Here is a 144179-nt window from a genome sequence, read left to right as displayed (position 1 = left end):
AGAATCGTAGGGTTTTGTACATGTAAATAACTTTACCAAATATTTAAATAATTATTTTATTCAATAGTATAGGAGAGGGTTTTTATTAGAATCCATCAGTATCCTCGAAATATTGCTGAGTGTGCATGGATATTAGTTCATTTTCTTGAGTACTTAGGTTCATATCTCAGTTCCAAATAATAACACACCGATAGTGGCATATAAGAATTTAGCTGTCGATAAAGAATGATTCCTTTAACAATATATACCATAGCGAGCTAGTTTGACTTCCAATCCCCCCTGTCATACTCTATCCAATCCCTTTAAAATATTGCAACATACTGAAATCAATATTGAAAAAAAAAATTCATATAAGCTGATGAACAGTTGAATGAGAAAGTTGAAAACCATAATGATATTTATATAAAAAGTATTATTAATTGATAATTAAGTAATAATAGGCATAGCTTATGCGTGAGTCCATTGTGATTGAAATGATCCTGTCTCCAAGGAGAAAGGAAAGATAATAGAAAGAGGTTAGGCATACGTACTGGTAGTGTTTTTCAGTATAATGTGACTAATTAAATCGTGGCCTACTGCTTTCCCACTTTTTTTATCATGTACGTTAACTTATCTTCACTGGTAAATTCATCAAACCTTATGGTTTTCAATAGATTATTAAAGAAAAAATAACATTTCGCAAAGCTATGGCACAAACAACTTAAAACCCAATGTAAAACTAACTTAGTGGAATTGTAGAGTCCTAACAAGTTAATAACTTATCGTTAATACTACACATACCATCACTCCCTAGTCGATTTTAAACACAAAAAAATCAATGTTAATTTTCATAACACGGGTCGTCGTATGTTTCACGACTTCGCCTTAATTATTGGACAGTATAAATACGTAGTTGACAGTCAGCACGCCACACGCCAAAACAGCGAAATGATCCTTCAATGTTACATATAGATTAACATAGGGAATCTTCCATTTACTACATTTTATACCACAAATTTGTTAATTACAAATGTTAATTTTTTTTCTTTCGGAAACTACCTTAGAATGACTGAGACATGCTTATAATTCGTTGCTTGCAGTATTGATATTTTCCCAATGGTTCGTGATGGGGTCTCGTGTTTTTACGAGAATGTTACCTTACTACTGGCTTTGATATACTTATGTCAACTGTTCTTTATTTTGACAATAATTTTCTTTCCTACACAGCCATGTCAGGGTCGAAGAGTAAAGGCTGCATGAAAACTGCCATCATCGTATTTAACCTGATTGTGTTTGTAAGTATAGCTTTTGTATTATATTATGTTTGTAAGTATATATCATAGCTTTTGTATTATATTGTGTTTGTAAGTATATATCATAGCTTTTGTATTATATTATGTTTGTAAGTATATATCATAGCTTTTGTATTATATTATGTTTGTAAGTATATAATAATAATATCATAGCTTTTGTATTATATATTTGTTTATAAGTTATACTTTTGTATTAGTTTAAGTATTATCATAGCTTTTGTATTATATAGTTTGTAAGTATATACATAGCTTTTGTATTATATTATGTTTGTAAGTATATAATAATAATATCATAGCTCTTGTATTATATTCTGTTTGCAAGTGATATATCATAGCTCTTGTATTGTATTGTGTTTGTAAGTATATATCATAGCTTTTGTATTCTATTATGTTTGCAAGTGATATATCATAGCTCTTGTAATGTATTGTGTTTGTAAGTATATATCATAGCTTTTGTATTCTATTCTGTTTGTAAGTATATAGCATAGCTTTTGTATTATATTATGTTTGTAAGTATATAGCATAGCTTTTGTATTATATTATGTTTGTAAGTATATGGCATAGCTTTTCTATTATATTATGTTTGTAAGTATATAGCATAGCTCTTGTATTGTATTGTGTACACTTTGTTTAAAACTCTTTATGATTTTGTTAGCTCACCTGGTCCGAAGCATGCGAATGGCCAGTGAGATTATGTTATGAAGCAGCATCCGTTGTCCGTCATCCGTCCGTTAACATCTCTTTAAATCGCTGCTAGTCACAAAGTTCTGCATAGATTGTAACCAAATTTGACCAGAAATGTCATTGAGGGAAAAGATTAAGAGTTTATATAAATATTTCATCTGACCAATGGGAGCAGAGGGACGGGTCCTGATGTAAATCATTTACATCGCTACTTCCCATAGAGTCCTGCATGGATTGTCCACAAACATTTTTTGGGGGATAAGCGAACAACGTTTATGTAAATCTTAGCTCTAACCCCTATCGGACAGGAGAGTCGAGGCACTGGTTAATCGTTTAAATCGCTACCAGTTATTAAGTTTTAAGTGGATTTAAAAATATGACCAGAAACATCCTTACAGAAAATGTAACCGAGTTTTTAATCTTGGCTCTGATCCCCCGTTGGCAAGAGGAAGTTAATGCTGAACCTGTATTCATTTCTTAGCATAACAAACTATATGGTCGATACAGACCCTCTGGGCCTCTTGTTATGTTAACCTGTTCCATTGGTCACATTGGAATACAATGCAGATCTTGCCAATTATATTATAGTTGAGAAACCTGTTGATATAGATTAGTAGTTATAAAATTTTTCTGAATTTTTACCGGGTCGAGGTGGCCGAGCGGTCACCTTACATGACGTGTTCCGACATACTAGCCCTCCACCTCTGGGTTATAGGTTCGGAACCAGATACTGACTGTATATCGGTGGTGTTTCTCCGAGTACTTCGACATTCCTCCATTTCCTACACCTGACACGCTCTATGATATGATAAACCGTGTTGAGCAGCCATGTGTATATTAAAAAAATGCTGTCAATCTAGACCTAAAGTTGATTCATGAACTTGGTAATTCCCTGGTCTATTATATTTATGCCCTAAATACGTTATTTATGAAGGAATTCGTTATTTACAGATTATGAATAATCCATTTCGATTTTGCAGCTTGCTGGATCAACTGTACTAGCGCTTGGAATTTTTAGCCTCGTTTCGGACTATGGTGCTAAAGAGTTATCTTCAGTTCTAGGCAACGACTTGTACCACGATGCCGCCTACGTTGCCATAGCAGCGGGAGCCGCTATATCGGCCATTTCTATGTGTGGCTGTTGTGGCTCCATTAAAGAAAGCAAATGCATTCTGGGAATGGTATGTTTTATGTTGGAATGTTTTTTTTATTGTTATCTTGCAGTTGTTCATTGATGGATTATCATCTTTTGTTTCTCATAAATATAGAAAGGAATTCAATTCTTAGTTTTAATAATGATCAGTTTTTTTATCATTGTTCCATTGATTTCCGGTATTCACCAATCTTATTTAAATCAAGTTTTGACATAAGTATCTGATCTAGCTTGACGTTCAAGTTGTTAATTAAGATTTTTTTTAACAGAATTGATACTAATTCATCCCCCAAGTTTGGATATGATACTAAATTATCTCCCGCTAGTTTGAAATTATAATAATACTAAATTATCTCCCCTAGTTTGAATATGATACTAAATAATCTCCTCTAGTTTGAATATGACACTAAGTTATCTTCCCCAGTTTGAATATGATACTAAATCATCTCCCGCTAGTTTGGATATGATACTGAATTATCTCCCCTAGTTTGAATATGATATGAATTATCTCCCTCTAGTTTGAATTTATAATAACACTAGACTCTTTCCCCATAGTTTTACACCATCATCAAGCCTTTTGGCTGCTGGTGAATATTTTCCTATTCTAGAGACTGATTTCGAGCCTATTATATGTCATTTACGTGTCTGTGTTTAATCTTCTCCCTATTTTATACCCTGTCCAGTATCTAGTGTTCATGAGCTTCATATTTGTTGTGTTGCTGACCGCTGCAGTCCTCATCTTCGTGTTCCTCGGACAGGTAAGATCTAATAAAACAAATATCTGGTCTTCCTTTCGACCTATGCAACATCTTTCTTGTGGAATTATTTAAGCATTATTCTAAATATGAGCTTATGAAGTAACAGGGAAAAAACCGGAAGGATATTCTTCTATGAAAAAAAAGTTTTACTTTTTTTGTCTATGACTGCAAAAACCTAAAATACATTGAAACTAATGCTTATAATTTAATTTGTATAAATCAGCGAGGTACTATTCAATTCTTGTTTTTACTTATTTTTACAATAAAATAAATTAAGATGTGGTGCATTGATATCTCACTAGTAAAAATGAGTGTAACATATGTAATTAAATTATATAAGGTTTTGTCGCAATGTTTTTTTTTTACATATATAAGAAATGTGACTAAAAAGAAATGTTTAAATTAATTTTAATTTTAATTAAAATTTAATGACATACACTGTAGTGCTTCCATGTGATATATTTAGATATCTAAGGACGCCAAAATCTCTATGACGTCAATTCTGACGGAACAGTACGGAGTGGACTTGGACGATCGTGCTGATAACCGAGTTGTTACAGACATGTGGAACTTCATGCAGAAACAGGTATAGGAATAGGAGTTACCTCCCTTATGTTGTGATTTGTAGAACATGTACAGTGAATACTGGTAAGTGCTACTTCATTGTCAGACTCGAAAGGCGATTTAGAGGCATTGCGGTATTCTTTACTTACAAGGTAATTCGCTGATAAGAACTCGATGTTTCGTGAGAAAATGAAATTGAAATATACAATAGAATAGAGAATAATGTCACGATATGGTACTTATGAATTTAATTACATACATAAAGTACACAGGGAACTGAGAATTGGTTACATATTATATCAATATATATATATACATGTGTCCATAGACAATTTTTAGACGCTTTAGTGGTCCAGATAAAAAATCGGTAAAATTCGTATTCTACTTTGTATTATTACCCGTATTAAATAGTATACTTATATATTACATAGACTACGTATTTTACTGATTTTTTATCTAGTCCTCTAAAACGTCAAAAAATGGTTTATTGACACTCTAGTGGTTCCATATTGATATAATTATAAATTGTAACTAATTCTCAGATACCTGTGCTATAATAGACAGTATATATAGGATGTGTCGAAGGGATCACGTCACACTTACCGTTCAGCACTGATTACCGTTGTCATGGTGACATTGTAATTAAACCTGACGTAATGCAATTGAATCGGGTCATGGATAATACGAATTATAATTGGAGCGTATCGTAAAGCATCGTAGTGGAGCGGAATTGCAAGTTTAATTTTAATTCAAGGGAATTAACTCTGATAGGTCAGAATAACTATGATCATACAGTAGTTACCCCAGCGAGAGAATCCTGACATTATTTTGTTGTCACTTTACAGACGACTGTGTCAAGATTTATGTGAATTAGACAATATCTTAGCTGTAACCAAAGTTGGCGTTTCACCTACAGTACAATTATTGGTCTCGAATGAGATATTCCACTAAATGTCAGATCTATACAACGACGCCTGTATATCCATTATAACTCACTATATAGTGCGATTGGCGGACTTAACCAGCATTGACCTTTCGAGATATGATACTTATATAATTCACCCACGATTGTTCTTCTTAACTGTTCGTCTTCACACATCCACTAGGGTATCTGATCACCTCCCCTTGTTACGATGCTGTATCTGATAACTCCCTAGTTACGATGCTGTGTTTACCTTCCCTAGTAACAACGCTCTGTTTACCTACCTTAGTGACAATGCTGTATATGTTTAATTTCCCTAGTTACAATGCTGTATCTGTTAAATCCATTTCCTTAGTTACAATGCCGTATCTGTTTGCCTTCTCTAGTTACAACGCTCTGTTTACCTCCCATAGTTACAGTGCTGTATATGTTTAATATCCCTAGTTACAATACTGAATATGTTTAATTTCATTTCCTTAGTTACAATACTGTATCTGTTTAATGTACTCTAGTTACAATACTGTATCTGTTTAATGTACTCTAGTTACAATACTGAATCTGTTTAATGTACTCTAGTTACAATACTGTATCTGTTTAATGTACTCTAGTTACAATACTGAATCTGTTTAATGTACTCTAGTTACAATACTGAATCTGTTTAATGTACTCTAGTTACAATACTGAATCTGTTTAATGTACTCTAGTTACAATACTGAATCTGTTTAATGTACTCTAGTTACAATATTGAATCTGTTTAATGTACTCTAGTTACAATACTGAATCTGTTTAATGTACTCTAGTTACAATACTGAATCTGTTTAATGTACTCTAGTTACAATACTGAATCTGTTTAATGTACTCTAGTTACAATACTGAATCTGTTTAATGTACTCTAGTTACAATACTGAATCTGTTTAATGTACTCTAGTTACAATACTGAATCTATTAACCTCCCTAGTTACTATGCTGTATATGTTTAATTTTCCTAGTTCCGTAGTTACAAGACTGATTTTGTTTAATTTCATTTCCTTAGTTACAATGCCGTATCTGTTTACCTCCCATTGTTACAATGCCGTATCTGTTTACCTCCCCTAGTTACAATGCCGTATCTGTTTACCTCCCCTAGTTACAATGCCGTATCTGTTTATCTCCCATTGTTAAAACGCCGTATCTGTTTACCTCCCCTAGTTACTATGCCGTATCTGTTTACCTCCCCTCGTTACAATGCCGTATCTGTTTACCTCCCTAGTTACATTGCCGTATCTGTTTACCTCCCATTATTAAAATGTCGTATCTGTTTACCTCCCCTCGTTACAATGCCGTATCTGTTTACCTCCCCTAGTTACAATGCTGTGGGATATCAGGAGGACCTAACTCTACCACATCCTGGGCTGCTTACAAACTGGAGTCTCAATGGTACACACAGTTTTCTGTTGGTATGTAAACTGTTATTTTCTTTTAAGTTCTACTGGACGTTTGATTGCAGATTTGTAAAGAAAAATGCACAAAGAATGGTGTAACTTTCCCAAAGTAACGACACTTCAATGTTTCATGAAAGTTAAAGTTGCCATTCTTTAGAATGTAATCCAAACTTAAAAGGTCTATAGTCATTCGAGAATAATTTTCATACTTAGACAATTTTTGGGTTTAGCATTAACAGTGATGTAAATATATCCAAAATCAGTGTATACTTGTGGCACAAGAAAGCTGACTACAAAATATCTCAAGAAAAAAACCCATGTCATAGTGATTTTAGAGGAAAAACGAGCGAATATCAATAATCATCCCTAGGAGTTAGAATCTAGAAAGCGACTTATCCACATAACCAAACTTTATATAATTTTCAGGCGTACCTTACGTTCCCGACAGTTGCTGTCGACCCGAAGGTGACTTAGAGCTATGTACGGGGATGAAGACGTTTTCTGGACCCCCTGGGGCCGATGTTCCCTTATTGCCCGGCACCAGTAGAAACCCACACATGTATGATACTGTAAGTGATCAACACACGTGTGATACTGTAAGTGATCTACACACGTGTGATACTGTAAGTGATCTACACACGTTTGATACTGTAAGTGATCTACATACGTGTGATACTCTAAGTGATCTACACACGTGTGATACTGTAAGTGATTCACACACCTGTAAGTGATCTACACACGTGTGATACTGTAAGTGATTCACACACCTCTAAGTGATCTTCACACTTGTGATACTGTAAGTGATTCACACACCTGTAAGTGATCTACACACGTTTGATACTGTAAGTGATCTACACACGTGTGATACTGTAAGTGATCTGCACACGTGTAACACTGTAAATGATCTACACACATGTGATACTGTAAGTGATCTACACACGTGTGATACTGTAAGTGATCTACACACGTGTAATACTGTAAATGATCTACACACGTGTGATACTGTAAGTGATTCACACACCTGTAAGTGATCTACACACGTGTTACACTGTAAGTGATTCACACACGTGGGATACTGTAATTCATCCACACATGTGTGATACTGTAAGTGATCTACACACGTGTAATACTGTAAGTGATCCACACATTTTTAATACTGTAAGTGAACCAGACATGTGCGATAAAGTGATCCACACAAAAATGATCCTGTAAGTGATCACACACTTGTGATACTGTAAATGATCCACACATGTGTGCTACCCTGTAATTGATCCACATATGTGTAATACAAGTGATACACACATATGCGATAACGTAAGTGATCCACACATTTAATTCAGTTGTCATTTTGACTTAGATAATTTTCAATAATATTTATCTTATTCCTCTGTGCTTAAAGCCAATAGTCGGACAAACAAAGGCTAAAGTCGGTAAAAATGGTGTTAATATACCCAGTGTAAATTCTTATGGAATAGAAAAATAAAATCTCCCATCAAAATCGCTCTGTTTGCGAAGAAATTAATATATATTATAGGAATCCCAATACGTCTTCCCAACATATCGTGTTGACATATCCACGCAGCCTCGTTTTCAAAGAGTAAGGCGAATTTATATTTAGAACTGTGCTAAATTTACACGGGCTTCCCCATAATTTCAATGGTCAAAATTGGACACCGTAAGCAGAACTGACCATCATAGGCCAAAGAACGCATTAAGACTGGTTTCCTTTGCCCGACTATTCGCTTTAACGCGTTCTGTCAGCTGATGTACATAGTTTCTTAATTGATTACTTTTTAAGCTGCAATGACATTGTGATGTAAGACCTGAAAATATCTGCTGTTGTCAAAATATGAATGTTTTCTTTGTTGATCAGGGCTGCTATGATGAGGTTGTCCATTACGTCCAGAGCCACGCCCTTATCATTGGAGGAGGGGCATTAGCTGCAGTGGTAATTATTGTAAGTATCATCGGAGGTATGGTCGAGACTTATTGAGGCCTGCCTCCGATTTCTCGAAACAAAGGAGAAGACTTAAGTCAAAACTTAAGTTTTTCTCCTTATAAAACTTATGACATAAGTTTGTTTCGAGAAATAGGAGCCTGATGACAAAATAAAATGTCAAAGTTCTGGATTGTAAGAAATACACTGTCAGTTTTACAAATACTCGTGGCGTAGGGAGATGAAACGTAATGGGGGGGGCAAAGGTCCTCAATGTTTCATAACAACCACAACCCCCTCATTCCCTTGCAGGCCCCGCACCCACAGGATATACTTGATATACTTTTTCCATATATCTATAGACAGTGGCTTCGCTAACAGGAAATTAATGAATACGCAAAATAGCGTGCCAGTTTGGGGTGTCCGGGGTATCCCCAGGAAAAATATTACGATTTATAATGACTGAGATGAGTTATACGATATATTTTGATGATTTTGCGAGCGCCGTAGACGCGAGATTTTGGTGTTTTGGGTGTCCGGGGGTCTCCCCCGGGAAAAAATTGTACGATTATGAATGGCAAAGTTGAGTTTGAACATCTTGAACGTTTTAGTACACGCGCCGGATTCGGGGGGGGGGGGGGGGGGGGGGGGGGCAAAAAGACATGTTTGCCCCCCCTCCCGTCCTGGGGAACGCGGGGGCAATTGCCCCTCACCCCACGCGCTTCCTTCGCCCCTGCATAGTGTACAGAATAATGTAAACCCTTTTAACACAGGCATCAGTATATGTTATTTATCAACTAATTTATCTTCTCTAACTCATTGTTTTTTCGAGAGTTCTCTTAGCGATGAATATTTTGACAGAAATTTGAAGGGCAGTGTATAGTCACGTGTCATGACGCCACTGAGATGGTTCAGCTTAACAATCGGCAGAATCAATCAAGTTTCAATATTGGAGTAAATGTAGAAGCTGCGTCCCTTTATATGACGTCACCATCCCCAGGAAGCCCCGGTCCAGAGGCAATAATCATAGATACAGCGTGGTTTAACTACCATAACCCAGACAATATCCAAGCTATTTCAGACCAACATCCTTATTATTATTACATAAATCTACCTGTAAGGAGAAAATCACCAACAACTTGGGCATACCAATATGTTGTACGTGTACTATAAAGAAACCGTCCTCGATATTCTAGGGGTTACTATCACTGTCGTTAAGTAACCCCTATAGTGTCGAGAATGCATTCAGCATGTGTAAAAGTTTCATTAGGAAAAACCTAGTCCAGATATGACCGATAGAAAGCTACATTCGATACTGCATTATATAGAGTTTATATACCATTTATCATATTTCGATACAGAAGCGGGTACCTGGACATTTTCGGGTACAGAGTTAGAATGGCGCCTACCCATTGCATTATGAAAAAATAGACAGATACGGATATTAGGACTTAAATAAAACATATTTTTTTACATCCTGTTAACAATTAATTACTTTCTTTATTCTGATATCAACCTTATAATACCACAACTTAAGCATTTTGTTACCAATTATCATGGCTTTGCAACGGGTTACCATTTTGGACGTCAGAAATACAGTACAATACGTCAGTTTTTGGCCAAAGTGACTCGACAGTGGTATCCCCGGATAAACGATAGTGTATCCAGAATAATTAACTATCAAGAAAAACCGACATAGAATTCATTATAACTCAATCTGTTAATAACTCGACTACTCATTCGTAATAGAATTTTTATTCTCATTATGTCGTTAAAATTTAATCCACGCTGCATGAACCATAATTTAGATATCTACCAAACATGAATGGATTTGGTACATATGTACATAATGTTGTGGTTCGTTAGTTAATTTTCATAAGGTGATTTAGCAGACGGTTTGAAAAAAATAACGTCTGAACTCTTCAAATGGTACAATTACAGACAGAGGAACAAAATGACAGCCATGTATGCTTGGAATAGTTTCCGGAACAGTCGTGAGGCAAAATATCCACAAAGTGCCCGTTCACGACATTTCTAGACACTTGTATCCCAAATGGTCGACAGCAAAAGTTCTTTTCATTGTTTTGGTCATAACATGTCATTTCTAACAGTTTTCTGTAAACCGCTAGGGTGTAAGAGTGCGTGGCGTGTCCCATTTGTCCCGCCTTTATAGCAGGGGTTATGTTATAGTAGAAACGGAAGGCGGGTATAAGGAAGTATTCATTAGCCTGATCAATTTAACTATCTGTTTTTTAGGTCTTTGGTTTGGTATTAATTTAATGGCCAATAATCTTTTTAATAGCACGTATCTTTGTTCTATCTGTTGAGCAGCAACAGTTATACAGCGCTGTCCTCGAGGAATTGATGGTCTTGTTTTATTCAAATGCTGACCCATGTAGATTAAACTGAACTATAAAACCCTTATAAATGTAAATAATTTACAGACCAAATATTATCTTGATTATATATTTGACATTTTATCAAATCTCGTTTCAGCTCTTCGGCATCATTTCCGGTGTTTGTTTGTGCAAACGAATTCGGTACGACGCATTTCTCTCCTGAGTCACGTGGTTACATGCATGATGTATATCACATAGACATCGTCTGGGGAAGCTAACTCGAGGAACAAATAATACCCTTATCGTGAATGGACAAAAAAGTTCACACAAATCATCATTGTTCCCGATATAATTTTCGAAAAATGTTCGGGATATGTCGTAATTTATTCTTTGTAATACCCAATATCATGACTAAACCTTCGCATGAAATCCATTAGTTAAGTCATGGAGTATTGCCATTGCGTCACTTCATGTTGTATGTTGTATGCTGTTCAAGTCACCGAAAGAGGAAGTCTTCATTCAAAGACTACTGTACCAGAGTATTCGTTCCTTGCATTCATTTTTATGAGGGGACCGCAATTGAACTATGTGGAGTTAGTGGCCGTAATATGTGCACATCCTATCGAAAAATCCTTTATTTTTGTGTTATATACATAAGAATACTTACACTATTTATTTCAATCATTATTTATTGTGAAATCGTATATGTACTTTGTAATGCAGTGTCATTTTCGCATGAGTTGTTTTTGCTCCCATCCATCTTAAAATGGAATAAAAATTATCATGCTGTTATAACTGATTCCTTTTCTATGACCCGCATTGTCTGTTATTAACTCAGCCACAACATCTTCAACAATTCATACTAGTAAATAAAATCACAGGGGTCTGTTATTTATTTATTATCATCTCGGTGCAATATATACAATTGTCACTTACTACTCGGCCACGATGTTACTAGTGCCTGTGTCCTGCTGGTATGACGGCTGTTGCAGCGTATAGATGTACATCTGTTACAAATTAGCCTACTAGATCCTATACACTGTAACCAAGTAGTCATTAACCGATGCCAGCTGATTATTTAGGGGAACATATCAACACAATGAGGAATGCTTAAAAAAATAAACGAAAAATACCTAAGGCCGATGTAATTACTTTATTTTAAATCCCGTGGGTATAACAATATCATATGTTTATGAAAAGGTTGGTTAAATGATCATCCTTGAATGCTAGCACATCTATATAACGTCTTGGTTTTGTTTGGGGAATTATATATGGGTCTTATGTATGGGGGAACATGTATGTAGTTGTGTTAATGTGAGGGAGATCTATATGAGATTTATTTTACACGTACCATTAAATAAATAACATTGGTTTTGTAATTCACGCTTTTTTTGTTTGTTTATGTTGTGTCGGCTGTAAGAGTGCAGTAGTTAAGGTGTCTGTTATTCTTGTATGGGACACAATGCAAATATCTTTCCGGATACTAATGCTTTTTATTTCTCCACCATGACATCACGACTGTGCTTCTGGAGCCACAGTCCACCCAAAACCACACCTCTAATGTCCCACCCACCCAAATCTATACTTCTAATGCCAAACCCACCCAACCAAATCCACATCTCTAATGCCCCCCCCCCCCCAAATCCACACCTCTAATGTCCCACCCACCCAAAGCCACACCCACCAAAAACCACAACCCAAATCAACACTTTTAATGCTCCACCCACCAAAATCCATGACTCGCATGTCCTACCCACCCAAATCCACAACTCTTATGCCCCACTCACCTAAATCCACACCTCTAATGCCCCACCCACCCAAATCTACACCTCGAATGTCCCACCCACCCAAAGCCACACCTTTTATGCCCCCCCCCACCAAAAAAAAACAACAACATACCTCTTATGTCCCACCCACCCAAAGCTACACCTCTAATGCCCCACCCACCCAAATCTAAACCTCTAATGCCCCATTCACCCAAACCACACTTCTTATGCCCCATCCACCAAAATAGACTTGATTAACGTATTGAAACAGTACGAAACATGTACTAGTATATCAAATGGTATATAGGATTGTCTCGATGTCGTTTCGGTCGATAATACATCTGAAACATTTTACACCTTGTCAACTCAGCCGGTCAGAAGTGCTTACAGATGACAATGGTAAATAACGATTTTCATGCTCCACATAGAAATCATGTGTAAGGACACATACTGTCTATTTAACGAAGGTCATCCGTGTGTCACGATAGGATTATTGTGGATTGTTGGTGTGATGTGTCGACACTGGGATTATTGACATTTTGCTCTAACGATACTTCAGTAGCAAGACTTAATGTTATAATTAATATTAATACATGAACAGTACAATGAATGATGCTCCGATATTTGCTGTTGCTAGCTATACGACTTTTGACATATTTGTATAATTACCAGGGCACCATTGATACCCCGCCTGTTTCTAACAATAGAGTTACGCGCCACACACACGGGGAATTATTGGTACCAGAAATACATAAATCTTGGTCATATTTGACACAACTTGATGAGAGCTTGCAAGACTGCGAACAAATTGCACATGTATACACAAGTTGACGTGAAAAGAGGGATATATGATGTGTTACGAACCGGTTGGGTCACCGTTACAGAAACTGATAGAGAGGCGCACAACATGTTGCAGGAATGTTAACACGTGGGAAATATGGACAGACACATGACACGGGCGATTATGGGGAAACATATCATTGAAAGCGTCTGTTTTCGCACCGAGGCGCAATTTACAAGTCTATGATAATTACTGATACAGCGAGGAGTGCATTTCATCTCAGGGTGTTTCATAGAGGTATACTGTGTTGACAAGATGAACTGAGCTTCTATTTACAGAATATACTGTTTGTGCTTACCTGGATGATTTTTGTTAGTTTACCTGAACTCTTAACTTTTCCAAACAATAAAACCAGACACGATGCCTTCTACACTACGTATGAGCCTCTATAAACGGATTCCCAAAACACAGATAATGACTCAGTTCCGGTCACCTTGTCCAATCACTGCCATCTGTCCCGATAAGGAGGGAGGAGCATGGACATGTGATTACGCAAGCAAGAATGTAAGGTACGTTGACAGGGACGGAGAGTTGAAGGGCGTTATCAGTTATGCTGTTTGTATCAAAGACGTCGGCGTTTCCCCGACAACCCAGAACCTCTGGACATGCTCGCATGAGGACTACAGCATCATGGAGTGTTTTGCGGATACACCTTCCATCCGGTTCCACACTGATTACCGACCTTACAGCATATGTGTCTCATTAGATGAACATGTGATTGTTGGAATGGAGAAACGTGTCACCAAATATACCACTAGTGGTAAAGTTGTTCTCAGTACAGGTGCCAGTTCATCGTGGAGTTGTCTCCCCTTGTTCTGCAGACCAGCGCGTTACAAAGGATCCTGTGTATGTACGCCACATAGGCTTTCTGAGTGTCACATGACTAGAAATATCGCTGTGGTCGATTTGGATTGGTCAGACGATGGCGGGAACGACAAACCGCACGTGCTTGTAATGGACAAGAATTTTCAGGAGTTATTTAGGTACAACGGTAATACCCCGGATGATGTTTTTGAGAGTGAAGGGTCAACTTCTTTTTATCCCTGTGACGCAAGATATGATAATGACGGATGCCTCGTGATCGGAGACACGGACAGACGCCGTATTCATCTACTTACCGGACATGGTCAGTACCTCAGGCTCGTGCACACGGACAGGGTATTTACACGTGCAATAGGCTTGGACGAACACAATGTGTTGTGGGCGGTGTTCGGTGTACTTGGGGAAGGAGACTTGAAAATCATGCTGTACAACATCGACGCATGACGTAATATTATGACGTCAGACCATAACATACAGGAGATATTAATTACAACATATACATAACACAATTGTTGGCTAATCGCTTTATGAAGTAATGTTATATTCTGTGTTTTTTGTGTTTAAAATATGATTGTAACTTTGTGTGTTAGTGAGCTATACTGCCACATATTTCAGAGACGAAATATGTTCTAACTCATGGAAAGGCTTTCAAAGGGGTAAATTGTGGTTAAGAATAAATTAAAAGTGTATCATGTAAGTAAGAATTATAGAAGGTGTGGATGTAATAAGGAATGGGTTGATGAGTCTACGTTAATGAAATAAGAAATTGTATAAATGTGGATTACGCTGGTTGAATTTTCCGGTTAAAAAGACTATATGTATCCAGCCCTGAGACAAAAGATGTTAATACATGTGTGCGTGTAAATGTACTTCAATAATGGTTGAGCGTGTTGAACGGTCGTTTTAAGATCTTAAAAGCGTTATTTCGTTGGGTCTGTGTGATTATTGTATTCATACTGCGTTTTTGGGAAATCGATTTCTGTCTTCTATATTGATATCTAAAACGATCACAACACCAGGAAGTAGCACCTAACATCTCTAGTTCGGTCCATGATCCAATTTGTTTGTTAGCTCGTGTAACACTTAATAATAACTCTTATGAATTTTACAATGTTTGTTTTACTTTTGACAGTTTTTCAATGATTTTCTTTTACATTTACACTGTTATAAACAACTTCTGTAATAGGTTTTGAAAACATCATTCTGAAACGTATTATGCCTGATGGAATAAGGACATGTTTTATTCATGAGCTCTGTAATCGCTGTGGCTGTTCAGCACACTCCGGTGATTTGATGGGTCCTGACAGGCAGTGAGAGACTTGACGGTAATATCTAGGAGAAAATTTATAGAGCTGTAAAAAGCGTTGTGTAATAATGTAACAGGGCTAGTTTGATTTTTAATTAACTGTCAGGGAAAGGGTAAAAGTCGTGTCTATAATCGGTAGTAGTTTATTGTAAGCAGATCGCGCCCAGGACGTTATATTTCTATCTTGACGTATTTCTGTCACTTTCGACGTCTGCATATTCACCCACACTGTATGTGACGTTATCACCGCCAAATCAAAAAGCGATTCTTGTATAATGTTTAAAGAACCATTCATGAATGTCATATCTTGATTCAGTATCCAAGTTTATTCATTCTAACATACAAGCATTAATTAGAATGACACAACTGGTGGATATGATATTGTGTCACTCACGAAATCTATACAGTGGACAGTCATTTCGCTGTTTTGCTATCTTGCAGTGATAGTCAAATACCGCGCGGTATTTAGGACGACATTTAAATTTAAATTTTATTTATTCATTTTAATTAAATTATTCAGCAGGTGATGGTAAATGTAGTATTAAAGTTTAGTTAATAGCTTTTGCGACTCGACACAATTATCGATTTCGTTTAACATTCCCATTAAAGATTAAAGCCGTTTCGGAGCATGTTTCTTGAAGACCAACGGCATGCATGTATATAATATGCATATGGATTCATACAAACAACATGTAAAAAGTATAAGAAAGCACACACTAATTACGACTATCTCGTAAGAGGATTTCAGCGATTGGTATTGTATAGATATTTCATGAACTTAAACGGTTATGTGAACTTTCCACGTAAAGTCTACGTTTTCAATTAACTATGACAAGAGAAAAGTGTATTCTAATACAAAAACCGGCCGCGTGTCTCATTCCTGTTGCATGTCATAGGAAAATAACGATAATCATTGGCACTAGCTATAGTTTTGGACCCTTAATGTGTCTCGCAGAGATAGCTGATCATTTCTCTAAGAAAAATGCTCAAGATTAAGCTAAGGAGAGCTGATATCGATGCAGGCACAGGCGTTTGCAGTTCATACATAAAGTTGTTTATACAAAGTATACCGAAATATGGATTTTGGTAAGTCTGTAAAGCAAGGCTGGCAGCTCCGGCCAAGTGGAAATACGTACCAACATCATTTACATTGCCTAAACTCCACATTTATTCTAAATAACATTTTACCAACTATACACAACTGCATTCAAGACATATTTATCTTTCACCTTGCATATCTTTCATTGCAAACCATTTAAAGGCCCACTACCTTTCCGAAACGGTTTTAAATTTTTAAAATGGGAATGTAAAACAAGATCGATAATTTTGTAGAGTCGCAAAAATTATTAACTTACCGTTAATACTACATTTATCATCACCTTCTGAACGATATGATTATAATAAATAAAATGTTTATTTTCATGACGCGGGTCGTATTATGTTTCCCGCCGTCATTCTAAATACCGGGCGGTAGTTGACTATCACTGCGCCAGACGGCAAAACAGCGAATTGACTCTCCACTGTTTTCATATATTACGCAGGAAATCTTGCATATGCTTGGTGTCGTAACCTTATTTTAGGTCCTCGGTACGCATTTTCTGATGTTATTAATGTTTTTTTAAGAAACCTTTATATTTAGCTCCGGAAAGGTAATGGGCCTTTAATGTAGTCGTCAAATTCAGTCGATTTCCAAAACTCCCGCGAGTTGGTGTCCAGAAACCTGTTGACTAATTGTGTTAAGGCGGCCATTTGGTACCGTGTCGTCGGTAAGTAAACCATACTAATCATCTTCAGCGTTTATTGGCGTAAAAAAAGATCGAGATTACAAAAGTCAGACAAACATTCATGATATATAAAACTTTTTTTATTTTACAACGATTACAAAAAAAGGTTATACAACTTATGCTAATCACTCTCGATGGCAAGGGATCTTAGTGTGGAGGGAAACCGGATTACCCGGAGAAACCCCACTTGATCGGACAGGTGACCCCTAACCTATTCACGTCCATGCCGGGGATCGAACCCTGACCGGCTAGGTGAAAGGCTAATGGCTTAAGCACTACACCACCCGATCGCCCTTTCCTAAGCTATATACGTATACATTTTCACATACATGTAATATCGCATTTCTTAAGAGTACCTCGTCTATATCGCACATATATACACGTATATGCTTCTGCGGACAGGAGTATGATATACGTATCATTCAGTATGTTTGTTTGGGTTCCGTGAACTGTGTCTTTTTTCATACACCAATATCTGCTAAATATGATTAATATCACATTCTTACCGTCGAGGCAGTACCAAACGGCAATGACGTAGACACATACTTACCGTCGAGGCAGTACCAAACGGCAATGACGTAGACACATACTTACCGTCGAGGCAGTACCAAACGGCAATGACGTAGACACATACTTACCGTCGAGGCAGTACCAAACGGTCATGACGTAGATTGGTATCCTTCATTTATATTATTTCTGGAAGTAAAGCTTTATAAATGGTTGTATTAAAGTTGTATTTCTTGTAAATTTCACCATCGCAAACTCTCATAAAACATACAATGTGTGAATATGAATGCGGGAAATGTCGCATGAAATATCACAGGTTTTGAAATAACCGCCACAGTCAACGCCATGTTTCAAACTTTCGGGTAATATAGGAAACCGAGTTGCATCACGTGACCGACATCGGCGATACCTGTATAGATCGGAACCTCCCGAGCCGTATCACGTGTTCAATATCGGCAATACCGGTACAGATTGGAATAGACCGGAACAGTTCGGATATTTCCTAGCTATTTTAAACGTGTACACGTTAAAAAGATTTTTTACTTTTATGATTAAAAAATACTTCCAGTGCTGCAACTTTCTAAAAAGTGTTAAAAGTAGAAAGTTAAAACCTCGAACAGACGGAGAAAATTGTGTATACAGTGGCGTAGCGCCCGTGCATGCTTGCATGCTCAAGCATGCAAAAATATTCTGACTTACATTTTTATACAGTCAGAAAAAAACACAACATTTGAATACACGTAACGCTGCAGAATATAAATTACGTATAAATACATATGATATGTCCAACTATATGCCTAACATAACTTTGTGCACATTAGAAAGATTTGAAGATTGGCCATTCTGGAAATTTATTATGTATAATAGTCTATATATTTCCGGTTACCACGTGCATTTAGTTGTGTAATTTGATTGTTTGAATCTTGTCGAAGACAATATTAGACTTCTTCACAAAAATCCCTCAAGCAAATGTGGCTTTTGAATCGGGAAACACTTACGAATACCAATTCGGTGTCTACTCACGAAATGGTTGACTTTTTATTTTTGTCGAATATGAACAGATTGTTGATTTAGAAAATATTTTTTGTTGTTGTAATTGTTAGAATTAGAACAGAATAGGTAGAAAAATAGGTTATAAATACTATGTTTAGTTTTTTTTAATTGAGGTGGTCGTGGACTGGTCCCTTCTAACGCAATTTACGCAATTTTGACAGTGGTCTTTGACTGGCTGTCATAAACAAACCAACACGTAAACTAAATTTAGTTCTGCATTGTTATCAACTAAATATCGTGACCTCCATTTGACCATTGGAGTAAAATGATTACTACATTGTAACAAGTTCCCGTCAGCTTCTGGGGGGCTTCGCCCCCCATACCCCCTACCGGGGCTTCGCCCCTGGACCCTGCACCCCCAGGCATGCAGGCCTATCCAAACCTAGCTACGCCACTGGTATACATTGTAACACTAAAAGAGTTTTCACTATGACAAAAAGCGCGAAAGTGATAGACCATACAACTTTAATGTCACGTCATTGCAGATGTATTTGTGTCGAAGCATCTGACGTAATTATCACACGATTGGTGTCCATTCTCGGTCCCGATTTATCAGAACAATTGAAAAGAAGGGAGGTAACTGATAGATCAAAATTGTGTCGCGCTGACGGCTTCTGCTAGCAGTAGACGCCCTCTGGTGGCCATGATTACCTACTAAACACTACACAGATGTAAACCTTTCGATACACGGTCAATTAATATAACTCTTTTTTCATCAGTCTGGAAAATGTTGAGATATATAATTTGGTTTTCTCAGTATAAATCCTACTTTTCCGTACTCGGGTGACATGTAGATCTACCACCAGCGCACGGGTCGAACCTAATGCTTGTTAGACTCCCAGACTAGGAATCGATATACATTTTCGGACAAACAGTTAATCAGAGACTAAATGGCAGTTATTCTTCATTTGGTTTTCTCAATTGGAAATAATTCTACACTCCTAAAATGTGTGGTTGTTGAATTAATGTTCTTGATGTTAGTCCAAGGGGCCTATATCATTAACTTAAAGCAACTTCGCTAGCCAAGGGTATTCAGTGCGATTCTGTCCCTAAAACTCTTGTTGAATCTGCATGAAAACTGAAGTTCATGTGCTGCGCTACCTGCTGGAATACCGCGGTTGCGCCCCTTCCATTTACGTAATAGGTAACCAATGGAAAAGCTAGTATCATGTACTAGGAAAAACATGTTGTATGCGACTGATTCAAAATACCAAAGATCAAAATCTTTGTGAGTTTTTTGTTTAAAAGTTCGGACACCTCTTTTCGTGTTTCATGTTTTAGTGTTCAGCTTTGTCATGAGATGGAAGTTTATCTTTGCATATATATTTTAACTTTGTGAAACAGTAATGCAATTACTTTTCCTTTGTGTTAGGAGGACAACGTATATAAGTACTTTATTTACCTAGTTTAAAACAGTTAATAATTGGCTAAATAGTAAATATGACTTATTTGGAGCTGTTGCTATTCATTATCCATCTTGTGACTTATTTTGAGTTCTATCATTGTTACATACGCCCTTGTTATTCATTATCTATATTGTAGTGACCTAGTTTAGGTCCTATCATTGTTACACACGGCCTGACTATTCATTGTCCATGTTGCAGTGACCTAGTTTATGTCCTATTATTGTTACACACGGCCTGGCTATTCATTGTCCACGTTGTAGTGACCTAGTTTATGTCCTATTATTGTTACACACGGCCTGACTATTCATTGTCAACGTTGTAGTGACCTAGTTTGAGTCCTATCATTGTTACATATGGCCTGGCTATTCAGTGTCCATGTTGTAGTGACCTAGTTGAGGTCCTATCATTGTTACTTACGGCCTGACTATTCATTGTCCATGTTGTAGAGACCTAGTTTGGGTCCTATCATTGTTACATACGGGCTTGCTATTCATAGTCCATGTTGTAGTGACCTAGTTTGAGTCCTATCATTGTTACACACGGCCTGACTATTCATTGTCAACGTTGTAGTGACCTAGTTTGAGTCCTATCATTGTTACATATGGCCTGGCTATTCATTGTCAACGTTGTAGTAACCTAGTTTGAGTCCTATCATTGTTACATATGGCCTGGCTATTCATTGTCAACGTTGTAGTAACCTAGTTTGAGTCCTATCATTGTTACACACGGCCTGACTATTCATTGTCAACGTTGTAGTAACCTAGTTTGAGTCCTATCATTGTTACATATGGCCTGGCTATTCAGTGTCCATGTTGTAGTGACCTAGTTGAGGTCCTATCATTGTTACTTACGGCCTGACTATTCATTGTCCACGTTGTAGTGACCTAGTTTGAGTCCTATCATTGTTACATACGGCCTGGCTATTCATTGTCAACGTTGTAGTGACCTAGTTTGAGTCCTATCATTGTTACATATGGCCTGGCTATTCAGTGTCCATGTTGTAGTGACCTAGTTTGGGTCCTATCATTGTTACACACGGCCTGACTATTCATTGTCCACGTTGTAGTGACCTAGTTGAGGTCCTATCATTGTTACATACGGCCTGACTATTCATTGTCCACGTTGTAGTGACCTAGTTTAGGTCCTATCATTGTTACATACGGCCTGACTATTCATTGTCCACGTTGTAGTGACCTAGTTGAGGTCCTATCATTGTTACATACGGCCTGGCTATTCATTGTCCATGTTGTAGTGACCTAGTTTGGGACCTATCATTGTTACATACGGCCTGGCTATTCATTGTCCATGTTGTAGTGACCTAGTTTGGGTCCTATCATTGTTACATACGGCCTGGCTATTCATTGTCTATGTTGTAGTGACCTAGTTGAGGGTCCTATCATTGGTACACACGGCCTGGCTATTCATTGTCCATGTTGTAGTGACCTAGTTTGGGTCCTATCATTGTTAAACACGGTCTGGCTATTCATTGTCTATGTTGCAGTGACCTAGTTGAGGTCCTATCATTGTTACATACGGCCTGGCTATTCATTGTCTATGTTGTAGTGACCTAGTTGAGGTCCTATCATTGTTACATACGGCCTGGCTATTCATTGTCCATGTTGTAGTGACCTAGTTTAGGTCCTATCATTGTTACATACGGCCTGGCTATTCATTGTCTATGTTGTAGTGACCTAGTTGAGGTCCTATCATTGTTACATACGGCCTGGCTATTCATTGTCCATGTTGTAGTGACCTAGTTTGGGTTCTATCATTGTTACATACGGCCTGGCTATTCATTGTCAACGTTGTAGTGACCTAGTTTGGGTCCTATTATTGTTACATACGGCCTGGCTATTCAGTGTCCATGTTGCAGTGACCTAGTTTAGGTCATATCATTGTTACATACGGCCTTGCTATTCATTGTCTATTTGTAGTGACCTAGTGTTGGTCCTATCATTGTTTTATACGGCCTGGTTATTCATTGTCCACGTTGTAGTGACCTAGTTTGGGTCCTATCATTGTTACATACGGCCTGGCTATTCATTGTCCATGTTGTAGTGACCTAGTTTGGGTCCTATCATTGTTACATACGGCCTGGCTATCCATTGTCCATGTTGTAGTGACCTAGTTGAGGTCCTATCATTGTTATATACGGCCTGGCTATTCATTGTCCATGTTGTAGTGACCTACTTTGGGTCCTATCATTGTTACATACGGCCTGGCTATTCATTGTCCATGTTGTAGAGACCTAGTTTGGGTCCTATCAGTGTTACATACGGCCTGGCTATTCATTATCCATGTTGTAGGGACCTAGTTTGGGTCCTATCATTGTTACATACGGGCTTGCTATTCATTGTCCATGTTGTAGTGACGTGACCTAGTTTGGGTCCTATCATTGTTACATACGGCCTGGCTATTCATTGTCCATGTTGTAGAGACCTAGTTTGGGTCCTATCATTGTTACATACGGGCTTGCTATTCATTGTCCATGTTGTAGTGACCTAGTTTAGGTCCTATCACTGTTACATACGGCCTGGCTATTCATGGTCCATGTTGTAGTGACCTAGTTTAGGTCCTATCATTGTTACATACGGCCTGGCTATTCATTGTCCATGTTGTAGAGACCTAGTTTGGGTCCTATCATTGTTACATACGGCCTGGCTATTCATTGTCCATGTTGTAGAGACCTAGTTTGGGTCCTATCATTGTTACATACGGGCTTGCTATTCATTGTCCTTGTTGTAGTGACCTAGTTTGGGTCCTATCATTGTTACATACGGCCTGACTATTCATTGTCCATGTTGTAGAGACCTAGTTTGGGTCCTATCAGTGTTACATACGGCCTGGCTATTCATTATTTATGTTGTAGTGACCTATTTTGGGCCCTATGTTGTTACATACGGCCTGGCTATTCATTGTCTATGTTGTAGTGACCTAGTTTGGGTTCTAACATTGTTACATACGGCCTGACTATTCATTGTCTATGTTGTTGTGACCTAGTTTGGGTCCTATCAGTGTTACATACGGCCTGGCTATTCATTGTCTATGTTGTTGTGACCTAGTTTGGGTCCTATCAGTGTTACATACGGCCTGGCTATTCATTGTCTATGTTGTAGTGACCTAGTTTGGGTCTTATCATTGTTACATACGGCCTGGCTATTCATTGTCTATGTTGTAGTGACCTAGTTGAGGTCCTATCATTGGTACACACGGCCTGGCTATTCATTGTCCATGTTGTAGTGACCTAGTTTGGGTCCTATCATTGTTACATACGGCCTGGCTATTCATTGTCTATGTTGCAGTGACCTAGTTGAGGTCCTATCATTGTTACATACGGCCTGGCTATTCATTGTCTATGTTGTAGTGACCTAGTTGAGGTCCTATCATTGTTACATACGGCCTGGCTATTCATTGTCCATGTTGTAGTGACCTAGTTTAGGTCCTATCATTGTTACATACTGCCTGGCTATTCATTGTCTATGTTGTAGTGACCTAGTTTGGGTCCTATCATTGTTACATACGGCCTGGCTATTCATTGTCCACGTTGTAGTGACCTAGTTTGGGTCCTATCATTGTTACATACGGCCTGGCTATTCATTGTCCACGTTGTAGTGACCTAGTTTGGGTCCTATCATTGTTACATACGGCCTGGCTATTCAGTGTCCATGTTGTAGTGACCTAGTTTAGGTCATATCATTGTTACATACGGCCTTGCTATTCATTGTCTATTTGTAGTGACCTAGTTTTGGTCCTATCATTGTTTTATACGGCCTGGTTATTCATTGTCCACGTTGTAGTGACCTAGTTTGGGTCCTATCATTGTTACATACGGGCTGGCTATTCATTGTCCATGTTGTAGTGACCTAGTTTGGGTCCTATCATTGTTACATACGGCCTGGCTATTCATTGTCCATGTTGTAGTGACCTAGTTTGGGTCCTATCATTGTTATATACGGCCTGGCTATTCATTGTCCATGTTGTAGTGACCTAGTTTGGGTCCTATCATTGTTACATACGGCCTGGCTATTCATTGTCCATGTTGTAGTGACCTAGTTTGGGTCCTATCATTGTTACATACGGCCTGGCTATTCATTATCCATGTTGTAGGGACCTAGTTTGGGTCCTATCATTGTTACATACGGGCTTGCTATTCATTGTCCATGTTGTAGTGACCTAGTTTGGGTCCTATCATTGTTACATACGGCCTGGCTATTCATTGTCCATGTTGTAGAGACCTAGTTTTGGTCCTATCATTGTTACATACGGCCTTGCTATTCATTGTCCATGTTGTAGTGACCTAGTTTAGGTCCTATCATTGTTACATACGGCCTGGCTATTCATGGTCCATGTTGTAGTGACCTAGTTTAGGTCCTATCATTGTTACATACGGCCTGGCTATTCATTGTCCATGTTGTAGAGACCTAGTTTGGGTCCTATCATTGTTACATACGGCCTGGCTATTCATTGTCCATGTTGTAGAGACCTAGTTTGGGTCCTATCATTGTTACATACGGGCTTGCTATTCATTGTCCATGTTGTAGTGACCTAGTTTGGGTCCTATCATTGTTACATACGGCCTGACTATTCATTGTCCATGTTGTAGAGACCTAGTTTGGGTCCTATCAGTGTTACATACGGCCTGGCTATTCATTGTTTATGTTGTAGTGACCTAGTTTGGGCCCTATGTTGTTACATACGGCCTGGCTATTCATTGTCTATGTTGTAGTGACCTAGTTTGGGTTCTAACATTGTTACATACGGCCTGACTATTCATTGTCTATGTTGTTGTGACCTAGTTTGGGTCCTATCAGTGTTACATACGGCCTGGCTATTCATTGTCTATGTTGTTGTGACCTAGTTTGGGTCCTATCAGTGTTACATACGGCCTGGCTATTCATTGTCTATGTTGTAGTGACCTAGTTTGGGTCCTATCATTGTTACATACGGCCTGGCTATTCATTGTCCATGTTGTAGTGACCTAGTTTGGGTCCTATCATTGTTACATACGGCCTGGCTATTCATTGTCTATGTTGTTGTGACCTAGTTTGGGTCCTATCAGTGTTACATACGGCCTGGCTATTCATTGTCTATGTTGTAGTGACCTAGTTTGAGTCCTATCATTGTTACATACGGCCTGGCTTTTCATTGTCCATGATGCAGTGACCTAGTTTGGGTCCTATCATTGTTACATACGGCCTGGCTATTCATTGTCCATGTTGTAGTGACCTAGTTTGGGTCCTATCATTGTTACATACGGCCTGGCTATTCATTTTTTATGTTGTAGTGACCTAGTTTGGGTTCTAACATTGTTACATACGGCATGGCTATTCATGGTCCATGTTGTAGTGACCTAGTTTATGTCCTATTATTGTTACATACGGCCTGGCTATTCATGGTCCATGTTGTAGTGACCTAGTTTGGGTCCTATCATTGTTACATACGGCCTGGCTATTCATTGTCCATGTTGTAGTGACCTAGTTTGGGTCCTATCATTGTTATATACGGCCTGGCTATTCATTGTCCACGTTGTAGTGACCTAGTTTGGGTCCTATCATTGTTACATACGGCCTGGCTATTCATTGTCCATGTTGTAGTGACCTAGTTTGGGTCCTATCATTGTTATATACGGCCTGGCTATTCATTGTCCACGTTGTAGTGACCTAGTTTGGGTCCTATCATTGTTACATACGGCCTGGCTATTCATTGTCCATGTTGTAGTGACCTAGTTTGGGTCCTATCATTGTTATATACGGCCTGGCTATTCATTGTCCATGTTGTAGTGACCTAGTTTGGGTCCTATCATTGTTACATACGGCCTGGCTATTCATTGTTAAATTTTAGATATGTAAGATAAGGTGTTCACTATTAAAACCAGTAAAACGATGACCTAATTTCTGTTTGGATTTAATGCATTAGTTCTTCTCCATTAATTACGCAGATCTGCAACAAGTTCGATAATCCTACAAATGTAATTATCTATGTTAAATGGCCAATCCCCGAGTATCAATAAAATCCGCACAAATACCCCGATACACGACCTCATTATATGGGAGATTCCTTTATGATAATAACTCAAACAAGGTCTGGCAATCGTCAAAGGCCCAAAACTTCTCCCTTTACTGTTTCTGATTGGCCCCGATAAGCACACTCGGGAATCGTTGCCAACAACAATATAACTCGGAACCTTTCTAGGATATAGTAACCTCGTACCAAATCCCAACATCTCAACGAGAGATCAACAAGTAGTAAATATTGCTTTGGTTATTTACATGTTCCGGGAAGTAATAAAAAGCCATCGTTTCGTATCCAAGGTGGCGCTGCTATCATCCAAGGGATCAGCAGTTTATACTGGATTGATACGTGCATGCGAAATGACTTACTAGTCCCGGCCGGACACTATAGTCTTAGCCTGTTTGATTGTCTATCAGGAAATGTCATAACGATAGACTGTATAATGAACTCTAAGATATATGCGTCTTTCCACCATTTTCGCCATCGAGTCTGTGAATGGCGGCTCTAGACCACTTTGATGTTTTTGTCCGCTGAGACTGTCTGTTGAGATGGTTTTGCATAATGATGTGACAGCTGAAGAAATGATATTTATATTGAGAATGAACTCTCTTCCATTAAAGCAGTATACGTATTCGTAGAGATGTTATGATAAATTCAGATTTTTGAATGAGATCGGCTTTTTTTTTGTTTGGAAAGACAATGTTCTCCATGCCTCAAGAATATAAAGTCTATTCCGTGTAAAATGTGTGCCATATAATGCATGTTGCGTATCAAAGATTTGTAATCTGGTAATGTTCATGGTGTACGTTTTTTTGAGAATTGGAGAACTGTGTTGGTACCAATTAATACACAGCTTGTCTATTGTTTTATCACTCATATGGTGGCTGATTTCGGTTATCATCTGAGATCAATTTATGACAACCATAAATAGCCATAGACTCTTCTTACATTATAGTCACTTGAAGAAGAGGAAATGGCCAACTCGTAGTTACCTCACAACAACAAAGAGGATGGCGCCATATCAAGATCGATAAGATTGCGAGTTACAGAACCTGTTCCTGGTCCCAATTTCTCGAAAACAAATCTAAGTAAAAACATTTAATATGAGTTACAAAAGGAGAAAAAACTTAAGTTTTAACTTAAGTCTGCACATCGAGAAATCAGACTCACAACAGAACAGACCTCTGCATTTCTTTCTTTCGTCTTCTCTACAAACAACGAAAGCAAAATTATTTTGAACTGTTTGTATCTCGCATTGTAACGTAGGCGAACGTTTTAGCTAAAATAGTGATCATCATGTATAATCTAAATCAACTTTCTTTTGCGTTAAACGTATACAGTACATTATATGTAATTAGACGGAGTAGCCTTAGGATAACCCATACAGGAATTCAGAGTGGAACATTAGGATAACCTATACAGGAATTAGGAGTGGAATCTTAGGATAACCTATACAGGAATTAGGAGTGGAACATTAGGATAACCTATACAGGAATCAGGAGTGGAATCTTAGGATAACCTATACACGAATTAGGAGTTGAATCTTAGGATAACCTATACAGTAATTAGGAGTTGAATCTTAGGATAACCTATACAGTAATTAGGAGTGGAATCTTAGGATAAACTATTCATGAATTAGGAGTGGAACCTTAGAATAACCCATAGAGGAATTAGGAGTGGAATCTTAGGATAACCCATATAGTAATTAGGAGTGGAACCTTAGGATAACCCATACAGGAATTAGGAGTGGGATCTTAGGATAACCCATACAGGATTTAGGAGTGGAACCTTAGGATAACCCATACAGGAATTAGGAGTGGAACATTAGGATAACCCATATAGTAATTAGGAGTGGAACCTTTGGATAACCCATACAGGAATTAGGAGTGGAACATTAGGATAACCTATACAGGAATTAGGAGTGGAATCTTAGGATAACCCATACAGGAATTAGGAGTTGAACCTTAGGAAAACCCATACAGGAATTAGGAGTGGAACATTAGGATAACCCATATAGTAATTAGGAGTGGAACCTTAGGATAAACCATACAGGAATTAGGAGTTGAACCTAAGGAAAACCCATACAGGGTTTAGGAGTGGAACATTAGGATAACCCATATAGTAATTAGGAGTGGAACCTTTGGATAAACCATACCAGAATTAGGAGTGGGACCTTAGGATAAACTATACATGAATTAGGAGTGGAACCTTAGAATAACACATACAGGAATTAGGAGTTGAACCTAAGGAAAACCCATATAGTAATTAGGAGTGGAACATTAGGATAGCCCATACAGGAATTAGGAGTAGAACATTAGGATAGCCCATACAGGAATTAGGACTAGAACATTAGAATAACACATACAGGAATTAGGAGTGGAACATTAGGATAACCTATGCAGTAATTAGGAGTTGAACATAAGGATAACCTATACAGGAATTAGGAGTGGAACATTAGGACAACTCATATAGGAATTAGGAGTAGAACATTAGGATAACACATACAGGAATTAGGAGTGGAACATTAGGATAACTCATACAGGAATTAGGAGTGGAACATTAGGATAACACATACAGGAATTAGGAGTGGAACATTAGAATAACACATACAGGAGTTATGTTTGTGTTTGTGCTTAGAATGTTATATAAGAAATAAACGTCGTTGGGAGTCGGAACGATAGTTTAATCGAGTGTGTATACTTGATATTATAAGGAGAAAGAACAATAGAATTAGGATGGGCGGATGTCCAGTTTTCCTGATGTACGATATTATATCTCATTTCACAAACACGTAATTCACAATTGATTCTTTGAGACTAATCTATCTCAATTGACAGTGTACATCAAGCGCTAAATTGGATACAGTAGTATAATTTGATAGAGCTCCTCGTTGCCTGATCCCTAAATGAACAACTCTTTCGTCTATATATACGAGAGAACTAATAAGAGATAAGATGAAACAAATAGGCCTGGGAAACAAATTGGACGTTAATTTTCATTCGCGTGAGTCTTTCTGTTTGTGTCTGTATATCTCAAAATACTACAATTCTAGACTGCCCTTTTCTTCACATTAACGACTGAACTTTTCATATATCGCGAACTTTTCCCCATCTCCAACATTCGAGATAGTTCAAAAGTTGTATTCACAGTTGATTTTATTTTCGCGGCAATTGAGATTTGTAAACTCTACTCAACCGTGAAATACACGGAACAAATTCCATGGGGACTTTACAAGATAAGGTGAACATTTTATATCTTAGAAATAAAATTGTATCTGTTATCTAGAAGACTCGGCTGTAGAACTGTATTTCTACCTTTGTACAGTGCTTTTGATAACATCAAAATGTTCGTAAAATATCGTCACATTTTTTTGCACTAGACCATCTGGCTATGTATCCACTCGTTTAAAATATGGCGAAATATGGCGTAAATGTAACAATTTTACAATAACTGCATTTGGACATAGAAATGAAATTTAAAACAATAAATATCTGACGCAATTTATATGCCCAGGTCCTTTGCCTCTGTACCTTCCAAATCGGCAGCAAGTGTTTAATATGATTGTTACTGGCGTGCCCGTCTAACCCGAGTGTTCTTTGGCTGAATAGTAATTGAGTAGGTGAATGTGTTATTACACCGAGAAGTTTTCCGTGCCATTTTAAGTGTGATGGAATGTTAAAAGCAGTATCATCCATGAACATATCATTTATGGACACGTCATTTATGAACATATCCCTATGAACATATCACTATGAACATTATCCCAATTGAACATATCATTTATGAACAACGTCATTTATAAAAACATATCATTTATGAACATGTCATGCTCCACCGCCAACAGAGCATAAATGTTATTAATTATTTAAACAATAATTGATGTTCAATCGTGTATATGTATGTCTAATTAACACAGAAAATTATATATTTTTTATTTTGCCTTTGATGCATGCGCAATAAGTAATTCATTAAATATAGGATATAGTGCCACATAATTTTTTCGGGATGCAATTAATTATTTTTCATATTTTTAACTTGAAATAAAATTAAAAGCTCAAGCTTTTCAATGGTGGTAATGGTGTAAAGTAAGTAATTTTTGTAACTGAAGAAAAATACTAAATCGTCTGCTCCTGTTTTTGATAGTGCAAAAAAATCATTTGTCGGCGGTGAAGCATCTTTAAGAACAAATGAACATATCATTTATGAACATATGCCTTATGAAAATATCCATTATCGAAGAAGCAATGTCAAAACGTTAATGTTACATTATCATGTGATATTTCGCTATATTTAGTATAATGTACTCCAGTGGTACATATGTTCCAACCATAACATCACTAGTTAGCCCCTACCTCTGGGTTTCGAGCTCATGTAGGGCAGGTGCTTTAGGTCGGTGCTTTTCTCTGGATACCCCAGCTTTCTTCCATCTCCTGAACCTGATGGAATGTAAATATACTTGTACTTTTAGGCCGCATGTACCAAATCAAAGTGTCAACTAGCATTTACATGTAAAACATATTCATTCACGTAATTTCAAACAGTATTAATCAACTGCATGACGATTTGGTGTTCGTATATCGAACACCTGTTTCGTTCGATGATAAGCAGGCCATAAATCCTAATAAGTTTTTTCTCTGTCGAGTCGACACGATATAATAATGAAATCATATACAAACGTTTCGGTCATAAAGCATTTAAATAAGTGATCGCAAAAAATAAATCCGTAAAATAATAAAACACAGTTAAACAATAGATCTTCGTTTTGCTAACTTATTTTATATTCTTTGAAGTAAGGATAAAAATGAAAAAGTGGTGGTTTTTTCCTCAATGTAAATATTCAGCAATAGAAATATGCTGTGAAATATGAATTTTAGACGATAGGTACACAATAAACATGTTATATGTTCCGATTTGAAGCCACGGCAAGCGAAGATTAACGTTTCGAGATGACAGTTAACTTCGTTCTCTAATGTCTTGTTATGATCGACTTCTACTAATTTAGTGATAACAACTATTTGCTATTTTAAAGTTTTATTTTAGGTGTATATCTTATTTATAATAATGGCATGCTAGGTTTGAGTATCAGAAGAAAAACAACCGAACTACTATTAGTTCGAGGCGCCTGGCCTACCTACATGCGTTTGGCTCTATACACATTTTTCTTTTATCTATATATGTAATACTGTGTCAATATTACATATATATATAGAAAAAAATGTCTATATAAACCTATACGCCTGTGCCCTACCAGGGTCGTGATCAAGAATTGGAGGCTTCAGCTATCTAGTTTACAGTGATACAATGTAGAAAGTCAGTATATCGCGAGGTTAATATTCTTCAAGAAATTGGTGTTGTGTTAGGTTGTCGTGGTGATATGTGATTACTTTATCAAGATCAAACAATTACATCAGCGACACAAATTCCCAGAGATCTTCTTCAAAAAAGCGGAAATGTTTCTAACTAACATTACCACAGACCGGAAGTGACGTTTTTGATGTCTGTTAGGGCGAGTTGTCATTTAAGTTATCGCAAAAAATAAATCCGTAAAATAATAAAACACAGTTAAACAATAGATCTTCGTTTTGCTAACTTATTTTATATTCTTTGAAGTAAGGATAAAAATGAAAAAGTGGTGGTTTTTTCCTCAATGTAAATATTCAGCAATAGAAATATGCTGTGAAATATGAATTTTAGACGATAGGTACACAATAAACATGTTATATGTTCCGATTTGAAGCCACGGCAAGCGAAGATTAACGTTTCGAGATGACAGTTAACTTCGTTCTCTAATGTCTTGTTATGATCGACTTCTACTAATTTAGTGATAACAACTATTTGCTATTTTAAAGTTTTATTTTAGGTGTATATCTTATTTATAATAATGGCATGCTAGGTTTGAGTATCAGAAGAAAAACAACCGAACTACTATTAGTTCGAGGCGCCTGGCCTACCTACATGCGTTTGGCTCTATACACATTTTTCTTTTATCTATATATGTAATACTGTGTCAATATTACATATATATATATAGAAAAAAAATGTCTATATAAACCTATACGCCTGTGCCCTACCAGGGTCGTGATCAAGAATTGGAGGCTTCAGCTATCTAGTTTACAGTGATACAATGTAGAAAGTCAGTATATCGCGAGGTTAATATTCTTCAAGAAATTGGTGTTGTGTTAGGTTGTCGTGGTGATATGTGATTACTTTATCAAGATCAAACAATTACATCAGCGACACAAATTCCCAGAGATCTTCTTCAAAAAAGCGGAAATGTTTCTAACTAATATTACCACAGACCGGAAGTGACGTTTTTGATGTCTGTTAGGGCGAGTTGTTGGTGGTATTTCGTGCGGTCCTCAACTAATTTCCTGCGTGTTCCGAACAGGGCACTTACGTGATTGATGTTATTTAAAGATATGATGACATTTCTGGGAGTAATTTCCTCGTTTTGTGACCTGTTTCGCTAGTGCTGGCGATTGTCACAGACTGTCAGGGCGGTTTACACAGCTCGCGACAACACCCGCATACGGCGAATAAGAGCTTAACTCTACAAAGTGTGAACTGGTATTTTGTTACATGGTGTACATATTCCTTACACGCAAATCTAATGACATATTAGAATATTTTAGCAATACATTTCGCTAAAAGCCCGCTCCAAATTGTATGCTTTTACAAACGGGGATGATTTTTTTTTTCTAAAAGTGTTGTATTCAGTTATTGTTTATCTTAGATCAAGCATTAGACACGTCATCGACTGCAGCAAGTTTACATTAATATTATAAAACGGAAAAAGACAATAAAATATCTCATAGGATTCAATTCAGATTGCCATAAACTACAATACTAACTAGCTTTAAATCCCAGCTGAAAACTTCGATCTTTGGAAGCGATATGAAGCTGGGTATATTGAGGAATTTCGAAGCAATGGGAACAGCAACATTTTATTAAAAGATTTAGAGAAACAGTTTAAAATAATGTTTGAAGACAAATAATAAAATATCATTATTAGAGAAAATGTTGCTATATAAAATGGAAGATGATATTTAGATATTCGTAATACCTTGAATAAATGTTTGATCATTTAATAGGGATTGCAAAATCGATTCGAAAATAAGAAAGAATGCATTGCATATGAAAACAACAATAGAAATTAAACCATCTGAAAATTTTTTTTATTGTAAAATCCACATTCAGTAAGAACACTGTTTATCTGTAATCGTTTAAGGACCTCTCGGAGAATTCGTAATTTGTTTCTAGCTTCTACATTGAACAGTCTCCAACTTCTCAAAATACGATATACATGTAGGTATAAAAGATAGAAATTTGTGGTAGAATATTTCCACAACTTTACCTTTGAGGTCCTTGAAAAAGTTTAAGTAACACGATACCAATTTTTTTCCCGTATGTTTAATTTAAGGTCATCTAATATGCCAGAACTAACCCCCAAACATTAAAAAAACCAGACCGTCATATTCTTTATTTGTACACAAGAAGAAAGTAACTATAAAGAACAACAGAGTTTCCGGATACCAGTAACAAGGTATAAAACATCCTGAGAAGGTTTTCAAAATCATGATCATTGACCTAGTTATGAAGTATAAGCTATATTTAATTTTTTTTCATAAAACCATTAGCTTTTGGTTTTAGCATGATATTAATCGAAATTCAAACGAAAGTTGTACTGGGAAGGTAGATTCTTGTCTTAACTACACATGCATTAAAGTGTATAGTGGAAGTTGTTGACTTATCTATATTCATTTCCTTTCCCAATAGCGCGTCAAGACCCTTGTCATACTCTGTTTTACTGTCATTTTCAATCGAAATTTGTTGTATTTGCTTCATCCATGTTTTTGACCCTCCATTTTGTTAACATTCACATGATTTGCGCAAAAAATTGTGGGAGGTCATGAAAGTTCAATGCTACCATTTTTTATCCACTCAGCATACAAATCCGGATCAGTCCAAATACAGGAAGATGAAATTTACATTTTAATGGTTCGATTCGACATATTTGCACAATAATTGATAAATGTTACTTAGTATGGTATGAAACACGTCACAGATATGTATTTTACTCAGAGGAACTTGATTGGTTAAAAAAATAACGAGTTTGACTAATATGAATGAGAGGCGACATCTTTGATGTAAAACTTGTAAAGAACGACAACCCTTTGTAAAACTTTGGATATGATTGTCAATGTTAGAACCTGAGAACGCTAACTTTCCTGGGGATACATTTGTGTGTTATGTATGTGTTACTTTGATATAAAATTTAATGACAAACAATTAACTTAGAATAGACACAATTTATTGTGCAAATATTCCAATAGAGAATTTTAATTCCAGTTACAAATATCCTTTACAGTCTCATGTATAGTTTAAATACAATTACCGATAAATTACTCTCTTTTCACCCACTAACACGAAACGACCGACTGAATTTCTCTGAAACAAAAATGCAATAACATTCCGGTGACCTTGCGTCCCCTGTGAAACAGTTAAAGAGGACATCTAACTTCAAGTTATGACTGGTTTTATGACATCTTATTATTTTTGGGAGCGCTAACGTTGTAAAGCATGCAAACTGAGGTCTTAAATCGCACCGCGTGTAAAGCACGTGTCGAAGCATTGTTATTTCATTACGGGCTATAATGAAGATTCGCGGCTAAGGCAGTGTTTCGGTCGGCGTTATTGACAGAAACCACCAAGCATCAAGGCATATACCTAATGTCTAATTTCTATGCACATTTCAAACTCTAAAAAAATAAATTGAATTTTTCGACAAGGGTAATAAAGCATTTGTCCGATGATTGCATGGTTTGAAATTGAAACGATCGAGAAAATCCTAAAATACTTGACCTGAGCAATGTATGGATCATGTAAAACCATTAGTGAATTTATCTTATGATGCAGTTTTAATTAGAACACGAGTTTGATAATTTCCAATTACGTCCTAGTTCAAACATCAAACACTTAACTTTGTACATACTTCCAGCCTTGCTCTAAATTGTTGTATAACAATTGCTACATATTTCTAGCCTGTAGGGCGACAATTGCTACATACTTCCAGCCTCTAGCTCTAAAATTGCTACATATTTCCAACATCTAGCGCTACAATTTCTGCATACCTCCAGCTTCTAAGGATACAATTGCTGCATATTTCCAACTTTCTTACTCTACAATTGCAGCATACTTCCAACTTTCTTACTCTACAATTGCTGCATATTTCCAACCTCTACCGCTACAAAAATTTCAAAATTGTTGCACACCTCCAGCCTCTAACAATACAATTGCTACATACTTCTAACCTCTAGGGCTAAAACTGCTGCATATTTCCAACCTTCTTGCTCTACAATTGCTGCATATTTCAAACCTTATTGAACATGATACGACACCTCAGACCAAGGCCATTCGCAAAAACTCAAAAACCTAAAAGAAAAGATGTAAACATAAAAACAAGTCTTTTGGATTCAGAATTATCGATATATGAATTAGTTTATCTGAAAATATAACAAAACCAACAACAACAAGGGACTTCGAGAAGAGGTTAGATATGGTTTTAAATCCATTAATTTGTGTATTACAATTTTGAGATATAGAGGTTATTGTTATACATGTGTCCATCATTGCTCTATTCAAATTCTGGTAAATCAGCTAACCATCTTCCGTTGTGAGGAGATGTTAGTAAATACAAAACATTACACTATACAGGAAAAAGGGAAAATAAATTCTTTTTAGAGTAAGTCTTCTTTTACGATAATGTCAGGGGAAGAGTAGATGTAGTCCTTCTATATACCTACAGGGTAGTTCCCGCATAGGATATCAATAACCTGGTTAAGGCTCCAGGAAAAACTATACAGCTATATCTTGGATAAGAAATATCCCATTGTTTCAATATTTCAATCGTAACAATATTCTCTGCTAACTGCAGATGTAAAGATTCCATCCATTTGTAAAAAATGTAAAATAGTAGGAAAAAAACCTTTAATATCCAACACGAAACAGCTAACAAAGATAGGATGTACTACCGCCAGCAATCGACAGCAACATACAAGGTATGCTAACATTGGTTCTACCAGATCTGGGCGTATATAATTCCACAAGACTATCTAAATATCTTCAGTCCATAATTAGCTCTTAGAGGTTAGGCACATAACGTTAAGTGATATAAATGATAGTTATTTTACATATTAGATTAATAAGCAATATCATATAGAATGGATATATGGGGCGATATGTCTTTCAATATATATGTTTTATGTTTAGGATAAGACAGCACATTTTCCGTAGGAAATAGTATATCGCATTATGAAAATTTACACTTGAACTTGATATCTTAAATTTTGTTTGCAAACAACATATTTGATGGATATGGCATGAAATGAATATTTTCAGAAAGGCCATAAAGACTGTACATCGCCAATTGATGGTAATATTTGATGGACAACGTCCCCTCTAATAGCTTGTTTAGCATCTAGACACCTAAAGCTAAACTGCACATATACATTGGATAAGTTGTACCGACGACGGATCCAGTTATTGTTAAGAACCATTTACACTGTCCCGGGGGACGGGCTAGTGTCATAGGCACGACTGCAGTCACGTCTGAGCGAGACTAGTCACCATTTCTCATTACCATATCGCATTTCCACCAAATCGAGGCTGACACGTTATCTAATTATTAAATAGGATGTGACGTCATTCACATTGAAAACCTCAAAAGCTGGTCTTCGTTGGTGTTTTATAATACCAGTATGACAATAAGTAAACATACATATGTAGATACAAAATGTATCTTCTCTTGTACTGTCGCTAATCTACTTGACTGGCCTGTGTCTAAAATAAATCGATAGTTATTTTTGACAATTGAATTTAAACTTAAGACGTTACATTTTATTAGCACATAATTAAGTTGAATTGGTATTTGCATTCTGGATCCGTTAAAGAAGTTGGTTCTATTTTTTCCAAAGACTCTTTATAACCGACTCCTTTGCTTAAACGCTTCAGAAACCTTCACACACATCCTCACTTGTGCGTGGGACTTAGACGGTATTTGATGTACCACATGAGAAATGAGAAAATTAACGAATAGTTGTAATACTTGCTACTATTTTACCTCTAGTGCGAATAATAAAACTACAATAAACTTTAAACTTTTCTACCATGATTATCTCCTTGTGAATTTCATATTTTGAATACCTGGACATTTTATTTGCATCGTGTCAACGGCTAATTTTAAGAACATTGGAAGTACAATGAAATTGTAAATACATGTATGATTTTGAAATGATAACAAGGTGCTCGCTAGCCTTAACGACCATTTGAGTTCTAAATTTGTTCCAGTTTCCAAACACGTGATGTCAGCTGACATGTGCAAATGAAAAATTAACAAACGTATATTTTACGTGCTACACATGTAATATAAGTTTCCTGGGCCATTTGATCAAGTCATTGGTAGGAACCAAGGTTGGAATCACGGTCAATGATTTTAACATGCTACAAAACTTATAGCAGGTCTGTTGGCCTCTCCGGTGACCGCCAGATATTGTTGTTCAAAGGTTTAAAAGTACCTTGAATGAATGTCAAGGTCAGGCATTTCAACAATATATATACTATATTGCATTTGTTGAATGTTGTAATTATGCTTCTTTATACACTGTATTTTGTAGAGACTAGTTAAAGTTTGATTTGGGATGATAATAATTTCCAACAGAGTTAAAACCTTGATTCCTGGCGGTACATCCGAGACTGAAGCATGATTTGCTATACATACTCCAACCGTTTGAACGATAATTGAACAACATCTGCACAAAATTTCGAGCAGAAATTTGATGACACAATTACAGTTAGCTTCTTAAGAAATTTGCTGAAAATATTTGAAATAGAAATAGTGTAACTGAAAAGAAGAATTCTTTTCTGTGTGCGTTAGTGGAATTCGACTATTTTCTGAAAACACTACAAAACGTTTAACCGCGATCAGCCAGGTCGTGACAAACAAATAAATCTCTCAAAATGGCACTTTATAACAACATTTATTTTATTGGTTTTTATCTTAGCAAATCAAGACATCAAAAAACGCATAGTCAGATCAAATTCAACCCACGATGTTTATAAAAATAGAACCGACTAAATCCGGACCCTAGAATTACAATAAGACGGATCACTAATAGTCAAGTTGCACTGAGTACTTGGGACAAAAGCAGGCGCATCGGGGAAATTCAAATTGATTTTCTTTCCTCTTTATAAAAGAAGAAAAGATTGACTCGTCGAATCTGCAATTAGCAAGTTAAATTTTCTTTCCCGTCGTTACAACCCTGGGTCGTCTTCGTTACAAATCTAATTGAAATAAATGTTTAATAGCATGTAATAATGATTCATTTGATTCTTAATTATAAAAATCACGACAGTCTATCGGAATTTAATCTTAAATATTGAAGTGCAAACGTACTGCAGTACCGACTTGAATTGGATTATGGTTTGTCAGTGAATGACGAGTGATCAGTTAAGAGTTGGGCTAATTAGCACGTAACAGTGACATTTAAAGTTTCCCATAGAACTATTTAAACAATATACAGAAAGGCTGTTATTTGGTGATATTTCGAAATTATCCTCCTCAACCGATATAGAACTTATTAAGTAACTGAATTATACTAACGTATTGCTTTCTCCATTATTCATGGTGTAGAATTTTATTCCGAGTTTTTTTTTAGTTCTATATTATGGATTTTAATTACATGGTTTGTACACACGGACACTAAATTATTAATAAAAAGTAGGTATCTAAGATATTTTAAATAGCGCAGCTGAAATAGAATTTGATACGGATTTCTTTTTTTCTCAGAAAGGAGATCATTTTATTCACTTTGCGTACGTTCCATTTGCGGGTTTGTACCAGATGTACCGGTACAAATCTACTGTACCTGTAATGGGACGCGCTGTCCCAGCGTACCACTTGGGAACCAATTTAACAAACTTTGTTTGATTGATTCATTTAACGTCCTTTTAACAGCCAGGGTCATATAAGTCACATACGTTTTGGAGACTGCAGTATGTTCGTGTTGTGTCTACTTGCCCTCTTTATAGTGCTATATCACTGAAACATGCTGCCGAAGACACCAAGCAACACATCCCACCCAGTCACACTATACTGACAACGAGCGAACCAGTCGTCCCACTTCCTTAATGATGAGAGCTAAACAGAAGCAGAAACCACAGGGGGCCAACTCAAGGAAAATGAATGTTGTCATTCATTTTTGTATTTGGTGGATGGACTGATGAGTATATATGACAGTCATGTGATTTTTTTTCCAAAAATACCAGATTTGAAAAATTATTAAAAAATCGGGATATTTACTATAAAACAGAGAAAGGGACGACAGTCGCCATATTGGATTTTTTACCCCCACCTCGATTAGAGTTATTTTTTTCACAATAGTGTACCTTTTTTCCTAGAGTCATAGTCACGCATCAGTTCTCCGATAATCCATAATCACACACATACAATGCAAAAGCATATAAACGATGTCTATATAGTCAAACGCAATAGTTTAATCCAAAATTACCGGCGCTTTCTGACTTGTGACATCGAAAGCAACGTCCTAGTAAAGAGCGACTAGAGTGACTTCCCCTGCAGTGTAATTCAATGGGTTTAATTTGTTTTCGCGGAAAATTTGAATATTAAAACGTATCGGAATACCTCTGACTAAACCCATTGAATGACATTGCAGGGGAAGTCACTCTAATCGCTCTTCACTAGAACGTTGCTTTCGATGTCACAAGTCAGAAAGCGCCGGTAATTTTGGATTAAAATATTGCGTTTGACTATATAGACATCGTTTATGTGCTTTTGCATGGTATGTGTGTAATTATGGATTATCGGAGGACTGATGCGTGACTATGACTCTAGGAAAAAAGGTATACTATTGTGAAAAAATTAACTTTAATCGAGGTGGGGGTAAAAAATCCAATATGGCGACTGTCGTCCCTTTCTCTGTTTTATAGTAAATATCCCGATTTAAAAAAAAAATTCAAATCTGGTATTTTTGCAAAAAAAATCACATGACTGTCATATATACTCATCAGCCCATCCACCAAATACAAAAAAATGTATGACAATATCCATTTTCATTGAGTTGGCCCCCTGTGGCAGAAACTGCCACTTTTATAGACTCGGACAGTGGACAAAACCTAGAGCCTACCTCACAGGGGCGAGCGCTCAACAGAAGGCCAAAAATGAGGCCTGTCAAGGGAGACGTTAGGAAGAAGAGAATTAGATAGGAAGAAGAGAATTAGATAGGAAGAGATAGGAAGAAGAAAGTTAGATAGGAAGAAAGAAGATAGGAAGAAGAGAGTTAGATGGAAGAAGAGACTTAAGATAGGAAGAAGAGAAAAGATAAAATGCAATATGACAGACCCGGTGTATTTAATTACTATAATATTTAATTCATATTAAAAGAGTTACGGTATCAATATTTTGTGAACGAAATTCACGTCGTGTTCTATAGTACAACTACATGTGCCCTCATGCCTATATACATGTACAAACTATGTTTGGATGAAATATTAGATATCCATTACATATCATAATTAATTAACTGGAAAATAATGATCATATTTGTGATATACATTTGTACTAGTGAGTATTGTGACATCCTCGATACTTCAGAGGTTGCTATCACTGACATTACATCTACCCTGGTATGTAAGAGTAAAATTGTAGGCTTCAGAAGACATGTAATTTGATGTAAGGAATTATATAACAGTTCAGTGTGGTTGACTGTGTTGCTTTGAAGTTTGGCGTCGCTCTGTCTCTCTCTATAATCTTTAAATGATGTCTTTACTGACATGTGATTAATCAGTTTTTCCCTCCTGAACTGCCTTCAGTTTTACTATGATATAGTCCAGAATTGGATATAATGTCAGTTATAGTAACCCCTGGACTATCGAGGACGTTATTGTGATAACTAGATGACGCAGGACACGTGTGTGTGTTCGTGGAAATAAGTGTGGGTGTTGAATGTGTGTATGTGGAAGGGTTGGGTGAGGGAGGGGACAGGGGGGGGGGGGGTTAGACGAATAAGAATTATATAATTTGGTATGTGGTGGAGTAAGGAATGAGATAGGGGGGTGGGGGTCAACTGGGTGGGGGTCAACTAGTGTGACTGAATGGAAGACACTTTGCATAGTATATAAGAGCTAACCATAAAGGTAAAAATAAAAATATGTTCTTTTAAACTAAGTTTGAAGGAAGATATATTATAAACAGATGAAAAGTACATTTATTGAGACGTTATGTATGATACATGTATACAGAGGGAATGTTGTCTGGTATGTCACACAGAATGATGGGCAAACATGTGCGCACTAATTGGTACAAGTTGTGCTGGGATGAGGGCACTGGCGGCACCGATGCGTAATGCACGTGCATTGTGCTCTCGTGTATTGATAACGATCTGGATGGCAGCGCGCGAAGACAATCTATGAGAAAATCATCAGGCAAGGTTACACAAGTACTTGTATAATAATACGACATCACTGCTTCCGGAACTATGTGCGATTTTTTCACTCCTGTGCAGTTATTCCACACCGAATGTTGGTACATGAAATACATATGTATCTTCTGAGATTATTTATTTAATTTGATCCAGCTGATCAACTGGATACTCTAAGATATCCTCAAGTCCAATGCTGTGGAATACATGGTTATACATTTTTTGTTAAAGAGTGTCGTTTTTTTTTCTATAATCAAATCTTGGTCAGCAGTACATGGGGCATATCGGTATTCTTCGACACTTTATATTCTCGTTTACGGAAAGTGCCGAAGGTTAATGATTACACTAACTAATAGGGACCACTCGCTCCCAGGACAAAGTAATGTGTACGCAAGGACACAGGGAAATTCCTGAAGACCCGAGGTATGGTAGCCTTACATCCACTTTACAAGAAAACTATTACATAAACAGAGACATATTCTACTGCTTCCCGCTCGATTTCCCAGGGGTTAGTATCACTGTCGTTATATCGTAGATATACAGTATCGACAATGGAAGAAATACACGGTATATCGACGATGATTTCATTAGGCATTGGTTGTCACTATTTTGGTTGCAATCTGCCCCCGTGAATCCGTGTAGTGTACTCTCACAAAAGTTTGCAAACAAAATTTATTCATAACCCGATAAAGTTAACAGAAGATGATATCAGTGCATATCAATTTAACATTGTTAAAAAGGAAGGGGGTTGGTTCAGATATGAGGTTTCATATTAGTTGATATACTAGTATGTAACATATTTTTATATCAAATAAAAAACTGACTAGAAATATTGCTGATTTCATTTCTGTGATAATTTCGGCAGTTAGGAAACATGGCTAAAGGAGCCTTACATTGTAAAGGGAAACAACTCTCATTACACTAACTGTACATAGTGTTGCAAGTCCCTATGTGATCCACATCGGGCATTTTGAGGCTGATACAAATATATTTTTCGGATAATTGTATTGTTGTGACAAATATGATCAATATTCAATTCACAAACCTGAAGATGATAATGTTTCCTAAAACATACGTGATAAAATTCAAGGCAAACATCACATAGTCCGCTAAACATATTGGAAAACAATATGGATGATTTGCAACACTACGGCCAATGTGACGAAATTTCCCGTCCGTCGTTCGCAGCTAATGATGGGTGTCATGGAAGCATGGCTATTTCAGACATTAGGGAGAAACTGTCCATTGACAAAGACTATACCGACGTCCTTATATGGGTCTCTATAGCCGAACACCACCGCCATAAAACCGATCTTCTGATGGTCAGTCAGAAATTAATGGTCATTCAGACATTACAACCACACTAATGGTCAGTCACCCATTAAAGTAACACTAATAGTCAATCAGACATTACAGCCACACTAATGGTCAGTCAGACATTACAGACACACTAATGGCCAGTCAGACATTACAGCAATACTAATGGTCAGTCAGACATAACAGCCATACTAATGGTCAGTCAGACATTACAGCCATAGTAATGGTCAGTCAGACATCACAGCCACACTAATGATCAATCAGACATTACAGCCACACTAATTGTCAGTCAGACATTACAGCCACACTTATGGCCTGTCAGACATTACAGCCACAGTAATGGTCAGTCAGACATTACAGCCACACTATATATCATGGTTTGTCAGACATTACAGCCACACTAATGGTCAGTCAGATATTAAAGCCACACTAATGGTCAGTCAGATATTACAGCCACACTAATGGTCAGTCAGATATTACAGACACATTAATGGCCAGTCAGACATTACAGCCACACTATATATCATGGTTTGTCAGACATTACAGCCACACTAATGGACAGTAAGATATTACAGCCACACTAATGGTCAGTCAGACATTACAGCCACACTAATGGCCAGTCAGACATTACAGCCACACTAATGGTCAGTCAGACATTACAGCCACACTAATAGCCAGTCAGACATTACAGCCACACTAATGGTCAGTCAAACATTACAGCCATACTAATGGTCAGTCAGACATTACAACCATAGTAATGGTCAGTCAGATATTACAGCCACACTAATGGTCAGTCAGACATTACAGCCATAGTAATGGTCAGTCAGACATCACAGCCACACTAATGATCAATCAGACATTAAAGCCACACTAATTGTCAGTCAGACATTACAGCAGACATTACAGCCACACTTATGGCCTGTCAGACATTACAGCCACAGTAATGGTCAGTCAGACATTACAGCCACACTATATATCATGGTTTGTCAGACATTACAGCCACACTAATGGTCAGTCAGATATTAAAGCCACACTAATAGTCAGTCAGATATTACAGCCACACTAATGGTCAGTCAGACATTACAGCCACACTAATGGCCAGTCAGACATTACAGCCACACTATATATCATGGTTTGTCAGACATTACAGCCACACTAATGGACAGTAAGATATTACAGCCACACTAATGGTCAGTCAGACATTACAGCCACACTAATGGCCAGTCAGACATTACAGCCACACTAATGGTCAGTCAGACATTACAGCCACACTAATAGCCAGTCAGACATTACAGCCACACTAATGGTCAGTCAAACATTACAGCCATACTAATGGTCAGTCAGACATTACAACCATAGTAATGGTCAGTCAGATATTACAGCCACACTAATGGTCAGTCAGATATTACAGCCACACTAATGGTCAGTCAGACATTACAGCCACACTATATATCATGGTTTGTCAGACATTACAGCCACACTAATGGTCAGTCAGACATTACAGCCACACTAATAGCCAGTCAGACATTACAGCCACACTAATGGTCAGTCAAACATTACAGCCATACTAATGGTCAGTCAGACATTACAACCATAGTAATGGTCAGTCAGATATTACAGCCACACTAATGGTCAGTCAGATATTACAGCCACACTAATGGTCAGTCAGATATTACAGCCACACTAATGGCCAGTCAGACATTACAGCCACACTATATATCATGGTTTGTCAGACATTACAGCCACACTAATGGTCAGTCAGATATTACAGCCACACTAATGGTCAGTCAGACATTACAGCCACACTAATGGCCAGTCAGACATTACAGCCACACTTATGGTCAGTCAGACATTACAGCCACACTAATGGTCAGTCAGACATTACAGCCACACTGATGGTAAAGTAAACTCCCTTCCTGGGAATCTCAAAACAAGACATTAGCAGTAAGAAGACTTTATGGACAGTGGTTCAGTTTCATACTATTTTTAACCAAAATTTGACATTCAGCATGAATCTACCAATATATAGTTCGAGGACCCTTTCTGATTTGTTATCTCCCTTTGTTTCGCTCCTCCAGTGAAGTAAACAATGATACTTATTTAGATTCAGTCGCCTTGTGGATTAATTGTTTGTAATATTCCGTAGCCATCGCACTACACTGGAACAGTTTAGATTTAGTCATTCTAGACATATGTCCTATTTCCTAGTATTTTTCGATCCGAAGTGAATTATGAAAACCATCGTAGTAATAAATCAAACTTTGGTTGACGAGTATCACATTAGTATCCTTAGTCCAAGGTCAAACATTACGAGACTCTTTCGGCACGGTATAGTGTCTACACATTACTTTTTTGGGAATGATTTATAAATACAGAATAACCACGGTGAAAGGCATATGATAGGCCGCTGTATGATGTATGGGAAATCGTTTACAATTGCGGCGAAGAAAACCTTTCAATCTATCATATTAAGTTATTGGTCCTCAAATGAACCCTCCTGACGTCCTCCCCAGAACCCCTTGGTCTTACGTGGCACCACACATGGCCTGCACGTGAGGTTATGTCAGGAAACTCCCTACCCCCTCCAACGTGCTGATGGGAATGTAAATACTGCGCGTCAGGACTAATTAGCTGCCCGACTGATGGACACACGGGGCCAGAGTCCGTCGTCGGCCCATCAATCTGTCTAAAGACCTCTTCAACAACACACAAACTCGCTGGTTATCTCGTCCAGTTTACACAATACGTTCCATTTTTCGTCAAAGAACTTTCTCGGACAAATGCTTGTACCAAAATTAGTGTTGACAAAATGATATTTGAAATACTACTCAGCGTAACAAACTGATAAAACAACGCGATGTTGTAGTATGACATGGACTGTTAATTCACATTTTATCTGTATTTATATATGTTATGACCGTTTCTTGCTCTTTGGTTACTATACTACTTATTTCCGGATCTAGTGATCACTCTAAAACATTAATGGTAAACATGTGCATTATGCTTTGTGATCATTAATTAGTTAGAACCTTACCGCCAAGAGGCGTAAAGTATGCTCATTGCATAATGCATTAGACATAGGATACATTTTATCAATGAATAATTTATCAATTTGTCATGATTAATTAGATCTAGAGGAGGACTGAAAGTTATCTTTCTACTACACATATCATGTGTGCAATTTATAACAGTTGATTCATATGTGGAAATAGATAAAATATGGGAAAATCCTTACTTTATTTTCTGATCCTATCATAGGCAGGCTTTCGGGAACTAGGGGAAGTAATTCTACATGGTCGACAGATTATGGCCTTGATCTTTGCGGAGAGAGGATTGCACTTATCAAAATCTCGCTAGTCTAACATAAAACCCTGAATTATAACTTTCTTGTGTTAAAAAGTTGTTCAATGACCAAACGAGTGATTTAAAAAGAATCCTCAAACATTATATAAACATAGAAAGTATCAGTTCTTGGACTGTGGCTCTTGTAACCTTGGTAACCGTTTTCTGGGAGGATTTGTGGTTAAAATATAACTATCATATCGTGGCACTTCACCAATCCGAATCATCCAATGTGAAACTTTAGATCTGGAAGTTCCAGTGTACAGTTGCCTTAAATTCACATCAGCTGAAATGGCAGATATACTTAATTCCTTTGTCCGTCGTAACGTGTAGAATTTACTCACGAGCCTTGGTACAGTAACCAAAAACAGCTATATACACTCGCTGAGATATCGCTTTTTGTCGGCGGCCTTGTTTCACAATAGATTCCCATTTATGTGTTTTGAGAATTCGCACATGTGTATATCTTGTATACAGACAATGACTGTTCAATAGTTTGATGTTTCCTCTCTATCTTAGGGCCGCGCGTGATATAAATATATATAGAGATACACTCGAACGTGCGCACGTTACTATAGATAATGTGACAAACATCAGATTTATTATCAATTGCTTTACAGCACGCGCTGTTCAGACTTACAGGTTCGTGAGAGATCATACCTTTCCCTGACCTTTAACCCTATACCAACATAATAACCCCAGACCCCTAGGGATTACAGACGTCTATGGTAGTCCGCCTATAGATCTCGCGCAGCCTCATCAGCCTCGCGTGCCTTTAATATGCACAATAGTCATTGATGCATGTCACAATTGATAGTCTCATTTGTCAGAGATTCGTAGGTATAGACTAGAAAGTCACTGGGCTTCTGTAAAGCTCGTATATACCTGTATATACGGCCGAACCAAGACTGCGTGGACACTCTATCGGATTCAATAGCCTCAGCTAACGGCAGAAAGAACGGTTCGGGAAAACACAGTTAATATCGTTAATTGATTTCTGCACGCATTGATGTTTTGTCGCTAAAGATTGGCGTAAAGATTTGGAGTTGTGTCCCTTGAATAGCAGGTAGACTATAATGACGACTATAGGTATGTATATATGTTATACCTTACAACTGAGAGAACATTGGCTATGTACAATACAATGAGTGGTTACTACTATCAGTGCACACGTATGCATTCTTTACAGAACTAGCCACGCGAGCCTTAACTACACGTGTGTCATTACCAGAAGTTATGTGTACTGTCCTGTTTGGAATCCAAGGATCTACATAGAGGTTTTCACAGTGGTTCCAACTTTAACCAGGAGGCTTCTATCCGTATGTGTGTATAAAATGGCTTCTGTTTAGCGTGCATAGTGATTCTCTGACTCTAAATGTTCCACTATTCCCAAACCATGATGTCGACTTTAATTAAATACTATGTCGGTTAGGTATCGACGTGTAACTCAGGTGTGTGGAACTGTCATATAGAGTATACAGGTATACACCTGAACGGGACGGAACACTCCAAATATGGATTAATTGTGTTTTATTGCAGCATATTGTGTTTTAAAGTGTTTATTCTATTGTGGATTATGTGATTTCGGGATACATTATGGGAGCGAAAGAAAATACACCCGATGGGTTTGAAGAGGAAATCCAACCCTCGGAAATGGAAACACAGGTAAGCGTTTTAAAGCTGTTATTTTATTTCTAATTGCTTGGCACATTTCTCTGGCTGACCCCCGACCCCGAGACTGCTTGACACAGGTGACAATGAAATGCTCCATTGGGACGTTTTTATTACTTACATCCAAGCCGTTCTGGACAGTACTACACACACAGGTCCTTGTTGTATTGTTGTATGTGTTGTTTGTATTTGTATGTGTTGTTTGTTCTTGTAAATGTCCATATGATATGTACATTGTGGTTTTCTTTGCATGTGTGGTTTTGCAGAATTTTATATTCCCGCGTTTTGTCGAATTCGTTGGTTATGTTTTTGATATATATATAGACCATTAAGTAAAATATATCTGTGACAGTTACAGAAGTAGCATCAGAAAGTGTCACAGAGATTACTAATCTTAGAGGATTGTATGTTTATATATAGTGTTCCGTGTGTAATAAGCTGGTATCATGAACAACCAGGGATGTGTCTAGTCTTCTGCCTTTCTATCATTCCACGTGCACGTGAACTAGGAAATACACTGTACTTTTAGCGAAGAAATGTGAAATAAGTATATGGAAAGGTGGGTTACCCAAAGACGTATTTTAATTTTAAGGAAATCTCACATGCAAAATCAACAATTGTCTTCAGAAACAGATGTGAAGTCTTTCTTCCATTTCACTGCCGATTCAATATTTCATCCCGCTTTCTGTCAAAGGGCTTTTCTTGATGTAGACACGATTTCGGGGTATATCTTGGATACTAAGGTTAACATGTAGAATTGTTTACCAGTGGGCCTTCTTATACAGGTGTTTACTAATGGGAGACAACAGGGGCTTGTTACGCTTATTATGATATACATGTATGAGATACATGTGTATACTACTGATGGACCACAGGGGCTTGTTTCGCTTATTATGATACGTGAGATACATGTGTATACTACTGATGAACCACATGGGATTGTTTCGCTTATTATGATACGTAAGATACATGTGTATACTACTGATGGACCACATGGGTTTGTTTCGCTTATTATAATACGTGAGATACATGTGTATACTACAGATGGACCACATGGGTTTGTTTCGCTTATTATAATACGTGAGATACATGTGTATACTACTGATGGACCACAGGGGATTGTTTCGCTTATTATGATACGTGAGATACATGTGTATACTACTGATGGACCACAGGGGTTTGTTTCGCTTATTATGATACGTGAGATACATGTGTATACTACTAATGGAGCACAGGGGTTTGTTTCGCTTATTATGATACGTGAGATACATGTGTATACTACTGATGGACCACAGGGGTTTGTTTCGCTTATTAAAATACGTGAGATACATATGTTTACTACTGATTGACCACAGGGGCTTGTTTCGCTTATTATGATGCGTGAGATACGTGTGTATACTAACTGATGGACCACAGGGGCTTGTTTCGCTTATAGTGATACGTGATATACATGTGTATACTACTGATGGACCACATGGGTTTGTTTCGCTTATTATGATACGTGAGATACATGTGTATACTACTGATGGACCACAGGGGCTTGTTACGCTTATCATGATATATAATATTTGTTATTCCACAAATCTTTCCCACAAAGCGTGCCTCTGTTTATTAGAATTACACGAATAAAAGTTCAGTAAACAGATTGTGAGAAAGGCACGTGTCCATGATAGCGATGAAATGTGAGACACACCTGTCTGTATTCATGCTGAAAAGTGATAAATGCACATTTGTACTATGAGAAGTCAGGCTGCGTTTTAGTGATAATGCGTCCAATGCAGTAATAAGCATTATATGCACAGGAACCTTTACCTTTTCTCATGATTAGTGAGAAGAATAAATGCGCAGTTACATTGGCTATTACCTGAGATGATATTACCTATACTAATGAAGCGACATCAACTTGATTTTATCACCAAACGTTGATCAATATACACCTTCTGTCTTTTCCGCTACAACAGTAGCTATATTACCTCGTGCACTTATCCACCTCGATCTGGTCGCTTACCCAGGAATGTATTGGAACTGTATTAATACATCATACCGATAACTAATTAGAATGATACCAGCCAGTGACGTAATATTCTGATAAGGAAGATATCTAATTTGAAATAGATTAGCCATATATATTTCTCTTTGTGGCCATAACCATTGTTCACATATGATATCCCAATAATTGCGGGGGCATGTGATACATAGATTATCGTATAAACATTTTAGCTTCAAATCATTTTTGTGAATTGGGTTTCTATGGGCATTGCGCAATAATATTCATTATAATTATATATTTGGATTTAGCTTGCGAAACAGGTTTGGAACTGCCTAATTTTATATGGACGTTAATGAAATATGTTCATAAAAGTGATCATCTATGTAACCTATATTGGAACAATTTTAAAGCATTTTAGACATTTGATGCTGTAAACGAGACATTTATTTATAAACCTTGTGCTATTTTACCTATCTACACGCGTCGTTCTGCTTCCTCCATCTGACTGGGTCATGTTCTTGTCATAGATCGGAGACAGATGGTCCTGAAATCTGGTTTTGATGTTACTACTTTTATGATGACCTACCTGTATACGTATATATGTACAATGTCAGTTCATCATACATTTCCGTATAAGCGCCTTACGGCAACAGTACATATGCTGAAATAAGTCCTTCTGTGTTACGGAGTTGATTCGCGTGCTGATGGTGTATTAATTATATATGATGGGAGATAAAGAACAATTATTTATATACCACTGTATATGTGTATTTACTAAGCTACTATATAGATAATATACGTACAATGTAATTACATCAAGACTTATGAGCAAACTGTTCTTTGTTAGTTTATGTTCCTTCCGCTTCTGTAATAACGGATTAGACAATTCATGATTGTCTACGTTCAGGATACATTAAAATATGTAAAACTGGTGTATAAACTCTTATATATAACTGTAAGTAATTCTCTTATCTTTATTATAGTTATAACATGACAGAATTCATTCATAATAACTTGATAGCGTTTATAGAACATTTATTCGTCATTGCGTGCATTTTATTTCTATTCAGAATGTTAATGAAATACCTTGCTAGGCAAACAACATTTTTACTTCCTTTTCATTATCTTAAAAATACCCACGGAAGGAAATTAAAACATCCCTAAGTATTTTAAATTTAAAAATGACATTAAAGTGTTCTATTTAAATGAGAATCTCGTATAGCCACGGGAACGGTAAAGTTGCACGCGAATTCCTCGACCCATTAATGTGTTGGGGTTTTAATTGGATACATCTCCCGAGACAGGGCCGCGCCAGGGCCGCGCCAGGACTGCGTGTGATGCTGTTTGGCACGTGGTATGTTTGGCTGGAGAATTGAACTCGAGTCCAAGAGCAAATGTAAACATGCAAGCCGATTTCATTAGTTTCTATCGTTATAAAACTGTAAAATTACTTGGAATCTGCTTGACAATTAAGGGTATACCGCAAGTAGAGATTGTCATTATGCTAGTCGAAATATATATCATATATATAAGTTACTGAAAATCTAAGATTGTTTCCTGTAAATTATATTCTCTGTCGGTATACGGTAAGGGTACTGTAGTGACGTCATAAACTGGAGGATACCCGATACGGTAAATACCGGGTACAGTGGGGCATACAAAGTATTTATCTCATGGGGTTAGGTTTCAGGTTTTGCTTTAGCGACTTGGACAAAGGTAGATTGTAATGAGCAGTCTGATAGCCAGATATATATATATATATATATATATACACATATATATATATATAAATATTGTCTACATGTCACGCAAATATACTGTGTTGGATACCTAGTGTTCCATTTCTATTCATTTGGGCTGTATACAAACTAGTGAAGAGTTTCGCATAAAGTGTTTTTATTTTGTAGCTGTTTTTTAGTTAGATTAAATTACATTTTTTGGTCAATATTTCAGTTTATCGTAACACAAGTATTTGATACCAAGCATACACGTCATGTAGTTAGATCTAACTATGAAATACGGATGCATTTACAGTATATATATTGTGAGGACATGTTTCGTATTCTAAAAAAAACTGACAACCTGTCTGAATCTAGGAAAATGCTGAACACAACCCGCAAACATTTCCCACTCGACTAAAGTGTCATTTTATTTATAATTTGTAGTTTTTGAGCATTTATCGAAAAGTGTTAGGACAAATGTTTTTGGTGATTCCAATCATGAACGATATTGAAGCATCCCCAACACGAACATGTGACAGATACATGTTTTTATCTTTATTTTGATTAATGTTCTAATAAATCAGGGTTATTTAGCGACATGTTTCCTGTATGAAGTAATGATAAGTCAGAGTACCGAGAGAAAAACCACATCAACGTCCCGGAGTCAAAACCAGGCAATTGACCCTCGATGAATTTTGAACTCAAAAGTCAGGGATGGAGAACTAGTGGAAATATGTCAGTACATCTTGTTCATTTGGCCACCACGGCAAAGAACAAAACTGTAGACTCTTAGAACACAATTTAGAATTTAAAAGTCAAACTCCATTCTCAAAAACCAGTGTCTAAGCAGGTGATTACTTGGGTAACCGACGATGGTCAGATACAAGGTACATCATACACTATAGCCGGTGTCACGTTTCTCGAGAAAGCCGAGAACAAGGTCTGTCTGTGCTGGTGTGGATGTGTCCTGACTCCATGGACAATTTGATTGCTATTTCAAGAATACCATGTTATACCCTCAATATATCCTACTATCCAACTAATTCAACAGCCATGACAAGTCGTTTTGATATTCAGCCAACAATTAAGTGCTTCGTTTCGAATGTACAAAATAAAATAATATACTCAGATGAAATGAAAATGTTTGTAATGGTCACATAAACAACATCAGCATCCAATGACAGAGATCAATGTACAGATTGTAAGTATACAATGGTACTGATATTGTTTTATATCGGTTAGTATATGGATGTATGGAGTGTCCGATCGGTTGTCAGGTCGGGACGGGTACGAGCACACCATTGACATTTACGTTACCATTCAAATCGATATTTTAATCGATCACACTCCCCAGACAGCCTCGATCTGACATGACGGGCTGGTACCCGTATCTACCACCCTCCCACCGATAACGTAATCAATAACTCCTCTCCGACATATTGATCCGAACGCACATGATGTGTACATTCGGTTGTCCTCTTGTCATTTCATCCGATCGATGGCTTTACTAATCAAGTAGAAATATGTCTCCGTCAATCGTACGCCTGATATTGTGTTGATATAATTTCATATACGTGTTCAATACCGGTCAGTCATCTGTCGAATGTCGCCGCCATCTGTTAGTTTTATTAAGGTATGGGACCGGCGGCATCTGGACCTTCAGACCGCCGTAAAAACGACACACATGTCTATTTAAAGACAGCAAATTACATCATATCATAACACCAATTTACGTAACGGGTCAGCATTTAATGCTTGAATCTGATAATGATTGATCTTGTGTAGCTATCCTTGGTGCCATACATACATTGGTTTCTTCTTTTGAGTTTCTTTTCCTGTGTGTGGATCAGCCCATTATACTATAATTATAGGTAGACAGCATCGCTATCAATTACTTTGGGTCTCAAATGTTATTCTATGGCCATAATTGATTGCGAATTAAAATCATTCGAAAAACAGTTGTTTTTGAAAGAGTTGTTGCCCATTTTGATCGCGTTATTATTGATTTCACGCCTGCCTAATGCCATTCTGTCACTCTTCGTGATCTACCATAGGTATAGTTATAATGATTATCATGATTATACATGCATCTAAAAAGGAAAAGGACACTAAGGTAAGGACGATTATTAGAGTGCTACTCCAATGGCACAGGTCGGGGTCGGACTACAAAACGTAGCCCCACCAATGTGTAATGGCGGAGAGCGAGCAAGTTTTCGAATCGAACTCACTGAAAGCATATAGTTATTTCCTTTTTAAATTGAGATTTAAGTAAATCGTGCCTTTTATGTTTGTTACACGGCTATTATACCACCTATACCAGCCTCCTAAAGAATATGTTGCTTTAAAAATCAATTGTATTGTTCAGCTTAAACATAGATATATAATTTGGATTTTCTTGTAACATGTGCATCTGTCGTTATCATTTAAAACCTTGTATAAACGAAATCCGACACTAAACATGTGGCGCCTACACAATCAATTACATGTACATTATATACTACACACAATGGTAGTCTTTTGTCGGTAGAGATCTGTGTGTGACTTGTTTCATCAATAATATTTCATAGTAAATTGAAAACGAATGAGCGCATTTAAGTAAATGTACTATTACTATAAGCGAATGATAATAGTGTAGACTTCAAGAACAAAACGTAGATACCGGCATCCGAGTATGCCCGCACACAAAGAACAAAACATAGATACCGGTATCTGAGTATGCCCGCACACAAAGAACAAAACATAGATACCGGTATCTGAGTATGCCCGCACACAAAGAACAAAGTATAGATACCGGTATCTGAGTATGCCCGCACACAAAGAACAAAACATAGATACCGGTATCTGAGTATGCCCGCACAAAAATAACAGAACAAAGATACCCGTATCTGAGTATGCCCGCACACAAAGAAGAAAACATAGATACTGGTATTTGAGTATGCCCGCACACAAAGAACATAATATAGATACCGGTATCTGAGTATGCCCGCACAAAAATAACAGAACAAAGATACCCGTATCTGAGTATGCCCGCACACAAAGAAGAAAACATAGATACTGGTATTTGAGTATGCCCGCACACAAAGAACATAATATAGATACCGGTATCTGAGTATGCCCGCACACAAATAACAGAACAAAGATCCCCGTATCTGAGTATGCCCGCACACAAATAACAAATTATAGATACTGGTTTCTGAGTATGCCCGCACACAAAGAACATAATATAGATACCGGTATCTGAGTATGCCCGCACACAAATAACAGAACAAAGATACCGGTATCTGAGTATGCCCGCACACAAATAACAAATTATAGATACCGATATCTGAGTATGTCCGCACTCAGAACTTCATTGAAATAGGCGATAAATTCCGTTCAGTGTGTGGCCGCTACAATAGATACAAAAGGACAGAAGTATAGAAATTTCATTTTGTGAAAAAGTGAGTTATTTTAGCATTTGAATGATTGTCAACCATGAACACTTTTAATGGACTCTCACAGCGGTTTTTTAAAAGTCCGTCCTTCACCAATGCAAGCCTCAATGCTTCAAGATACTTTAATGTGTAACAAGATATATATATCATGTTTGACATTGAGGGTCGTCTGTCTGGTATAAAGAGAGACCAGGGTTTATCAGAACCTGTTATTTAATTGTAGGTACCGGTAAATTAGCGCGTTTTGATAGGTAAAACACTAATGATTACAGTCATTGGCTAAATTAAAAACCAATACTTCGCAGTTCATTTTTTCGTCAAAGGAGTTAAATATTTATTATACAACAATTATTTGGGCGACGGAAATATTTTCTGTGTAAGAGTTGGAGTCAAGGAATAAAACAAGACTTTATTTATGATCGCCAATGACGTACATTCTGAACGAATTGGCTGTATATACAATATAGAATTTCTTAAAAGCATTTTATTAATTGTGCATAAGCTACCCCATGGCATTCAGTCCATCCTTGACCTTTAGCAGTTTCAGAAGTCGGCATTAAGTAATAAAGGATCTAGAAATGACAATTTGACAAATAGACATGTGCTTCTAACCGAAGAGTCAGAACTAAATTGGGAGTCAAAGACGTATTCTAGAGAGTAATGGCTGCCCTGGCTCATTAAAACTTAAATATAACTTGATTTCCATAAACTAATTTATATAAATTAATCCAAACATTTTCAATAGTTGATTATTGTTTTAATTGAATAACATATAATAATATCATTGTATAAAAAAGATGCATAACAGCTTGAATGCAATTTGTCGATATTGTCATTTGATAATTGCTTTTAAATATTTGAATTGTGAAGTTTAATCCTGTTATGGCTTTACCATCTGTCTTCGAGCAGTAGTTACGTTCATTTTTCATAATTAAACACCTTCGCAAACCCAAACCGCTATAAAACAAGGATATTGTCACACCCAACGGAAGGTGTTAACAAATGAACGCCTTAGAACGTGTTTAGCTTTACAAAGGTTTCAACTATTTGTGATAGACACATTCTCGTTAAAAATGTAATTGAAACTCGAGGTTTTTGGCTAATGGAGGTCTAAGGAAATTGTTTGAAATGTCGTGAACTTCACATGTCGGGTGATAAGAAGATATTTAAACTTGTTAATTAAGAAAGCAACTCATTAATCTTTTGATAGTTTATGTGTTTTTATCTAATTGATTATAAGTCACGAGGCCACGAAATTGTCATGGTTAAACATTACAAATATTTCAAACTTATACTACAGTAATATTATTATCATATGTACAAAATGTGTTAAATATCATTGGCTTTGATATGGAGTAGATTCCGCAACGACAACCGAAAATTAAAACTGGTCTACCGACAGAATGGTCACTAGTTCGAATCTGAAAGGACAGTGTTAATACCAAAGGAACCAAATAAAAGAGATGACCACCAAAGAAGGACGAGCTCTCACAGATAGTAAAAACCTTCCGACCTTTTCGTGATTCTCATTACATGAAGATGTGCTCAATAGCTTAATTCCCATGTATAAAGACATGTAAGCAAATCGTTATACAGCATATCATATATATGGAAAACAAGTAAACCGTAAATTAACATTGCAAAACATGTGTGAGACAACCCTAGTCTTACATGTAATAGCCTCGTGTATGTTGAATGTGGACACATACTGCAAGGACCAGGCAGGCGCCACCATTTTCAATTTGGATTCGTATAAACATCATTTTCTTATGGTATCTTATATTTTCATTAGTAAAACATGTTATATATAGTAGTTATATATAGAGAGAGATACGTCTATCTGAAGCTGGATTAAAACCTTTACGCCAAAAATATACCTGTGCTACGGAATTCACCATACCGCTATATACTATGATATACGTGTACAGACTATCCCTAAAAGCACAAGGAGAATAAGACCAGATACTCTAATAGAGGAAGCGTCTTTTATATCTGAGTCATAGTACAAAATACCTTACTTCAGACTTGTTACTGGAGATTTCTGAACCAAATCTTCCATAAAACAATGTCTTGGAACTGCATTTTTGTCATTACCTTTCTTATTAGACAAAACTACTTTAGAATGAAAGCAAGATCCAATACAATATTACACTTCGAAATAAACTATTCATTTATATATCAAGATTTTTTAGACCACATATTTTGCAGTGTGTTATTGTTATAGGCAGTATATCTATTATGTGTGTATCTTCATAACATGTGCCAGTCATGAAACATATGCGATCATTTCGGTATAATCGAAATCCTAAAGTTTTTGATATAAAAAGAAAAAAGTTGTCCCCACCAGCCACCTATACAAAATGTCAAAAATGTGAAAACCAAAATGCAAAATTTTATAAAAACAGATAATTAAACTTTATTTTCGATATATTTTTAGCCGTGCAACATTTTTCACTCTTTCTGTACTGTCACTGACAAATGGATCTATATGTATATAGGGGTTGTGTACTCTTTTATCATTGTACAAAATCCCACATTACCGGAGCAAAAGCTATACCAAATGTGCTTTTTATTAGTCATTATAAATTTCTACGGTGCACGTGCATCCGAATGAATACAACCCACGTGCACAGGGCCAATTAGGGAAACTCTCGAGTCATGTAAATATATGGTACACTGTACATTTCTTGAAAAAACTGCTCAAACATGTATACACTGAATAGCTCTATAAAACATTGAATGTATAAAGCTATATCAAAAAGAAACAATGAGGTTGATATTGTCTTACATTGGTGTAAAGAGATGACATTCCAATAGTCATTCCGTACTTATTAAAACGTTGATCAGGCATGCGGATCGGATTCGTCAAAGGTTCGTTTACATACCCACTACTAGTGTATATGTACATGGTCGAGGATCAGCGGTCGTGAGCCGCTCTACAAATATGTACAGGGTTAAGTTGGTAATGACATAAATCGGAGAAGTGTTTATGGATCCGATTCAAATCAACATTCCAAGTCAAACACAGAGAAAGAGTCGAGTTTATAATGCGAACAAACTGGGCATTGTGGAGAATGCGGCCATAAACCGGTACAATAAAACAGATCGTCTCACAGCTAACAATAATAATAGTAGAGTATTTAAATACCCTTGGTGGATTTTAAAAATAAATCCTCCAATAATATTTGAACGTCTAAGATTCATTATACTCGGTCTAAAATCGTACTGGTCTATGTGTGATTCTCACAGATATCAGTAGAGTGTAGCTATTGGACAATTTTATGTGAGACATCAACACCCGCTTTTGTTATCCTTGAACCTAAGTTTCAGACATGGTATACATGGTATCACCATTCCGCCATTTTTATCTGTGGTCTACTAGCTGTGGTGTCAGGGTAGTGTGGAGTTATGTCCCTTGTACGCCATCATTGTGATATTGATAGCTTTGGTGTCAGGGTAGTGTGGAGTTATGTCCCCTGTACGCCATCTTTGTTATATTGATAGCTGTGGCGTCAGGGTAGTGTGGAGTTATGTCCCCTGTACGCCATCTTTGTGATATTGATAGCTGTGGCGTCAGGGTAGTGTGGAGTTATGTCCCCTGTACGCCATCTTTGTGATATTGATAGCTGTGGTGTCAGGGTAGTGTGGAGTTATGTCCCCTGTACGTCATCATTGTGATATTGATAGCTGTGGCGTCAGGGTAGTGTGGAGTTATGTCCCCTGTACGCCATCTTTGTGATATTGATAGCTGTGGCGTCAGGGTAGTGTGGAGTTAGTTATGTCCCCCTGTACGCCATCTTTGTTATATTGATAGCTGTGGTGTCAGGGTAGTGTGGAGTTATGTCCCCTGTACGCCATCTTTGTTATATTGATAGCTGTGGCGTCAGGGTAGTGTGGAGTTATGTCCCCTGTACGTCATCTTTGTTATATTGATAGCTGTGGTGTCAGGGTAGTGTGGAGTTATGTCCCCTGTACGCCATCTTTGTGATATTGATAGCTGTGGCGTCAGGGTAGTGTGGAGTTATGTCCCCTGTACGCCATCTTTGTTATATTGATAGCTGTGGCGTCAGGGTAGTGTGGAGTTATGTCCCCTGTACGTCATCTTTGTGATATTGATAGCTGTGGCGTCAGGGTAGTGTGGAGTTATGTCCCCTGTACGCCATCTTTGTTATATTGATAGCTTCGGTGTGGTGTCAGGGTAGTGTGGAGTTATGTCCCCTGTACGTCATCTTTGTTATATTGATAGCTGTGGCGTCAGGGTAGTGTGGAGTTATGTCCCCTGTACGCCATCTTTGTTATATTGATAGCTGTGGCGTCAGGGTAGTGTGGAGTTATGTCCCCTGTACGTCATCTTTGTTATATTGATAGCTGTGGCGTCAGGGTAGTGTGGAGTTATGTCCCCTGTACGCCATCTTTGTTATATTGATAGCTGTGGCGTCAGGGTAGTGTGGAGTTATGTCCCCTGTACGTCATCTTTGTTATATTGATAGCTGTGGTGTCAGGGTAGTGTGGTACGAGTTATAGGGTAGTCCCCTGTACGCCATCTTTGTTATATTGATAGCTGTGGCGTCAGGGTAGTGTGGAGTTATGTCCCCTGTACGTCATCTTTGTTATATTGATAGCTGTGGCGTCAGGGTAGTGTGGAGTTATGTCCCCTGTACGCCATCTTTGTTATATTGATAGCTGTGGCGTCAGGGTAGTGTGGAGTTATGTCCCCTGTACGCCATCTTTGTTATATTGATAGCTGTGGCGTCAGGGTAGTGTGGAGTTATGTCCCCTGTACGTCATCTTTGTTATATTGATAGCTGTGGCGTCAGGGTAGTGTGGAGTTATGTCCCCTGTACGTCATCTTTGTTATATTGATAGCTGTGGCGTCAGGGTAGTGTGGAGTTATGTCCCCTGTACGCCATCTTTGTTATATTGATAGCTGTGGTGTCAGGATAGTGTGGAGTTATGTCCCCTGTACGCCATCTTTGTTATATTGATAGCTGTGGTGTCAGGGTAGTGTGGAGTTATGTCCCCTGTACGCCATCTTTGTGATATTGATAGCTGTGGTGTCAGGGTAGTGTGGAGTTATGTCCCCTGTACGCCATCTTTGTGATATTGATAGCTGTGGTGTCAGGGTAGTGTGGAGTTATGTCCCCTGTACGTCATCTTTGTTATATTGATAGCTGTGGTGTCAGGGTAGTGTGGAGTTATGTCCCCTGTACGCCATCTTTGTGATATTGATAGCTGTGGTGTCAGGGTAGTGTGGAGTTATGTCCCCTGTACGTCATCATTGTGATATTGATAGCTGTGGTGTCAGGGTAGTGTGGAGTTATGTCCCCTGTACGTCATCATTGTGATATTGATAGCTGTGGTGTCAGGGTAGTGTGGAGTTATGTCCCCTGTACGCCATCATTGTGATATTGATAGCTGTGGTGTCAGGGTAGTGTGGAGTTATGTCCCCTGTACGTCATCATTGTGATATTGATAGCTGTGGTGTCAGGGTAGTGTGGAGTTATGTCCCCTGTACGCCATCTTTGTTATATTGATAGCTGTGGCGTCAGGGTAGTGTGGAGTTATGTCCCCTGTACGCCATCTTTGTTATATTGATAGCTGTGGTGTCAGGGTAGTGTGGAGTTATGTCCCCTGTACGTCATCTTTGTGATATTGATAGCTGTGGTGTCAGGGTAGTGTGGAGTTATGTCCCCTGTACGTCATCTTTGTGATATTGATAGCTGTGGTGTCAGGGTAGTGTGGAGTTATGTCCCCTGTACGTCATCTTTGTGATATTGATAGCTGTGGTGTCAGGGTAGTGTGGAGTTATGTCCCCTGTACGCCATCTTTGTTATATTGATAGCTGTGGTGTCAGGGTAGTGTGGAGTTATGTCCCCTGTACGCCATCTTTGTTATATTGATAGCTGTGGTGTCAGGGTAGTGTGGAGTTATGTCCCCTGTACGTCATCTTTGTGATATTGATAGCTGTGGTGTCAGGGTAGTGTGGAGTTATGTCCCCAGTACGCCATCTTTGTGATATTGATAGCTGTGGTGTCAGGGTAGTGTGGAGTTATGTCCCCTGTACGCCATCTTTGTTATATTGATAGCTGTGGTGTCAGGGTAGTGTGGAGTTATGTCCCCTGTACGCCATCTTTGTATATTGATAGCTGTGGTGTCAGGGTAGTGTGGAGTTATGTCCCCTGTACGCCATCTTTGTGATATTGATAGCTGTGGTGTCAGGGTAGTGTGGAGTTATGTCCCCTGTACGCCATCTTGTGATATTGATAGCTGTGGTGTCAGGGTAGTGTGGAGTTATGTCCCCTGTACGCCATCATTGTGATATTGATAGCTGTGGTGTCAGGGTAGTGTGGAGTTATGTCCCCTGTACGTCATCTTTGTTATATTGATAGCTGTGGTGTCAGGGTAGTGTGGAGTTATGTCCCCTGTACGCCATCTTTGTTATATTGATAGCTGTGGCGTCAGGGTAGTGTGGAGTTATGTCCCCTGTACGCCATCTTTGTTATATTGATAGCTGTGGTGTCAGGGTAGTGTGGAGTTATGTCCCCTGTACGCCATCTTTGTGATATTGATAGCTGTGGTGTCAGGGTAGTGTGGAGTTATGTCCCCTGTACGCCATCTTTGTGATATTGATAGCTGTGGTGTCAGGGTAGTGTGGAGTTATGTCCCCTGTACGTCATCTTTGTTATATTGATAGCTGTGGTGTCAGGGTAGTGTGGAGTTATGTCCCCTGTACGTCATCTTTGTTATATTGATAGCTGTGGTGTCAGGGTAGTGTGGAGTTATGTCCCCTGTACGCCATCTTTGTGATATTGATAGCTGTGGTGTCAGGGTAGTGTGGAGTTATGTCCCCTGTACGTCATCTTTGTTATATTGATAGCTGTGGTGTCAGGGTAGTGTGGAGTTATGTCCCCTGTACGCCATCTTTGTGATATTGATAGCTGTGGTGTCAGGGTAGTGTGGAGTTATGTCCCCTGTACGCCATCTTTGTTATATTGATAGCTGTGGTGTCAGGGTAGTGTGGAGTTATGTCCCCTGTACGCCATCTTTGTGATATTGATAGCTGTGGTGTCAGGGTAGTGTGGAGTTATGTCCCCTGTACGTCATCTTTGTGATATTGATAGCTGTGGCGTCAGGGTAGTGTGGAGTTATGTCCCCTGTACGCCATCTTTGTGATATTGATAGCTGTGGTGTCAGGGTAGTGTGGAGTTATGTCCCCTGTACGTCATCTTTGTGATATTGATAGCTGTGGTGTCAGGGTAGTGTGGAGTTATGTCCCCTGTACGCCATCTTTGTTATATTGATAGCTGTGGTGTCAGGGTAGTGTGGAGTTATGTCCCCTGTACGCCATCTTTGTGATATTGATAGCTGTGGTGTCAGGGTAGTGTGGAGTTATGTCCCCTGTACGCCATCTTTGTTATATTGATAGCTGTGGTGTCAGGGTAGTGTGGAGTTATGTCCCCTGTACGCCATCTTTGTTATATTGATAGCTGTGGTGTCAGGGTAGTGTGGAGTTATGTCCCCTGTACGCCATCTTTGTTATATTGATAGCTGTGGTGTCAGGGTAGTGTGGAGTTATGTCCCCTGTACGCCATCTTTGTGATATTGATAGCTGTGGTGTCAGGGTAGTGTGGAGTTATGTCCCCTGTACGCATCTTTGTGATATTGATAGCTGTGGTGTCAGGGTAGTGTGGAGTTATGTCCCCTGTACGCCATCTTTGTGATATTGATAGCTGTGGTGTCAGGGTAGTGTGGAGTTATGTCCCCTGTACGCATCTTTGTGATATTGATAGCTGTGGGTCAGGGTAGTGTGGAGTTATGTCCCCTGTACGCCATCTTTGTGATATTGATAGCTGTGGGTCAGGGTAGTGTGGAGTTATGTCCCCTGTACGCATCTTGTGTTGATAGCTGTGGAGGTAGTGTGAGTTATGTCCCCTGTACGCCATCTTTGTGATATTGATAGCTGTGGTGTCAGGGTAGTGTGGAAGTTATGTCCCCTGTACGCCATCTTTGTTATATTGATAGCTGTGGTGTCAGGATAGTGTGGAGTTATGTCCCCTGTACGCCATCTTTGTTATATTGATAGCTGTGGCGTCAGGGTAGTGTGGAGTTATGTCCCCTGTACGCCATCTTTGTTATATTGATAGCTGTGGTGTCAGGGTAGTGTGGAGTTATGTCCCCTGTACGTCCATCTTTGTTATATTGATAGCTGTGGGTCAGGGTAGTGTGGAGTTATGTCCCCTGTACGCCATCTTTGTGATATTGATAGCTGTGGTGTCAGGGTAGTGTGGAGTTATGTCCCCTGTACGCCATCTTTGTGATATTGATAGCTGTGGTGTCAGGTAGGGGTAGTGTGGAGTTATGTCCCCTGTACGCCATCTTTGTTATATTGATAGCTGTGGCGTCAGGGTAGTGTGGAGTTATGTCCCCTGTACGCCATCTTTGTTATATTGATAGCTGTGGTGTCAGGGTAGTGTGGAGTTATGTCCCCTGTACGCCATCTTTGTTATATTGATAGCTGTGGTGTCAGGGTAGTGTGGAGTTATGTCCCCTGTACGCCATCTTTGTGATATTGATAGCTGTGGTGTCAGGGTAGTGTGGAGTTATGTCCCCTGTACGCCATCTTTGTGATATTGATAGCTGTGGTGTCAGGGTAGTGTGGAGTTATGTCCCCTGTACGCATCTTTTTTTGTACTGTGTCAGGGTAGTGTGGAGTTATGTCCCCTGTACGCCATCTTTGTGATATTGATAGCTGTGGTAGTGTGTGGAGTTATGTCCCCTGTACGCCATCTTTGTGATATTGATAGCTGTGGCGTCAGGGTAGTGTGGAGTTATGTCCCCTGTACGCCATCTTTGTTATATTGATAGCTGTGGTGTCAGGGTAGTGTGGAGTTATGTCCCCTGTACGCCATCTTTGTTATATTGATAGCTGTGGTGTCAGGGTAGTGTGGAGTTATGTCCCCTGTACGCCATCTTTGTTATATTGATAGCTGTGGTGTCAGGGTAGTGTGGAGTTATGTCCCCTGTACGCCATCTTTGTTATATTGATAGCTGTGGTGTCAGGGTAGTGTGGAGTTATGTCCCCTGTACGCCATCTTTGTTATATTGATAGCTGTGGTGTCAGGGTAGTGTGGAGTTATGTCCCCTGTACGCCATCTTTGTTATATTGGTAGCTGTGGTGTCAGGGTAGTGTGGAGTTATGTCCCCTGTACGCCATCTTTGTGATATTGATAGCTGTGGCGTCAGGGTAGTGTGGAGTTATGTCCCCTGTACGCCATCTTTGTGATATTGATAGCTGTGGTGTCAGGGTAGTGTGGAGTTATGTCCCCTGTACGCCATCTTTGTGATATTGATAGCTGTGGCGTCAGGGTAGTGTGGAGTTATGTCCCCTGTACGCCATCTTTGTGATATTGATAGCTGTGGTGTCAGGGTAGTGTGGAGTTATGTCCCCTGTACGCCATCTTTGTTATATTGATAGCTGTGGTGTCAGGGTAGTGTGGAGTTATGTCCCCTGTACGCCATCTTTGTTATATTGATAGCTGTGGTGTCAGGGTAGTGTGGAGTTATGTCCCCTGTACGCCATCTTTGTTATATTGATAGCTGTGGTGTCAGGGTAGTGTGGAGTTATGTCCCCTGTACGCCATCTTTGTTATATTGATAGCTGTGGTGTCAGGGTAGTGTGGAGTTATGTCCCTGTACGTCATCTTGTTATATGTCCCTGAGTATTCCCTGTACGCCATCTTTGTTATATTGATAGCTGTGGTGTCAGGGTAGTGTGGAGTTATGTCCCCTGTACGCCATCTTTGTGATATTGATAGCTGTGGTGTCAGGGTAGTGTGGAGTTATGTCCCCTGTACGCATCTTTGTGATATTGATAGCTGTGGCGTCAGGGTAGTGTGGAGTTATGTCCCCTGTACGCCATCTTTGTGATATTGATAGCTGTGGTGTCAGGGTAGTGTGGAGTTATGTCCCCTGTACGCCATCTTTGTGTATATTGATAGCTGTGGTGTCAGGGTAGTGTGGAGTTATGTCCCCTGTACGTCATCTTTGTGATATTGATAGCTGTGGTGTCAGGGTAGTGTGGAGTTATGTCCCCTGTACGCCATCTTTGTTATATTGATAGCTGTGGTGTCAGGGTAGTGTGGAGTTATGTCCCCTGTACGCCATCTTTGTGATATTGATAGCTGTGGTGTCAGGGTAGTGTGGAGTTATGTCCCCTGTACGCCATCTTTGTGATATTGATAGCTGTGGTGTCAGGGTAGTGTGGAGTTATGTCCCCTGTACGCCATCTTTGTTATATTGATAGCTGTGGTGTCAGGGTAGTGTGGAGTTATGTCCCCTGTACGCCATCTTTGTTATATTGATAGCTGTGGTGTCAGGGTAGTGTGGAGTTATGTCCCCTGTACGCCATCTTTGTTATATTGATAGCTGTGGCGTCAGGGTAGTGTGGAGTTATGTCCCCTGTACGCCATCTTTGTTATATTGATAGCTGTGGCGTCAGGGTAGTACCGTGTGGAGTTACATGTAACTGTGATGTCAGGGATTCAGGATTTAGACACAACTCCAATAGTCACCATTACGCCATCGTTCTTCATGATATTCTTATCTATGATAATTTGACTTTCGTTTTATCCCAACTGCGCTATATTTTTCATGGCATCATAGCAGAATGATATAATTGTCTGGAATCACGATGTCGTTCCGATAGTCTATATTATGTTATGTAATGATACGGCGCTTGTCCGAATCCATCCTATTTATTCTGTACATCAAATTACATACGGCACTGTAAACTTTACACGCGTGTCTTCCCAGTACAATAATGGCCGACATTTCACAGGTTAGCTCTCAAACATTTAAATATACATTTCTGTTTCTTACCTAGCTTGTTACCGATGTATCCTGACAATAGAATACCTGTCAATAATAGGCAATACAATGTTTTCTGTCTTCGGCTTGTATTAATCAAACTGACGACATGTTCAACGTTTTTGTCTGTTGAACATGAACCAATGCGTTTTAAACTCGGTTTCTTGTATTCAAACATGGTGTAAAAGGTGTTTAGTGATACATCACATCTCAGGTAGAACATCGTATATTGGTTGACAGCTTTCTCACGTTATGAAGATATAATTCAACTTTACCTGTGTGACATCGGCTTAAACATATAATTCATCAGTCCATAAAGGAAAATGACATTGCTGTTTGTAATGTCGCTTCTTATTGGCTGAGGTAATTGCGTACTGATTCCATAGAAAAAAAAGTTCTAAAATGAACTCTGAATATTGAAGAGATTAGCCGCAGTAAATTAATTTAGGGGATTCATTGGAATAGATGTTAATGTTATAGATTTATAACACAATAATATTAATGTGTGTGTACTCTCATCATAAACCGCTTCGCCAATGCGTGTAGCCAATCAGAAGCTAGTATTCTGTCATGTGATATACTAAATGGAAATTCTCGGAGTAAATTAGCTAGGAATTTAACTATTATCTTCACTATACGAAATAAAGATTTCTGATATCTACATATTCATTTTGCTATTTCTTATTGAAACAATTCTTGAGTGTAAATATCTCGTATTCTTCTTCAGTTTTTGGTATATAGTGCATATACCCTCTTCACGTATATGGCTTTGGTATTCTGGATTTCTATTCCAAACCATATACTTATATATGATGTATATCGCGCGCTTCTCTCGTGAGGCCATAATTAGTCCATAATCAAGACCAAAGCCATCTATCAGTCCATTGATTGGCCAGAGATGGTAATTTCCTCCATAAGCTTACCACATTTTCTATTACATACAACATCAGTATTCGTTGATAAGCTCATCCCATCAACATTTACATAACCATGTAGACATAAGTATCAAATATGTCTTCATTAAACGGAGACCAAGTTTGAGCCAATGGCTAATCTCTACCACAGGGACCTGATAATTAGTTTCAGTTTTATAGTCATGAACCCACCAGATCTAAAGTGTCTATTGACAATTTTAAAACGTTTTAGGCTTCTAGATAAAAGAATAGGCAAAATTCCCGCCGAGACAAATACAAATTTAAAAAAAATGTCTGCAATTGGGATGTGGAAACCCATGGTGCCACTTTTCCATTCTTAGCCGCTAAAACTATGTGGGTAGGGTTTTTGTCTCGTCGAGCATTTTACCCTCTTTGGTGTATAGTTGATTTTCATCGGTTTTTTTATCTGGACCCCTAAAACGTTTTAAAATGGTCTATGGACACTCTGATGGTTCCATATTGATATAAACTAATTAACTAACTCTCAGATCCCTGTGATCTCTGTATAAACCTACAATCATTTATCTGGTCCGCGGATCCTCAACCACCACGACACGATAGCGACAAAATCTGATCATTTGATTGGTCTATTGTGGTCCGTAATGAGCTTTTTTTCCTCGCGGATTACGTGCTACGAATATCCAATCATCGTAGAATTTACCCATTATTTAAAGATATCTCATCCGATGTTATCCTATGAAATTGAATACATGGTTTCATCTTAACGTTATGAATTAAAATACTTTGGAATGTTTCAACCATATCCTTACCTTCATCGCACAATTGTTGGTTTTATATCATTCATAAATAATATCATCATAGCATGTCGTATGACCGTATCGCATCCCATACCCGTACAAGAAAAGCTCAGAAACGACAAGACGTTTCTGGTAGGTACGATATTCATAATCCACTCTCACCCAAGATGTGCACATTTTGTTCCTGTGCTAATGTTACTTGTAACACGTCAATAAACTGATTAATTCACTTCTCATACGTTTTTCAAGGGATTATTGTATAGAAAGGAAGTTATCAAAATTGTTTTGCATAATTGCTCTGTAGTGGGATTATTTCAAGAAATGAATAAACTAATAAAACAGTCTGTAATGAAGGATCATTTTGATTCCACTTGTATTTTTATCAGCAGATGCGTTTAGAAGTCATGTAAACTTTTGCAATCCATATTCACAGTAGAATCGGAGTTATGGATGCGTTTAGAAGTCATGTAAACGTTTGCATCAAACGAGTATTTAGAGCATGATGCTGATCAAGAATCCGTCATCTTGGCAGGAGGCGTTCCAATCTCTGAGTAGAGCGATATTCTCAGAGGCTCCGCTCCATTTTGATCCGGACCAGGGCATTACTTACTTCCAGTAGCTATAGGAATTAATCACCGATCGATAGCCGCTAATTAAGAAGTATTTATTCTAGGTAAACATTCATTAATCTGCCAGCTCCTGTCAGTGTGTTCGGTGCACGGTCTTTAATATGGACGGGCAGATCTAGCTATAAATAGACATGTTTTGCGCTGTCCCTTCCGTACCTAATTAACAGTTGTCTGATATCACTACACATCAGACGTATCGCCTTCATGACCACAGTAAAACACGATATAAACAATTAAGCCTGTGTTTTATCTAATTCTTTCTACGAAGAAAATATTGATGTTCCAAATGTTCTTAAGGTCAAATCTATAAGATAGACTAACATCGAATTGAGTCATATTTGTAATGATTTTTATTGAAAAATTATTGTTAAAAGAAAATACGATGCCCAATTTAAAGTAAAGGTATATTGTCATTTTAAAGCTTTCTTAATTATGAAAGCACAAGTCTTAGTCCATGTTGCTTATTTTTTTAAACGTAGCCCACTCATTGAGTATTTTAACTTTTGGATTGTGAAAACTACCGATCTGTGCTTACGTGCAGGCTATTTCAAGGGCCAGACTTTATTACACAGTTTAGTGCATAAAGCCACCAGCAACTACAATGTGGCGATGCTACATGTAATTAATGACCCCGAAATGGTTCCCGGCGACCACGGTAGGCCCGAAAGTTGAGCTAGGTCTTGTGAAGTTTTGCCACGGTCTTTTACGGATTACGTAGTGGATCGTGGATATAGGGGAAAACACTACGGTTTTAGCGCGGTCTATCAAGGATACCACTACGTTCTCTCTAGACCTGTTGCGATCTGATGAGGTCTGCAACGATACGTTTTTCACGGTCCGCCAAGGCTAACTAGGGATGAAAGCCTGATGCCGGGCTTTTTTTAGAGCAAATGAAACAATATTTATGCCTAAATTTCATTTAAAACATATCTTAATTACAAAATGTGTTAAAAGAAAAGAAAATCTAAACTATATTTGGTATAGATATACAATAATTATATATAATGTATTGTATAGCAGCTAAGTAACACAAGAGGCAGCAGATATGCAACTGTTCAACAGTTACTATTCCAGAACTCCCCAATAGAGACTTCTTCAATGAGATCATTGAAAAAATAACACCACACATCAAGATATATGAAACAATGTACTTTTCTTCCATCTGACCTAGACTTAAACTAACCACCCCTGACATGTATTCAGATTTGTTTCTATCATAATTATTTTCTGGTGGACTTAAACAACTTCATTTTGCTGATTCTTGCTATTAATGCACCAAATTATCATGCAAGTGCATGTAGGACAACTGTTGGATATGAGTAGTTCACAATAGTGCCCATTGCTGAATGCTCAACATTAATATCAAGATTGGGAATTGCAATAATACCGTTTAAAAAGATTTCAAAGGTTTGATATAGCCAAGTGTTTGTTCGCAATGGTTCTGTAATGGTTCTCACATGAACTGCCTTTTGTAATGATATCTTTGGTATAATTTGATGGTTAAAATGTATTTGATAATGACTACTTCTATTTATTAATGCAAATAATTCCAAGAAGTATCAAATACATGTTTGTATACATACGTATGCTGTGTTATACATGTATACTCCATCATGTGTTGCTTGCAACGTAAGACCGTAATAGGACGCAACACGCCGTATCACGTCGGGGTTTCAACCGCGACAAGCCGTGATGTGCCTTGACAGAACGCATCGAAACGTCTATCATCCACCTTGGCTTACCGTGAAAACCGTGACAAACCGTGACAAACCTGGACAACCCTGGACAAAACGTGCAGCCAATCTGCATCAACCGTGATAAAACGTGGAAAAACGCAACAGAACGTCACAAAACTTGAAATCACCGTGAGATTCCGTCTGGATCGTCTGGAAGTTTAGTTACGGCCTCGTACGCACTGTTACGTTTTGTTACGACAATCCCGTTTTATTACGTCCTGTGGCATTCACCATCTGTACCGTGACTGCCGTAGCAAATTTTTTGACAGTTTAAAAATCTGACACGGCATCCAAGGTAATGAAGACCGCTCACGTTTGTCTATCACGTTCTTCTGTGTTGTGTCACGTTGTCTCGCGGTCACCACGTTTTGTCCACGGTGGCCTGAAACGGGGCTGCCGTGGCCGCCGGGAACATAGCGGAAAGCTAGCATTATTTTATCGATTTCAATGGAATATTGATATAACACACTTCGACACAAAGTAATGTTAAAATACTGTTAAATAATGAATATGGTGTATTGATTTCATTGCCTGTCAGAGAGTTTTACCTGTGTGCCGTTTTCTGAGGTATAACTTTTTAATCATACCGTATGACACTACACGTGGTCCTGTGCAGCAACATTGGATCCAGACCTTTCGTGAGGTGATATTTTGGCTGATCGATGCGAAGTAGTGTTGAATACCGTGTAATTCATTGTGTCATTTGAACAGCTGGTTTATCTTAATTATAGATGTTACTATATATAGACTAATATAAGTACACAACTATAACTGTATGCGGTGTTATTTGAAACAAATTTGGACAGGTCAAATACATTTTTAATTCAGTGAAGTGAATGATTATTTACCTCGAAAAAAATTAATTTTATTTCGTCTTAAAAAGCAAGAATTTAATTTGGCCTATTACATTATATCTATTATAAACCATTCGTGCCACTTCGCCGGAAATACTTCTGTGACTTCCGGTACTTCTGTGACTTCCAGTAATGCTTTGTCGCGTGGCGATGCTCTTTGTGCGTTTTGACTGTAGATTGTTCGCGACGTATCGCTATCGTAGCCAAACGTACACTCACTACAATACATAGTCGTATAGGTACATGAATTAGAGAAACGAAAAAAGTCGAAATTCAATATTACTATGTGTGTCTGAGATCAACAAGGTGAAAAAGAACAATAAACAAGAGTTTGACATTCGTTACCAAACTGATGCGACCCAAACTAAAAATTGTCGAGGGTTAATAGTTCTGGAGGAAAACATGTACTTTGGCTGACGTGGTAAAGAAAATTGTTCGTATTGCCAGTTTAGATAATGTAAATGAGAATCTAGAACTTGGCAGTGTCACCGCCACTATTTGGTTGGCGGATATATTGATATGTATATAATTACAAACACGACTACCGGTACAAAATCCGGATAGAAACATGCCAAGCTAATTACGCATCCTTCCGTGGGTTTTCAATGCTAAGACACATGGCAGTTAATAAGACATCATCGTGCCCTCTGCATACCAACACCTACAAGAACCAGGTGTTAAATCTACACGGGTCATATCCTGATCTAAACCATGAATTTATGCTCAGATTCTAGCAATGTGTTTTGAATGTAGTTATGTCAAACTGTATAAGTCTACATGTATTTATGTTATAAATTACCGTATACTCGGAGATTGAATCAAGCATGAATCTTATGTGATGTTCTGCTATGTCTTGCTTAAAATATTGAATTTAATCACTGGATTATTCTCCAAAGCAAGATTGAAAAATCCACCACACGATAGATATGGAATTTGAATAGCATTAATTGCTAATATCCTTGCTGAAAATTTCACTACAGACGGTGTGAAGCATACTATTCTTGTGCAGGTTATTTGTCCAGGTTGAATAAAGATGTTGAATGTTGATGCGAGTACATGTTTTATCAGACAAAAATTAGCTTCTCTCTTCGCCAATTTGTTTATTCCTCTAATAAACAAATGGCGTCTTCAATAAACATTCACGCCATCTTTGTATTTCCTGGGTTGTCTGGTGTAAGCTATCGCCTAGACCAGATGTGGGTTTTAAGTCGTCATACTGACCTCGTCCGATGGTACCAGTACATGAATCCCCGTCAATTCTTATGCAGATTCTAAATAAGTAACAGAATGTTGATATACGTTTTTTATTCAAATAAATACCGGAAGCTTATATTTTTCTCCACTCAATTAAACTTGGATAGTGAGATAGAAGACACGGGACTTATCATTTAGCCGGTTATTTTTACGGAGACAGTAGTGTATTATCACAATTTACGGGACATTGATATGGTCTTAAAAATTCGATCCGCGAAATATCTAAGCCCACTACATTGTACCTTTCCGAATAAGCTTTTAATTTTTAAAATGTGAATGAAAACGTCTCTGTACGTTGTGTAAAGTCACAAAAGTTACTAACTTACAGTTAATACTCAACATCATCTTCTGAAAAAAAAAGAAAAAAAAAGGAAATGTTAATTTCATAACGCGGGTCTTCTTATGTTTCCCTCCGTCGTCCTAAATACCGCGCAGTAGTTGATTATTACCGCACCAGACGGCAAAATAGCGAAATGAATCTCGCCAGTAATTATTAATACAAAAATATACAATATAAAATGTTGACCGGGGAAACGTATACGATATACACACGACAGAAGGATCTTGGCCCGATTCCTGTCAAGGCACACAAGATATTGATACCTTCGGAAGTTTTGACTATGATAGTAAATGATGACGCCAAAATAAAATATCCATATATGTAAATACTACTTGTAAGGTAAGCTATAGGCTAACCTGAACAAACTAAAATGCACAAACATGAAAAAATGAAAAGAGACATCAACCTGACATATAACAACTGTCTGACAAGGATCTTTATCTGTTTGCTCAAATTCATTTTAGAAACTGTATATTCTATATTATTTGTAAAACACAGATGAAAATAATATTTCATTTATCTTGTCTCTTATTCTGAGCATTTCTTAATTCTATAGAGAGCGGTCTCATAGAGATCGTAAAACCGACGTGTTTACCTTGTTGGCATTCCAACAATGCTCCAGCTACATCTATTTGTAAATTTAATATATGTTTATTGAACTTTGTAATTCAAATTACTGATCAAGACCAGTAAAAGAAGAAAAATATGATAACACGACCTTTCTGTTCAGAAAACAATACCATTTTCTGTTATTCACTTTTGCATTAAGTCATATTATCTATAAACAAAACAGACGTGTCTGTTCCTCATGTTACAAGCAGTCTCCATTTCGACAAATATCAAAATTGACGACATAGCTAACACAATAGCCTGTCCAGAGACCGCCTAGTCACATCAAAAATAGTCGTTGAAACGTAAATGGTTTTCTGAACCATGTAAAACATTTAGGATGACCTTGAGAAAATCTTCCGAATAATGCATTGAAATGCCAAAGCATCAGAATCTAGACTTAAGACTAGACGTTCCTGTGACTCTGATGTAAACAGAAGCATTATGTCTCGACACAAGCTTGAGCTTTGGTAAAGGGCGAAGAAAATGGGTTCAATGTTTCATGAGCACAGTAAGAATGAGTCGTATTATAGGAGAAATGATGTAATATATGGGTTAATCCAACTAAGAAATAAGAGCTGTGAGAATAAATACTTAATTTATATGCACGTGGAGTAACATCAGTTTGTAGATAAACTAAAAATAATTATTCTTGATTGAAATGAAAACTGATTGTGAACTGTTGTTGAAATATCGAAAACCATGGAACCTTGCGTGGACGGTGGCACGATGGAAATGCCACATGAGGATAGATATCGTGTAAAATACAGCTTTATGTGAACGATAGCTCTGTCCAATTAGTCTTAAAACACTCCCAATACGCTGCAGTGTTTACCCATGGTAGAACACGAGAAGCGGGTGGAGCGAACGATGACAGCACTCCAACTGTTAGATCCGGTCAATTTGGTTCGCTCAGGATGCTACACAGTATAGATTCCAGTCATCCGTCCCGTTTCGGCTCATGTACTACAAATTGTCTATATTTCTCGAGGTGGAATCATTTTATGATTCTGAAAGAGCACTGACAGGTCGGACTGTGAAAGAGAACGGAGAAACGAACAGATTTTTATGCCAGGCGATGCATACTTTTTCCTTTTGTCACTATTTAAATTAAAACAAATTTAAAAACTCGCTAGATATGCACTTTTCAAATATCCCGATCTTTGATATTCATTAATCTCTCCATATTTCAAATTGATTTATCAGTTATATATATATATAAATTACCCTTTGACAACGTTCCCCCAAAGCAATTTGTCCATCCATTTTTCCTGTGTCATTTGATCAAATTACAATGTCTCAGGACGGGGGGGGGGGGGGGGGGGGGCATATGAAAGAAAAAAGGGTCTTTCTGCACATTTTTCGTATTTATTTTAGAAAATTTTCCGCTGCGCGGCGCATTTCCTAAAACGTTCAAGCACGTAATGTTCAAACCTTTGATAAAAAGTCAATACATGAACTAGACTAAAAATGTCCATCAAGGGATTCTACTATTTCAAAAAAGTGTCTCTTAAAAGATTAATTTGTTCATATGTATTAGCAAGACAATAAATTCATTATTATTTTGAGTTACACAACAATATGCCGATGGTGTGAAGCCGGTATGTTCAGATCGAGCAGGGTTGCATATGACGACATTCACAATTATCATGTCTAGATGCAGGTAACTTTAAAACGAAAAATTACCATGTTAAGAACGCTTTAAAATCATCAAAATACATCGTAAAACTCATCTCAGCCATTCTGAATTGTAATACTTTTTTCCCGGGGAGACCCCGGACCCCCAAATAACAAAAATATCGCGCCTTCGGCTCTCACAAATTCATCAAAATGATTCGTAAAACTCACATCTCAGTCATTCTAAATCGTAATTTTTTTCATGGGAGAGACCCCCGAATCCCCCAAACTCAGCAATTTCTCGCGCCTACGGCGCTCGCATAATCATTAAAATACATCGTAAAACTCTTCTCAGCCGTTCTAAATCGTAATGTTTTCCCGGGGAAGCCTCCAGACCCCTAAATCCAAAAATGTCGAGCCTTCGGCGCCCGCACGCCAATTTGGCTAATTTCCGTATTTATTAATTTCCTGTTAGTGACGCCACTGTCTAAGATGTATACAAGGATTTATATGTAATGTTATATGAAAAAAATATATATATTAAGTATATCCTCTTGTGGGCGTTGGGCGCCGGGGGGGCGGGGTTTACAAAATATTGAGGACCTTTGCCCCCCATTAGGTTTCAATTTCCTACGCCACTGTGTCTTTTTCATGCATCTGGATAATAAGTACACCTGATCGTCTACGTTTTCACTTTACCTATCTATAATGCCTATACACTGAAAACCCGAAACGTTTATTTAGTTACATGCTTTGTATTGGTTAGTATTTTTATCGGGATTCTGATGGATTGGTTTTCAATCTATCGCTTGGCAATTACCTGTCCTGTATCGGATGTCAATAGTTAATGCTTTGCATGCTTTCGACTGTAAACAGTATGGGATTTTTCGACGGACAACGCTACTTTTAAGGTATTAACGCATGTATTGTTATCTTGCACAGATAATAGGTTACAAACAATATGTGATACTAATAGATTGACAGTATCATCATAGTTTAATGAGCACGCTACAGCACCTGTACATCCGGTTCCTGCGTGAAGACTGTCTAGCAGTAAGCACATGGTATGGTTTATGGGTATGTGCTGCTTACAGTGCTTGATTCGTTATTGTTTCGTCGTAGTCTGCATATTTGGTTCCAATTAATTATGATTGACACGTTGTGTAAGTGAGATGTTTAACTAATCATGTGTTTCCTTGTTTAAATGTAAACATCCACTTAAAATCCCGTTTTATTGCAAGCCAACAAAAAACTGACGTTCTTCTTCTGAGATCAACTTCGTGGAAAGAAATGAACTTCCTTTGTGTTGATGTGAACCCTTAAACCACACATCGTTTTATGTACAATTATGATCACCTTCTAATGTCTTTAGCGCCTTGGTGATAAACTCGGAACAGGTAGAGGCGGTGGTATAGACAAATGGCATCCCTAATTGGAAGCTTTGTTTTCAGAAGCGTTCAACCAGACGTAATCCAGATTGATGCCTAGTTAGTTAAATAATGATAAGTTCGGCTGCCATCAAGCGCAGTCATTATAGTAGATATATCTATATAACTGGTTTTCTCGCACGTCATAAAAACGGAAGTAGTCCGGATAGGCTACGGAGGACGCTGTCTGGCAGAGATGACTTAAAAATGGCAACTTTTGGAATGGTTTTGGTACCGTTTCCTCTGGTTTATTTTTTTTCCAAAATGTGCCAGCCACTGCATTTTCAATAACAAGTGTAAAGAGAATTCTGTTTTAGAACGACCTAGAGTTTCCCTAACTATAGTGACTGTCAAATTCGAGTGGTTAATTTTCAAAAAAATTAACGTACGAGAGTTTAAATAAAAATGATAAACGACAGTAACGCGTTGGGACTAGTTTATCACATAACTAAATTTTATATATGTATTTATACGTAATAATCAGACGCCTCTTGTCTACATTGAAGAAAGCTTACCACCACATATTGCGTTATAGTATATTCCAGTTATAAAATATTGCACCCAAATAGATTGCCGGAATTCGGTGGGTTATACTTTAAATAAGCAACGTCTTGTTATAAATGCAATCAAACAGAAATGCACTACAAAAAGTTCGAAGTTGAAAGCCAATCGGAAGCACGAGAGGACCAATCAGAGTCGCTGTGTGTTTGCACACAGTTAAAGATGCTCCACCGCTGACAAATGGTATTTTTTCACTATCAAAAACAGCAGCAGACAATTTAATATTTTTCTTCAGTTACAAATATTACCATTACCACCATTGTAAAGTTTGGGCTTCTTATTTTACTTCAAATAAAAAATGTAAAATTATTAATTGCATCCCGAAAAAATTCTGTGCCACTATATCCTATATGGAATGAAGTACTGATTGCGCATGCACCAAAGGCAAAATAAATTATTCTATATTATTTTGTGTGTTAATTAGACATACATATACACTATTAAACACCAATTATTGTTCAAATGATGAATATCATTTATGCTCTGTCGGCGGTGGAGCATCTTTAAACCATAACCACCTTCTACGGAGTGGTTTTTATATTGTTAAAAATACATAGTTATGGAATAAAATTTATTTCACTATAATTCAATTTTGCTTGTAACGAGCATTTTCATTGGCTTAAAAATTTACTTTATCAGCACATATTTAATGGCGTCGCTTTTTGTGACGTTGCTTCTGATTGGCTGAGATGAAGGCCTAATGATTTCATAGACAAAAGAGTCCCAAACTGAATTTTGACTATTGAAGAGATTATCTTTAGTTAATTGAATTATAAAGATTAATTTGAATAGATTTTTATGTTATGGAGATATAACACAAAAATCTAAGTGTACTCTTCGCGGTTTATTTAGAGTACACTCAGATTTTTGTGTTATATCTCCATAACATAAAAAATCTATTCGAGTAAATCCTTAAATAAAAATAATAAAACAACAAATAACGCAACAGCAAACCAATTATCATATGTTTGTTAGCTGTAACTTTAATAAAATAACAGTTTGTTTAATGAAGGATGAATTAATGCTATCATGATTTTAAAATGTGAATAGTGTTTGTTATATTTGACGTGCGAATCAAAATGAACTCATGCATAAATGCATGCGAAAAGAAGATTAACGTACCATTTTGTTATGCTGTTTGCTACTGGTAAATATATTGAAGGCTCCAACAAAGACTAGATGTTGGTCTAGTAACTGATAGCCTGCCTAGACCATTCCGCAGATTATGGGCAAACCCTGACTGAGGCAGACAATGTTTTCTCCGAAATTAGTAGACATAGTATCATTTTTTTTCTGACAAAAACACAATTAGCTTTTAGGACTCGCGGAACATTGTAGGCGTCTAATAATAGAAATGATCTTGGAATAGAAGCTGTGTCTGACCAGTGTCGTTTTAAGTGCTACTTGGTCGTATACCATATAGATGTGGCCGGATTTGACCATTCGGTGCTATCTGAGAGGACGTGCTGCTATAGAGCCACGTGTTCTCGCGGAGGGATAAGCGTTTGGGCCGTGTCCTCCGCAGCACCTGATTATCGCTGCCACAAGGGATCACTGCTCACAAATTTTGATCCGAGATCAATGCCTTTCCAGAACGAGTCTTCAAATTGAGTCCTCAGGATGGGAGTCGCCTATATAATTGAATCATGACTTTATAATTTCGTGGTGTGAGTTATGTACTCCTAGGTGGCGTTGTTGAAGTACACGCACATCACCGCCAAATCGGGTTGTCTGATCTGTGAGTTGTCATGGGTTCTCGTCGCCGTTATGTTTACTGTAATATTCCCTAATTTATACTATTTTTGTGCTATTTACAGTTTCTGTTAGGCAACATATTTTAGTATCCTTAACGATAATATGACTTCTAGTTTCAGCAAAGTTATATTTCTTTTGCAAGATGGTTTCTATTACATTGTAGTTTGGTAGTTCTTTATGCCAATGGTTTGTAAAAGAGCTACAGAGGACCGAAACGACAACTTTCATAAAGCATTTTCTGTTGTTTTGCCAGTATGAACATTTTAAACGTGTCAGTATTATTTCCTATGTAAACAATGAAACTATATTGCACTCGAAAGTGAAGACCAATTATTTTGACGTTAGTTTTGTCCTATAAGTGGCCTCTGTAAAGGCTGCTGGACGGTCAATGGCCCGGATGAAACCTATCCCCTTGTTTCCCTGGCCGCAGATCTACAAGATTAGAGGATAAGTATACAATTCCTCATATACAATCGCCATTTTTATATCAGAAAAGATAATTGATGGAGGCCGATAACACATCAAAACGGACGGTCGTGTGTGACGAAGGAATAAGCACCAATCAGCTATATTCTCTCTCCATACCTACTACAAGTGATGGATACGTGGGGAGAGCAAGACTGGCATTAGCCCTATATCCCTTTCCCGTCTTTGGAACTGGGGAAAGAGAAATTGATTCCGGCAGAATCTCGTATCATATTGTATTTGATGGAATCTATGGAACATCAAACAAATGGGAAGATAATTACCTAGATCAGGACCAATCAAATTACACGCTGATCGATTGCCGCGGTCCTAGTCCGGTCGACCGGGAGCCAGCAGCAGGTTTTCGTATTTTGAAGAAGACATTAATGGACTTTGGAAACAATTGTTGACAGCAGATAACTAAAAGTGGCAGGGCATCATCGATCGTCTTCAGTTTACTGAGGGTTGCTGACCAAACGTTTATTACACTTACAACGCGTCATGTGTAAAATTCCCTAATGTTTATTTTTGTGTTTCTTTTTATGTTGTTTTTTCTTAAATGTCTAAGCAATAAGTGAGATACTTCATGACAAAAATATTATATTTGATAAGTAGGGCTTCACTGATAAGCTGAATTGGAGGTCAATAATCGTTTTTGAGCCAATTCGCTTGAATTGGCTCATATGATTGGCTACTTTGACGAATATATTTTTGATGGGTGATTGGAGGAGACATTGTTGGCGATAATGACCATATTGGCAGCATTCGTTTGATTAATGGCAATACAAGTAATACGTATATATGGACATATTGGGTCATTGGCCGAGGATGGGGGTGAGGGGTGGGGGAGGGGGGTGGGGGAGGGGAGGGTGTTATGGGTAGAAATGATTATCTTTACCATAAATGTACCAATAGATTACAGTACAGTCTATCTTAAATATAGCACTTGTACGTATTTATACAGTGTATTGATTTTTATTAAATTCATTACCGTTTCTTTTCAAAAGAAAACAAATATATTTGACGATACTAATACGAAATGAGTGTCAAGATTTCAACGATAGTATAGTGTTGTTACGGTAAATGATTTACCAAAAAGTGCAAAAAAACTTGGGCCATATGTATCGACAAGCGAAGCGGATTCAGTGAGCTCCATAAATACATTCACAAAGATATAAACACATGATTAAAAGAGGATCTAGTTTTGACATATAGGGACACTATAGCATATGTTTTAAGTTGATCACTGTCTGATACCCAGGGGAAATGGTGAACCTTTCATAACAGGTCAACTCTTTTAATGAATAAACCAACTATTTGGAAAAAAAATAGAAAAAATCAACATGGTTTCCTCACTCAAATTATTGGAGGTTTAAAACAACTGTAAGGTTACATTATGTCTAACTTAACAAATCAATAGCGCTCCTATCAGCCATATATCCTGGAGCTTCAATGGCGCCAGGTACAAAGTGTTTGGCCTGGCAATGAGTCTTCCGGGACAGTGAAGAAAAAAATGAAAATAGTGGTCCTAGTTACTAAGAGACAGAAAGTGTTGCCATGCTTTGGGCCTAGACCGACGTCAGTGTGTAAGTCTCCAGCCCTATATATAACAACAATCTAATTTACGGTCGCTTTCCGGACTAAAATCAATTCGATTTCTATATTCTTCAATTCAAATGGAATTGGACTGGGATTTGAAGATGAGTTTTTAATATCCTGTATTGATATCACTGCAGGTGAAACCTTGATTCTAAAAGCAAAAGATGCACAAGGGATAGTAGTAAACCTCGAGTGTATTATAGCTGATCAGCTTCCGGTTCCCACGTGGACGTATGTCGTGTGGCAAATTCATTTTGGGCCTGCTGGAATTATATTGATATTGATAAAAAAAATCTGATTAGAAGCACAATTGAATTTTTTTTTTCTTACATAACATTTTTTTTGAAATGATGCCGACAACATGTACATCTTCAGCAACGCACGAAGGAAAAATGAAAAAAATCAGAAACCAATAACACTGCCAGAATAAGATTTTTTGTTCAAAGGCCATCAGTTCAATTACAAATATAACTGTCGAATACATTTGATAAAATTGAATGACATTTTCGTTAGATAAGGTTTTGAATTGCCGTTCTCAAATACTCACAGATTTTATATTTCTTAACGTTGCCGTAACATAAACAATTAAAATACTTGTTTCTGCCCGTCGTGCGCGATAACGATTCTCCACACCACCCGGTGTACTTTCTTGGGTTGTAGTAAACTGCTGTAGTGAGTCGTAGTACCTATTAGTGGTTTTAATGATTTTCTGTCTAAAACAGTTTATCTGACTGTTTATTGATACGTTATTTGATATTTGCGTTACGTAGTATTTCTTTGCACGAGTGTATAAATATTTCGCGTTCTTTAAGAACACTTACAAATTTTAAGCGTCAATTTTTTATTTAAAAAAAATCTACTTTCTTAGTACTGCAGTATTTGATGAACGTTTAAATAACAGCTAATTATGATTTGATTATATCAATTACTGTTTTAATAAACTCGTTTGCAACTCGTGAGTCCACAATGTACATGTTACATACAGTTACATTCACCTAAACAATGACAGGGTATACTGTTTTATGTACACCCAACAGCTTGACAAACAACATTAAACCTAACTAATAAAGCATGCACATATCATGACAATATATAATCAAACGATAAAACAATGATAACCTTTGGTCCAAAACTGCTCGCGCGCTAACTCTTGGAAATGTATAGTACATTTATCACATTATCGATTTTGGGTTTTCACCTCAGGAACGCTTTGTTAATGAGCGGTGTCGTTGTTGCTGAATAAATGCGTCATCGATTAAGACAGAGTTAGAGAATATATGCTACAAAGCCATGTTTGTTCCTAATGACAATGGCAGTGGCAAAACTTGTGTACTGCTCTCTGTTGTCCTTCTCACACGGCTTCTGTGGCAGACGTGTTAAATTTGTCTTCTATATGTCCCCGGAGTATCGGTAATTTGGTCAGGCATGTATTATCGAAACCATGAAATAGTTAATAAAATACAGTTAGGATTTGCTGGGGAAATAAACACAATTCATTGTGACAATATGATTCCATATATTTGAAGCACCATTGAATGATATTGCATTTGAAAAGAGACGGTTATGTTTGAAGATTGAATAAAAAAATGATTATCCACTGAAATTAGTTGGAAGTAATCAAATTATGAAAACATCTAACAGTGCATATTAAAACCGAATCGATGAATGGTTTTTAATCACGGATGAATCGATGCTTTAATAGACGAACGGATAAATGAAAGAATGTTAATTTCTCATCTCGTTGCCAGCCTTAAGTTCTTTGTTTATTCCAAGTGATGAACGATTTCTCTTGAAAAAAGAGTAATTCAAACGAATTACCTTGTTCTACATGACGATTGATCGCTCACGTTAGCAGAAATACGTCATATGATCTGCAATCAATTTTCATTTTGATGCTGCTATAGAGCACCATTCTGCCCATACGAAATCTTAATCAAGACAAATCGACAGTGTTTTCATCACCGAGGGCTTCTTTAATGATAAATGATGAAACATCGAGCCTCATAACGATATGAAATACTGCATAACTATACGGGAAAACTGGCACCTACTGACAGGACGGTTGTATACTTACTGTTACTAACTCTATGAATACTCAATTATTTTTGTGGTCTGCAGATGCTTAATCAATACTACCTCCTAATATGGTAATGCACGTGTTTATCTCCCTGATCGGTCATGGAACATCCCCATCGTCCCGTTTTCCCGCCTAATGTTCTGTGTCACGTGAGCGCTTTGAGGTGTATGTCCATTTTGATTTGGAACGAGAATTATCGAACACGTTTATAGTAATCACTAGTGCGTGTCCACTGTCGTTCTACCTCCAAGACAAAACAACGCAAATTCAGCGCAATCCGGTAGTTTCTGACTGATTCGGAAGGGAGTGTAACTCTACTAGTCACGAGGAAGTCACGCGCACAGTTAATGACACGTTACTGCTAATAATTGTCTTTCTCTGGGAATATCGATAGAAACACTAAATTCTCTTACAGCTCTCCATCTCTGATCTGTCGTTCTATATAGAGCTTTCTTCCTCTACAACAACCATTGCGGGAATGAGGTTGATTTCACAAATCCTCCTTACATCATATAATGTGCTCATTAATGCGATTTTAAATAACTTTAACAACACTGATCTAGTGCTATGAAAAAGAACATCATAAAATGCGAATGTCTCCTAAAAAAATTAAATAATGACTAACGGAGAACAATTGTTTAGGGATTAACTTGAATATATTTTATGTTTTGGAGATTTAACACAAACATCTGAGTGAAGTCTAAATAAACCGCTTATATTATATCTCCATAACATAAAAAAATATTCAAATTAATCCTTATAATTCAATTTACTGAAGATAATACTATATGTTCAAAATTCCGAATTCATTTTGGGACTCTTTTTTTCTATGAAATCATTGCTCCGTTATATAAGCCAATCAGAAGCGACGTTGTGCAGGGGGAGGGGAGCAACAGGGTATCACCTTGCTCAGTTTATAAGTGCTACACTTCTAACTATCATGAGTGCTAATAGATCTCATCTATCGGTATAATGAGCTCTACATTAACAACAGGTCATATCATTTTAATCTACAACTCCGCTACAAACCAGTCCTATCATCTACAACTCCGCTACAAACCAGTCCTATCACCTATTTACAACTCCGCTACAAAACAGTCCATTCACCTACAACTCCTCTACAAACCAGTCCTGTCATCTACAACTCCGCTACAAACCAGTCCTGTCATCTACAACTCCGCTACAAACCAGTCCTATCATCTACAACTCCGCTACAAACCAGTCCTATCATCTACAACTCCGCTACAAACCAGTCCTATTGTCTAAAACTCCGCTACAAACCAGTCCTATCATCTATAACTCCGCTATCACCTACATGTATGAACAACTCCGCTAGAAACCAGTTCTATCATCTACAACTCAGCTACAAACCATTCCTATCATCTACAACTCCGCTACAAACCAGTCCTATCACCTACAACTCATTACAAACCAGTCCTATCACCTACAACTCCGCTACAAACCAGTCCTTTCACCTACAACTCCGCTACAAACCATTCCTATCATCTACAACTCCGTTACAAACCAGTCCTATCACCTACAAACTCCGCTACAAACCAGTCCTATCACCTACAACTCCGCTACAAACCAGTCCTTTCACCTAAAACTCCGCTACAAACCAGTCCTATTATCTACAACTCCGCTACAAACCATTCCTATCATCTACAACTCCGCTACAAACCAGTCCTGTCATCTACAACTCCGCTACAAACCAGTCCTATTATCTACAACTCCGCTACAAACCATTCCTATCATCTGCAACTCCGCTACAAACCATTCCTATCATCTACAACTCCGCTACAAACCAGTCCTGTCATCTACAACTCCGCTACAAACCAGTCCTGTCATCTACAACTCCGCTACAAACCAGTCCTATTATCTACAACTCCGCTACAAACCAGTCCTATCATCTACAACTCCGCTACAAACCAGTCCTATCATCTACAACTCCGCTACAAACCATTCCTATCATCTGCAACTCTGCTACAAACCAGTCCTATCATATTTAAAATTGGTAAACCTCGATGGAAATTCTTCATAAGTAACATCTCTGAAACAGTCTATCACTCAGTCCCATACTTCTAAAAAATCTTAGACGTGTACTCAGGCTTCATGAAACTGTCTCCGATTGCAGTTTTTTTTTTTTTTTTTTTTTTTTACAAATGTCCCAGTTCTTATCGATATTTCTTCAAACAGTTGGGTAAGGTATTTGTTCATCATCAAGGTTTTTTTTTATTCCAGTGTCGGTGATATGAAGTTGGTAATTACTTAAACTTGACTCTGTAACGCATGACCGAAATTGATAGATTCTGAAGACGAGCCATATGGTAACTTATTTCATGGCAAACTATAGAAAATGTACATATTATGGAGGTCACTATATAGTGGTTGATTAAGACCACCGATTTACTTCTTCCTGAGACTTATTGTATTGTCCCTATAATTGAAAAAAAAAAAAGATAAAAAATTTCTGTCAGAAAATCTTAATTTCTAATCTATTTTCAAGGAATACAATTTGAGTTTGATTTTAAATAATATATTACTGGTAAGCTAGAAAGAAACAATACATATATGATGTAGGAATCTGACTCCGAGTTGGAGGGGGGATGGCGGGGGTAGGTCACGTGAAGATATTGATAGGGTGATGGAGAGGAATCGTGGGACAAGATTGAGACCACTGGTTAAAACTGTTTTATATTTTTGGGAATATTAGGCCTACTACAAATGCAAAAAGTACTTTGCTGTGGGAAAAAATCTGAAAAATCTATGAAATTAAAAAAAATGATATTAGGCTAGTCTTGAACATCCACGTGCAACAGGTAATTTTATCTCGCGCGTTCACAAGAACAGCACATTATATATTATATAATATGCCAGGAGGGGGGAGGGGTGGCTATAGCTCGATATAAGGAATAAGAATATGAGATACTGTATATATATATATCAATATATATTTGTATTATATGCGGTCCACATGTGCAGTACTTACAAGTTTATGTACATTACCAGCACCTGCCAATTTGTTTATCGTGTCAACATGCGAGGAATGCAAGGCTAATAATCCCGAGTTAGTCTCCGATTATCTTCCCATCAGTAGGTGCTTTGTGTCTTGGGATGTATACTGGTGTGTATCTGATCCTAGCCGTATGTCATATAGATAACTTCCTTATAGTTATAGAATAATGCTAGGAAACTTTAATTGCTTTAAGAATTCCGTTGATTTTTCACTTTACTGGCAATATTGGTGTCGATTCCGATTCCGGAGATTATAATTATCTGTGTACTTCCGGTACTTTAAAGTGTTGAGTTTTGTCACCGCGAGATGTGGAAGGACTGTTTTTATCTGTTTCTATGGTTGGCGAGGACATTAGAAGGTTTGCATAGCTTAGATTTGCTACCATAATCCATTTGAAAATGTCAAGTAAGTCATCGAATGTTAAAAATAGTTTTTACGGCTTCTACCTTAGTGTTGAAAACTTTTGCTACTTCGTTGATTGTCATTGTGATTAGAAACAGAAAATAAAAAAGGTGATTCAAATCAGAATCCATAATGTTTCGCTTTACGATTGGATGATTGTTTTGATTTATAACATTATGAATCAAGATAAGAGTTTTAATGTATGATAATAAACTTGATATTCTACAAATACTGAAATAATGAAAAATCTTTTAGGCCTACAGTATATATAATTAACATGTGACGTTCCGGATAGGTTATTTTAGAGATTTATTTTTTTTATTTTTTAAAGAAATTATTTGCTTGTCATTGTCAAAATCATATTTCAAAGATCATGTCCTACTAAGTAGTCTATACAATAATAGTTAACTTTACTAAATTAGAATTAATAAACTAATGAGAAATAGTATTAAGAACGTACATGTAAGACTTACACGTGTCGATCTTCGTACAAATGTACACTGTACGCGCCATTGAAAAAAAGAATTGAATTTGGTAAATTATGTTATTCCATATTTCGGCAGTCAGAATTGGATAGGCATATCATCTGCATGGAAAGTTTGACATGCATACTTTACTGCTAATGTCACAGCAGAACGAGATCACCTATATATACATGTGTAGGCCTGCAGGTATTATACACTATCACGTATTTGGATGTTTTGGCTAGGGTCATATCTACAATTTTAGCTGTACCTGCACGTGACTGTTGTGGGTCAAAGTTTTAATGACAAACATTATATACAGGCTTTAGAATTATTTTTATTTTCATGAAAATCATTTACATTTTGGTTATTTAAAGTTAAGTGTAGACACGTGCTTATTGTTGTATTCATGGAAGTGTTCGTATACTTAGATTAATGCTAGTGAAGTACGGATTATGTTATTACTACCTGCAGAGGTGGTGTACATCCCAGGCTAGTGAAATGAATGAAACGATTTAGCCCAAAGCAAGGAGAAAAAGTCAACGATAAAAAACGGTACAGGAAAATCTACGAAGGAATTAAAAGCAGCTACAATGTATCTACAGATCTTTCTCTGGTTTGAACTTTAACTGCTGTCAACGTACTGCTCCCTCAAGAGACAAATTTCGACAGAATCCGATAAAGCATGGAGTTTTACGACGCTTTTGACGAGAGGGCTACCCTACAGGTAAAGTCCACCATGTATAGCCGAGACTTTAAATATATACGTACGTCATCGTGTAACATGTACCAGGAGTGTAATGTGTGTGTATTATATATAGACTACAATTGTTCTCAAATGTCAGCTGGACTGTCACACAGTCAGTAAATATAACACAATTTTAAGGAAATTTACACGCTCTCTCTGAGACATTACCGCCTTCACAAGACAAAAAATTAAACCAATTTTCTTAAGATGACACCGCCTTTACAAGACAAAATGTTAAACCAATTTTCTTAAGCTGACGTGTAAAAGCTTGCATCTCTTAGCGAATCTTTGTGACTTAAATTTCAAAATAATTTACACTATTTTTAATTGAAGTTTAAAGACTTTTAAACTCGATTTTACATAACATTTCAAATGAATTAATTGTTAGTATCGGAGAAGAATTTATTGGACATTGTGTCTCTCATTCTTGAAAGTATTTTTGACGTTTATTGCTTTCGGTCGATAGCAATTAGAAGTTCTTCTTGTTGCTTCTTATAAGATTTGTATTGTTATTTGATAAACACACATGCTCACTCGAAGCATTGTTGAACATTGTCGCCTAACCCATTGTTTTGTGCCCCCATTCCCGTGTAAAACTGGCGCCAAGCTTGATGGCACAACAGCCGATTCTAAGAGATGACGAAACCCGTTTTCTTTCCTGATTGTGGTGTAATTAGAATAAAGATAGTCTATTTATTCTTTCGGTTTGTTGCTAGGTTGTTATAGAGGGATAATGAAATGGACGTCTCATCGATTTAATACGGGCAAATACACAAGTAGCAAGCAGCACTAGTTTTAAATCCATTACTCCGTGGCTGCGCTCAATATATTGATTGATAAATAAAGCTATGGAGTGAAAAAGCATCAAGATTTATCATCGCGACAAGGTTATGTATCAAATTGGACTAAATACTAATTCCGATGGACACGTAACTGTACTTAAAGTAGGGCGATAGTTTGATGCTTTGGCTGGTACCGGTATTTGGATGCTGCTCCACGAACAAACACAGCGTCCTCATCTCGTTTTAGGTTGACAGCCATATGTTCACGGAAAGCTTTGTTAGGTAGGAGGTTGTTTCACGGTGAAGAGCAGTACTAGCTCTAGGAGCTATAGGTATATATAACTTCATATATAGGCTTCCTCCGTCTTAGCGTCACTGTCATTTAAACACTTGCTCTATGTGTAAGGTATACTGGCTTTAGTGACGTCGCCACCGTACTATCAGTCGCTCTATGCACTGATGAACTTACCTTGATGTACAAAGCAGGTCATCGTAGTGGAAACCGGTCGCGAGCTTGACCACTCAACACTATCACACTGGTTGGACTATCATCTAATGGACATATCTCAACATTTAATTGTGATTATTTCGCGTTTCTCTGAAACCTTTTAAGGCGTATACTATTTGAAGGATATTGTACTTTTCACACGAAAGGTAAGTAAACATTAAATGGCGATAGGTAATACTAGTTGTAAACGTACATACCGTATATGTATATAAATAACTTGCCGATAGGGATGTGGTTATATTGCAAGGCTTCAGTATCGACGGCTATAAATGTTTTAGTGTAGCGTGGACCCGGATTTATAGGACATTATGGATTTTGTGTTATAGGAAATCTGTAAGTATGTATTATTTATGAGAAATATATGTAGTGAAACCTTAACCCCTGATCACTGAACGTAAACATTTCTGGACAAAGGTGTGACGGACGGCCCATCGTCATGTAGAGCGAGGATTTCGATCTTTATGTATTTATAATAGGGTTGTATACGTAGGAAATCAACATGCTGAATATAAGTCGGGACCATACGTATGATTTATCAGATTCTACAGGGCTACAATGCAGGTGGCGTGGTTAGGCTTTCGTATGTAAATGGTGGTAGACTTAAAGGTGAAGTAAGGTTCATGTTAGTTTTAACTCATCATACAGTAAGTTGTCAACGACTGTGATAAATGGCGCCGTGTTTATATTATACAGCTATGGGTATATTACCATATTATAATTAATTGATAATTAATTGTGTGTTACGTATAATTTAATGAAAAATATTAGGTACGTGCACGTGTAGATATTTACAATGGCGCGTATGTCCTAAAATAAATAAATAACGCGACTTAGATTACACGTACATATTGTATATTGCTATTTCCTGATAAACTATATCAGACCAAACCTAACAGTAGAATGTAGTTTATGATGACATTTGTTATTGAAGATATTATTGTTTCATATTGAATTCAAACACAAGTTTTAATTAATTGCATTTTTTTTGACATTTATAATGACATAAAGCAGTTAAATAACAAGTTTATTTACAATGCCAGGGAATAATTTATACATGACAATTTATATTTCAGGGTAAAGCGCTAAATATAATTAAAAAAAACATACATTGCCATATAATTGATTACTTTCTTGCTAAACGTACTGTATGAATTATCCTTGTACTTGACGGAGTTCTTTTTATCCACAAGTTCATAATTTAGGTCAGATTCAAATTGAGCAATTCGCCAACGCGGATTGCAACATCGAAGCGAAATTGCGATAGATAAAACAAATATAATCCTGGATGATGTTTCTAAAGGTTAAACAAGTACAACGAAACACTTATGTTAGTTATGCAAATCATGTTGAAATTAAAAGTATTTATTGAATTCAAGTTAAAAGTCTATATAATAGTTGTTGGTCCCCAAAACACAGGCGTATATTCTTGTGGCGAAATGTTGACAGGACGATGTTGAGGTGTGATGTTTGTATATTTTTGAATAAGTCGAGTTTTGGCCTATATTTATGAACACCTGGTGATATTACAGGATTTCGGTAATGTTGGGTAATTAGAGGGCTAGGTCAACATGTAGTTAGATTGTTGGTTCTCGTCTGTCCCTGTGTTTGTGTTATACATCATGTGTTTGTGTGTGTAAACCACTGCCCAATCTATTATATTTCAAACAGATATCAGAGATGTTATCCCGATCGTGTGATTGTGTGTGTAAACCACTGCCCAATCTGTAATATTTCCAACAGATATCAGAGATTTTCATTCCTATACCATGTCCGGCTGAATCTCTGGTAATTCGATGATTGATCGTATAAATAGATATTGACATACTGGGTCAATGACCTTTGACCCAAATTCCGTAATCCGGTATAGTCTTATCTCTGGCTAGCTAATTCTTCCTGTTATCAGTCTCGTAAACTAAATACATCCTACCAGAATGACTAGGCTTTCTATGATTTATATGTAATAATTAAATAATAATCAATACCACCTTTTCAATGTAAAACAGTGTCTTAAGGTTAATCCTGTCATTTTATCAATAACTATTGAATATCGTTTTAGTGAAATTTATTTAATGTGGTTGAATATTTTGAATTCATTTACGAACTTTTGGGGCGAGATGACATATTATGTTTACATCCCAACATTATCAATACACTTTGTGAACAGGTTAGGAAATTCGCACATACGAGGAACTCAGAAGAAGGCAATATCAGTCACATAAGCTCAGAAAGTATGGCACTGACAACTCTCAGCAAGGATGACAAGAAAGACAAGAAGAAAAAGAAGGAGAAAAAGAGTAAAGATAAGAAAAAGGATAAAAAATTACAGGAACCTTTTCTGGGAGGCGCCAGCAATAAAGGCGACAAGGTATGTTGGTGTGGAGAGTTCACTCACAAAATCTAATGTAGAGCTCACCCGGTATGTTGGTGTGGATATAGTTCACTTACATTGTAAGTTATGTTAGTGTGGATAGTTCACTCACATCGTTAGATATGTTGGTTTGTAAAGTTTACTCACATCGTAAGGTGTAATTGTGTGAAAAATTTACTCATATTTTAATGTAGAGCTCACAAGACACATTTGCTTTTTTTCTACTTTGATGTATGTAAACACCTACACGGTATACTCAAATAGTGCATAGTCCCACAGTGTTATATAACAAAGCAGTTAAGATTGACCAAAATTGATGTACATATGTAGTTTTTATACTCCTTCCGATCTCATTCAAATTATGGCAGACATGTTGTAATTAATTTAAATTAGAGACAGTATGCATTTGTAATTTACGCCGGAAGTTGTCCAAATGTTACCATTGTGATATTTAAACACATTCCTAAATTAAGTGCTGTTCTTATAGAACATTATTGTGATAACTATCAAAGAACAACAAAAGTTGTCTAAAATTGAAAGCATTGCGGTGTTTTTTATTGTCCGCTCAATGTTTGCATGTATGAATAGAGTCATTTACTTATATCATGGCTTCGGTTTGATGAGTTACGAGTTACATAGCGCAAGGTACAAGTGACAAATTGCGAGTTGTGAGTCTCAACTAGGAATTAACTAACAGAAAGTACGTTATCTGATAAGAAGAAATGAAATGAAATAGTGAAAAAATGTTATGTATGAGTAGAACCGTAGTGCTTTTCCCTTGGTAGATGATATACCTTTGAACCCACGGATTTATAGGTATCGCATCTATATGTAAAACAATAAAACAAATATACAACATCAATATGATAAAAAAGCAAATTGCTTTGTCGATAAAACTACAATTTAGAACATACAATTTCGCCTACGTTTTCTGCAGGGAAAGCATCATAAAGGGTTCGTGTTACAGATTCAATATTTGATTGGAAATCCAGTTTGTAAGTCTCATATCGCTTGACAAATGGAGCATGATGACACGGAGAATGCTGACTGGGTGGTAATTTTAATGAGAAATATCTTATAGAATACATCTAGATATATATTTTGATTCTGTGTACTGAGAAACGAAAGCCACTGGGAGTCCACGACTCATTCTGTACAGTCAAGTGATTTTAAATGGTAATGTCCTATCTAATTTAATTCCCAGTAATTCACTTCCATTTCAAAAGAAATATTTTGCAATAGATGAGTGTATTTTCTTATATACATACATTGTAGACATGGTCTAACTTCGTTGTTTACATTGTAAAACTAGGTCTTACTTCGTTGTAGACATGGTCTAACTCCGTTGTTTACATTGTAGACATGGTCTTACTTCGTTGTTTACTTTGTAGACATGGTCTTACTTCGTTGTATACATTGTAGACATGGTCTTACTTTGTTAAATACATTGTAGACATGGACTTACGTCGTTGTATACATTTTAGAGAGGGTCTTACTTTGTTAAATACATTGTAGACATGGACTTACGTCGTTGTATACATTTGAGACATGGTCTTACTTTGTTAAATACATTGTAGACATGGTCTTACTTCGTTAAATACATTGTAGACATGGTCTTAATTTGTTAAATACATTGTAGACATGGTCTTACTTTGTTAAATACATTGTAGACATGGTCTTACTTCGTTGTATACATTGTATACATGGTCTTACTTCGTTGTATACATTGTAGACATGGTCTTACTTCGTTGTATACATTTTAGAGAGGGTCTTACTTTGTTAAATACATTGTAGACATGGTCTTACTTCGTTTTATCCATTTTAGACATGGTCTTACGTCGTTGTTTACATTTTAGACATGGTCTTACTTCGTTGTATACATTGTAGACATGGTCTTACTTCGTTGTATACATTGTAGACATGGTCTTACTTCGTTGTATACAATGTCGACATGGTCTTACTTCGTTGTATACATTGTAGACATGGTCTAACTTCGTTGTATACATTGTAGACATGGTCTTACTTTGTTAATTACATTGTAGACAGGGTCTTACTTTGTTAAATACATTGTAGACATGGTCTTACCTTGTTAAATACATTGTATACATGGTCTTACTTTGTTAATTACATTGTAGACATGGTATCACTTTGTAAATACATTGTAGACATGTTATCACTTTGTAAATACATTGTAGACAATGTAGCACTTCGTTATATCCATTGTCTCCATTGTAGATTTGGTCTGAATTAGTTGTTTACATTGTAGATATGGTCTAACTTCGTTGTTTACATTGTAGACGTGGTCTTACTTCGTCACTCTGATTTACTATGTAATGGGTTGAAAATTTGAATTTATTTACGAACTTTTTGGGGCGAGATGACAGGTATACCTATGCCTATAGGGTTATTTGCTAGCCAACTCCCCGCGTCTTTATTATTTCATTTTAAGAGCGCTTTATGGCCATTAATTCATAGTTTTGTCTACATATTTCAGAATACAAAATGTAGGTCATTCATACTCAAAATGGCGAAGAAAGTCCTAGCCATCACGAAATACCTGTTGGCAAAATTGATATATTGTGGTCTGGGCAACGAGCCTTTACATGACCACCTCATGGGTCAAAACTTTATCAGCCTGCTGGGATCAGCTATACACTAGCCGAGGTAGGGGTCCGTTGATAGGGGACACCAGTCTGTTATCGCCAAGGCGATCGATATTTTGTGTGTGCCCAGGACACAATATACCTGACTTGAAAGTTTGCACATCGACGCACCGAGTTTGTGACATCACGTGTTTGCCCGCACCGTTTTACTTCCGAAAGAATGCCGACGTTGTGGGATGTAAACATATCAATTTATCCCGATCAAACGAAGTAGTTAAGTATACATATATAGAGATAGTAAACTGCTAGGTAAGGTGTACCTATCTTTTTTACGACGTAAGTTATGCAAGGTGCAAAGATAAGATATCATAAAGGTTCAGGTTGGTAGTGAGCTGGAGAAGAGATAGTTGATATGTATTTATGATATGGAGCTTATCACTGAAACCTTCAAAATATATGCATCATCAAATGAATTTATCAGCAAGAATAATAATATATTAAGATATTGGAAAATAAAATGTTGAGAAACACATTTAGATTGTTTATTGGAGCTAAAGAAAGAATTAAATAAAACAACTGTATTGGGGATAAACCGACTAGTGATGACATCAATTCTATTCAGCTGGGATCAGGCGATGTTATATAACTTAAACATCGTTGTTGGTGTTTAAATCTATTATATGCTGTGAAGCCCACACGTTTTATTATATCTTTGGATTCGATTTAGTTTCCTGATGCATCTATAAAAACCGTGCCATGAAAGTCACGACTTTGGTTTGGATTTATGTTTGATCTCTAGAAGATATGGACGCATGTGTAAAACATTAGGGAAACAACTTTTGAATGCCCATGTACTGATATAGTAGATCTTACGTATCTTAACACTGACACGTATGAAATCATATAATCTGTTTTCTGGATTTACCGTTATATCCATTCGACCAACTATTTGGGCATGTTCCAGTCGCCTTGTTTGAGTCATACTAAAAGAATGAAAAAATAACTGTTTTGCATAGTTTGAAATTATTTATTTGCCTTCGTTGTATTTGTTGTATGCTATGTTTGTACAATCGTTCGAAAATAACAATCTTGATATGTATATTTGATTAAAATGCTCATCCACATACTACAGCACATTGCAATATGGGAGACAGTCTTTTAATGACTGTGGATGTTAATAGAACGTTAAGTTAGTAAACAAAACCAATTGATTAAAATGTTAAAACTATCAATTAAAATGACCCTACAGAGGATCAAAATAGTCAGTCATGTGAATGTTAGATACATTACAAGGTTGATAGTAGATTATCGAAAGTTTGAAGCATATATTGGAATATGATGGAACAACTTGTTGATGGTCGTAATGACGAGGATCGATGACGACAACAGTTATCGCTCATACACAATGTATTACCCTGCAGGCTGTATACACAGTGGGATACCCGCGGATAAATACTTAGCAGGGTACTGGTATAAGGTATTGATGCGTTCCCACACGTCACATAGAGAACACGTTACCTAGGTACTTACTGGTAACGGTTAAATTGTAATTACTCAGCAACGCCACTAATTAGTCAGGTTATGCCGTTGTTATACAAGCTAATAAGGAAAACATCCAAAATAGAATCGCTCGTGTAAACCACGCTGATGTTTTCCAAAGGCAGCTGTGCGGCTATGGTGCGTGCATAAACAATGCAATCTGTTATCGAAAAAGCATTATAGAAATGTGTGCGAAGTTAGCATGATCTCTTTATTGTCATAATTATTGCATTATCTCTCCCGGCAATAAAGTATCGTTCCTTAATCGTCGAGGCTCCGGCACTTAGACCACAGTCGCTGATAGCGTTTTACTTCCGGTCTTTCCCCGATGACTGGTTGTATCTCTGTATTGGAAGTTTTGGGACTCGCAGTGACGAAAACCAGTATGGCATATGAAATCATCTTGTAAACACCAAGAGGAGCTTACCACTCTCATATCTATCTTTAACCATTTATCGAAAACTTCCGTTATGTATAAGGATAGCAGAAACATGTGTGCGACCATCTTCTTAATCGTGGGTCATTCGATATATCCGAAATAATTCTCTTATAGGAAAAGTATTTTTCTATTTTTTTCTGACAGAAATGACGGTTCCCTAATCATAGTATCTTGTAGAATAACATTTGCCCTATTTAGGCATGTGTTTTCTCAGTGGAATTCCTTCCCATCGCCGCCATCAGTAGTGTTACGGCATTTTATTGTAGATGACTATAATAGAACCGTTTTGGTTCTATGGCGATTGGTTTTTGCTGAATGATGATTGACGAGATGCTTTTTGTGTTTGCCGAGATTTGGCGTTTTGTGTGGTAAATAATTGATGGTACTAGTTACAAGGTTCTCACGTTATCAGGAGTGACAGATTCGTTAGCCGCCAGATTTTCTCCGATATTGCGTCAATAAATTCATAGATAAAGCGAAGTTTAGCTGCTTAAATATTAAACAAAGCCACGCTGGGTTTCTGTCACGTGCTGCCAGCCACCGTATTGTTTTGTTGGAAAGTGTGAAAAATAATGACTTTCTCGGCGAAGTCTTAACACGGTGATAAAGCTTGTGATGTAAGACCGACGTAATCACTCGCTAGCAAATGTGCTTCATGCAATCTGCTAGTAACATTTAAACTCTCTCCATGTGAAGATTTTGATATAATTGTAATTTAAATCTTGAAGCCAAAAATACCGTGCTACGATGAAATCAATGATGACTGTAATGGGAATGGGTTAAGATGCTACTTGACGTTGGTTGAGTACGATTAGTCCCAGCGATTGTGACGTTTTAAAAAAATAATATGACGTTACAATCTCGATATATGTTACATTACTTCACCAACGTTTGGTATCGAAACCGAACTATTGAAATTCGGTTTGCTATGAATTATATTGAATTTTACTTTACTATATATTATATTGAAATTCGGTTTGCTATGTATTATGTTGAAAGTCGCTGTGCTATGTATTATGTTGAAAGTCACTTTGCTATATTGAGGTTCGCTTTGCTATGTTTTGTATTGAAATTCGCTTTGCTATGTTTTATGTTTTATATTAGTATTTGGCTTTGGGCATATGCTGGTAAGTTATAAACACATTTTTTACCTTCAGATGCACTGGAATGATAAATTAAAATAAAAAAATAGTTTACAGATAGTTTAATCTTATATATAAACGAAATGGAAGACGAAAATCCTATATTTCGATCGTGAATTTCGCCGTTAAAGGACGTTAAAGTACAGTGCTTTTAATACCGCTTTATAGATACATGTATGTACACAGAGTCGGGTACACGACCATAGTACAATTGAACTGTAGTTCATAACACAATAACTTCATCGAATTACTGTGAACAACTTTTAAGTTACTCATTTAAATTCGAACAGGTGCACGTATTGCATTTGGGATAATGCACGTAATTAAGTTGAAATGAAAACATGCACCAATGTATCTCTGAATGTGGCTGTGTTGATACCCTTGATTATATGAAATGCATATCCACGACGAGAGGAGACCGTCATTTGGCTTTGTACTGGGTATACAGGGTCGTGTATACAAGTGTGTCTATGGCGTGACAGACCGGCGTTACACCTTACTAAAAATCCACAATGGCGAAGGGCTAGGTACAATCCAAGTGTAATTGGTCGGAACGCGTACTCTATTATTTACCAACATAATGCCTAAAATATTGTGGGTTTTTATCAAAGTCTGTTCAATGGAGGCATGTACATGGTGTGGTTGTGAGTCTTGATGTCCATTCTGTGTGTACCGACATACGTTAACGAGCCATATGCATTGCATTCAGGCAATGAATTGTTATGGAGTTGGGTGGTGGTAGGTGTTATCCAACAATACATGACAAAAACCAATGGTAAAAACATTAATATCTGGTACTGTCATACACTACATACGTAAATGAAAAAAAAGATAAATAAATAATAAATAAATAAATAAATAGTAAATAATTAAAAAATAGATAAATAGATAAATAAAAAGGAAAGGAATAGTACTGGTATTTGTCATTATGGCGGATTAAAGTCGTAGTGTGTAACTGTCGATCTACTTGTATGACAAGATCCATAATTGAGTTATGGAGTCCAGCAATTCTAATTCACAGGAAATCAATTATGAGTCATTCCTGGTAATTAATGAACGTACATAGGAATATCAGTATTCGTAAGTCTTGATGCTCTACTGTGCATGCACATGATTAAGTTGAAAAGGAAATATTAAAATAAAATTAATATTCTTTTCTGTTAACGACAAAATTAGTATGTTACTTTTGTTGATCAAACAAAGTTAATGACTAAAAGTAGTTTAACATTCCTCAATGATATTTTATCACCTGTTTACAATAATCTTTTTTTTGTAATCGCGATTAAAAAATTATTATGTTACATTTACCTTACTCTAAATCATGCGGTACTAAATGTATTCAGTCATACTCAATTTATGTAATTATTCTATTTTCCAAAATTATTTTCTGTGTAAGGACCACTTGACAATGATCATAACTATCACGGGGCTCGCCATAGCATGACGGAAAGGTTGTTTATTCAGCTTGAACTACTTTATTACTAACTATCTCACTTAACTATTTCATTTAGAGGCGTCACTCTTTTTCATTTCAAAATATTTTATTAAATCATTCGATTTAATAGGAATTGGGCAGCATGCTATGCCTATATAAGCCCTCTCCCTCTCACTCTTCGTTTACTCTTCCTTTTGAAAATCAAATTAAAGTTTAAATCTTTAAATTTACTTCTGCTTACAGGTCCGGAGATATTTGATACTTTATTTAATTGGGAATTATTCAGAAAATGACAGATCAAAGAAATATATCAAATGAGATCAAATAAACACTTTTAGTGTTTCTCTGAATTATTCTGTACCAACTTGAGATAAATGTCAATGAGTACGGGTTCTGGTTGAAGAAATCTATTTTGGTGCTTGGCTTTGGTATACAGAAGATAGGTATTTGCTAGTTTTATTCCACATAACATGATATGGTATATGCCAAAGGTTCATTTCTGACGTAATGTTTGAAGTGTTCGGATATGATGCTCGCCAGACTCTCCCTACTTTTGTGGCCTGTGCTGTGGGTAAGGTCTGGCCATAGCCCTCTCTTGTTGTAGGAACTAAATGTCAAATGTTAACAATAAAAATTCAGACGTTTCTACAAGAACGAGACGTTTATTTGACATTCATAATTCAAGTTTAAATGTCAATATAGTGGATGAAGCCTGAGTCTGTATCTTCATTTCGATAGTGTCGGTAAACAAGCGAATCTGAATTGTCATTTCTGTATACCGCCAGTATTGACAGCGATTTCGAAATGCTTTAAAGTGAATCCAGATCCCAAGGGTCGGTCGTATATAGGTACTCACAAATCATTGCCATACACGGAAAGCAAAGCGACCATTCATCCACTGGGTATTAAACCTAGATAATTATCATCAAGGCCTCCGACACGCGCGCGCGTGTTTGTCGTCGCTGCGCCGATCACGAAGGCGGACCTTTGGCACCATGATAAGGGAGCATAGAAACGGACAAGCGCTGTTACGCATGCGCTGTCTGCGTGGTCGTCTACATGCGATGGACTGAACGTTTCAATTATGCAATAGTGATTTCCACACAACGCCGATAAAGAAATAAAATTACATGGTGCAATTTTATTTTTGGCGTTTCTTTCCTGTCTCTTTAAGAGTAGGTTGTAGAAGTGTACGCTTAATCTGATACAGGAGACGTTTTCTCGTTGCCCGTTACAGTAAGATGAGAAACAAACAGAGAATTTAACACTCGTTGTTGTGCTGTCTTGGCCATTCACGATCACACGCGGGATTTGAACTTCGTTCCGACACTTTGTCACTGATCAAGATGATAATATTGACACTTGGAACCCTGCATTTGACACGATACACGCTCATCTCCGTCCAGATCAGTGTCTGATACCTCGGCCAACCCATCGATGCCAATACTTTCACCAAGCAGCAGAGTTATTGACAAAACATCGGCTTCGGTTGAATTCTCTCGCTCTTTAATTCAATCTTTCTCTATTATATACATACCACAAATATGTTTCTAACGCATTTAGGTTATCAGTGATTTTAAAGCATATAGCAAACACAATATCCGATCGATGGAGTAAAGTTGACAAATATCAGATATTTGAATAAAATAAAACTAAATTTCCACACAGATGCATATTTAGGCATATTCCACTGTATTCAATTTTAATTATGTAATTTTGTGGTACATGTAGTTTTAAGGTTTTGTTCGATTGCCTATGTTCATCGTTAAACAATATTCCGAAACTCTACGTCTTTAATATAAACTTTATCTCATTTTTGTGTGTATAATAATTTACAAAAGTAGCGTTAAGTATAAACAAGAATGAAATAGGATTTGGAAACAAGTTTAACTTCTATTCAGTGCAGAAGATGCCTCAGTAAATGAAGTCTAAACTAATATGGTATTTGAAAAAGAGAAGCAGAATTAAGAGTATTTATATAAAAAAACAGATGGGATGGGGTTGGGGTGGAAGAATGCTGGGTTGGGGTGGAAGAATGCTGGGTTGGGGTGGAAGAATGCTGGGTTGGGGTGGAAGAATGCTGGGTTGGGGTGGAAGAATGCTCAGACATATGATAATGAGGTAATAAGATGTATGCAGAATCTAGAATCGAGTGCAGAGACCTAAACAAGTCAGTCGTGATTATAAAAAAAAATCTTTAAGATTCATATCTTTTAGAACTTAAAATAAAATTCTTGCACACATGAAAAGATAAATATACATTTCCATCATTTAATTAATCATTATCGCCAAAAAGTAGCAACTTACATGAAGTTGGATAGTTTAGAGAAGAGAAGCAAAGGCTTGATTGTGAACATGGGGAATAAGCCTATAGTGTATTAGATAGTGCTCGCTTGTCTTATTTTCAAAGCATGCACAAAGTGGATTATCGATAAGATTTCTACGGTACAAATTCGCAATCTCTAGTTGTGGATCTACCCAATCCTACAAGCCAAGTAGTAGAAAGTTGGTACTTTGTATATATTACCAAAAAGGTGTTTTTAGTTTTAAATCGATGGATCGTTTTTCATAGCTTCAGGTAAGGATTTCCAGAATTCTTTCCATGATAAAGGTTCCTCATAATTCGTGTGTTTAATGTTTTGCCTTTTATATGTGTTTTACTTACACTGAAAAACAATGCAGATGATCCAGAATTTAATGCTCGGCATGATAATGTTTATAGGTGTTTTATCGTTTTCACAAATTACCTACATAATGTATTTTAGTGTACGGTATTTTTACTCTAATACCAGTATAGTTCACGGTACTTTTGGAAACACGAGATTAAAATTACACGCTTCTGTGTTTTGGGGTATTATATGTCTTTTTAAGACAAAGAAAAAAATTGTTCGGAGTGATGAGCTTTTAGCTTTTTATACCGAACAAATCATTTTAGAATTTGTGCAAGTCAAAATAAGTTAAACAGTCAAATTACTAATGTCTGTCTGTTTTACGAAATATTTTAATAAAAACAATTAATTGACTTAATCATTTGGATTGAACATGGCCTTGTATATTAAATTTAATTTCTACTGAATTACACCACTTTATAGTTACATTGTCTGATGTGACGCCACGATATGGATATTGATTATTTAGTTGAGATTCTGTTTCCTCATATTGACTATAAACGTTTTGAACAGATTTTACCCATATTCTCCACAATCACTACAGATAAACTATATAGACTCGGGTATTACACATGTAGAGACTGTAAACAGCTGTTGCTAGGGAGTCTTCCCATGGTTTGTCCGACTAAGAAGGAAGCTTCATTACCTTAAATGCTGTCGTTCATTCGCATTCTGTGTAAAGTATTTAAGGCGACACGACAACCTATTTTGATACCGCTCCGGTTTGACTTACTTTATACAGCTGATATTCAAAGCTGATGAACGGATTACATTAAGGCGTAATATAAAAGAAGTAACTAAACTTTGACAACCATTCCCAAGAGTGCAAAATCTGATAAGAACGTAAACCAAGTAAAAGAGATGATGGCTGGTGTATAAGTCAGATTAGCCGGGTAGCCTTTCTAAGTTAGTATCAAGATTGCCATTGATTTGGCCGCACGAGATCGATGTGTAGTGCCCTACCATACGTACAGAGATGTTATGCCACGGCGTCCTGGTCTCGGAGACACTACTACAGAATGGCTTACTAAAATCATACACAGCCAGAATCTCATCTAGAGCGATAGGTTGGTGAAAATTGCGTCATATGGTAAACTAATCGAGTGAGGCACCGTGAGAGGTTTGTTACGGATGGCTGCAGTCTCCTTGTAACGTCTACAGTCAACTTAGCAGAGCAGTTGACACTGCTTCTGCAGCTATTGTATATCAATAATGATCGGCGAGTTTACTAAGTAGTTGTCTACCTGAAAAAATGTAGGTTTCACGACTGAACTTTATTATCAGTGTACATGTGACCAATGAAATTTGTGTAAGCGGTTCATAAATAATATCTGACTATCATGAAACAAATTAGATGAAAACTAACAACGAAGTCGGTAGGTGTGAATGCCGCCCTGGGAGTATAGTATTGGCTGTTCGCTTCGCCTGGTACACAATACCCAATCAAGCATTTCCTTATAGATGATTTGGTGCTGTGCGAGAATGGATCACACCTGAGACTGGTTACACGTAAAACTGCCATGGACATCCAGGGCTCGCTACTATGCGATCTCACGGAGAGTCTGAAATCTCACTGCTCTTTAAGCTTAAGGGTAAGTCTCTCACCTCCCCGTGTAATGCCTTATATAGTGCAGGCGTCGGACGCTCGGGGAGAAGTCTACCCCTCCTTTCCTTTAGAAGGTGTATTAATGTGTTATAGGTCATGCTTCGGAGATCAATTGTTTACCAATTAGTTGTTATTGTATTAAGCTACGTATAGTCACTGGCACTCTCTAGTAATGTAGTAAAGTACCGCTAGTGATATCAGTTATTGATTTTTATTTATATGTTAAAATATACCTGTGTCTTTATGTTTAGTAACAAACATATTTCACAGGAGTAATGCTCTGGTGTTCTTGTAGATTGTTAGAACTTATAATATTATGAAAACCTCTAGATATTGATGGAAACATGTCATTGTTAAAATATTTTAGAAGTATTCTGTATATGAATGTTGCACATTCAGCATGATATATTTGAATAAATTATTTTGTGCGGACATAATTGTTTAAATAAAGAAAATGCTGATAGGGATGCGATTTATACATTGCAAGAAACAATTTATGTAAGCAGATAGTTACAAATGTAGAGGTCAGCAGAACATATAATAAAAAATGTATTTGTTTTTTGTTGCCTGTCATTTTACAATGTAAAACTGGAATCGCTTTCACTCGTAACATATTCTCTCTTATTATAAGACATAATCATTAACTATTACTTCGATACCATCGTCATACATTCCTTCCGGATTAATTTAGCATTTGCAGCCTCAAAGGTTGTAAGATACAATACCATTCCATAAGTTTGAAGTCAGTTTCCGGTTCATTTCTAGTGAAGTATATACTGATGTTTTTTGCAGTTAAGGAGGATGATATTCAATCTTTATTTTCAATTAAGATTTATTGTAATATAAATGTCGATAAGGATACTATGTGGTTTCATGCGAGTCCCACACGCCATTTATTTGTATGTTATTAGCATGGTAACAGTATAGTAACACCATGCATGTTGCAGTTCATGTATAAGACATAGTGTATGTTTTTTCCCATATTGTCGCGATGTGCATGGATATGCTCAAAAGATAAGGAGAATAAACGAAACTGAAATCAATATAAAAGTAAAGATTACCTTGAAGAAGATTTCCTCGTGCGAATCATACATTGTTAATTACACTTTGAAATGTATGCATCTTTTACTGTTCGCTTTCCGAATCTGCTGTGTCTTGTATCCTGACAAAGTATTTAGTGTGTTTAGTTTTGTTTATTTGATGTTCTATGACACGAGTCCAGAAGAAAAATAAGACTACGGTTATCCGCAAAACCGGTTCCAAATTGACCAGCCGTTATTGTAAATTATGTTATGGACTAGCTTGCGTGCAGTTAATCTGTTGTGCAAAGAATCCATTGATTCTTGGAGACCAGGGGTTTATAATTTCAGATCATTTAAGTGCATTATATGACTGCTGGAAACGACGTGTGTTTGCTCTTCTTTTTCATACAGACAAACATAATCTCCCGCTGGCACGCAGGGAATTGAACAGATCATTCTCGCAAGTTTCGTCCGCCATTCTGGTCTGTCATTTAGAAATGTTTGTTTCTGTCCAAGAAAAACAATATCCTTGTTCTCATTATCCATTTTTAATATAATAGATTTCAAAGAATCTGTCAATAAGGATATACCAAGGAAAAGACAATCACCAACTACAACATAATCGGAAATTCTCTAACACGAGGAAAGCAAACGTTATTGAACATTTCCCAGTTGAATGGTATTTGATTCCTTGATAAAACGTACAATATGGATACTTTCTGCGAGCATCTTCGTGATTTCATGTTGTATTTAAAGACTGTATTGGGCTACTTGTCTTCATTCAGGACCGAGTGATCCGAAATCAGCAGGGGAGATACAAGACTATATGGACACCAGGAAGCAGTGTTGTAAAACTCGAATGCACCGGAAACAAGCCGGGAATGCGGCACCACAGTGAAACCCAAGGTGTGACGCAGGGTCAGTGATAGGAGGATGAACCGAAATATCAGATGGGCTTCAGACAAGGGACGTTCACTCTCAATATCCGCGTTATACGGGAGCTTTTCACAGCGGAGTAAATTGTTAACAAGAGTGTTTTTCTCTCTCTTTGTTAATGACTATTTTACACCTAGTAAGCACTACAAATAACGGCTAGGTGAGAAATTATCTGCATATACCTTATATATCCACTAATCGATATACTAGACATACGACCAAGCATAATTGCCAGAACAAACCGTTATTAATGATTTAGTGATGTGAAGGCACGGTTTAAAAATCATTTACTCTTGCCATGTGAGGTTGGTGATGACGCCATCTCGTTCCCAGTCATTGTTACAGAAAGACTATAATCAATGTGAATATATGGCATTGCAGAGTCCATGAGGACATTTGAGCGTACAAACTGCCCACGCGATTACTATATAGCTGATTAGCACCAAAGACCAGGAAGACTCCGACATCGCAATAGATGATGGTATTTACCTAACTATCGTTACACCTATAACCAGCTTTCCATCATTAATTCATATGGGAGTAGGTACTGGGTATTGGAAAGAGTGTAGTCGATAGTCGTAACCTACTAGTTAGTCTCGTATCCACCGAGTCGTCCATGCGTGGAACGCAGTCTTCTTGGCGTGAAATAGAACTAGTCACTTTCACCAATACACCTCGACTCTTGTCTTTTGAAAGTCGGGACTGGGAAAGTTGGAAATAGGATCGACTACCGTGAAGATTGACTTTAGATTATTTTATAGTGATCTTTAACAACCGGAAACAGTATTCATTCAATTCCAGCAGCTTCCGGAGTCCGTCCACTAAATGCATCAGCGGTGCGTTCGAGCATGAAGAGCAACTCTTTTCTGCTGACGACATTCTTTCGCAGTGGATACAGTGTGAGTCTTGTCTCATCTTTCTTGTCTGATAGTATATTGGCTTGTTTTTATTGTTTTACTTTACGGTTGTCTGTATTTTTGTACCAGCTTTTTAGCACCAGCGTATCCATTTCAACAAGGCTGCCATTAGCTGTTTGTAGAAGAAACGTTTTACGTCAGATTAGGACATACCTCAATGTAGTTTCACGATTCCTTAACGGGATATTGACTTTCTCTTTCAGTATAATTAGCATTTTTTAGCTGATTTATCGACAGATTTCTGTTTAATTTGCTACTAGAGACACTTTCTACCGCATCATGTCGTCCTTGTGTGTTTCTATCGGGATGTGATGGCAAAATTACACCTTACATTCGAGTTCTATTTTCAGATTTTATCAATCTTTGCTAAATCCGTTAAGCAGAACAATGAGAAAAGAATTTTAAATGATCTATGTTATATTTGATCTTGTAAGTCAGTGGGCAAGGTCACGAAATGACCTTCTACTTTGTATGGTCATTTTTGTTTGTTTTTTTGTTTGTTTAATTTTGAGGGACAATAAAATGAGTGTATCACAAAATTATAATTACACAGTATGTTGATGCTACTCTGTAATTAGCTTATTGTTAAAGAATATTTATATACAGTATTTTTTTTAATTAATGTTGATATTAATTGAACGAACTTAATACCAATTGCTGTGCTAATTGCTTTCATGTGTTTTCCTTAATAAATTTCATCGTTTATTATACGATTGCTTCCTTACTCATGGCTGTAGTTGTATCTTATATACGGACAAATTGCTGCTATTGAAAGATCACCACACACCTCCATGTATATCTTCCACCTGGCCTTGTCTGTCCTTACTGAGAACAGACGTCTAACGCTGGATGTATTAGTGTACATGTCCTCACTGATCATGGTGATATAACTCCGGAGACGATTCTTAATAAAAGTGGCTGTATTTGATGGTTATGGTTTCGAATCCCTATCCTGATCCTGGTTCCAACCGGTGTCCTCGCCACAGCCAGGTTCATACCGGATATGAACTTTCGGTCATACCGGATATAAACTTTCGGTCAAAACCTGTTATCAAGTTAATTTTGTCCAACACTTAATGATGATTTGCATTTTGTTTTTTATTTTTGCAAATAATGTCGACTGTCAGTAGTTTATCGAAAAAGAGATGCAAAGGTCCCAATGATATTTATATATCCACGAGTAATATCTACCTATTGAAATTAGTTGAAGCAGTTAACTGTCAGCCATATCGTTTGTCGTGTAATGTTAAATGCATACATGTATATACAGTATTAATGAAGTGTGATGTACATTGTAACTGTGCATCCAATAAAAAAATATCTTAAAATCTTTGTCAGATTTTGAAGGTGTGTGATATGGAAGATGTGACTTTTCCATTAACACCGTATCTAAGTGCTCTCTGAAGGAGTTTCACTGTGTTACTGTGCACTCATGATCATGTAGCTGTTGCCTCAATGAACTACGGAAAAAGGGAAAACAGAATAACCGTAACAATGTTGTTAGGCAGTTGACGGTTTACGTGACTACCAGGGTTTTGTGTAATCACTGATTACTCTCTTCTAATCTTATTTGAATCACGCAATCTGCATTTGACTTCGTTTGTTACGCCTGTTAAACACAACAATCTGTTTAATGGATGTTCATTAACCTCTAAATACGGCCTGGGCGTTTTGCTTTAATATTATGAATAAAATTTCATTATGAATATTATTTCATTTTGTCAATTTTCCTTCATAGTTTAATAATATCACTTTAGAATCGAAGAGTGATTGGTTGATTGATAGGGCTTAACGTCCTTGTTCTGGTTATAACCGACCCTAGGACACAAATCGAAGAGTGGGATACCGGTCTCAAGGTTTTAGTTCTATATTTTTCTTTTGCTTAATATTTCGCATAGATATTCACAATTGCATTTAAATGAATTAAATCCAATGGTTAAAGGTAAAATGGGGTTTGTTACGTATGTATGCATGAACTCTTATGGGTTTAACCATTAATGAAACTTCTTTAATTCAATGAAACAATGCTTTTCGTCATGTATTGATAATATCAGCAACACTTGGAACTAAATTGATATACTATTAATCCTTCCTCTTATGTTGATATGTGACCGTTTGTAACAGCTTCATCAATAGATCATGCTATGTAGTGCAACAATGAAAGTATAGTTAAGTGAGTGAAGTAAAGGTCAAAATGCTTACACTTAAATTGATTTACTTTGATTTCTTTAAATAGAAATGCGACTTCTAAAGGAACTTTTATGGAGCCTGCTGTTTTGCGAACAATTCTATAGTACATTTAAGATTTGCACTATATACTCAAATGACATTACATTCTTCTATCCATCCCCTTCTGTGGTGAAATTTGAGAATCACAGCATGTGCAATTATGAGCTTTAAACATCCCAAATACAAATGTATATAATATCAAATGAGAAATTCAATGTAATGTTCAGTCATGCATGCATGCGTCATAGGTACACTAAGGCACAATCTTCTCTTTAAGCTCGACGGTTTATCAACCTAGATGAAAATATTGTCCATTTCAAACATTGTGTAAAGTTGTAAACATTGTCAAAGTTAGAGAGAGTATATGACTGTATATATACTATACACTTCCTATTTATATCAGATATGTTGCATTACAACTGAAATGCTTGTTACCACACGTTTACATGTACATGAACTACTGTCCCGGAGTGACCTCGTTTTTATGTGAACAACATCTACCTGCGATTAGCATATCAAAATAAAATAGGTCTCGACTGTGATATGTGGTCACAAATCATACCAAATATTCATGAACATGCCTAAAATTACTTTATGATTAATGTTTGATCAATGGTTGATTAAATTTTGTGATCGTGAATTTTCAATGGCATTTGGCTCAATACTACACTAAGTTGTAATTGTAAAGCGTGTTTTGGCTAACGTGAGGTGTTCAGGATAGTTTAATCTGTGGGCGGACTCTTCTGCCCGGGTACGTTATTATATATGATGTCATACCCGATCCACTCGAACACATGTTGAAGCATGCGTGGGTTTGTTATTATTTTAAGATACGGGTGGTAAGCCATTGGGTATATGAGTAGGATAAGGAAAGGATAATACCTTATTAAGTAATCTCATCGATAAAATATGTATTGTGTAAGTTTGTTCACTAATCTTATAATCCCCCAAAATAAATGCAGGTTTATACTAAATATGTACATTGTATACGCGCTGTGTTGAGCAGTCGGGTATACGACTGTGTAAGGTACTCTTATACTGAAAATAACTGGTGTGACTTTTACCTAGTGGAAAACCCGGGATGTAGATAAGATTTATAGGGCACACTCACTCACCCATTCAATCACAGTGTGTGACGACACAGATGCAAGTGATTTCGAAATCTGGAATAACAACAAAAACAAAATATCGAAGAAATATAATTTATTTTGTAATTCGGATATGGACAAACATGTCACTAAGGTAAGCGATCTACAGTATAAGGTTTGTGTGGATGATAAGGCCGTGTGTATATATAGGGCCCTAGTTATATACAGACTAAGGTGATAGGTGTTTCTATAAGATCCCCTTCAGTACGTAATACGACATCATGCATAGTCTCAAGGTGAAGTGAAAGTCATATGAATATTTCTTCAAGTATAATAGTATGTGTGTATCTTACGATCCTGAGATCTATTGATGAACAAACATTTCTGATGCTGTGTGGGGAAAAAGAGAAATCTAATCGAAAAGTCTTGTTTATATATTATTTTCTATTCTTTCGTATGTTGACCTGGAAGCAAAACATTATATATATTTGTTAAAAAACCCTCCATGAAGTAGCAGATTGGGAATGATCCTCGGAATAATCCTAAAATGAATGTGAGAAGAGACGATCGTGTCCTATATCGCTATCACACCAACCGGGACTTCAACGTCTCTTAGCATTATAGAGGAGATACCTTTGGGCTTTAGATAGGAAAAGACTGACACTTTTATTACTTCACCGACATAAAAACATTTGTATTAATGTGTTCGAGAAAGATTTCCACTGTAAACCAAAATCTAACTTCTCAATCAAACACATCTTCCACCTTAAACTTTACGGATTTGTTTTTTTTTCTCTTCGTTTTCCCCACTAACAAAACAAACCATGTGCGAGTTAGCTTTTGTAAAAGTTTTATATCATAATTAATAACTGTCATAACTTATCATAATGCTGACATAACATGACGACAGAACAGGTTAGATCAAACGTGATATGAAACATCGGCTAGACAAGTAGAACTTGTGACACAATCCGCGACATATCTCGTGTCCAAAATAGATTTCTGTGTTCAAACAAAAAGTGTAACGTTGTGAGGCGATGAAAATCATCATCAGATGATATAATACAAAAACTATACTTCAGTTTTTGGCAATTGCTAGATTTTAAAGATAAAAATGGCTAGTAACTAGATCTGGTTCTGTCAGTTGATGGATTTGAAATATCTGTATTGAATATTTTTACTAAATGGTTCTTAAAAGATATCGTTAATTACACCAACGCTCGCAGCAATAGCAGGTTGTTTATTTGAACTTATTTCTGGTATAAAAGGACATCATCTACAATATTGTGGCTAGGTTGGGGCATCATTTCTCGCTTTATTTAATGAAATCATTTTAAAACAGTATGCTGATAAGCAAGTGCTACAAAATGTGTGGTTGTCAGCCATTCTGTAGGAGGATGAATATCATTAAAACAGAGAAAGAATATATTATTCAGCCTTAATTGGACAAAGAAGATCTATGAATTAGCGCGTTAATCCCAGTGGAAATCTGTTTGACAGTTTACTGTTAGAGATATCAATAAAAGTCTGACATAAATATACATAATACATGACCTAGAGCACACTAATTATTTTGTACAAATGTATACATTCAATGTGATACCGTACAGACATGATTTACAATGAGACGAGCGTCCTGCAAAAGTGTTCTTAAAATACGTACGTAAGATAGTCAGTTGTATGCATATATATAATTATTTTCAAAATTATTGTTAAATGTAGCAATAATTTGAAGGCATATATCCCGTCAATTAAACATAACGGCTATGATATTTCAGTACCAACTATATTAGCGTGAGTTATTTTCCATTGCGAAGGAGACTACATGATTCTTCTAGCTCTAGATGTATCATTGTACAAAGTTATATTCGTTCAAATGTTGAATGCTTTGGACTTTTAGCGTAGAAATTCGGCTTGACTCTTGTTTCAAAAGTGCAATCTCGTTCGGTTTGGTTTCTTAAACCATCGACATCCGAAAAAATCTTCGAGGGAGCAGCAGACTTTTCAGATTCATGATATCACCTCACTGTTGGTACCAGTAGTTTTTATGGGTGGTGGAGTGATTCTCAACACTAAACTCAATTCTACCTTTTGCCCCATAATTGGGGACTGGGTAATTGCAGCTTGATTGGGCGATTTCAAAGAACGCTGATGTCTAAGAAATGTCAACGTCATGGTATCCTAGACAGTTAACGTTTTAGTTATTTATATTACAAATTTGGACAGAACATCGGGCAGAGCTTATAAAATATCTCTTATGGTTGATGGCAACGTCTCTAAAAGTTACAGATTTAGTCCGAAGTTTCAGACTTATATGCCAAGTCTTATATTTAGTCATTGCTTTTAACACAAATGTCGAATGCAAAGCAGTGTCAATGAATTGTAAAGGAAATAGTTATAAAATGTACAGGGACGTGCTCTGTGCACCAGGTAGATTCGTATGTCTGCAGTGACGAATGTCATATACAGTTGGGTTTATAGGAAGATACATGTACAAAGGTGTAATGTGCTATGACTAAACAGTGAAAACGTTTATGATGCAATCATATATCAGCCTAGAGTAGGATAAGCTTTCCGATCGGGTCATTTTAAGGATAGGTAGTCATTGTACAGGATTTGTGTAGAAGTGCTATTTAACAAAGTCATAATGGCGGATCTGACGTCACTAATTGATTAAAGTTACAGTTTTTGGAAAGGTCAGGTAGGGGTGGGGGGGAGGAGAAGTTAAGTGGAGGGGTAGAGACTGTGGGAGAGGGTGGCTATGCTAGCTATATGGAAGGGTCGGGATGGGGAGAAGGAGTAGTTAGGTTGAGGGGTAGAGACTGTGGGAGGGAGTGGCTAGCAATGTGGAAGGGTCGGGATGGGGAGTTAGGTTGAGGGGTAGAGACTGTGGGAGGGAGTGGCTAGCAATGTGGAAGGGTCGGGATGGGGAGAAGGAGTAGTATGGCTGAGGGGTAGAGACTGTGGGAGGGAGTGGCTAGCAATGTGGAAGGGTCGGGATGGGGAGAAGGAGTAGTATGGCTGAGGGGTAGAGACTGTGGGAGTTGGGGGGGGGGTTAGTTAGGTTAAGGAGTGGAGATGGGGGAGGGGTGGATGGGTGGAGATTTTGGAAGGGTGGATGGGTGGAGATGGGAGGAGTTAGTGTTTATATTTAGATCACCGACTAAACAACATTGAAACTTCCTTTTTATATACAGTTAAACAAACTGTCCTGCAGTTAGATAAAGTAGCTCGTTTAGTGGCATCTATATGTAATACAAACTTAACCTGTCATGTGATATTTTTATGTCACAGGTGTAAATGTTGACAGAATGCTTGCTTCAGGTATGGCATACACACACTAATAATGTCTGGGTAATTAAACGATCAGATATATCTATATTGTATCTGTCGTGGTCTCCAGAGTTACAGGGTATATATTCTCGTATGGTATAATATTGTACTCTGTATGGTTCATTACCGGTATATACAAAAGTAAATTATACAGAAGCTAGGAAATCAATATCGGACATATTTATACATCTTACTCAATTCCTCTTGGTTCTGCAGATTACGTCACACCAAGTTCTAAATATGATTGGTTTCATTACTGTAAACTGGTATCATGATATATTTATAGATAGCATGATAGGAGGAAAGATGTTAGGTCTATTTAAGTGTTATTAAAGAGTGGAAGGGTGGGGCTCTACTGATGTTTTCACACTTTTGTCCATGTCTTATAGATGTTGCTGTCTAGTTAGACTCACCTCTAGGTAAGCAGTATGTTTTGATCGGTGGGGGAATTACAGACAGCAGCAGATACTCTACACAGATGATTACTTACAATCCTATATACCCTGTTTTATATTAGGATCCTCCTAACACAAACCACATGCTTACAGAATCATACAAAATATACACCGTAAATAAGCCCCCCATTCTTATACCATCATGTTTAGATGAAATGTAATGTAATAATAAATCGTGCCATATTTCCTGGAAGTGGTCCAAGATTTTGAAATTTTAATTAAAAATGATTTGGTATTGTGCATTAGTTTTAACTTTTTTATAAAAAACATGGCCAGGTCTACTGAGGATGTTTTTGTTCTGTCTGAACAGTGAACATTAGCAGACTTTAATGAGTAAAACTACAGGGAGTATAAGAACATTCCACCAAACAAAAAGAAAATGCGAGGCATGATGGTTTTACTTATAACAAGAATTGATGCAGGTTAACTTCAGCAGAAACCTTTATTTCCGTACCAGTTATATTACAGGTGTAATTACACATATAGCTCAGCCTCTGAATCCCTTTAATAAACATATGTATCGCCTCACCTCGCTCATTCCCATACCAAACAGTAGCTGTGGATGACACTGGGATCTTTTTTCGCCTGGCTCTGTTTATATTTACTTCTCTATGTATACTATAAGTAATAAGGTATAGACAGTGCTGTGTAAACTATTGCTCTTTTAACGTTTTGCCACAGAGGATAGAGGGAACTCCAGACTCGGATTCCTTGGCATTTATACATATTGTGAGTGGGGCTGCCCCTGTGATCTGGAGTGCCAGTGAACCCAGATGTAGCCAATTGTGTTTTCTGAGGTAGACAGGGATGAGCAGGGGTAATTACTATTCCGTGACTAAGGCCTGTCTCAGTATCTTTAATACTTACACACAAAATGTCCGCTTCATCAAGTCGTCTGGCTGGGTCGAGGATCCATCTTAAAACTCGTTGTGTTGTTCCTAATATCTGGATTTATGTGATGACATCATTAAGGATTTAGTCGAGGTGACCAATGAAAAATCATAACTTCCAGGATGAAATTCGACTCAAGCATCATAGCTGGGTACTAGTAACTTTGTATATTTGTGTTAGTAGATGCTGTATACTTACTGACATTATAGAACATGTGTGTTCGATGATGGAGTGACTTGATGGATGCATAAGTAGTTTACATATTACCTGAATCTTATCATTATGTTATTCTGTGCCTGTATGTAAGACTTGATAGTTCCTGTCTGGATGTCAATTAAGACTTCAATCTTAGCTGTGATTTGCAAGATTTTCATTTAATCTTCTGTATAACGGGAACTTATAATTTGTATTTACCAAATTTTTAGTCTTTTAGCCTATATTACCTATACATGCCTGATACATCAAGGCCCACCCATGTGCTCACTGTTTATTGCACTGCTCTCAAGAAACTCACAAATGTAAATTACATTAGTTTAACATCCTTCAATAAGCCTTCTTGTATTTAGAGCAAAACAATTTTAAATCAAAATTTATCCTGGAGCTTTTTACAGGAACATTTGGGGGGAAATTTTATGATTTTATGCAGGTACATTTATTGAGGAATCAATTTTCACTGATGGTTTTTTAGCTGTTAGAAACTATATGGCCTTTTAAACATTTTATTTGATGAATGGTATCTTAAAATGACATTATGTATTTATGCTAAAATGAACATAAGTGTATAAGAAAAGTTTGAGATCATGAGTTTTGCACTATTTGAGTATATAATGTAAATTATCTTAATAGCAATATATAATATGTACACCTGATTAATGTACTTCTGGGTGGACTTTTCATGTAAATTTGTCATGATGAAGACCCTGCCATAGGGTCAAAACATGTACATGTAGACAAAAATAAAAAATCTATGAATTGGTTAGACTTGAGTATGTTGTAGTTTCCTCCTTCAGATTATGATTAGTTATGTGATGTAAAATCAGATATATATATCCTTGATAGTGTTTTCAAGGACATTTAATAATTTGATTAAACTTAAAATAACAAATGATATTTCTGTTTTTACCTTGATTTATTTTGCTTGTATGTAGATAAAAACTAAAATAATTTTACCATAATGATTTATTTGAATCTTGTTGATGAAAATTTTATAGCCATCTCTAGGTCTGTTTGTTCTTCACATTATTATAAAGTAACAGTCTGTTGTCATTTTAATGCGATTTTTCACTAATGCTTCGTTGTTTCTCATTTTAGCCACTTCGAGGCCGCCGCCAACATTCCATGGAGAACCATGTGGACGATGGGTACCTGAGGCACCATAGTGACCATCGTATCCGTACGCGGAGACAGGATGCTGATGCGGACGTCTGTTTCCACTGCCTTAGAAATGCCCTACACTGCTACAATATTGTCATACTTGTAAGTCCATACTAACATATAGTCATACTGGATTTAAATGAAGGGGAATCTAGCTCCCTAGACTAGAGTGAAGGGTGATCTCACTCCCTAGACTTTACTGAAGGGTGATTTTGCTCCCTAGATTTTAGTGAAGAGTGATCTTGCTGCTTAGACTTTATAGTGAAGGGGGATCTGTCTCCCTAAATTTTAGTGAAGTGTGATTTCACTGCCTAGATTTTAGTGAAGGGTGATCTCGCTGCCTATGTTTTAGTGAAGGGTGATCTCGCTGCCTAGATTTTAGTGAAGGGTGATCTCGAGCTCGCTGCCTAGATTTTAGTGAAGGGTGATCTCGCTGCCTAGATGTTAGTGAAGTGTGATATTGCTCCCTAGACTTTAGTTTAAGGTGATCTAGCTTCCTAGACTTTAGTAAAGGGTGATCTAGCTTCCTAGACTTTAGTGAAGGGTGATCTAGCTCCCTAGACTTCCGCTCCCTTAGAGCTACAGTAAGATGTACATTTATCCTTCAACACTAATTCTTACCTCCCAGTAATCCTTGATATAACATATTTTTGAAAAGTGAAAAAAAATTAAACGCTGTTGTAATATGGGCAATGTATGGTTTTGATGCACACTGAAAACATTAATATTAAACTTTGAGTATATATTAACAGGCTAAAAAGGCACAGAATATATTACTAATAGACTGTATATTAAAAAAAAACCAATTACATCACAGCTGATGTATGATATAAAAAAGATAAATTAATGTATATCCTTTGTAATGCAATACATGTACATACATTCTATAGCATGATATTTGCAACTGTAATCAAATATGACATACAAAATGTAAAATAGGCTGTCTGTAGAGATTGAGTGTCTGAAGTCAGATATGATAATAGAACTTCCTTGAAGGCATTCTTAACAGGTATAGATATTCAGACGTGTTTTCATTTTGTGACAACAATATGAATTTCAACTTAGTACCATGAACACAATTACATTGTAATATTATTATAAGCCCTCTATCTTACAGTAAATGTTTCATGTATGTACCTACCATGAAACACGCAGTTAACTATCCTATTTCTTGGAAAGAAAGGAAGATGTATTTTTATTTGGTTAAAGAATTATTTGACAAAACCTAAGTTTTTATGTAAAGCACTGAATAGCTGTATCAGGATTAGTTTATATATGTAAACAAACAACTGATACTTTAATAACATTTCCAACTTAAATATGTATAACTTCTTGTCGTTATAGACAGATTGTGGTAAAATGTATAAAGGGCTGTTCATGGTCTGATAAAATCATTTACCTGTAATTTAAAATGATGTAAAGAAACCCACCATGTGTTCATTTATAGCTATTTAACAATGTATACAAGTTATCAAACTTTGCACAATGTTATGGTTCATAAATCAACCAAAAAATGGAATGTGGTTAGCAGCATTTGTTTATGCATATATGTTGACATGTTTTTATGTGTGTGGTGAATTAGAACATCAAGTACAAACAAATAAGTGTGTATTGGTTACACAATGTTATTCAGTCTTCCATGTAGCATCTCACTTAGGCTACAATTTATGGTATTGAAAAACAAACTCTAGAGGAAAAGCTGTGTTAAGAGTGAAAATATTTAATTGAGAACAAAGAGGTAATTTTATTATATAATTATCATCATTATAAGTCTACAGAGTTATGCTTCCCTATATTACCAAAATACCAGTACCTATCCAGCTAGGTTATGATTTAGTCATTATACATAAAATTCTCATTTATGCTATGTGGATGTGTTTGATATTCAAAGATTTGTTCAACTTATTCCATAAAACATTATCACATATCTTTTTCACCATTTCAAATTCTGTTGTAAAAATAGATAAAATTGCTCCAAAAGTTTTACAGATGTTTTAGAACTTATTTTAGATTTATATACAATGTACTTATCAAAAACTACATTAAGGATATCTTATTCCTTAACAATTAAAAAGTAGAAATAGTTTTGAACCTTTAATACTGGTACTTAATTTTACACACCAATTTAAATGTTATAAAGGGAGATAACTAAGTATCAAAAAGGACATCAAATGTAAGTATTAATGTTAGGTTATCATAGATTTCTAATTTTGATGGTTTAAATATAATCATATATCTTAATTTACATTAGAATATTGTTTTACCTGTATTTATATTATCTGTTATATATCCCTTGTATTTATATTACTTGTAATATATCCCCTGTATTCATATAATATATGATATATACTGTGTTATATTTCAGATTATGGGGGTGGGTGCCCTGGCCGTAGGGATTTGGCTCCTCGTCACTGACTTCAGTGCCCGTGAAGTGTCGGTAGTAATAGATTCAAACCTTTTTGAGATTGGGACCTACTTAATTCTAGCTGGCGGAGGATTAATTGCACTCTTGGCTTTCTGTGGCTGCTGTGGTACGATGAGAGAGGATCGCTGTATTCTTGGATTTGTAAGTTTCTTATTTTTTATTACTGCTGAATCTCATTAACTTGAATTTGTATAAATCATAAGACCCCTTTCAATTTGAAGTGTGATCTATTCCATACAATCAAAGTTTTTTATATATCAAACTACACTACACTCAATTATTCAAAGTTTTACCATGGCCATGTGGACTTCCAAGTAACACATGTTTGACTGTAACCCCTTAACTTCCTTTCCCACCAAAATAAAACAAAAATACATGTACTTCCAATTTTACCTGAATTAATTGAATTGGGTCGATCCGATATAGGCTAGCTTCTCCACACAGTATTCTGCACTCCTAGAAAAATGGGGTTAGCCACCAGCTGCTATGAAATAACCTCACATAAAACGATCAACACTGCGTGTCCTTGATACAGTATAGCTGTCTAAATTTAGTATAAGTGAACTAATTAAGTGCAAAATATCTTTTTGCAACTGAAGAGAGGGGCTAGATCAAATTCCTATACCGTTATAAACATTTGCTGTTGATATCATCAGTAAATTTCATACAGATGATATCAATAACAAATATTTATAGAAACAAGAAAGACATAAAATTCTCCTGACAGAAAATTCAATCAATTTTTGGCAGGATATACATCTGATGCACTATATATCATATAATGTTTGTTCTGCTGGTCCCTCCTCCACACACACTTGTTTCATAGTTTGAAAATGTGTATTTCTTATCTATATGTAAATTTCATAACCTTTGCTAGCTCTCCATATGGCTTTTGGGAATCTGGAAAGCTTTTAAAGATAGAACTTTTAAAAAATCACACGGTATAATCAACTCCACTTGTGAAATTGCTATGTCAATTTAAAACAGTTGAAATGGTGATAAGCCGAAAAAATATCCCTAACGTCATTGTGGATCTTCTGTGGCTGCCGAATCCTATAAATCATTATTCTGAGATTATAATGTATTGATTGTACTTAAAGTTTAATGGACCTTTATTCTGATAGAATTTGCAGTCTCTGCATTTTCGGTAAATTAGAAAAGCTGAAATGTCTGCACTAAACAATAATGTCTTATCTGATTGGCTCTTTTATCATCCATGTCATCATGGAATATTTTGGAATTGTAGTTTTTTGCTCTAATCTAGACCGTTGCACATGAAATAACCGTAAAACCGGGTATAACATCATAATCAGTGTCTGTCAGATGAAGGAGTTGATATCAGCTGTTCGTTATCCAGCTTAATTCTTTTTTTGTCGATCTCGGAATAATCAATAAATGTATTTTTTTGGACATTGCTGAAAGCTGTGTAAATACAACGCACATAATCAATGTTGGGAAAATAGAAAAAATTTTTTTTTAATGATTTTTCTTTGTGACTTGCAAAAGAGGTTTTCAGAGTAATTTTCTGACAGAAAAACAGTTTTATGGTTTTTGTACTGGCTAATGATACCACATTTTGATTCTAGACGGGTTTGCTGCATTACAAACAGATCAAATTAATGTTTAGGGAAATCGGAGTAGCTTCTGAAACGTAGATAATTTCTTATATCATCTTTATATAGTTGTTCCTTCTCATGTTGATAATGTTAACCTTTTCAAAGGTCGATAATCTGAAATATATTTATGATCCTTAAACAGCTGGCATTGATATGATATGTACAGGTATTATAACCACCTTTTGACCTAACCATATTGAAAACAGTATATGTACCAGTTGTAACACGAAAGGTTGGAAGCTCATATATATCGGTAAGCAGTGTAGGTAACCTTGGTCATTGTAGTAAGAACAACATCCTGACTAGGTATGCTGGGTAGACTGGTATGACTGATTATTATAGGTATGTAGAATGGAAAAGACCAGCTGAGGTTTGTCTGTAGGGATACTCAGATATCGGTACACAGCAAGGTTTGTCTTGTCAGGATATCAGTACACACAGCAAGGTTTGTCTGTAGGGATACTCAGATATCAGTACACAGCAAGGTTTGTCTGTAGGGATACTCAGATATCAGTACACAGCAAGGTTTGTCTGTAGGGATACTCAGATATCAGTACACAGCAAGGTTTGTCTGTAGGGATACTCAGATATCAGTACACAGCAAGGTTTGTCTGTAGGGATACTCAGATATCAGTACACAGCAAGGTTTGTCTGTAGGGATACTCAGATATCAGTACACAGCAAGGTTTGTCTGTAGGGATACTCAGATATCAGTACACACAGCAAGGTTTGTCTGTAGGGATACTCAGATATCAGTACACAGCAAGGTTTGTCTGTAGGGATACTAGATATCAGTACACAGCAAGGTTTGTCTGTAGGGATACTAGATATCAGTACACAGCAAGGTTTGTCTGTAGGGATACTAGATATCAGTACACAGCAAGGTTTGTCTGTAGGGATACTCAGATATCAGTACACAGCATAGGTTTGTCTGTAGGGATACTAGATATCAGTACACAGCAAGGTTTGTCTGTAGGGATACTCAGATATCAGTACACGCAGCTGGGTTTGTCTGTAGGGATACTCAGATATCAGTACACAGCAAGGTTTGTCTGTAGGGATACTCAGATATCAGTACACAGCAAGGTTTGTCTGTAGGGATACTCAGATATCAGTACACAGCAAGGTTTGTCTGTAGGGGTACTCAGATATCAGTACACAGCAAGGTTTGTCTGTAGGGGTACTCAGATATCAGTACACAGCAAGGTTTGTCTGTAGGGATACTCAGATATCAGTACACAGCAAGGTTTGTCTGTAGGGATACTTAGATATCAGTACACAGCAAGGTTTGTCTGTAGGGATACTCAGATATCAGTACACAGCAAGGTTTGTCTGTAGGGATACTCAGATATCAGTACACAGCAAGGTTTGTCTGTAGGGATACTCAGATATCAGTACACAGCAAGGTTTCTGTAGTACTGTAGGCAAGGTTTGTCTGTAGGGATACTCAGATATCAGTACACAGCAAGGTTTGTCTGTAGGGATACTTAGATATCAGTACACAGCAAGGTTTGTCTGTAGGGATACTCAGATATCAGTACACAGCAAGGTTTGTCTGTAGAGATACTCAGATATCAGTACACAGCAAGGTTTGTCTGTAGGGATACTCAGATATCAGTACACAGCAAGGTTTGTCTGTAGGGATACTCAGATATCAGTACACAGCAAGGTTTGTCTGTAGGGGTACTCAGATATCAGTACACAGCAAGGTTTGTCTGTAGGGATACTCAGATATCAGTACACAGCAAGGTTTGTCTGTAGGGATACTCAGATATCAGTACACAGCAAGGTTTGTCTGTAGGGGTACTCAGATATCAGTACACAGCAAGGTTTGTCTGTAGGGGTACTCAGATATCAGTACACAGCAAGGTTTGTCTGTAGGGATACTCAGATATCAGTACACAGCAAGGTTTGTCTGTAGGGATACTCAGATATCAGTACACAGCAAGGTTTGTCTGTAGGGATACTCAGATATCAGTACACAGCAAGGTTTGTCTGTAGGGATACTCAGATATCAGTACACAGCAAGGTTTGTCTGTAGGGATACGGTACTACATACCAGCGAGGTTGTCTGTATACAGTCACACAGCAAGGTTTGTCTGTAGGGATACTCAGATATCAGTACACAGCAAGGTTTGTCTGTAGGGATACTTAGATATCAGTACACAGCAAGGTTTGTCTGTAGGGATACTCAGATATCAGTACACAGCAAGGTTTGTCTGTAGGGATACTCAGATATCAGTACACAGCTGAGGTTTGTCTGTAGGGACTTAGATATCAGTACACAGCAAGGTTTGTCTGTAGGGATACTTAGATATCAGTACACAGCTGAGGTTTGTCTGTAGGGATACTCAGATATCAGTACACAGCAAGGTTTGTCTGTAGGGATACTCAGATATCAGTACACAGCAAGGTTTGTCTGTAGGGATACTCAGATATCAGTACACAGCAAGGTTTGTCTGTAGGGATACTCAGATATCAGTACACAGCAAGGTTTGTCTGTAGGGATACTCAGATATCAGTACACAGCAAGGTTTGTCTGTAGGGGTACTCAGATATCAGTACACAGCAAGCTGTAACATTGTAGTGGAGAATGACAACAAGGCTTTGGAGTCTTCTATTATACACCTGCTGTTTTGTTTGGAGCAAGAATTAGTAGCTGCTCACTAGCAAATGATTCATAAACCTTGATTAAGAGCTTGCATCCTGTCGGTTTCCTTAATCGAGACTGACGAGCTCGTTTCTGGCACTGAAACAGTCCTCGACTGACAACCACCTGATCTTTCCCAGGATCTGCACTCTTTAGGCAGGGATTGTAAGAACTTTAGTCACTCTCAAAGTACCAGCGACGGTTATAAGGTGTATGGTACCTAAAACTTAATGACCTCCTTTATAATTAGTTAATTAAGGCAGAATGATATGAAAACATTGTGCCTTAATGAATATTTCAGGGAAATCCAGGTATATTAACTTCTGAAATGTACATGAGGCATCTATCTGCATGATAAGAAATGTAATGTCATGTTGATTTCACTTTTAAAAATATTCCTTTTATTTTCAAGAAAAGAATTTAATAGACTTATAAAATAAACCATTTATCATTAAATCTAAATTCTATATGACTTCACTAATAGAAACGGTCTTATTAAATTTTCAATGGACAAAAATTAAAAGTAAAAAATTGTGTGGAAAAAGTATTTGCTACATAGCATACAGTTTGTGATACAATAAAACAGAGGAATCTGTAATTGTCTAGACGATCAGCCTGCAGGCCTATATTACAGGTATAGACTGTGATGTATCTGGTTCACAGAGCACCTGTCAATGTTTGATGCATTTAACTGCATTCACTTTTGACTGTTCATCAGTATAAAACAAAGAAACAGAAATGTCCCTTGATCCATTATATGAAAATAGGTCATGTTTAGATTTAGGAACATTTTCTATTAAATTATAATACCCAATAAGGCCTATATTCTCAGCGAGAGAAATATCACATTGATAATTATTGCAGTGGGACTTACTTGGTTCATATATAATATCCAAGTAATTTGGGTTAGAATTTGGTCAACATTAAATCAAGGAAATGTGGTACATATTTACATACAACAATTCTTGCTTTCATGTTATAGCCCTGTAAAACCAAAGACTAGAGTTTACAGGTCTTTTGATCTGTAAATATCATTTGTTTTATAACTTTTTGTATACGTTAAATATTTTTCTTTCTCTAGCTCCCATGATGTTTATCAATAAACTTTTGAATTGCTTATTGCTAGAAGAAAGATTTGTTTTTACAAAAAATAGAATTTTGAAGGAAAACATATATATTATTCAGTAAATATTGTTATTAGATTTACTTACAGCCAACTACCACTGCCCCCTCCCCAACTGTGCCCCCCCCCAAACTGGCCTCTCCCTTTCTCTCCATTCTACAGAACCTGTATATAAATATAAAATAAACAGTATAATGTAGTCCTCTCCCAAATGTATTCTGTTCAGATGCTTGTGCAAACGGGAAAAGGGGGTTCTTTATGGGGTTCCAAGGGATTTATTGTCAGATTATTGACTCCAAGAATATCCAGTAATAGTCATGAATATGTTTTCTCGACTGGTAATCAGTGGTAATAGGGCAATTCTGTCTAGGAATCAACCCCTGGTCATCTCCATTCTAATGCATGTATTTGTGAAGTAATCAACAAATCTCTAGGGAAAAAAAGGTTTTGATAGCGTAAATGTTCAGAAATTTTGAAGGTGACAAATTTGCTAGTTTCAAACTATTTTATGCAATTTATGATATGTTCTTTTATTTTAAGAAGAAAAAAAGGGGAAAAAAAAAACCCAAAATTAAAACGGAAGTAACCAGTACAGAATTTTAGATCCTCAGGATATCATATCAATGGAGTGAAAACAATGTACATCGATAGAGCTGAAATAAAATGTCAAAAAGCACTGTTAATTCTTTAAGACCTTGACAGATTATTAATCAAATCTAAAGACAGTTTTTTGTTTGTAAATAAATGTACATTTATATGAAAAATATTGATTTTTCAAAAAAAGTTATCGAAAATTCTGTACTTTACCGTAATTTGGGGAGACAAATTCTCGTCCTGTCCACTGACCGTCAGGAGCTAATTAAGTCTATGTCCACCCACAGATACTTATTAGGCTATGTACAATACTTTCGGATGAAAAAGTAATTTCGTAATGTGGTATTAAATTGATCGTCTCTGGTTAATCTTGGTATTGTCCAGTGAATGGGTTAGAGACTATGTGTGACAGGCTGATGTAGAGAGTAACCGACAGGCAGAATGGTATTAGATTGGATTGTCTCAGATGTTTCCTTATTTAAGACTCAAGCAGCTAAAGTTTGTGACATAAACGGAAACCCCAGTCCATTTATTTTTGTAAACTTTTCAAATTGATTAGAATCCTTAAATCTTTGATTTCACATGGCTAGCAATGTTAGATAAAGGTTAATCTGATGAGCTAATTTCAGCACGTTCAGCTCTCATATCAGGCCAAAGATACTAAAGAAATTTACCTTTTATGAAATTTTGAAATTTTCATCTGTTACATGACTTGATTATTTGAAACTTAAACACTTTTTTTTTTTTTTTTTTTTTTTTTGGGTGGGGGGGGGGGGATGCAGGGAGGAAGGGGTGATCACGCAGTCAGTGAACTTCTGACATTTATAGTTTGTTCAAGATTTATAAATTTAATGTTAATTAAAATTTTCATATTAGAAAATTACAACTTCAAAGACAGATTCCCGCTTTATTTATTTCCATTCAAAGTTGCAATCAAAACAGTAAACAATCTTTGGTAAACATTATATGAAATTTTACAATCGACATTAAATCTAAGTATACACTATTTAAATTTTTCACCTCAATGTAAAGGATTACTACAATAATGTTTATTTGACTAAACCTTTATTTATATTCTTTACTGTCTGCTAGGCACTTATGCACGCTTTCCCACCAATATTATTCTACAAGATATACATTTGTAGCTTACCATATGGCACAAGTGAATAGACGGACCCAATGAACCGTCAAATTTAATCCCTTTTGGAGATTAACTCCAAGCAATCCTTTTATTGGACATTGTCACTTCAATCAAGGTTTCATTTGATCTACTGTTAAATGTTATTTTACAATTGGGGGAAGGTCTTGGTCAAATCGTTTAAATATTTACAGTCTTAGTAGACTGGCCATTTGACCAATGTCCAAAATATCAGCATGAGTTGTGATCATGACTATAATTTGTTTTTGTAATGTTTGATATCCAATCATTTGACATCAACTATGTGTTTAAGGGAGAAGAGAGGGGGTTGAGGGGACGTCCATCTGTATCTAGTTTTTCTGGGTTTCTTAAAGTATTAGAAAGTATTTTGCACTATTATAGTTTTATAAATTTCATTTACGGTCTACCAGGTATAATGTATTTGTAAATTTTCATCTTAAATCAGTTTTTTGAAAACTTGTTACACAGACTTTGTGAGTGATGTCATCATTTCCAGTTGTATTCGTCATCTGTAATCGTGCTCTATTGCTGTTGTCATGTGCTGCGCTGCATTTAGAAGTTGCTATGGATACATTGCAATCACTACACATTCTCTTCTATAGACTTAATTTGAAAATCTTAATATGGTTTTTTTATCAAATCTTGTTGCTGTATGTATGTTTTTTCGTATGAGCAGACTCACAAAGTATCTGTGTCAATGTTCTGAATTAATATTTGATTCATTTGAGGGATATTTGTGACAGAGCTGGTTCGTTAACGTCTGATCTGGCTCACTCAGGTGTATTAATAGCTGATACCATCATAGACTTGAGTGATTGCAGACTGTTGTTGCCAACGGCGACAAACCACCACATTTGTAGCCCTCACATACAACCAGCAACTTAGCCTGCTTTTTTTTCCATAAAATATCATTCTTTTTTTTTTTTTGTTTATTCAGAGTCTTTTTTAAAGGAAAATATGGCACATAAGAATCCATCATAAAAAAATCTCAATCCTACTTTTGTCCATTTTAAGCTTTAAACTTATGTTATTTTTCAAACAAGGGTTCCAAGATTTCTATATTACCAGGTAATTATTTGGTTGGTAGCTGTACACATACCTTGTATTAATGCTAAATCTCGTTTTGACAAATCTTCACAGGTTACATGGACTTGCTTTGATTTAATCACTTTTCTTTTGATCAGTTCATTTTAGGATATTGAAGTAAAACATCAGGATCAATAATTTGTAATCTGGGAAAGGCTATCAACGCATATATATTGTACTCAGTAACAGATTCTCTGTGTCTAGCTTGCGGTCCATTTGATCAGCATAGAGGCTAACGTACGGTTGTCGTTACAGGCATTTCATTTCATCTCCAGATATTGCATTGTATATCATTACTGAAAACACCAAGTTGGTGTCATCGCCGGCTCTGTAACTAGACTTGATATTGATTTAATAAGGGAATCAGGTTTTTACTAGAGAATTCCATGGCAAAGATTGTCTCAGAAATTCATTGAGAGATGATTTAAAGCTATATCACAAATTGCCTTATTTTGTGTGTATCAGCACAGAAATCAGACAAATATGGCTCATAACCAAATGTCTTTGAATTGTTGGTGGAATTTGATGTTTGTTGCTATGTTAGACAAGTATGCATAGCCTAAATGGTCAGCGCTCCGGGTCCGGTGACCTTTGGTTTGACCTTTTATCTGGTTATCAAACTAGAATGCTTCCAATATGGGCCATCTTGATGCATGGATACAAATTTTCATGAATAATACTAATAAGGATGGTATGGAAATAGAAAACAATCAGTTCTCGGAAATATCCCAATTTGATTAGATATGAGAGTGGATTTTACCTCTAGGCTGAGCTAACATACATCTGTATTGCAATTAGTTTGGTCTTGAATGGCAGTTTTAACACTTGTCATCAATTAATGTTTTATACATCTATTTTACTAATAATTTAAGCAGAAATATTGTTAAAAGAATTTTAATATCATCTGAAAACATTTCATTTGTACATGACAAAACAACGGGAGTGGGGATTTCTGTTTGGGTCACAGACACTAATAACTGCAACACTCAGTTCTGCTTCAACTAAATTCAACCATTTTGAGACAAAATATATTGAATACAAACATTCAATTTTGGTAGGGGGTACTTTTTATGCATGACACCGTTTTTTTGATACTATTCATTGTATATGAACAAAGCACAACTGTAACTGCATACCATGAACATTGTCACATTTCTGAAATGGTGATAAATGGGAGTACTGTTTTAAAACATCAGCTGGCATTTGATTAGATAAAAGTTATGTAAACATATCATAATTGTTATGTGGATTTTTTCTGAAACTAAAATAACATTTAGACAATATTTATTTATAGTCAAATATGGAATTTAACTTCTATCTGGTAATGAATGCAGCCAGTGGAATTTGGTTTTAAGTGGAAAATTTGAGTAGCTGATTAATCATAGGCTTATATTTCAGTTTTTTTTCACTGCTTTGGTAATGGGGCCTAACTGGCTTTGAATTTTGGAAAACGTGCAACAAAACCAAGATTTGGGAAAAATCAAAAAAATTTAAAACAAAGCATAAAGAATAAGATAATTTATTACCAGTGTAGTTTATGTACTTTTCTGAAGCAAATACAAAAATATATGAAGCCATAACCAACTAAGTTTATAAAATATTTTTGAATTGTTTTCATGTAACTTTGATTTTGGGAAATTTAAGGCTTGAATGGGGAAAAATTTTGAGGCTTTGCCATTTGAAATGGGACTGAAATTTGGCCCCCAAATCATGCTGAAAAAAGCCGCGAAAAATAGTCTGATATGACATACAGATGAATAAACTCCAGGCATTTTAGGATATTGTTTTGTCTTTTTAGTGAAAATATATGCACTTTTGTGAATTGACATATTTGATAATTAAATTACACATTCAGAGTTGTTATCTAAATGTTTATGTAGCATATGTTAAACATATAGCATATATTAAACAATTATGATTTTCTTCATCAGTTTTTTCCGTGATAATAATAATTTGGTTCAAATAGAATTCAGTTTTTACTTTTCCATAGTTGTATTGTGACGTGAATACCTGACTCATCTAGAAATCAGTTTATGTCAACAAATTTTCTGAAACAACCAGCCTGAGTTTCTACTGGACAAATATTTGTTTATCAATGTCAACATGGCTATTGGATTATGCTCTGGCATGGACAATCTGCCTTACAATATGTACCATTCACAATCCCTGGAGATAATGTATACCTTATGGAAAAATCCCAAACAAACACTAAGCTGTACGCTTTAAACATTGATTATACTGAAAATAATTCAGTAAATATTATGTAATGTTTGTATAATTGAACGTAGGTTAAATACAATTTTCAATTAGAGTAGAATGTATCTAAATATTGTTTTACATGACATGTAAAATTATATTAATACAAAATGGTCCAAAAAGACTTCAATGAACAGATATGTAAAAGCTCCTTTGTACAGACATTGTTGTTTTGTACAGGTAGTGGAATTAATATCTCTTTGAGTTACTTTCCTAGCAGTTTTATGAAAATAAGCATATAGTCCAGAAATAAGGTCGCTTAATTAATTCTCTTGAAAAAATGATTGTGCTAGTTGGCATTCCAAAATTCTACATAAAGTATTCAGTTCTCTGTTTAAAAAGTGATGATTCCGTCAGTTCTGAGAAATTGTTCTTTGGCATAAATGTGTAGTTTAGAGAAAAATAAATTGGACACTAGTTGGTTACCTTGAAGTAATTGCTATCATTATCTTCATCAAATGTAAAAGAAAGTTGTTATATACATGCACCTATAAAGTCATGTGAAGTAAGTAAATCTAGCAGTGTCAATCTTAATGTATGTAACTTGTTTGTTGCAGTACGGCGTAGTGCTGGTACTGGTTTTCATGGCACTTATCGTGGGCGGTGTGCTGGCCTTTATGTTCCGAGAAAATGTAAGTAAAGACAATATGAGACTTTAGTGTACAGACTTAACACTGACATTCACACCCTTTGTACACAAAAACTACTGTGAATTAGCTGAGGAGTATAATTCGAAATAGCTCTGCAGTGAGGTCATACAATTAGTGGATAAAACAGGGGGTGCAAATAGATGCTGTATAATTATATCTATTGTAATATCATTTATATCTCCTTTTTAATAATACTTCATCGTCTAATTAATGTTTTTTTTTATACAAGAAAATTCAAAATGTTCTTCATATAGTTATTTTTTAAAGGATACTGCTAACAAGCCACCGATGTCTTTAGGAAATCTGGGTAGTTTGAAATTCTTTGAAAAAGGGAAGAGTGTATACCTGGTATACCTGTAAAAAAAGCAAATAGACCTATATAGGTATAGAGATACATTCCGTTGCAACAAAAACATTGATATTAATATTGTATTGTTGAAATCTTGTTTTGTTTTCCAGATGACCAGTGATTTTAAAGAAAAACTGGTGGTTACAATAGAAAAACAATATGGTTATGAAATAAGAACCAACACCCATAACAGGTTGGTCACTGATGCCTGGGACTCCATACAGAGGAAAGTAAGTAATTAGTCGTAGGATTAGAACACAAGATACAAGTTATTTCTCTTTCTAAATTCATGCTTTTTTCAAACTTTAAAATTTAATTATCCTACGTCAGTTGAGAATTAAGCTTTACATGTAACACATTATTAAATTACTTAAAATAGCCAGCTGTAGAATTAGAGTAAGCGAGAGGTAAAGATCAGGGTTAAAAACTGGAGTCCCTTGCCCGGAGATATCCCACATGATTTTGAAGGTGACTTTTGTTGAGAATTGACCCCAGCCAGCTGTCAGTTAACCACTACACCACCTGACCACCCAATTTCAACCTGCCTATTCACTGGGAAAACTAATGTAGAACGTTTTAATTTTTTAACATTCATACAATATACACGTATCATAATGGCCAGGCTTGATGAGTACTGAAATTTGATTGTGTTTTACAGTCTTCTGACAAAGACAATGTATTATCTAGATAAATTTCCATTCTGAAAGCGTTATTTAAAGATCTTCATATATATACTGTATGTATATGGAACTTTACAATTTTCCTATTAGCAAAATCTCATACATTATGTTTAGCATCTCATTCTAATTAACTAGAATTTGTCTGTCCTGTTTCAGTTAAAGTGCTGTGGTGCATACGGGAATCAGAGTAGTGACTTTTCCTGGGCAATATACAAAGGGCACAGTGACTGGTGGGCAAAGAGGCCGTCGGGTGACAGTACGTATACCACACACAAATCTGACACAAGTCTTTTTCCCAAAAGTACATGTGTAACTACAATTAATTACAGGGGAAAGTGCAGGCGGTACTTAAGAGGATTTGGTATTAAAGTCTTTGTTTTTTGGTTGGAATTTGGAGTTATGGCCAAAAACAGGAGTTTCCAAACATGATAGCTTTAAATCTTGACCAATGTAAAGAGTGTAATTTGAGTTTGAACTTTAAGTGTGTACATTTTTCATGGTTTTATTATGTCATTATCATCCCTGGGGTCTACTGTGGATTGGGTGATGCAGCTTTAGCTATAGTTAGTGTCAGCCAAATTTAAATCCATGGCATCTGTACTATGAGAGTTTAATTGTGATGTGGGTTGATGTAGACTGAGGAATCTAGATCTATGACTGCAGTTATAGTGCATACTCACATCACAGTTTAAACACTCCTTTACACAAATTGAAATCATGAAAATAATCAAGAGATATGGGATTGAAAATAACCTTTTAACCTTTATATTTTGAGAGAAAAAAATGTGTTCTTTTTATGAAAAAATGGCTTAGAGCGTTGATCATTGACAGTATAATAGGCCAAAACTACATTTGTAGTTGTTTTGAGGGTAACTAACCTTATATGGTATGTGTACACAATGTATTTGTTACTTCATAGGAAGTCTTTGATGGTTAAATTGGAATCTGTATAATTAGGCATAGTTCTCTATCTATCTGTTACTTAATACAGGTTAATTTGAGTATATATGAGGTCTGATCTGTGTAAGTGTTAAAGTTTTGTGATGGGTGTCTAGTTGTCGTACTTTTGATATCTAAATCTGGGAGATTTGAATGGGTAAAAACTGTTTACATGATAGTCAATTATATTGGGAAAATAATTTAAAGAATTTGTAAATGTCATATAAAGATTCATTTCATTTCAACAAATTTTATTGACATGATGTTGAAGTCAAAAAAGTTATGTGAGGATTGCTTTAAAGAAAAAGATTGATTTTCAAAGAAATATAACATCCAATTTACCTACCATATAATTAGGCAATATATGATACGCTTGTCAGTATAGTAACACACACACACACACACCCTCACACACACACACACACACATAGATACCAAAAATGATTGTAGAATTCGGGAAATATTGAATCTAATTATTTCAATAAATGAATTTAATATATTAACTTGACTAAATGCATTATCACTTATTAAACAATCGATGTTTTATACTCAGGCATGTACATGGCATTACTAAATGTTTTTTAGCAACCAGTATATTGTTTGAAAACTAATTCAAATGCAGATATTTTTGTGAAAAAATTAAGAAATATCAAAAGCTACACCATTATAAGTATAGATGCAATTCTCATTTTAATTCAGAAACATTTACAAGTCAGCAGTTATACCACCTGTTTTGAAGCTTTTGTCTTACAGATCCAACTGTATACATTGAAATTTTGTTTAAAAGTTTTGAATTACCCCAGTATTCAAGTTAAACATAGATGAAGTCTAGTCAGTATAAGTGCATGGTGAAGTTATTTGAAGTAACAAGGTTTAACCATAACTATACAACGGCAGACTGTGTTACTATGAAAACTTATTTCAACAAAATATTGATATATTTAGAAAGTTTTGAGGCTTAAGAGAGTTTAAAATAAGAACATGTGTGAGACAGATTTTTGGGTTTAATTTATTCTAAAGTGCTGAAGATATGTTTTGTTGGCGTTTGAGGGAATTGTTTTGGGGTATTGACTGGGAACAACAAGTTTTTGTACATCTCTCCTCTTGTTTCCTATGCCTCGGTTAGACGGGATCCCCTATTATCAGAATAGTAAGTACCGTTACGTAGATCTCCCGTAATATTGCATGTGATCTTGGCTATAACCCTCATGCAAACACTCACTTCAGAAAGGCTGGATAATTTTAATTCATTTAATACACAGTTTCATTTGATTATAACAAATAGTCTGAACTAGTGAAAATAGTGTCGCTTGTCGATTCAATTTGTGATAGGGTGTTATGTCGAGTAGGGCTTTCTAAATTTTGTAATTAGCAAAACATTTCTTTCATTAGTTTTATTGGCCCAAGGAAATATTGAAATTTTCTAAAACGATTAAAAAGTTAAAGCAGTTTTCTTCTGATGAATTTAAAGTTTTTTCTTAAGAGAAATGCAACATTGATGATTTTAGTGGCATCATGCATTTTGATAAGAATATAATCACCACGCAAAATAGTTTTAACATTAAAATAAATATTCAAATCTGTCTGTACAAAAATATAAATCTGTAGAAAATGTTTCATTAATACAAGTATTGAGGGTCATTTATAAATAATTTGTTGTGATCATTTTGTGATAAAACTGAGACAGGTTAGGGCATATTAATGTGTTTTAGATTTCATACTTGATGCACGTATAAAATGTAATATCGCTGTTCATTTGTATGTGGGCATGCGTTGTAAACGTGTTAGATTGTGAAAAGTTTGTGTTTATATATTGTCAACAAACTCAGAATTAGAAGACACCTGATACATTGTATTGTTATATAGCTGGCATTTTTAAATCATCCGATACTGTCAGATCTGATGTATTTGGAAATTTCATTGGTCACTGTAAAACTGTTTTTCGTAGAAAACTTCAGGCACATATTTTCTCATAGCACTTGATAATTCCATTGTAATTAAATTTTTTCATGAAATAATAATATTTACAATTTTTTTTTTTTAAATTAACTTTAAATCAAAAGTAAACCTTTTTCTAACAAATAATTTTAATTTTAATGGTATCTGTGCTTTGAATTTTATCAAAGAAAAATCTCTTACCACAATTTTAAATTTTGCTTTGGTAATAACGTATTTCTGATAACTATGTTTTGCATATTTATTCATCAATAAAAGTTTTATTGTGATTTTCATTAATTAATGTACAATGATCACATTTTCCTTAGATAAAATGAATATTTAACTATAATATTTTATAAATGAATGCACCATATTGAACATTTGTTGAAGGCATGTGTAAATTACTAAATTATACTCAATTAGAATTAAGCACAAACCTTTTCTTTCTTCTAAACTTTTTTTTTATTAAACAATTTATAAAGTTTATATGTATATATGATAAATTGTATTTAAACATGATTTGTATTGAATGGTTTTGATGAATGAGAATGACAATGCTATGAAATATATATATTCACAATATCACTTGACTAGAGTCATTGCATCCAACTAAAGTTGTTGCATTGCATTTGTAATGCTGTATGGTAACTTTAAGCAGTATATAAAACATACTAAGGTCCTTCTACACATGCCTTGTCATGTTTGTCACAGTTGAATGTTAATGTTTGCATGCAGGAAATGAGAGTTCTGATGAAAACATAAGATATATCTAAGAAAGCTCTTACCACATACATAAACATCAGTTCTATACATATTAATATGATTTTTCTGGCCTCTTGTAATAATATAACATTTTTTTTAGATCCTACCACAGATAGATTTCTTATAAGACCTCTTATAATAATATAACAATTCAAATATTTTTTTGAGATTCTACCAGATAATAAATAAGAAATTTTGGAATCAGTATTTTATAAATCTAAGTGTTTTGTAAATCTATGTATGGTATTGGTTTCATTTCAAAATATTTTTTATTAAATCATTAGGTTAATAGAGATTGGGCAGCAGGCTATGCCTATATAAGCCCTCTCCCTGTATGGTATTGGTGATATTTAGTACAACAGGATCATGTATAACACAGTACTGTGAGGTTCAGGATTACATCCGTACCGGTCTGTATTAAAGTCTGGGTTAAGTAAGGTAGATAAAGCAACACTGACGTTATACAGTTTAAGTCGTACATTTTAAATCCATGCTACTTGTTTATAATCCAATCTGTTTTAATTATTGTCTAGACAGGTGAAAATTGAAACATTTTTATTGTGGTGGATAAGTTTTATTTTCAAATTCAAGCTTTCACAGGGGATTTGTGAAATGGTGATAAGTGTAGTCTGCTTGGGTCTGCAATGCATATTTTCATTCTGACATTCTGAAGACATATAGCTTGGGCAAAATCTGCATCCAATATATTATAGGTATAAGCTATGGGATACATTGTGTATGGAATTCACAAATCTATTGTCTGGAGTTTGGATATGCGGCTTAAGGAGAGATATCTTATATAATAATAATATCTTTTATTTAAGCAGGGTAACATATTTAGACAATGTCTAGTTTACAACATGGCCCTGCTTGATGGGTTACCCATGGATTGATGAAATATAATTCATCAAGAATAAAAATAGAAAAAAATATTCCACTTTACATTGACATGACAATAGGAATATGAAAAAATGGTACCATCTCTTAAATTTCAAGAGGTTTTAGCCATATATACAGCCACTTATTTTTGCATGGATGCTATTTTGTAGGACACGAACATTGTGATAAATTTCAGATTTAAATTGTTAAGATGAAGAAAATAAAACTACAGTATCATATCTTGTATATAATACACTGCTTTGATAAATAAAAAGCTTTAGATTAAAAATCAGGGCTTTACTGTATAATGTGTATTAGGATTAAAAAAAAAGGTTGATAAAGTATGACACGACGTCACTGAGATGTTTTTTTTACTTACAGAATACCCCATGGTGCCTGACAGTTGTTGTGTGCCAGATATGGAGAAGGAAAAGTGTCAGGGACGTGTGTATATAGAGGGCCCACCAAACAAAGGGCCACCCTTCAAAGCAACACATAAAGAAAACCCACACTTATATACTACAGTAAGTTACATTTGAAAATAGTATAGGAACCCTAGGTTTGAAATCAAGTGTCCCTTAAGTGATCTTTTCTAATAACCTTCACTACAAGGAATAACATTTAAAAGGCTGTTTCAGAAGGCATTATTATTGGTGAATATAGCACAAGTGATACCATGCTTTTATTTGTTTCTTGGAATAAATGTCTCACTACCACAATGTAGAAATATAATTGGAGATTTAGCATATTTGATTTAGGACCCAAAAGTGAACTTGGGAAATACATGAAATTAAATTAGATGATTTTTCTTATATTGCCAAAAGGTAATCATCTACAATTGTAAATATTTGTCTGGCTTAACTAAAAGTATTTATGGCTGTATTTTGAAAATAAACTGGGGTTCTAACTCTCTAAAGGTTGAGCGATCAATATCAGATACAGGCAATACAAAAGACACAAACATCTACAATCAAAGCAAGTTGTTTTTATCATCAATGTTCTCTTTGTTGACTAATGTGCACTAAAACTGAATACAATACACCCAGCGGATCTGCTGACGGAAATAAAGTAGCTCCTGATATCTTCACAGGCTCTATCGGTCATCAGAGAGTCGTAGTTTCTACTGCCTTCCATTCCCAGAGTGCCTGCGTGTAATGAACATTTCCTGCTAATCAATAGTTACCGATCCAGTCCGTGAAAACTCCATTTTTACAAGTTATCAATCTGCTCAACAGAAAAATTGAAATTCAATATTATTTGATGTGATGAAAATACTTGTTGGTTATCTCACATCTATCGTTAAAGTCATGAAGTGTGAAAAAAACATATACTTCTGGGAATTTTTTATGAAGCCTGATTAGATTTTCCCCAGGTAATATGATTGGCAAGCAAGCATGCATGATCATTTTCGGCTTTTTGAGACACCATTATATTTTTCAAGCCGCGAGCACTGTCAATTATAGGTATATTATATGGCTTATGCTCAGGTTTCCTACATTGAAAATTAATAATATATAAGTTCATATACGGGATATTACTGACGGTGTGTCTGGAATAGTATATTAGACGGAATGACGATGGGAATGAGAGGACAAAATTCTAAAAAAAGGAATTTTAAACCTGGAGAAATAAATACCTTCAAAGGTGAAACAAAAATTTAATTTAGTTTCCAAAGGATTTATGTGTATTTTTTAACATTATGGTTTTCACTTCAACACGTGCAGTAGCAGCTACATGCAATCCATGCTTCACTTTGACTTAAAGGTGTATGCTACCGTACTGTATCTCTCTGCAGAAAAGAGTAAGTGGAAGGCGACTATCATAAAAACAGAATGTACAAAAGGAAACTGCTCGTTAAGTCATGTAACACATATTATGTAAGGTAGCATAACATCCTGTTTTTTACTTATCATACAGATAAAAATGCCAGCTGAATTTAACATGCAATTAAAGATTTCCATTGAAATTTATACACTGTTAAGATAATATATACATATCAATCCTTTCCTGAATCATATGTCGAATGTATCTAGAGTAAGATCAGAGGAAAAAAGACATTATAAGACTGATAATTGATACAATCCTATGCCAGTTTACTCGGAAATGATTTGATATTGCCATCATCTCAGTATCTTCAAATGTTTGCTCTGAATCAGTTAGTGATGCTCTGAGTGAGAAGATGGTGCTCTGAGTGAGTTAATGGTAGAATGAGTTAATGATGCTCTGAGTGAGTTAATGGTAAAATGAGTTAATGATGCTCTGAGTGAGTTAATGGTAGAATGAGTTAATGATGCTCTGAGTGAGTTAATGGTAGAATGAGTTAATGATGCTCTGAGTGAGTTAATGGTAGAATGAGTTAATGATGCTCTGAGTGAGTTAATGGTAGAATGAGTTAATGATGTTCTGAATGAGTTAATGGTAGAATGAGTTAATGATGCTCTGAGTGAGTTAATGGTAGAATGAGTTAATGATGCTCTGAGTGAGTTAATGGTGCTCTGAGTGAGTAATGGTGGTATAACAGAGACAAATGTCTTGATAACTTGACTGGAATTGACCTGAAATTGAGGCTACAAAAAGAGCAGAAACGTAACAAAAACTTTAGGGGGTATCATGATCAGATCGATTGATCTGAGTAAACTGTAAACACCTGTACCAATGGTTAATTTATCGTATTTTAGACGAATTTTATATGCATTTAACTTTGAGGTAGTTTGGTGGTAAACATGAGAACTTTCACATGGCATCTAAGCTGAACTGATATTACAGAGAAATTATCTGTGAACTATGCAATATTTTTTACATAATGTCTGTTTAATGATGGTAGAGAGCAGATCAGAAAATATAAATAGGCATGTTAAATATACTCAAGGGCACCAGAATGGGCATGATAAATATACTAAAGGGTACTAGAATGGTACCATTTAAGTTTGATTAAGGTATTCATTCATCAGGATTTGCCATCTCATTATTAGCTGATTATTCAATGCTTAAATTTACTATAAATGATCTAAACCTTTTACGCAGCTTAAAAAATGGTAAATTAGTTCCTCAATAAAATGTGTCCGACTAATTGCGTCTCATACTAGATGATTTACAATCATGCCGTTGTGGAATAAATTGGAGGATATTTTTAGAAAGGGTGGAGGGCATCAGTCTGTATAGGCAATTATAAACTATTATGTAAATTCATGGAACATATGCATTTGATTTAAGTAGATAATATAGCATGTTCATGGTTAATCAATGTGCGACTGAATCAGACCTGTAGATGGATAACATTTCTGTAAAATGAAAAGTCTTAACATTATTAACTACATCAGAAAGCATGCCGTCATTAATTGTAACAAAACAATGGCGAAGCAAGTAGATTTCTGATGTTCGTACAATTAAATTAGTTATACACTTAAAACAAATGTGAATCCTCGAACAAAATTATGTAAAATTATTTTATTTTTCTATATACATTTTGTACGATGTTATTTACTTAAAATTTCAAAATTGATATGCCTGTTACATATGACGTTAAAAGAATATATACTGTGTTATCTTAATGAGGTAATATTAGGCGAAATTAAAAAGATGAAAACTGCATTATTTCCAAAACTTTTGAAGAAATGAGAATTAAAAGGCATGTAAAGTTGCTCGTTAAATGAGATAAACTGGTTTAAATTTTATTTAAATGGAAGTTGGCATTGCATATATGGGTTTTTTTGTTTGAGTTTTACGGCCCATCGACAGCTAAGGTCATTTAGGGCCAATTTTTGCATTTATGACAGAGGTAATGTAACTTAACATTTATGAAATATGAAGTTGATGTTTTAAGGTTTATGAATATAATTTCACCATTTCTAGGGAAACATTATTGAAAGAGTCAATGTCTGCAAGAATTGGGATTATTTTCATTTCAGTACTGTCATCCTTTAAGCATTTCATAATTGTTATTATTTTTACATCCCCTTTATGATATACACACATTTTTCCAGTTGTACTAGTAATAAAATTGATTTAAGATGTTTAGATAAATTGATATGTATCTCAGTTTTGTGAACCATTAACATGTTTTTAAATATTTTTTCAGGGCTGCTATGATAAAGTTATCGACTACATGTTACAACACTCGTTAATTCTGGGAGCAGTAGCTTTTGCCGTTCCTATTTTCCTGGTATGTATTGAAACAATGTATATAAAAGTTTCAATATAACTTTTGCTAGTTCTAAGCAATCGTTAAACAAAAACAATTTAACTTCGTGTCAAATACTTAAAAAAATCTACCATGGTCAAACATCTTTGAGAAAAAGAAGGTTTTACTGGATGCAAAACCTGTATGTATGAAGGTGTTGTGCAAAAGGTTAAGATGTATCATTTAAGAGTTTCTAGTTTAATACTGGGTATAGATTGAATACAATAGTGCTTGATAAAAAATCAACTATTTCAGTAACAGACATTAACCTCAAAATCGAACAGTATAAACGGCTGTTATCAGAATTTTTCATCTACATTCATACACTATTGTTTCATGGCACTTGTTGGAAAGGTAGATTTCAAAATAACAACTCATACATGATTTAATCAAAAGTAAGCTTTTGTTTGAAGAATAATCTTTCATTTGCTATAAAATCTACTTTATTCTACTTTACAGATTGTCGGAACTATCATTGCATTTTGCTTGTGTGCACGAGTGAAGAAGGGAGACGATGACGAAGAAGATATATAAACTGCTGTAGATGCCCACCTGTTTATAGTTTGGCTCACTTGCCTTCCGTCCATTAAGGCACAAAAGGCACATCTACATCATAGCAGCTTGACTGAAACATTTGGTCCATTGTTCTGGCATGACCTCTCAAAACAATGACGACCTAAAATGGTACTATTGTCAGACGAATGTGCCCATGTGCTGCTGACAAAAGGGTTCCAGTAATGTGAAAACAGATAGACACGTTATAAAGACGATTCTGTGCCATCGGTGGCAATATGCCAGCCCGGTTTAGACATTGGTAACACTATGTGTTGTCCAACTTGCCTACTGTCAACACAGATATCTCTGACATGAGTTCAATTACTCTAGACCATTCTTTGCACGCAACTTTTCCAATTTGCTACTGCTGAAATAAGCGTTTTTGCAATAGTGCTATAGTTAAATGGGTGAGAAACATTAATTACCTAGACGCTGAAGCATACCGCTTAAAGGACAGTTGATTTCTTTTTCTAATTTTGTGAAATAAGCAAATGCTATATGTGACGACATTCCTCACTATCATGGGATTACAACTGCAGTACTTACCTGTGATTCTGGACCAGCATTACGTTGTCTTGGATAAGACTTAGAGATTCATTGCTAGCCTCGGACTTGCTCGCATAGATGAGACAAAGAAGGACAGTGTGCAATGATTATTATTTAATACAAATCGCTAAAGTGTTACTTGGGTTTGTGGACTGGCTCATAGAAATGAATTCATGGGATGAATTTGTGATATTGATATTTGTATCATGTGATAGCATTGATTGGATTATTCCTAACATGGATGGGATGGTATATGGCCGTACTAACAATGAATGAGTCGTCATGTTCTTTTTATTCTTACTGATAAACGCTGGAAACAAACATTTCAATAAATGTGTGTCCTCCTGTTAGTCCTAGAGAAGTTCCTAGGAAATTCTGTGATTGCTACCTTCTATAGAGATCTGATGAAATTAAGGATTTAAGAAGAGAGTAACATCAAAATGAAACAAAGACAAACGAAAAATAAATGAAAGACCAAGGAATCATTTGAAATCTTCCTACCACAAAATAGTGACGCATGTGTCACTACCTTAGAACAAGAACAGTGCCTTGTTAAAAAGCATGCTGAAATGGCCTGTGCACTTGTGAAAAGAATAACAAAAAAAAACATTTAAAACGCTTTACTCATTAAAGAGTTCACCCTGAAGCATCGACGGCAACAACAGTAAAGTTAGATTCCTTGATAGAGAATTCAAACCATTTAAGCAACTCCCTTTGGAATAAACCTAAAGTAAATCCTTAAACAATTGAATTAAGAATACAAGAACAAGGATAACCAGATGGACGCGGATACCATTAATTGATTTAGTCCAGGCCACCGAGTGTACACGTATTTGAGGAGCAAACTTTCAGACCACAGTTATGCCCCTTGTTGTCTAGACAACCAACAGTGCTTTTTGATCTTGTTTCATTGAAGATTATAATCAATTAAACCAGAAAGCAACATATTTTAGTCGATCAGGAGACGACATGAGTCAAATGGTCATTAAAAGTGCATGTGAACGACTGTCAATGTGTAACTTTATTTTTGACCAAATGGCCATATAGTGCTTGTGTACTTCGTCAACAACTCGTGTGTAGGAAGTCATTCAGTGATTCCATTGGAAGTTTGTAGAATGCAGTCGACATATCTAAATATTAAGGCATGGACTTTGTATGTGAAAAATGCAAATCAGATTCCCTGGTCAAACACATTGGCCACCGCAAATCGTATCATTCCATGTAGTCTTTTATTAGGCTATTCCTTTGGTGGTCAACCATCGAATTACATTCCAGAAAATGTATCTAAATATATGATAGATATAAATGAACATAGCTGCAGATATATGTTATTCGGATCATTATTCCATATTTAGAAAACCAGCTTACGATGTGTTATTTCTATGTTTTCTTGGTGTTTATTTACCATCTTCTTTGAAAGTATTTTGCAAAATATGAAAACAGACGTCTGGATTGCCATCCTATAAGGAAGGTAATACTAAAATAAACCTGATACTTCATTTTCAGGATAATAGATTTTTTAAATTTTGGGTCAGATGACATTGAATAGATATTAATTTCAACAAATTGGTGTTAGAAGCCACATCTCACCAGAGTTGTTGTTTGATAGTAGTGTGTTATATTACAAATCTAACATATCTTTATCTTGTATGCAAAATATAGATCTCTGTTTAGTGGTGTAGTGATAATAACACTGAAGTTCCTTTCGCATTCCTGGCGTAAGGATTAACATTTATCTTATGCAATACGTCATAAGACACTTGATCGAGTCCTAGTAATTGTCAATGTTGAAATCAGTTTGTACATGCCTATATAATATGCTATGAATGTGCGATTGTGAATTATTCAAAGGCAGCACAGTACAAAATGTGACCTTGCCATGAACGTGAGGTCATCCCAAGGTCAACATGACAACATATCGTATCCCGTTTACAAGACCACTGATTCACCTCGATTTGTATCCAGATAACTTAAAAAACGTAATAGTGTCGATTTTAAACTTTTAATCAAATTTCTGACATGATTCTTTATATTTAAACACGACAAATACGCATTTGATTTATATTGAATTTGGTTGATTAGAATTAAAAACAATTAAAAATAAGTCTAAAAAACAACTCGGTCGTGTTGACTTATAGAAAAGTCTTTGTTTCATAGAAGCTTAGACGCTTTTTGTATGCTGTCATTGATACACATAATACTAAAGAGAAAAGGAAATATGCAAATTAGTTTAAATCTGTGCGGAAAGGGATATATATATCAATGTTTTCTCTACCTACTGTGTATGAGCAAAATACCATCTTTAAGATCAATTTTTACACGGTGGAAATGACCTGTTCAATTTGTTATTTTAAGCATTGTCCTTGTTCTCTATGTGTCCTGCATTTTGAACAAACTGTTTTGCAATTTTATATGAAAACCCTTGGAAATATTTTATCCTTGTGCCTCTTTGTTCACAGGCGACCTCAATTGATGCAGATGTTGAGGTTGTGCATGTATAATTATGTATATACATTAAATACTTGTTTTCCATACTGTAAGTTAGAATATCATGTAGTAAATGTATAACGGAGAACAATCTTAAGCATTATTTTCATCGCTTTTCAATTTCAAGGAAGATAAATGAAAAAGATCAAGTTTTTGTACATACGTTGTAATTGTTACATCCAGTTTTCAGCTCCTCCATATTGTTTCCATTTTAAAGATTCAGTGTAAGATTTGGTGCAAGTGTCGCGTGAATTAAGTTATGTATGGGGTATGGATTTTGTGTGCTTTATTTGTTCAGAAAAACAACAGTTGTAAGTTTTATGTAAAAAAACTTTTCGTAGCGATCTGCCCTTTATCAAGACACACAGAACGAACAAAATTACACGATATGATACGAACAGTAATATGGGACAATAAAAATAGACATATATTTAGCAGCACAATGTAGCGTAATTAACCCTTCGGCAAGTGGCAGTCGAAAGCCGGATTTACCAACATGTAGCCATGGTGTTCGGCAGAACACTACGATATTTTCCTTAAGTTTAATATAATTTTCTAGGCCTCTGTTTGGGTTCATGACATTTCACAACTTCATTTACATGTTGATTTCAGTAATTAGCTAACGTAAATATGTTTACACCATACCTGGATGTTATTTCAAAAAAAATTATTTAACTGCTGAACGTTTGATGACCTCATGGAATTGCATGTATATAAAATTTACTATTATAGTATGCCATGAGCTCGGCGTTGGTTTGTTGGTGAATATGACCTTGGATGTTGTTTGTATGACAGAGCCAGCTAAAAGCGACATTGTTCATGAGTGTTTATGATATTGAACTAGTCATTGTTGTAAGAATTTTGTGTTTTATCATTTGAAGTTGTTGTTTGATCATTTGAGTACGAGCTGTGTGTTTGGAGATTGTTTGACGATGGTTATGAGAGCTGCATATTCATTTTCAACGTACATTGTAATTAGGAATGGTGAGAATGAACGTCTCCGGGAGTGTCTGCCACGTTCTGGCAGTGACATTGGTATGTATCAATTGTAGATTATTCATCTTTGTACAAACGGCTATGGAGAAAAATCCATGACCAGAAATTTTATAACACGACAGGCTTGTAGACGGAGGTGTAATGGTAGTTAGAAAGTTTGTGATCTTGTTTTTCAATTTGTTGCTATATTTATTAAATTCTAGATTATGGAAATTTATTGTTTGAAAATTTCATTTCTCTCTAGAAAAAATCTGTGATTACAAAACTTATTTTGATTGTTGGAAATATAATATATTTTAATTGTTTATGAATGGTTAGAAATTATATTCTGTTCCCTCTCTCCAGATTATTGTAAAGATATGTGTTATTTATACATGTTTCACGTGAGAAGCCCACAGCGAAGGGGCGTTTTCATTATCTCCAAGTAAGAATCAATATTTTGCAATTTTGAAATGAAATTGAAACACAAATCATACATAATAACGTTTGGTACTGTCCCGGAGTTGGATTTGACTTATAAAGCTGTTGTTTCGTTTGTTATACCTTTCTTTTTATGACAATGCTCACTATAGAGGAACTATTGAAGATAATGTAATTTACGTATTAAATGAATAGTTATGTAGACGCACCACTTGTGTGTGTTATTGTAGAGCGATGTCTGCTTGTGTGTTATATCCCTGATGACGTTTCATGTGGGAGAGATTGTCGACCTGGTCGCAGAAATATTTCGTATTTGAAATCTCACTTGAATTGCTTTCATGCATCATTCATTTCTGTTGGTAACAGAAAATACATTACTCTTTATACTATCGTTTCATTTATATTTGATCAGATTTTCGATTTAAAAAATAAATATTTTCATAAAAATACTAGATGTGTTTGTGGTGTATGTATTATAACTTTTAAATATGCTCCACCTCCGACAGAATACGATATCCATCATTTGAACTTATATATAATCGTGTTTATATGTGTCTAATTAACACAAAATTGCATATAAAATAATTTATATTGCTTATGGTACATGCACATTCAGTACTTAATTTCATACAGATCATTATAGGCCATAACGCTATGGAATATTTTCGGGGCGCAATTAATGATCTTTTGATGTTTTTATCTTGAATTAAAATAAGAAGCTCAAACTTGTTAATGGTGGTAATGGAGTAAAGTAAGTAACTTTTGTAACTGAAGAAAATACTAATTCGTATGCTTCTGTTTTCTGGAAGAGAAAAAGGTAGCATTCGTCGGCGGTAGAGCTTCTTTAATGACTTAAAACAATGGCATTTCAAGAATTAAAAAAAGTCAAAGGTATTGTTGATAACA

General features: G+C 36.4%; 3 protein-coding genes across 10 annotated transcripts in view; all 3 read left to right on the top strand.

The window, feature by feature from the left end:
- Nucleotides 1-12431, top strand: part of LOC138325334 (tetraspanin-18-like) — a 19330-nt gene extending 6899 nt beyond the window's left edge. Inside the window, exons 2-9 of the mRNA XM_069270919.1 lie at nt 1207-1274; nt 2957-3157; nt 3813-3887; nt 4354-4473; nt 6716-6809; nt 7221-7363; nt 8668-8751; nt 11227-12431. Of these exons, the coding sequence (XP_069127020.1) occupies nt 1209-1274; nt 2957-3157; nt 3813-3887; nt 4354-4473; nt 6716-6809; nt 7221-7363; nt 8668-8751; nt 11227-11292 (849 nt within the window). The 5' untranslated portion in view covers nt 1207-1208 and the 3' untranslated portion in view covers nt 11293-12431. The remainder of the gene's footprint in view (nt 1-1206; nt 1275-2956; nt 3158-3812; nt 3888-4353; nt 4474-6715; nt 6810-7220; nt 7364-8667; nt 8752-11226) is intronic.
- A 1605-nt stretch (nt 12432-14036) lies between these two features.
- On the top strand, nt 14037-14942 carry LOC138326396 (uncharacterized). Its single transcript, XM_069272507.1, has one exon. The coding sequence runs from the start codon at nt 14037-14039 to the stop codon at nt 14940-14942; it is 906 nt and encodes a 301-aa protein (XP_069128608.1).
- A 32719-nt stretch (nt 14943-47661) lies between these two features.
- Nucleotides 47662-143722, top strand: LOC138325333 (tetraspanin-18B-like). Of its 8 annotated transcripts, XM_069270911.1 has the most exons (11): nt 86303-86438; nt 87374-87626; nt 91102-91302; nt 114921-115085; nt 117349-117549; nt 128450-128524; nt 129002-129121; nt 129728-129827; nt 134471-134613; nt 138168-138251; nt 138729-143722. In XM_069270911.1, the coding sequence occupies exons 2-11, from the start codon at nt 87585-87587 to the stop codon at nt 138801-138803; spliced, it is 1206 nt and encodes a 401-aa protein (XP_069127012.1). In that variant the 5' UTR covers nt 86303-86438; nt 87374-87584; the 3' UTR covers nt 138804-143722. The 8 variants fall into 8 exon arrangements, with proteins under 8 accessions (XP_069127011.1, XP_069127018.1, XP_069127012.1 ...); XM_069270910.1 differs by lacking the exons at nt 86303-86438; nt 87374-87626 and adding an exon at nt 47662-48384; XM_069270912.1 differs by lacking the exons at nt 86303-86438; nt 87374-87626 and adding an exon at nt 88617-89083.
- Nucleotides 143723-144179: the final 457 nt, after the last annotated feature.

This window comes from Argopecten irradians, chromosome 6, assembly GCF_041381155.1.
Source record: "Argopecten irradians isolate NY chromosome 6, Ai_NY, whole genome shotgun sequence".
Taxonomy (NCBI): Eukaryota; Metazoa; Mollusca; class Bivalvia; order Pectinida; family Pectinidae; genus Argopecten; species Argopecten irradians.
Note: the sequence above shows the minus strand (reverse complement) of the source record. Positions and strands in the feature narration are given on the sequence as shown.

Coding starts and splice junctions, on each gene's coding strand:
- LOC138326396 (XM_069272507.1), top strand. CDS start 14,037: ATGCCTTCTACACTACGTATGAGCCTCTATAAACGGATTCCCAAAACA.
- LOC138325333 (XM_069270910.1), top strand. CDS start 48,316: ATGGGAGCGAAAGAAAATACACCCGATGGGTTTGAAGAGGAAATCCAA. Junction 91,303..114,920: donor CCAGCAATAAAGGCGACAAG/GTATGTTGGTGT, acceptor TTCTCATTTTAG/CCACTTCGAGGCCGCCGCCA. Junction 129,122..129,727: donor GGGACTCCATACAGAGGAAA/GTAAGTAATTAG, acceptor GTCCTGTTTCAG/TTAAAGTGCTGTGGTGCATA.